The sequence below is a fragment of the Vigna umbellata genome, chromosome 4 (genome assembly GCF_029865625.1).
Source record: "Vigna umbellata cultivar VRB3 chromosome 4, Vumbellata_1.0, whole genome shotgun sequence".
In the NCBI taxonomy this organism is placed as follows: Eukaryota; Viridiplantae; Streptophyta; class Magnoliopsida; order Fabales; family Fabaceae; genus Vigna; species Vigna umbellata.
Window position 1 is genome coordinate 3,979,445 of NC_142168.1, and position 144,179 is coordinate 4,123,623.

The 144,179-nt window shown below is 38.9% G+C and overlaps 7 protein-coding genes, 1 non-coding gene and 1 pseudogene across 21 annotated transcripts; 5 read left to right on the forward strand and 4 right to left on the reverse strand.

The window, feature by feature from the left end:
- The first annotated feature begins 23,320 nt into the window (after positions 1-23,320).
- On the forward strand, positions 23,321-41,749 carry LOC148199048 (putative glucose-6-phosphate 1-epimerase). 11 transcript variants are annotated; one of them, XM_088111470.1, is made up of 7 exons: positions 23,321-23,610; positions 23,713-23,801; positions 28,250-28,345; positions 28,595-28,659; positions 28,884-29,097; positions 29,210-29,284; positions 41,484-41,749. In XM_088111470.1, exons 5-7 carry the CDS (start codon positions 28,987-28,989, stop codon positions 41,559-41,561), a joined length of 264 nt encoding a protein of 87 aa, XP_087967596.1. In that variant the 5' UTR covers positions 23,321-23,610; positions 23,713-23,801; positions 28,250-28,345; positions 28,595-28,659; positions 28,884-28,986; the 3' UTR covers positions 41,562-41,749. The 11 variants fall into 11 exon arrangements, 10 of the variants coding, with proteins under 10 accessions (XP_087967596.1, XP_087967593.1, XP_087967594.1 ...); XM_088111467.1 differs by having other exon boundaries at positions 28,250-28,796; XM_088111468.1 differs by having other exon boundaries at positions 28,250-28,659.
- On the forward strand, positions 38,840-41,337 carry LOC148199049 (putative glucose-6-phosphate 1-epimerase). Its single transcript, XM_088111462.1, has 6 exons — positions 38,840-38,920; positions 39,003-39,166; positions 39,325-39,459; positions 40,077-40,179; positions 40,404-40,503; positions 40,619-41,337. The coding sequence occupies exons 1-6, from the start codon at positions 38,906-38,908 to the stop codon at positions 40,825-40,827; spliced, it is 726 nt and encodes a 241-aa protein (XP_087967588.1). The 5' UTR covers positions 38,840-38,905; the 3' UTR covers positions 40,828-41,337.
- Positions 41,750-42,748: 999 nt separating the features above from the next.
- Positions 42,749-45,951, reverse strand: LOC148199050 (exosome complex component RRP41 homolog). The gene is made up of 10 exons (XM_088112056.1): positions 45,894-45,951; positions 45,748-45,808; positions 45,544-45,579; positions 45,385-45,452; positions 44,523-44,601; positions 44,401-44,437; positions 44,165-44,281; positions 43,955-44,040; positions 42,897-42,986; positions 42,749-42,796 (listed from the first exon to the last, which is right to left on the reverse strand). The coding sequence occupies exons 1-10, from the start codon at positions 45,938-45,940 to the stop codon at positions 42,749-42,751; spliced, it is 669 nt and encodes a 222-aa protein (XP_087968182.1). The 5' UTR covers positions 45,941-45,951.
- A 16,930-nt stretch (positions 45,952-62,881) lies between these two features.
- Positions 62,882-63,971, forward strand: LOC148199051 (uncharacterized). The gene is given in 2 exon segments (XM_088112061.1): positions 62,882-63,597; positions 63,711-63,971. Coding segments are annotated over 2 exon segments (954 nt in total). The 5' UTR covers positions 62,882-62,904.
- Positions 63,972-67,200: 3,229 nt separating this feature from the next.
- Positions 67,201-72,839, forward strand: LOC148199052 (putative glucose-6-phosphate 1-epimerase). Of its 4 annotated transcripts, none has more exons than XM_088114601.1 (10): positions 67,201-67,393; positions 67,485-69,065; positions 69,313-69,815; positions 70,000-70,074; positions 70,540-70,596; positions 70,679-70,842; positions 71,001-71,135; positions 71,753-71,855; positions 72,080-72,179; positions 72,295-72,839. In XM_088114601.1, exons 3-10 carry the CDS (start codon positions 69,705-69,707, stop codon positions 72,501-72,503), a joined length of 954 nt encoding a protein of 317 aa, XP_087970727.1. In that variant the 5' UTR covers positions 67,201-67,393; positions 67,485-69,065; positions 69,313-69,704; the 3' UTR covers positions 72,504-72,839. The 4 variants fall into 4 exon arrangements, with proteins under 4 accessions (XP_087970727.1, XP_087970726.1, XP_087970728.1 ...); XM_088114600.1 differs by having other exon boundaries at positions 69,378-69,815; XM_088114602.1 differs by having other exon boundaries at positions 69,602-69,815.
- A 2,893-nt stretch (positions 72,840-75,732) lies between these two features.
- On the reverse strand, positions 75,733-80,256 carry LOC148199053 (uncharacterized). Its single transcript, XM_088112062.1, has 5 exons — positions 79,098-80,256; positions 78,409-78,788; positions 77,599-77,943; positions 77,061-77,406; positions 75,733-75,989 (listed from the first exon to the last, which is right to left on the reverse strand). The coding sequence occupies exons 1-5, from the start codon at positions 80,254-80,256 to the stop codon at positions 75,733-75,735; spliced, it is 2,487 nt and encodes an 828-aa protein (XP_087968188.1).
- A 4,540-nt stretch (positions 80,257-84,796) lies between these two features.
- LOC148199054 (exosome complex component RRP41 homolog) lies at positions 84,797-93,680 on the reverse strand. Its single transcript, XM_088111377.1, has 11 exons — positions 93,627-93,680; positions 92,747-92,793; positions 92,601-92,661; positions 92,397-92,432; positions 92,238-92,305; positions 91,400-91,478; positions 91,278-91,314; positions 91,042-91,158; positions 90,832-90,917; positions 84,945-85,034; positions 84,797-84,844 (listed from the first exon to the last, which is right to left on the reverse strand). The coding sequence occupies exons 1-11, from the start codon at positions 93,678-93,680 to the stop codon at positions 84,797-84,799; spliced, it is 723 nt and encodes a 240-aa protein (XP_087967503.1).
- Positions 93,681-99,276: 5,596 nt separating this feature from the next.
- On the forward strand, positions 99,277-100,752 carry LOC148199055 (uncharacterized; annotated as a pseudogene).
- On the reverse strand, positions 99,847-99,953 carry LOC148199056 (small nucleolar RNA R71). The gene has a single exon (XR_015786449.1). It is a non-coding gene; the product is annotated as a small nucleolar RNA R71 (small nucleolar RNA).
- Positions 100,753-144,179: the final 43,427 nt, after the last annotated feature.

Sequence of the window (144,179 nt, forward strand, 5' to 3'; positions counted from 1 at the left end):
GACCGAACGTCACTCAGCACATGGCATGACCGAGCGTTCAAATCCGACATGGACGAACGGTCAGTTTGCGCATTCTGCAGAATTCTGCAGAATTATGCAGAATTCTGCAGAATGGTAACAGAACCTCCCTTTGACCATTTCTAACCACTTTTCTCAACTTCTTAGACTCTTAATTCTCGTTTTAGACTTAATTAAACTTGTCCAACTGATTCTAAGCATTCCTACTACCATTTTTAAGTGATTAAAGTTCACTTTCAGCTCCAAAACACTAACTTCAACAACTTAGGGACCCAAATTTGATTCTACTACTTGGAACATGTTTCCGACCACTCTTATGTTTCTAACAAGTCACAATGGACTTGTCTAGGCTGCCCAAACAGTCCAGGAACACTGCAGCCTTCATTTACTCAAAATCCCTACCTCACTTCCTCTAAAATGGCCTAAAATTGACCCTAAAGACACTTTATTTCCTTTCTAACAGCACTACCATAGAATTTTCACGCTAAAACAGTTCCAACATACACAATTCCATCATTCTAAGTCATTCCAAACAGTTTATAGACATCAATCACCAAATACACATAACACACACTTCCATACATGCATTTCAAGTTTAGCTAGAACCAAGTTCATGCTTCCACCACAAACCACTACAAATTTTATCATGCATTCACTCCACACAGTAAAATCAAAAGTAGAACTAGCTCCCCTTACCTCTAGTGTAGACAACCAAGCTCAAGTAGGAACCCTAGACCACTTGCTTGCACTCTCAAAATGTTAGAATCACCTATAAATCATCAATTGATGATAGAAAACGAATCTTAGAACCCAATAGAAGCTAGATTACGGAAGAAAACGAAATGGGTTGCATGCAACAAGTTCAATCACATGCTTACAACCCTAGGGCACATGAGAAAGGGGGTTTTCTTACCGGTTCTGATTAGAGAAATTGATCGACTAAGAGCAAGACCCGCAACTTTGTGATCGTTGGGGCAGCACCTAATCGAGAATTTAATGGTTCAGTGTGAAGAAGGGAAAGGGAGAAGATATAGGGGGAGGAGAGAGCTTGCAGGAAGAGGAATGGTTTCTCAACAAGAGGAATGAGTTAAAAATCAATGTTTCAAAACTAATGTAATTTTATTTTAAAGTACTCAACCTCTCATCTTTTGCCACTTGTCATTCCCTTTTTGCTGACTCAAATCCAAGTCCTTACAAACGACATCAATAGAAAATAATATTTAAACTGTAATTAATTTTAACTATTCTATCAAAATAATATTGATTTTATAAAATTAAATTAAATTTAAATATCAATTATTTTAAATTAAATTAGATTTAAAATTTATATTTTGAAGAAAATATAATAACTATTCAAACCAAATTTTATAGAAAGGAGTGATCTAAAATGTTATCGGGAATTATTAAGACAAAGATAATAATACTTCAATAATATTTTTTCATAATATTTTAATATTATTTATGTATCATTCTGTAATTGATTTATATTAATATTTATAATTATTATTATTAATTATAAAATAATTTTAAATTAATTATATAATGATACATAAATAAAGTTAAAATATTATTAAAATATCATTTTTAGATTATCGTTATCTTCGAAAGAATATAAGTATTAAGCAGAATTGAAGATTGAGGATTGTGTGGGTGTGGTGTGAGAGATGTGACATGTATGGAAAGCAATGTCGTTGAATAGTGGACATTAAAAGGATGAGATATGTGGGACGGTGGTAGTTGGCTACATCAGAAGGTAGTTTGCTACACCCATTCCTCAACACGAAATGTAAGGACCTGCACGTTCATTTTAATGTTAGTGGTGGGGTAGGGACTTCAAGTGGGCGGCTGCACGTTCACAAGCAGTGGAGAGACTTCCTGTAATGACCGCACGTTCTCTCCCTTTTGGTAGTGTGTTAAGAGATTTCGGCAAGTGTACCGAATCGTTCAAGTAATAAACCGGTAAGACCGGGTATCGTTTTCCCAAGAGACTCGTAATACTAAAGAATTGTGCGATTAACAACTCATATAGACTCAATAACATAACATCAATTTACAAAACAAGTGCAGAAACATAACTTCACAAGTAATTACAAGGTTGGACTTTGGTATTGAAGGCACTTGGAAATGGAAAAGACTAAAAATGGTATGAAATGACATTGTTAAGGTTAGTTTTCACCAATGCACTCTTGTGTATGACCAATTTCATCTCCTCTCTATCAATTTACTAAAGTCAATCCACTAAAACACTCTAGCCCTAATCCCTTAGGTGAAAGAGCCTAGGTTTTCCTTATCAAACTCCAATCCCTTGGACAATCTAACAAGCAAAACCCGCATTAAAGAGCTGGGATCTAAGACAACATGTGAATCATCTTCCATCCCTAGAATCAATTGTTGGAACAATCGGTACCGTTATAGAGTTGCGCAGCGGAATAAAATATTCGGAAAGCGTGTTACGGTCACAAATCAAGTTTTGATGGTTCGTTTTAGAAAAACAATTTTCTTAGAGAAAATTAATCAAACAGTTAACATGCGTAAAAGGTAAAGAGTATAGAGAGTAGAAAAATTGATACACTGGATTTTTATCCTGGTTCGAATCAAAAGATTCTACTTCCAGTCGTTAATCACTATAAATAGTGATTAACCTTTTTCACTAAAAATGGTTTCACAGATTACAACAAATAGTGAATAAAGCAGATAAATAAACCTTCCTTCGACGAACGAACAGGAAGAAGAACACTCTGCCAACTCGAAGAGAAACGCTCCGAATATCGACAAACGAAACGCGAGCTTCTCCTATTCACGAGACCAGGCAGAGCACCTTGCTAACTCGAAGAGAGCTTGCTCCGACTATCGACACACGACACACGAGCCTCTCCTGTTCACGAGACCAAGCAAGGGAACTTGAATTATAGCTTCTGAGAACTTCCTCTGACAAACAGTATTCTACAAGAGCTTCTGTTCAACAACGTTACCTTCTGATTTCTCCAAATCAAAATATATACCAAGTACACTGAATGCCAAAGGACAGCTCCCAACTGCCATGAATAATCGATTATTGTAAGTGATAATCGATTATTCAAGTCCGTTACAGGTTTTCAAAGATGTGATAATCGATTATAGGAAGTGATAATCGATTATTCAAGTATGACTTGTGATAATCGATTATTGCTTAATCATAATCGATTATTGCAGGTTAAAAATGCAAGTTTTACAAGGTTTACAAGAATTTCCTACTACATTTAATTTCTACAACTTGCTTTTAACTAATTCTAATATCTTCTTCAACTAAAACTTCTTGTAGCATCATCAAAACAAATTTCTTCAAGATTTACCAATACTCCTTATTGGTAACATCAATGACCCACAAGGACTCCTATTTCAGTTCTGGGTTTCATCTTACGTCCCCATAATCCATAAAACCCCAAAATCAAGTCATGAACGTCCCCATTACATGCAAGCTTTAAGATCGGAAACAAGAATACTAGCAATTGATAGAAAAGGCATATATATATTCAAATCATTCAACAATTACACAAGAATTCAAAGGCTACAACTAATCCCAACAAGATGGGTTTGGCTCTCCATTTCCATGGAGAGCCTTTAAGCTTACAAAATGGCCATGGAAGAAGATGAAGAACCCAAGAGGAAGAAGGGAGTGTTCCCACGAACCCTAGCAGCCCTCCAAGCTCTCCTCTCAGTGAAATCGCGCCTCCAACGAACCAAAGACCGTTTCCCCTTCGCGTTTTAGGGTTAAATAGCCACATCAGCAAAAGTCGCGCCCGGCGCCCCCTCTGTTTCGCGCCCGGGCGCGAAACTCACTGGAAAGTCACGCCCGGGCGCCCCATTTCTCACGCCCGGGCGTGAAATTCTCTGGAAAAATTGAAAGTGGACGAGCGTCCTCTTCTCTGCAATGGACGAGCGTCCTAAATCTGGACGAGCGTCCTCTTTTGCATAGACGAGCGCCCACTCGTGCGTTTGTCCGTTCTGGACGAGCGTCCGTTTCTGTCTGCACGGACGAACGTCCAATTCTGCTGGACGATCGTTCTCTGATTGCTTGGCCGAACGAGCGTCCTCTCTGGACGAGCGTCCTCTTCTGCCTGGCTTGGACGAGCGTAATCTTAACCCTCTCGGGACGAGCGTCTTGTCTGGACGAGCGTCCTCTTCCACCAGGACGGGCGTCCTCTCTGTTGGACGAACGTCCACTCTGCTTGGCTTGGACGAGCGTCCCTTTCTGCATGGACGAGCGTCCTCTCGTGCTTCCACTCTGGACGAGCGTCCTCTCTCTTTGCTGGACGAACGTCCTAAATCTTGGACGAGCGTCTGCGTGCACATTTCTTGGTCCAGTTCTATAATTTGTTGGAGACTCTTCCAAGCTCATTTTTAGCTACAAAATAAGGGATTATTGATGAAAGTAAATCAAAGTAGCCAAAAACACAATTATTTAGAAAACAAGACAAAATAAGAGGATTAAGCAAGTTATAAGTTAGAAAGGAGTTGATTTTGCTACTAAATTGATGCTTAAAATATGGTAAAATTTAGCATTATCATAGTGGTGGGACTCCATGTTCAGCAATGGTGCAGCTGCCGGTGGAGGGTGAGTCACTCCACTTGGAAGTGCTCCAACCACCAAGGAACACCATCATCTCCTTCGTTGGTGGGCATAGCACTGAGGAGTGGCTGTGGGGAGCACCATTTCTTCCTTCTTAAAGGTAAAAGCCATGGATTCAAAGGGTTTTGGGGGATTCTGAAATTCTGGAGGAGTGAGAGGCTTGCTGCAATCTGGGAGAGAGAAGGAGAGCTGGGCACTGTAGCAGAGAACTGGAACGGCAGAAGAAGAACTCAGGGATTGATTCAAGGTTTCCAAGGAAGTCTTCAAGAGGTAAGGGGAGCTAGATCCTTTTCTCTGGATTGTATGAACCATGTATGTGTGTACTGAAATCTATGATTTAGTGTCGTTGATGAACAAATTTTGTACTTAGAGTGACTTTATCGTGTATGAATCTGTATGAGTGATGGTAGAATATTGTTGTTGAAGCAAATCTGGGAAGAAGGGGATGAAAATGGGTTTCTGGGTTCTCTCTGGAAATCTGGTGCGATTCTGCAGAATTCTGCAGATCGCGCGTTCGTCCAATTTGGAAAGCCAAATTGGACGTTCGTCCAAATGGCTCGACCAATTAGTGGTCGGCCAAAATAGCATGAGCGTTCGGTTTTGTGTTAACGAGCGTTCGTTCGTTATCAGTGATATATTAGACGTTCGTCCCAACTGTATACAGGGAATTAGAAATTTTAGGCGTTCGTCCCTAAATTGATATTTACGTGATCTTGAGCGTTCGACATTGGGTATTAGAAATTGCAGTCGTTCGTCCTTGATATGGATTCTTAAGTTTAATCTTGATCGTTCGACCTTAAGTTGATACTTTTAAGTCTGGATCTTTAAACGTTCGGTTTTGGTGTATTAGTAAGCGTTCGGCCTTGGTTAATTGTGATGTGAACGTTCGGTAATAATTTGATAGTCTTAAGTTTAAATCTGGAGCGTTCGGTTTTGTTCTGTGAGCGTTCGGTAATGGTTTAATTCTGATTGTGAGCGTTCGTTATAATTAGTATTCTAAGTCTGAATCTTAGACGTACGGCCTTTGTGTATTAGTAAGTATAAACGTTCGTTCTAAGGATGCTGAATTTAACAGTGTTTGATCTTGAGTGATCCGTTTTGGTGTACGGTTGTTCGTAAGCGTTCAGTGTTAGATTGATATTCTTAGGATTTAATCTTGAACGTTCGGTTTAGATGTGTTAGTGTGCGTTCGGTTTTAAATTTATTCCTAAATTTAGATCTGGGACGTTCGAATGTAAATTGATATTCTTAAGGTTGGATCATGAACGTTCGGTCTTAGTGTATTAGAAATTGTAGCGTTCGTCCCAATAGTGTTTAAATCAATATGGTAATTGGTAAAATAGTGTTCGGCCTAAGTACGCGATCCCAACGTGCGTCCTAAGTATTAATCTCAGCGTTCGGCCAAATGGTGTGCAATTTAATATTGTACTCGGACTTAGCGTTCGGCCTGATAGTGTAGGATTTAATAACGTTCGTCCAAACAGTGTTCGGCCTGGTGTTTGGTAATTAGCGTTCGTCTATGGTGTTAATAGCGTTCGTCCAATGGCGTTCGTCCAGTAGCGTTCGTTCGGTGAGCAGTGCTCGTCCAAATAGTATTATGCAAATGTTGGGTGTTAAGTTCATTCCTCTTGAATTGAATTATGTGCAAAATGTTTGGAAAATATATACTGTGATGGGATTTATGTGAATGTATGCAATACGTTGGATTTATTGTGATATTTTGGAGGTATCTGGTTATTCATGACTTGGGATAAGGTTTAAAGTAGCAGTATAATTCATGGACGTAATTCCATGATCCTCAAGGAAAGGATACATGGTGGTGTTTTGGGGTTGTATAGAATGATTACATGGTAGCTCAGTTTTGGGGGTCATCCTGAAACTCCAATGGTCTTTCTTCTCATGTAGAGAGGATTGAACATGTGGTGAGGAGTAGCAGGAGGTCCTAGTCTTGGATGCTTCCATATGATCCAAGGTGAGTGATAACGGATTAACCTCGTGATTGTGGCCGGGTGGGAGTGCCCAAAGTTCCACCGGGCGGTAGTGCCCAAAGTTTCACAAGGCGGTAGTGCCAGGGCGGGAGTGCCCAAATTTCATAAAGCCACCACGAGTGCAAGACCCGCCATAGCTCGGTAATCATTCTAGTCCGGACGAGTCGGTCTATAAAGGAACAAGTCGGGGTATAAAGTAACAAGTCTTGTAATGTCAATTTACTATGATTGATGAACTTTCACATGTCGTGTGAGTGTATGAATTATGATTTAATGAGTATGCTTTAATCGTTCTTTTATATGAATCTATGTATGATAACATGTTTTTTATATCTAGCTCACCCTTGCATTGTTTGTGTTGTGTGCTGTTTGGGTATGTTTCTTTGGCGATGATCATCCACTTGGATGGGAGCAGTTGGCGGGGAGGATACCTTAGGAGCAGCTCTTGATGAAGACGGCAGTGCTGCAACCTAGATTTACTAGCTAGTTCTTATTTCGTGGACTCGTTTAATTATATTTGTTGTATTTTAAGTTTTAAATTTTCCGTAATTTCCATGGAAAATTCCAATACTCTAGTTGCCAATTCCGTACTATTTAATAAGGATGACTGTAATCCTTGATTAACTCTTGACTGCTTTCCTATATTATTATGCATGATGACGTCTTTATTATATATGCATGACGTATATAATTGGGATGTTACACGAAACAACCATAAACCCTACAACATCAATAACTGTGAACACATGCTTATATTTCACTGTTAACCCAACATTTTCATATTTTCAATAGGAAAACGATACTTAGACAACAAATTTTGACAACATTTGGACACAGGACGCGTGTCTAAATGTTACTGGTGCACGTGGAATTTTTTTTAAAATCGAAGAATGATGTGGCAATGGCAGAATTGGGGCCGATTCAAATTTTTAGGGTTGTTTCGAAAATTTCAGATTCAAATGTTTTGAGAGAGAGAAAACGGAGAACATTTGATGGAGCACCTTCTCTCCTTCTTTCCTTCGAACCAGCCACCACAGCTCTCGCCAGATACGCCAAGCCAGTAGACGTTGCCGTTTTCGCTCCATCCAGTGCCGCCGGTGTCCGTCGTCTTCCACCCAGCCACGCAGTTCGGTTTGCGGGTCGCCGCATTGCCGGTGTTGGCAGACGAACCGAAGACGACATCGTCTTCCCTCCGGCCAACCAACCAAGTTTGCGTTTTGAGTATCGATTCCTCCCACCCGCTTCCTTCCCTGTGTCGGACCCTTGCGGTGGTCGCCGGACTGCCGTCGGAGCGTCGCCGGACCAAAAATAGTCCCACTTGGTCCCTTCCCTTCCCTTGATGATATTTTATGGACTTGCAAATCTCTTTTGCCAGTAAACCAACTTCCTTAAATTCTACTGATTCATTGGATGGTAGAAATACATAAATTTGTTGCAATATATGCTGTCTTTTTGGACGAAGAGTTCTCTGCCTGATTTCTAATGTCGCCGGCAGTTCCCAGGAGTTTCCAAGGCCGCCACTGGCCGCAGCGTCAGATCTTGCTCCCACTCTGCTGTTGATGGTGATTTGGGAATGAGTTGTGTCGTTTCTGTATTTCTTGCAGGTTTGGTATGGTTCACGGTGGTCGGAGGTGAACGTTGAGGGTGGAGAGGATAATGATGAAGGGTGTTGAGATGGGGAATTTGGAGTGAAAAGGAAGTGTGGTTGATGGGTGGAGTTGAACTGGAAATTGAATTGGATGTTGACGAGTGAAAGGGAAATGCTGAGATTAGGAGGGTGGGTGTTTAGATTTTCAAGTTTTGATGTTGGGGAGATGAAGTGGAAGTTGGGTGGAAGGATGGTGATTGAAGATTGTGTGGTGGCCGTGAGTTTAGGATGTTGAAGATGGTGTGAAGGATGATGAATTCCAGTAGTCGTGGGTGTATTTGGGTTGTTGGGAATGGATGAAGAAAGGTGGCCGTGAGGTGTGTTGGTAGTGTTGATGGGGCACGGGTATTGGAGATGGAGAAGAAAGGGGTGAAGATTCATGAGCTGCTGGAGGTTGGCCTGCAACCATTAAATTGGTAGAAGGAATGTGAGTGTCGGCAGCTCTGATTGGTGGAATGTGTGGTGGAATGTGAGTGTCGGTAGCTGTGGTTGGAGGGTTGCAGAAATTATTGGGTTGGTGAAGTGGGGAAAGGTAGAACTGGGGAATTCGTCCAGACGCTTGTTGTCCAGCAGAGGACGCTCGTCCACATTCGTCCAGCAGAGAAGCACGTTCGTCCCGAAAGTGGAGGCTCGTCCCAAAATTGGACGCTCGTCCCGAAATTGGACGCTCGTCCAGAAAGAACCCGTGACTCAATTATTGGAGCTTCTCTTTTAAAACCAGATCCAGAATTCACGGGAAGCAGATTTGGACGGAGAGGAGACCAGGGGAGACGCTGCAGCAGCTGCTCCAAGGGCTTCCATGGTGGAAAATCACCAATTTCCACCATCCAATCCATCATTTCTCTTTTCTATGATGTATATGTGTAGCTAAAACTCCATTTCACTGGGGTTGAGAGTAAATTTCTGAACTTCTATGTAATTTTTCTATTAATGCATGAACTTGTTTGAATTATGTGTGTCAACACTTAATTTCGTCCGGATTGACAAATAAATTTAGTTTATTGCATTTTCCCATAAAAAGACAAAAATAAAAATAAAATAATATATATGTAAAAAGAAAAAAAACAAATATAAAAATAAAAATAAAAATAAAAAAAAAACAGAGCGCTCGTCCTTGGAGATGAACCTTGGTATTGACCATTTTCATCCACGTTCGGTCATTTTCATCCACGTTCGGTCTTGATGTTTGTTTTTAGTGTACATTCGTTCTCTATTGAGCGCTCGTTCTCTATGGACGTTCGTTCTCTAATGAGCGTTCGTTAATCATTCAATTGCTCTCATCATTACTGCCGCTCGTCCAAGACACTCCCCTTATACTGTTCGTCCTCATCGTTCTCCACTGCCGCTCGTCCAGATTTTCCCATTTCCACAATCTTCCAAAATCTTCGAAGGGTCCACTTTTACCTTCCCCAGTTCTACCTTTCCCCACTTCACCAACCCAATAATTTCTGCAACCCTCCAACCACAGCTACCGACACTCACATTCCACCACACATTCCACCAATCAGAGCTGCCGACACTCACATTCCTTCTACCAATTTAATGGTTGCAGGCCAACCTCCAGCAGCTCATGAATCTTCACCCCTTTCTTCTCCATCTCCAATACCCGTGCCCCATCAACACTACCAACACACCTCACGGCCACCTTTCTTCATCCATTCCCAACAACCCAAATACACCCACGACTACTGGAATTCATCATCCTTCACACCATCTTCAACATCCTAAACTCACGGCCACCACACAATCTTCAATCACCATCCTTCCACCCAACTTCCACTTCATCTCCCCAACATCAAAACTTGAAAATCTAAACACCCACCCTCCTAATCTCAGCATTTCCCTTTCACTCGTCAACATCCAATTCAATTTCCAGTTCAACTCCACCCATCAACCACACTTCCTTTTCACTCCAAATTCCCCATCTCAACACCCTTCATCATTATCCTCTCCACCCTCAACGTTCACCTCCGACCACCGTGAACCATACCAAACCTGCAAGAAATACAGAAACGACCCAACTCATTCCCAAATCACCATCAACAGCAGAGTGGGAGCAAGATCTGACGCTGCGGCCAGTGGCGGCCTTGGAAACTCCTGGGAACTGCCGGCGACATTAGAAATCAGGCAGAGAACTCTTCGTCCAAAAAGACAGCATATATTGCAACAAATTTATGTATTTCTACCATCCAATGAATCAGTAGAATTTAAGGAAGTTGGTTTACTGGCAAAAGAGATTTGCAAGTCCATAAAATATCATCAAGGGAAGGGAAGGGACCAAGTGGGACTATTTTTGGTCCGGCGACGCTCCGACGGCAGTCCGGCGACCACCGCAAGGGTCCGACACAGGGAAGGAAGCGGGTGGGAGGAATCGATACTCAAAACGCAAACTTGGTTGGTTGGCCGGAGGGCAGACGATGTCGTCTTCGGTTCGTCTGCCAACACCGGCAATGCGGCGACCCGCAAACCGAACTGCGTGGCTGGGTGGAAGACGACGGACACCGGCGGCACTGGATGGAGCGAAAACGGCAACGTCTACTGGCTTGGCGTATCTGGCGAGAGCTGTGGTGGCTGGTTCGAAGGAAAGAAGGAGAGAAGGTGCTCCATCAAATGTTCTCCGTTTTCTCTCTCTCAAAACATTTGAATCTGAAATTTTCGAAACAACCCTAAAAATTTGAATCTGCCCCAATTCTGCCATTGCCACATCATTCTTCGATTTTAAAAAAAAATTCCACGTGCACCAGTAACATTTAGACACGCGTCCTGTGTCCAAATGTTGTCAAAATTTGTTGTCTAAGTATCGTTTTCCTTTTCAATAAACAGTGAACGAATGAGTTTGGAAGGTTCATGTTTGGGAAAGAATGTGTTACATTTGTTATTTTCTGCTGACTCTCCCATCATCCTTCACATCGCACCTTCCTTCAACACATCTTATTTAAAGTATGTTTTTTTTATTCATAGTCTTCAATACTCACATGAGGAATCTTCAACACCCACATGAACACAGTGAGTGATAAAGTTTTCCTTTTCAAAATCATCATTCTGGAATTTAAATTCCTCATATTGGTCTTCTGGGTTTCAAACCACAGACAGTAAAAGGTTGTTTCATTATTTTTATCAAAACTATATTCAAACCACAATAAACCAAGCCAAACCAAATCTCTAAAATATATTACTTTACTTTATCATTACTCAATATATATGATGAACGGTGATGGTCAATTACCATAAATAAAAGTAATAACACTTTCGTTCTTTTTATCTATTTATTCTTACTAAGGTGACATATTAATTCAGAAATAAAATTTATGTCTTTTGTGAGAACCTGATAATTAGTACACATTAATTCAATCTCTAATCACTATTTAATGCACCGTGACACGTCAAAATGCACTCACCTTTCCGCTGCATGCGCCTGCCATGTGTCACGGTTGGAGCATTCTGAGAAGGTTAGTGGGAGACAAGTGGCGTTTGGAGGATGGGAGTTTATTCTGCAGGGGAAAGAGAAAAATAATTCTGGAAAAACTCTCCCTCTTCCTCCTGCATGCTTCATCTTCTTCTCAGAATTTATGCTTCCAAAATTCTCTGCCCTCTCTCTAAACTGTTTTCATCTTCTTCCTAAGAAAATTCACCAGCAAACCTTTGATCTTGTTTCAGACACCATAGAAACCTTCCCTGCACTGTGAGCATCATTCGGATCCAAACAGAATTGAGAACTGAACTGGTAAGTTCTCGTCTCTGTGCCTCTTTCCATTTAGTTCATGCAAACCAAAATTCTGGTTGCATGCATGAGTTAGACGTCTGATATGTTAAAATTTTTGGTGTGTTAGATTAAGTTGAAGTGGTTGAGTGAACTTCTGATAGAAAGTCGTGAGAGCACGAGAGAAACTCTAAACATTTGGAAGTACACTGCTAGATCAGGTAAGGGAAGTTTATATGTTTAATTTATACTGTTTGATTTATGATCTGAGATGCATGTATGGAAAGCATGATGTTTGAGTATTTAGAAACGTTTACTGATATGGAATATGATTTCTGGTTTGTTTTGCATGTGTGAAAAATATGAAGTTGAGTTGTTAGAAATGATCACTGATATCTGATATGCATTCTGGTTTGGATGAATCTGTCATGAACTGATACGGCTTGTATGAATTATATTTGATGTTGAATTTGTTTTAAATGCATGTTGAGTTGATTATGGATGAATGGAGAATGGCTATTGTGTGGTTGGAATGATTTTAAATGTTGAAATCTGCATGATGATGATGTTTGAAGGGAATTAAACCTGAAATGGAAGTATAAAGTTGGAAAATGGAAATCTGGAAAAATTCTGCTAAGTGTGAAAAATCTAAATTTTCTGATCATTCTCTGTTGCTAAAAGGACGTTCGTCACTGTACGGTCTTAGACCGTTCGGTTTTTGGTTAACATGACTTAGATTGGAATTCATTCATTTGGAATGAATTCTGCTCGAGAACGAGCGTCCCCCAATTGAGTGAATGAGCGTTCGTTCTGCTCAGTATAGATCAATATTTAAAACTTTATAAATAAGTGACGTTCGGTCTTAAGTCGAGCGTTCGTCCTCAATGACGTTCGGCCTCATGTCGAGCGTTCGTCCTTATTGTTGTTCGACCTTATGTCGAACGTTAGTTCTAGAGAGCGTTCGTCCTTATACTGAACGTTCGTCCAAAGTTGGCGTTCGGTCCTATACCGAAACGCTCGTCCTATAAAGCACTTGGGTTATAACCAGCGTTAGTGCTGATTCGTGCTTGGTCATTGACCTAGCGTTCGTCCACAGCAGGGTTCGGTTTCTAACTGAACGCTCGTCCTTATTATTGAATTCTGAGCGAACGTAATTGACGTTCGTCCAAAGTAAATTTCTGAACGTTCATTCATTGACAGTAAGAGTTGTTTTTGTACTTTAAATATTCTGGTTATTTATCTAAGTTATTCTGTAAGATAATTATTTCTTTTGATTCAACCTAAAGTTCTTGTACTCAACATCTTCTAAGTATTATTCTGAACTTCTAAATTCAATCTCATCTAAATTCTTTAAGAATTCTTAATGTCCATCAGTGAATAAGAGTTCGTTTCTTTTGTTCAGAAACGTGAAATCAAAGGTTCTGTAATAAGTTCGTTTTATTTGAGTAAAGAATGCATGACGTTAATGTTAAGAGAGTGGAACACAGAATGAAAATGTGAAAATGAGAAATGTTTAATGTGGACGAATGATATGTTGAACGAATTATTGGAATTGGATTTTTACGAGCGTTCCAGGGAGGAACGTCTCTTATATGATTGAATATTGAATTGGTAAGGTATGACTGTGGTTAGTTAATGCTGGCTTGGTCCATCCTGATATTCCGTGATACACCTCTTCAAGTAGAAGGGGGTAGTCATGCGTGGGAATGGCAGGAGGTCCTTAGTCCATAAGTTAACATGGGCGACGTAAGAACGGACTTACCTCGAGTGGCAGCTGTTTGGTGTTACCCAGTTACTACACCACTCGGGTGCAAGGACGCCTGTAACTACATGGTTCATACAGTCCGGACGGTCTGTCTTATTATATGCCTTTATATGATTATTATTTGATGAATTACATGCTGTATGTGTGTTTAGAAATGTAACTGTATGTGTTGATTGTATAAATTAAATATTATAAGCTTACCCTTGCATTTCCATTGTGTTGTCTACTGTACATGTATACTCCGTCTTGTCAAATGCAATGATCATCCGTTGTGGATGTGAGCAGATGGTGGTGCATCCCTTGAAGCAATGCTGGAAGAAGAAAATTTGGACGACTCCAATCTGGTTGAAGTTGAAGTAAAGGCCGAGCCTTAGAGTGCTCGTTTGATTTAGGCTGTACATGTTAGCATAGTTATAACGTTCGGCCACCTATTTTGTAAGGCCGTTCGTCTTATTCATCTCTGATTGTATTTTGGTGCACGTTAGTTTATGTATTTAAGAGCGTTCACTCTTGGTTTTATTGTATGCGTTTACACGCGTCCTCTGTACTGATGCCGTTAGGCTTTTCAATCCAGTTTTAAATGCAAAGACTGTTTGTGATTACTGTTAATTGTAATTAATTCTGAATTATAGTGATTACTGTATTTTGGGATGTTACATTAGTGGTATCAGAGCAGTTTTGTTCTTCTAAGGACACTGTAGGGTTATGAGTGCACTGTGTTTTGCTGTGTGCTTATTGCATGTTTAATGAGTTATTATTGTTTTAACTCTTGGACATAACTAATGCTCGTTTGTTTTTCTCTGCATCCAGAGAACAAATGGCACCTAGACTTCCTCCTCCTCCTCAACCGAATGAGTCCGAAACGTCCAACAACACTAGATTGTTGGAAACCGTGGTGGAAAGATTGCATCAACAGAATACCACGTTGCTGGAGCAAAACGCCACCTTGATGCAGCAAAACCAAGCTGCTATGCAAGGTTTGGAGGCCTCGCGTGTCAATTCTGAAAACACGCAAAGGCAGTTGATGGAAATCTTGGCTGCAACTAGAGGTGCGCCTGGAGCATCTTCTTCAAACGCTGCTCAACCTGCTGCCGAGTGGAGTTTGGAGAGCTTCCTGCAGCATCACCCAGCTAAGTTCAGTGGGAAGTGCCTCCCTGATGAGGCTGATCAGTGGCTGAGGGATATGGAGAGGATTTTTAACGCCAAAAGGTGTCCGGATGAGAACAGGTTGGCGTATACAGAATACTTATTAACTGGAGAAGCAAGCCATTGGTGGACGAGCACAAGGGCCATACTGGTAGACGCTCACCGCCCTGTTACTTGGGAAGTATTCCGTAATAAGTTTTATGAGGAATATTTCCCTGACAGCGTAAAGTTTGCAAAGGAGGTGGAGTTTTTACAACTGGTTCAAGGTGGAATGTCTGTATCAGAATACACCAATAAGTTTAAACACCTTGTCCGATTCAATACAATGGCCACTAGTGAGGAGTGGCAGTGCAGAAAATTTGAGAATGGTCTACGCAGTGATCTGAAGGTTGTGATTTCCAGTTTATGCATCCGAACGTTCCCTGCCATGGTGGAGAGGGCTAAGGTACTGGAAAAGAATTTAGCAGAGGTGGAACGGTATAAGAAACAGCAAACAGTAAGGGGGCCAATTGTCTCAAGGGGGAGTGTGAATCAGAGAGGATCCCCTTACGCTCGTCCAGCAGCCAACACAAGTGGATCTCAAGCCTTGATTCCTGCTGGACAGTCTGGACAGCAAGGTAGTATCACTTGTTTTCAGTGTGGAGGGCCACACTACCGTTCATCATGCCCTCAGTTGGCGAGAGGAAAACATTGTGCTCGTTGCGGAAGAAGTGGACATGGAACGAATGAGTGCAACTCTGGTGGGAGAGCAGTGATGAGGCCGCCAAACGCAGGAAGAAATCAGCAAGGAAGGGGTGGTCGAGCCCAAGCTACTGGGCGTGTGTACGCAATTACTGGTGCGGAAGCAGCAAGTTCAGGTACACTTATCACCAGTACTTGCTTGTTATATGGAATGCAATGTTGTGTGCTGTTTGATTCGGGGGCAACGCACTCCTTCATCTCGAAGGCGTGTGTTGAAAAGCTGGGAATAGTGGAGAGAGATATGCAGTTTGAATTGGTGGTATCAACACCAGCGGCTGGAGAGCTTAGGACATCTACCGTATGCATTAGATGTCCTATTGTGGTAGAGGGGCATAGTTATAAGGTGAATTTAATCTGTTTACCTTTGAAGGACTTGGAGATAATTCTAGGAATGGATTGGCTAGCTGCCAACCATATTATTATTGATTGTGGCAAGAAGGAATTAGTGTTTCCTGAAGAGGATGAAGAATACTTGGGTGTAACTTTCGGTCAATTGAAGGAGGATATAATGGAAGGTGCAAGCTGTTTTCTCATCATGACGCATGAAGATAAGGAGTTAAGGGGGTTGGCAGAAGCACGGATGAACAAGGGGAGCAGTATTGAGAGCACGGTTGTGAAGGAATTTCTGGACGTATTTCCAGAAGAGATACCAGGATTGCCTCCTGTTAGAGAGATTGAATTCACCATTGATTTGGTGACAACAGCTGCACCTATATCTGTTCAACCTTACCGGATGGCGCCTGCAGAATTGACCGAGCTTAAGAAACAGATTGAAGAACTTATGGAGAAGCAATTCATCAGACCAAGTGTATCACCATGGGGAGCTCCTGTACTCTTGGTGAAAAAGAAAGATGGTAGCTCTCGGTTATGTATAGACTACAGGCAATTAAATAAGCTGACCATCAAGAACAAATACCCGTTGCCAAGGATAGACGATTTGCTGGATCAGCTGCATGGAGCAACGGTATTTTCAAAAATTGATTTGCGTTCAGGATATCACCAAATAAGGGTTAAGGAGGACGACATCCAGAAGACAGCATTTAGATCACGTTATGGACATTATGAGTACGTGGTCATGCCATTTGGAGTAACGAACGCTCCAGCCATCTTCATGGATTACATGAACCGGATATTCAGACCCTATTTGGATAAGTTTGTAGTTGTGTTTATAGATGATATTCTCATCTACTCCAAAAGCAATGCCGAACATGAGGAGCATTTGAGAACAGTACTAACCGTATTGAGGGAGAAAGAGTTGTACGCAAAGCTGTCAAAGTGTGAATTCTGGTTAAAGGAGGTGCAGTTTTTGGGACATGTGATCTCGTCTGAAGGCATTTCAGTGGATCCCTCTAAGGTGAGAGCAGTGTTGGATTGGAAGAGCCCTCGTTCAGTCACAGAAGTGAGGAGTTTTGTGGGGCTAGCAGGCTATTACAGACGTTTCATAGAGGGGTTCGCCAAGATAGTGGCTCCACTTACTCAGTTGACTAGAAAGGATCATCCATTCGCTTGGACTGATGTGTGTGAGGAACGGTTCCAAGAGCTGAAGGCGAAACTGACGAGCGCCCCAGTTTTAATTATTCCAGACACGTCCAAGCCATTTGAAGTATACTGTGACGCTTCTCACCATGGTTTAGGCTGTGTGCTCATGCAAGAGAGACGTGCAGTAGCTTACGCGTCTCGCCAGTTGAAGATCCATGAAAAGAATTATCCCACTCACGATTTGGAGTTAGCAGCAGTTGTGTTCGCATTAAAGATTTGGAGGCACTATCTATACGGATCAACATTTCAAGTCTTTAGTGATCACAAGAGCCTCAAATATTTGTTTGATCAGAGGGAGCTGAATATGAGGCAAAGACGTTGGTTGGAGTTTTTAAAAGACTATGATTTCGAACTGCTGTATCACCCTGGGAAAGCCAATGTAGTGGCAGACGCTCTGAGCAGGAAGGCAGTGCAAGTCTCGTTTATGATGGTGAAAGAGTTTAATTTGGTGGAGAGTTTTAGGGATTTGAGATTACAATTTGATCTAGGAGCGGATGTGATAAGGTGCTGTAATCTTAGAATTTCCAGTGATGTGTTTGACAGAATTAGGATGAAGCAAAGAGAGGATGAAGAGCTGGTGAAGATATTAACAGCACTCGATTCAAACAAAGATAGGGATTTCAATACAGGAACTGATGGCATGTTACGTTACCGGGGCAGAACGTGCGTTCCAAATGACAGTGAGCTGAGAAGGATCATATTAGAGGAGGGACATCACAGCCGTCTTCGAATGCACCCTGGCATGACCAAGATGTATCAAGACCTTAGGAAGTCATTTTGGTGGCCTGGTATGAAGAGTGACATTGCACGTTTTGTGTCCTCTTGCCTAACTTGTCAAAGAGCCAAAGCTGAACATCAAAGACCAGGAGGATTACTGCAGCCCTTGGAAATTCCAGAGTGGAAGTGGGACAGCATCTCTATGGATTTCGTGACCCACCTGCCACGAACAGTCCGAAACCATGATTCAATTTGGGTGATTGTAGATAGATTAACTAAGAGTGCCCACTTCTTGGCCGTTAATTTGAGGATGTCCATGACAAATTTGGCCAAGCTGTACATTAAGGAGATTGTTAGATTGCATGGAATTCCTTCAAGCATTATATCAGATCGAGACGCGAGATTCACATCTCGTTTTTGGCAGTCATTGCAAGGAGAATTGGGAAGCAAATTGCAGATGAGTTCTGCATATCACCCTCAGACGGATGGCCAATCTGAGCGAACCATCCAGACTCTTGAAGACTTGTTGAGGACATGCGTTATAGATCATGTGGGAGTGTGGGATGAAGTTCTGCCGCTTGTTGAATTCACATATAATAACAGCTATCAAGCAAGCATAGGAATGGCACCGTTCGAAGCTCTTTATGGAAGAAAGTGTAGAACTCCTTTGTGTTGGTTCCAAGAAGGTGAAACTGCATTAACTGGACCAGAATTAATTCAGCAAACAACAGAAAAAGTGAAACTGATCCAGGAGCGATTGAAGACGTCTCAAAGCAGGCAGAAATCGTATGCTGATAAGAGGAGAAGACCCTTAGAATTTGCTGCTGGAGACCACGTGTTTCTAAGGCTGAATCCTATCACTGGAGTAGGGAGAATTCTTCGTCCAAAGAAGCTATCACCAAAGTACGTTGGCCCTTATCAAATTCTAAAGAAGATTGGAGCAGTGGCGTATGAATTGGCGTTACCACCTCAACTGTCCAACCTTCATCCAGTCTTCCACGTTTCACAACTCAAGAAGTACATGGCTGATCCCTCACACGTGCTGGAGGTAGAAGACATCCAAATTCGCCCAGACCGGACACTGGAGATGCAACCTGTTTGTGTGGAAGACAGCCGCACCAGACTCTACAAAGGCAAAGATGTTCATCTCGTGAAAGTAGTGTGGAATGCCAAGACTGGTGACTCAACATGGGAGGTGGAAAAGACTGTGAAGGAGTTGTACCCTCACCTATTCCCTGGTAAGCTTTAGAATTTTCGAGGACGAAAATTTTTGTAGTTAGGGGGAATGTGAGAACCTGATAATTAGTACACATTAATTCAATCTCTAATCACTATTTAATGCACCGTGACACGTCAAAATGCACTCACCTTTCCGCTGCATGCGCCTGCCATGTGTCACGGTTGGAGCATTCTGAGAAGGTTAGTGGGAGACAAGTGGCGTTTGGAGGATGGGAGTTTATTCTGCAGGGGAAAGAGAAAAATAATTCTGGAAAAACTCTCCCTCTTCCTCCTGCATGCTTCATCTTCTTCTCAGAATTTATGCTTCCAAAATTCTCTGCCCTCTCTCTAAACTGTTTTCATCTTCTTCCTAAGAAAATTCACCAGCAAACCTTTGATCTTGTTTCAGACACCATAGAAACCTTCCCTGCACTGTGAGCATCATTCGGATCCAAACAGAATTGAGAACTGAACTGGTAAGTTCTCGTCTCTGTGCCTCTTTCCATTTAGTTCATGCAAACCAAAATTCTGGTTGCATGCATGAGTTAGACGTCTGATATGTTAAAATTTTTGGTGTGTTAGATTAAGTTGAAGTGGTTGAGTGAACTTCTGATAGAAAGTCGTGAGAGCACGAGAGAAACTCTAAACATTTGGAAGTACACTGCTAGATCAGGTAAGGGAAGTTTATATGTTTAATTTATACTGTTTGATTTATGATCTGAGATGCATGTATGGAAAGCATGATGTTTGAGTATTTAGAAACGTTTACTGATATGGAATATGATTTCTGGTTTGTTTTGCATGTGTGAAAAATATGAAGTTGAGTTGTTAGAAATGATCACTGATATCTGATATGCATTCTGGTTTGGATGAATCTGTCATGAACTGATACGGCTTGTATGAATTATATTTGATGTTGAATTTGTTTTAAATGCATGTTGAGTTGATTATGGATGAATGGAGAATGGCTATTGTGTGGTTGGAATGATTTTAAATGTTGAAATCTGCATGATGATGATGTTTGAAGGGAATTAAACCTGAAATGGAAGTATAAAGTTGGAAAATGGAAATCTGGAAAAATTCTGCTAAGTGTGAAAAATCTAAATTTTCTGATCATTCTCTGTTGCTAAAAGGACGTTCGTCACTGTACGGTCTTAGACCGTTCGGTTTTTGGTTAACATGACTTAGATTGGAATTCATTCATTTGGAATGAATTCTGCTCGAGAACGAGCGTCCCCCAATTGAGTGAATGAGCGTTCGTTCTGCTCAGTATAGATCAATATTTAAAACTTTATAAATAAGTGACGTTCGGTCTTAAGTCGAGCGTTCGTCCTCAATGACGTTCGGCCTCATGTCGAGCGTTCGTCCTTATTGTTGTTCGACCTTATGTCGAACGTTAGTTCTAGAGAGCGTTCGTCCTTATACTGAACGTTCGTCCAAAGTTGGCGTTCGGTCCTATACCGAAACGCTCGTCCTATAAAGCACTTGGGTTATAACCAGCGTTAGTGCTGATTCGTGCTTGGTCATTGACCTAGCGTTCGTCCACAGCAGGGTTCGGTTTCTAACTGAACGCTCGTCCTTATTATTGAATTCTGAGCGAACGTAATTGACGTTCGTCCAAAGTAAATTTCTGAACGTTCATTCATTGACAGTAAGAGTTGTTTCTGTACTTTAAATATTCTGGTTATTTATCTAAGTTATTCTGTAAGATAATTATTTCTTTTGATTCAACCTAAAGTTCTTGTACTCAACATCTTCTAAGTATTATTCTGAACTTCTAAATTCAATCTCATCTAAATTCTTTAAGAATTCTTAATGTCCATCAGTGAATAAGAGTTCGTTTCTTTTGTTCAGAAACGTGAAATCAAAGGTTCTGTAATAAGTTCGTTTTATTTGAGTAAAGAATGCATGACGTTAATGTTAAGAGAGTGGAACACAGAATGAAAATGTGAAAATGAGAAATGTTTAATGTGGACGAATGATATGTTGAACGAATTATTGGAATTGGATTTTTACGAGCGTTCCAGGGAGGAACGTCTCTTATATGATTGAATATTGAATTGGTAAGGTATGACTGTGGTTAGTTAATGCTGGCTTGGTCCATCCTGATATTCCGTGATACACCTCTTCAAGTAGAAGGGGGTAGTCATGCGTGGGAATGGCAGGAGGTCCTTAGTCCATAAGTTAACATGGGCGACGTAAGAACGGACTTACCTCGAGTGGCAGCTGTTTGGTGTTACCCAGTTACTACACCACTCGGGTGCAAGGACGCCTGTAACTACATGGTTCATACAGTCCGGACGGTCTGTCTTATTATATGCCTTTATATGATTATTATTTGATGAATTACATGCTGTATGTGTGTTTAGAAATGTAACTGTATGTGTTGATTGTATAAATTAAATATTATAAGCTTACCCTTGCATTTCCATTGTGTTGTCTACTGTACATGTATACTCCGTCTTGTCAAATGCAATGATCATCCGTTGTGGATGTGAGCAGATGGTGGTGCATCCCTTGAAGCAATGCTGGAAGAAGAAAATTTGGACGACTCCAATCTGGTTGAAGTTGAAGTAAAGGCCGAGCCTTAGAGTGCTCGTTTGATTTAGGCTGTACATGTTAGCATAGTTATAACGTTCGGCCACCTATTTTGTAAGGCCGTTCGTCTTATTCATCTCTGATTGTATTTTGGTGCACGTTAGTTTATGTATTTAAGAGCGTTCACTCTTGGTTTTATTGTATGCGTTTACACGCGTCCTCTGTACTGATGCCGTTAGGCTTTTCAATCCAGTTTTAAATGCAAAGACTGTTTGTGATTACTGTTAATTGTAATTAATTCTGAATTATAGTGATTACTGTATTTTGGGATGTTACATCTTTGTTAATCATTGAGCAGTCAATAATTCTTTTAATTCTATATAAAACAGTCTTTTAATTCTATATAAACAGTGATAAATCGGTTGGTTGAATTAAGTAAAATTTACACTAAAAATAATTACAATTCTATGTCATATTATTATTATTTAGGTAATAAATAATCAATATTAATAAATGATTGTCTTTTAATATAGGACATTCAAATAAACACTGAAATATTCTTTGTAGGTAGAACTTTGGTTCGATCGAACAGGAAAACCTTTTTAAAAAAAACTTAACCTTAACCCCAAACTAAAACAACATTGTTTTGAAATTGTTTTGCATATAATTCTTTTTCTTGAATATTCAATAAATTTATCGCTCTTTATATAAACTTATTAAATATCCAGTAAATATAATGACATAACTCAAAATTAATACTTGATATATTTAAAGTTTTAAAAATAGATGAATGAAACAAACTGGGTTTCCATATAAAATCAAATATAAGCTTATAATATAATAATAGCTCATCTACACTTTTAAAAATTAATTAAGTCTTTAATCTATATATATAATTAGTTATGCCGTTTATAGTTTGCGAATTTTATAAGCGAGTTCAAGTTAATTTACTGGTTCGAAGTCAAAGAAAAACAATATTTTGTATCGATTTAAATAATTTCAGGTACTCCTTATAAGTTGCAGAAGATCAAAATTATAATTTCTAATTTAAGACTCCAACTAAAAAATTAATCAGTTCAAGGTTTTTGTTTTTAAAAATATTAAACCTTAGCCATTAATACAATGGTTTACTGTAGAATGAAAAGATTGAAAAGTTTAAAAAGAAAAAATAATTTCAGTACAACAAAATGCAAAAAATGTGTATGTAATCATGATTGAAAGAGACAGGAAAGAAATAAATGTGCACAGTGAAAAAGATAATGAAGATAATATTAGTAAACAACATATTGTATGAATAAATGTAAATTTAATGTTCAAAATACTAACGGTGATGCAGAGTCTAGAATTCCATGGACGTCTCTTTGCCCTTATCGTCTCAATTGAACAGCCGTGACGAAATGATAGTATAATAATAATTATTATTATTAATATTATTGTCATACTAATAATATAGGGAGGATAATGATAATTTATTAGACTAAAATTTTTTATTGTGGGAATTTCAATTTCTTTTTTTGTGCGCTCTGTCTCAGTATATTAAAAAGAAAGAAAATGGTCAGTGTTTCCGTGTGTGAGGCCCAGAAATATTACTCTGCTAATTATCTGTCCAAAATCATCATTTCACGCCACGTCACACGCTCAGTGCATTAAAAACGCACCAAGCGCTGCATGCACGCATGCCACTTGTCACGTTGGAAGTTTCTGAAGTCAGAGTGGGGGTGCAGGTGTCCGAAAATGAGACGCTCGTTCGTCTGGAATTGGAAGGAACAAAAGTGGTTTTTCGAAAACCCTTCCACTCACCTGCACCATTCATCTTCTACCTCTGAACCCAAACCTCCATTTTCTCCATCTTCTCTCTAAAGCTTCCAACTTCTCTCTACGAAAAATCTCACGTTTATTCTCCAATCACAGTTTCAGAACCATAGGAACGCTCTCTGAGACGTGGGCGTTATTTTGGACCGAATAGAAGTAGGATCTAAACTGGTAAGTCCTCTCTTCCCGTCATTCGTCCCTTAGGTTTCATGCGAACCAGTTTCTGGGTTCATGCATGAGTAAGATCTGAGTTATTTTGATTTTTGTGTATAGATTTAAGTGGAGTTAGTAAGTGAACCTGGAGTAGAAAGCTATTAGAGGAAGCACCATAACCTTGCATTAGGGCGAACACTGCTAACCAGGTAAGGGAAGCTTATATGTTTAATTTATACTTGTATGTTGTGTAATCTGGATTGCATGTATGAAAAGTATGATGTTTGAGCTGTATGGACGACCACTGTTATGGAATATGATTTCTGATTTTGATTGATCTGCATGTTGGTTTGATACGTATGAAAAATGGATGTTATGTTGTATGAAGTAAATCTGTATTTTGATGTTGAATATGAAGTTACTGGAATGCATGTTATAAAGTTTATAAATTGAAAATCCTATGAATTATAAAGTATAAATTTAAAGGTTGAAAATCTGGAAATTTGTTAAGTTTGAGAAATCTGAAACTTAAATCATCCCCTTGATAAATGACGCTCGTCATCGTACGGTCATAGACCGTTCGGTTTCCCTTAAAATAACTTAGAATGGAATTTCTTTCATTTGGAAAGAATTCTGCTCGAGAACGAGCGTCCCCAATTGAATGTCTGAGCGTTCGGTTCAGCTCAGCTGTATATAAATATTTGAAACTTTATGAATACGTAACGCTCGGTCTTTAACCGAAGCGTTCGTCCTTAATAGCGTTCGGCCTTATGTCGAGCGTTCGTCCTTAGTATCGTTCGGCCTTATGTCGAACGTTCGTCCTAAATAGCGCTCGGTCTTATAACGAGCGTCCGTTCTAAATCTCGCTAGGTCTCATACCAAGCGCTCGTACTAATTGGATAAATGTCTGATAAAATAGCGTTCGTTCAAAGTATTAAGTATTTATTTTCTTTACGTTCGTTCAATTCCTGGCATTAGTTTTCATATGCAAATCTCTTCAAATAAAATTCTAAGTGTTCTTGACCCTCCATTGTGCATTAAATCTGGACCAAGTTTTTATCACTATTATTTTCTAAGTACCCGTACACTTCAAGTCGAGTCAGTTCATTTAACTGGCCAAACAGAAATTACGTTCGTTACATATATTTTCCTGAGTATCCAGTAACTTCATTTGGACGTTCGTCCTAAGTTTTCAGTGGACTGAGCGTTCGTCATTTTTTTACTTCTAAATCTAAAGATGAAAAAGATAGATGAAATATGATAAATTAAAGTGTGAACGCCATATGGAGCGAATTTATGATGTTGGATTTTGGACGAGCGTTCCAGGGAGGAATGTCTCATATATGATTGAATATTGAATTGGTAAAGTATGACTGTCCGTGATACTCATCTTCATGTAGAAGGGGGTAGTCATGCGTGGGAATGGCAGGAGGTTCTTCGTTCATCGCTTAGTTATGGGCGAGGGATTAACCTCGAGTGGTAGCTGATTAGGTATATCCCGGCTAATACACCACTCGGGTGCAAGGACGCCTGTAGCTACACGGTTCATACAGTCCGGACGGTCGTCTAGAATATATATAAATTTACTATGTTACATTATGTTGAATTGTATGTTGTGCGTGTGCATTTGAAATGTTGAATGAGTATGTTGAATGTATGAATTAAATATTATAAGCTTACCCTTTCGTTTTCCTTGTGTTGTCAATTGTCCTTGTACGTTCGTCCTGTCTTGCAATGATCATCCGTTGTGGATGTGAGCAGATGGTGGTGCGTCCCTTGAAGAAATGCTGGAAGAAGAAAATTTGGATGAAGCTAATCTGGTGGAAGTAGAAGTAAAGGCCGAGCCTTAGAGCGCTCGTTAGATTAGATTGTAAATGTTTAGTTTATTTTTGGACGTTCGGTTATATGTTTTGGTAAAACCGTTCGTTATGAATCGTTCAAGTAATAAACCGGTAAGACCGGGTATCGTTTTCATAAGAGACTCGTAATACTAAAGAATTGTGCGATTAACAACTCATATAGACTCAATAACATAACATCAATTTACAAAACAAGTGCAGAAACATAACTTCACAAGTAATTACAAGGTTGGACTTTGGTATTGAAGGCACTTGGAAATGGAAAAGACTAAAAATGGTATGAAATGACATTGTTAAGGTTAGTTTTCACCAATGCACTCTTGTGTATGACCAATTTCATCTCCTCTCTATCAATTTACTAAAGTCAATCCACTAAAACACTCTAGCCCTAATCCCTTAGGTGAAAGAGCCTAGGTTTTCCTTATCAAACTCCAATCCCTTGGACAATCTAACAAGCAAAACCCGCATTAAAGAGTTGGGATCTAAGACAACATGTGAATCATCTTCCATCCCTAGAATCAATTGTTGGAACAATCGGTACCGTTATAGAGTTGCGCAGCGGAATAAAATATTCGGAAAGCGTGTTACGGTCACAAATCAAGTTTTGATGGTTCGTTTTAGAAAAACAATTTTCTTAGAGAAAATTAATCAAACAGTTAACATGCGTAAAAGGTAAAGAGTATAGAGAGTAGAAAAATTGATACACTGGATTTTTATCCTGGTTCGAATCAAAAGATTCTACTTCCAGTCGTTAATCACTATAAATAGTGATTAACCTTTTTCACTAAAAATGGTTTCACAGATTACAACAAATAGTGAATAAAGCAGATAAATAAACCTTCCTTCGACGAACGAACAGGAAGAAGAACACTCTGCCAACTCGAAGAGAAACGCTCCGAATATCGACAAACGAAACGCGAGCTTCTCCTATTCACGAGACCAGGCAGAGCACCTTGCTAACTCGAAGAGAGCTTGCTCCGACTATCGACACACGACACACGACACACGAGCCTCTCCTGTTCACGAGACCAAGCAAGGGAACTTGAATTATAGCTTCTGAGAACTTCCTCTGACAAACAGTATTCTACAAGAACTTCATTTGGACGTTCGTCCTAAGTTTTCAGTGGACTGAGCGTTCGTCATATTTTTACTTCTAAATCTAAAGATGAAAAAGATGATGAAATATGATAAATTAAAGTGTGAACGCCATATGGAGCGAATTTATGATGTTGGATTTTGGACGAGCGTTCCAGGGAGGAATGTCTCATATATGATTGAATATTGAATTGGTAAAGTATGACTGTCCGTGATACTCATCTTCATGTAGAAGGGGGTAGTCATGCGTGGGAATGGCAGGAGGTTCTTCGTTCATCGCTTAGTTATGGGCGAGGGATTAACCTCGAGTGGTAGCTGATTAGGTATATCCCGACTAATACACCACTCGGGTGCAAGGACGCCTGTAGCTACACGGTTCATACAGTCCGGACGGTCGTCTAGAATATATATAAATTTACTATGTTACATTATGTTGAATTGTATGTTGTGCGTGTGCATTTGAATTGAAATGTTGAATGAGTATGTTGAATGTATGAATTAAATATTATAAGCTTACCCTTTTGTTTTCCTTGTGTTGTCAATTGTCCTTGTACGTTCGTCCTGTCTTGCAATGATCATCCGTTGTGGATGTGAGCAGATGGTGGTGCGTCCCTTGAAGAAATGCTGGAAGAAGAAAATTTGGATGAAGCTAATCTGGTGGAAGTAGAAGTAAAGGCCGAGCCTTAGAGCGCTCGTTAGATTAGATTGTAAATGTTTAGTTTATTTTTGGACGTTCGGTTATATGTTTTGGTAAAACCGTTCGTTATTAGCGCTCGTTGTTTTGAGCTGTATATTGAAACGCTGCCTCTTAAGCCGTTTGGATTTTGGAACTCGGTTATTTGTAAAGACTGCTTAATTACTGTTAATTGTAATTAATTCTAATTTATGGTGATTACTGTATTTTGGGATGTTACACCGTGCTAAAAGAAAAAAGAAAGAGAAATTGAAAGATAAGCCCGGGATTGCGGTGACAAATCCATTTTGCACACCTCATTGGAAGAAATACCGAACATCTACGCATGCCCTTATAATAGTATGCTGAAGTGATGTGATGTCTCTGTGTTGTGTGTTCTGTGTTTAAGACATAAATGTTTTTTTTTGTTTTTTCTATTGGTTTACATCTTGAGATGGATTCATCCATCACCTTCGATTGTGTTGTGCTGTGTGTTGTGTATGTGACTCTTGATTCTGTCCACCACAGTCCAAAGAAAAAGTAGCTTTCAACCCTGTACTAGAATGGTGTATATTTTATTCTGGTTTTAAATGTTGTACACAAAATTAATGTAGTTTAATTGTCATTAAAAAATGTTTAAATTTTTTAACGGTTTGTACATGTGTACATTTACTTTTCGTATCTCCACGTCCAAGAACTAGATCTCTTCAGCAGCCAACAGACACAGAATTTACAAGACCGGTTTTTGCTCCTTATCTTAAGCTTCTGTAAAAGTTTTATCTCGCCTTCACACAACATTGCCACCTACCATTTGCTGTAGTTTTTTTGGTTTTTCAAATCTTGGGGTTGTTGAAAGTTTTGAACTTTCTTGATTCAATTGCAAGTATGGTCTTGAATGCATACTTCTAAGAAAAGGGTACCTTTCAACTTTTTGAACGCTTCTTCTTCGTCATGTATGTATCTATGTACTTGATGAGCATGTGCTGCCTCGTGTCATTGGATGTGTGAATTTTCTTAACTCATTTCACAGAGGTCATGCATTATTCTGGCTCCTACTGCTGCTTCTCTCTGCATCCAAGACCTGGTGTCGGTTTAGACTTAGAATTCCTGATTCCGGATTGTTGAAGTAAGTAAACTTATTACCAGTGTTTGGTTAATGGGAGATTTATTATTCAGTATTCTCTTGAGATTTATTAGTGTTTGGTTTTTCTTCCTTAATTTGAATTTTCCTGAAGAAATTATGGTTATTGTATTCTGCTTATATTAAAGAAAATTTTAATTTTATTACAGCTGTAATATATGTATGTGTGTGTATGTATATGTATGTATGCGTGCGTGATTTATTTATTTACTGATAGTTATTATGTTTTTTCAGTGTTTAATTGTCTTTTTCTGCTGTGAATCTGACAAGTTTTAAGGACATGTTTGGATGTGTATCAGGTAGATTGGTATTCAATTGCTAAATGTTCAGTGTAATGTTTCTGCTCTTGGCTTTCTGGAGTTTTCGTGGAATTCTATCACACATTCCAGATTCTTGTTTAAATAGGTCTATTGTTCCGTAGATCTGAATCATACCAGTGAGAAGAAATTTTCAGTGAAATTGGGTGTTGGGATTTTGGATTTAACTGACGAGGAGGCTAATTCACGTGTTTGTTACGGTATAGGTGTGAGGTGGAGACCCCTTCAATCCTCTGACATTTGCATGTTCTGAATTTGAGAAGCTTAATAGGATTTTGCTGAAGAAATTTAGGATCTGCATTAATTTGAATGGGGCATTCTGCAGCCGTATGGGACTATAGAGCAGCAACTGAAATTACAAAGGACTGGAATGGAATTGATCAAGTTCTGCTTCGGACCCCAAGGGGTTCTTCGGCACGGGTGAGAAATTGTTCATTGCAAAACTGGTGTCGGTTTTAACATTTGGTAAAGTTATGATTTTAAAATTTAATTACTACGATTACTTAGATTAACTGTTTTTTCTCGAAATTAGGTAAGCTTACATGGGGCGCAGGTCACTTCATGGCGGAATGAGCACGGGGAAGAACTTCTATTCACAAGCAGCAAGGTATGTCTTTCAATTTTGATTGAAAATCAATTTGTACATTTTAAATTATATGAATTTTGTTAGTTGTCAGCGCTGATAAGGAAAACATGTCAATATTTCATAATCTTGCTTTCTGAAAATTTTCATTTTGGGATAATCTGCATTATATTGCAACTGGCATGTGAAGGGCATTTGCCCAAATAATCAATAAATTTAAGAAGAGTTTGGATTTTGATGAATCATAGTATTCTATGCTGTCCATCAATCACATCGATGCAAGAGAAAAACAGGGAAGAATGGTGCATTGTAGTGCTTTTGTCCTTTGGAACCACTGGGGTTGAATACTGGTATAATGAAAAACTTTGACGGCAAAACCAACTTCTTAACTGATGCTTTTGTAGGAACACAGAACTTTAATCAATTATACTTTTTAAAGAGGCAAGTAGTAATAACTAACTGTTTTGTTTTGTAACATCCCAATAAATAGTAATTACCATTAATCAGAACTAATCACATTTACAGTAAATACAGTGCAGTCTTAACATTTATAACAGCTGCTCCAAAAGAAAACAGCACGTACAGCAAATTACAGCGTTCAGAATTCATGATCAATTCAAAACCAGTGCTGAATAATCTATTCTGCAAAACTATATACAGAACTGCTAAAATACAGCCCAAAGGTCTAATATCTACTACGGAACGAGCCGCTACTGCTCAGCTTTGACTTCAACTTCTACCAAGTTGGCATCCTCCAAATTTTCTTCTTCCAGCATGGTTTCAAGGGGTGCCTCACCATCTGCTCACATCCACAACGGATGATCATTGCATTGACAAGACGGACATACAGAACAGTAGACAACACAAGGAAATTTGCAAGGGTAAGCTTAGGTAATTTAATTCCATATAATCAACATAATTTAACATATAAAATCAGTCATACAATTCATACAATATTAAACACATATCCACGCATACAGTAACTCATTCAGATTCTCATAATTAAAGACTGTCCGGACTGTATGATCCATGTATCTACAGGCGTTCTTGCACCCGGGTGATGTAGTAACTGGGATGCCCTCAACAGCTGCCACCCGAGGTTAACCCTATCAGTCCAAAGTACTCAGTAGGACTAGGGTCTCCTGCCATTCCCACGCATGACCTACTCCCCTCTACTTGAGGATGAGCACTCACGGAATATCAGGATGAACAGCCATCAGCAGCTTTACCATGGTCATACTACACTACTTCTCATATTCACATCATGGAGACGTTCCTCCTTGGAACGCTCATTCACAATCCAAATCTCATAATTCCATTCAAATCACCATTCGTACATATTCACAATTTCTCTTAATCAAATTTTCATTCTGTGTTCTACTCTCTTAATTTAAATACAAGTTACTCTTTAATAGATCAAGACGACTGTATTACAGTGCACTGCAGCCTCGTTTCTGAACAAAAGAAACGAATCTTTATCCATTCACGTAAGTTAAGAACACTGAAGAATTTAATTGAGATTGATCCAAGAAGATATGAATAATACTTAGGATAATTCTAAGTATAATACTGGATATTGAATAAAAAGGATAAATATAATTTAGATATATTTAAATAAAAAACCAGAATATGATAAGATTCAGATACGAACACTGCCATTGAAAAACCGAACGTTAAATAAGAATTTGGACGAACACCATATACGTTCGCTCACGAAGCGATGATAGGACGAGCGTTCAGTTATAAAACCGAACACTGCTTAGGACGAACGCCGGTCAATGACCGAGCACCAAATAGAACGAACGCGCATGGGAACGAACGCGCATGGGAACGAACGCGCATGGGAACGAACGTTCAGTATCAGACCGAACGCTAACTGGAACGAACGCTCAATCTAAGATCGAGAGATCATTTGGACGAACGCTCAGTATAATACTAAGCGCCACTTATGACGAACGCTGGTAACAAAACCGAGCGTACTAATACTCTTCAATTTATTTTTAGATGGTTGGACACGCTAAGCTGAGCCGAACGCTCAAACCTAACTCTTCACACAAATAACGCTCGTTCTCGATCCGAATCCTCTCCAAATGAAAGAATTCTTACTCTAAGTTATTTTCCAGTGAAACCGGACGGTATAAGACCGTTCGATGACGAGCGTACACCATTAATCAGAGAAGATCAGATTTTCCAGATTTTCAAACACGAGAATTTCACAGTTTTTCATACTATTCATAACTTAGAATTTTTCTTTAACATAAATCTCATACATTACATAATTCATATTATCATTTCATAATTCCAGAGTCTTCCATTTTCCAGTTTCAAACATATCATCATCAACATACAGTTCAGATCATTATCATTCCAAATTATGCAGAAACCAATCACATTACAACTCATACATCTCATTCACTGCATAATTTCACACAACATTCCTGATATCCATACATTTCAATTCTGCTCATTCACGAATATTCAAAATTCATATATTGCATACATTTCAGACATCCATCACAATTCATTACTGTCATACAGATCAAACATATATCAAATTAAATTACTAAAGCTTCCCTTACCTGGTCTAGCAGTGCACTTCCAAATGCTTAAGGTTTTCTCTCGATCAATAACAGCTTTCTACCCAATGAATCACTCCACGACTTTCACTAAATCTAAGATACCAAAAAGGACATCAGATTCAAACCTATAACCCCTGCATGCAACCAGGATTTTGGTTCGCATGAACTGAATGAACGAAGTGCAGAGATGAGGACTTACCAGTCACAGAATTCTAACTTGTTCGGTTCAAATGAAAGCTTACAACACCGTGAATGATCCTACGGTTTCTGAAATGGAAGCAAAGATGCTGGTGGTAAGTGATCTTAGAGAGAAGATGAAAAGAGTTTAGAGAGAAGCTGGAGGATTTGAATTCAGATTTTCTGGGAAGAAGATGAAGCATGCAAGGAATGGAGAAGAGGTTTCCAGAAAATATTTTTCTCTTCCCACGCAGGACAAACGTCCATTCTCTGCATGCCACTTGTTTTCCACTAACGTTTTTGGAACGTTCCCTCAGTGACACATGGCAGGCGCATGCAGAGTGGAAGTGAGTGGGTTTTGACGTGGCAAGGTGTAATAAATGGTGATCAGAGTGTGGATTTAAGTGCTTAATTAATCAGGTTCTCACATTCCCCCTAACTACAAAAATTTTCGTCCTCGAAAATTCTAAGGCTTACCAGGGAATAGGTGAGGGTACAATTCCTTCACTGCCTCTTCAACCTCCCATGTTGAGTCACCAGTCTTTGCATTCCACACCACTTTCACGAGACGAACATCCTTTCCTTTGTAAAGTCTGGTGCGGCTGTCTTCCACACATACAGGTTGCATCTCCAGTGTCCTGTCTGGGCGAATTTGGATGTCTTCTAACTCCAGTACGTGTGAGGGATCAGCTATATACTTCCGAAGTTGGGAAACGTGGAAAAATGGGTGAAGGTTGGACAGTTGAGGAGGCAAGGCAATGTCGTATGCAACTGGCCCTATTCTCCTTAAGGGTGTGTTCGGTTGAAGGGAATTCACTGTTTACAGTAACTTGTGAGCGACGATGGAAATAGCGAACGTGTTCGTTTGTAGCGATTGTTGATGACGGAAAAGAATGGATTTGTGGGATGGCACAGCTTGATCGATAGCCGCACTACTGAAATGCCTTGAGCAGATTGATACCACATTTACACAATCGCCATGAGCCATTTCCATAATACCCAGGAAGATGCACGATCAAAGGACATGCGAGCACATTATTAACTTTTGACTGGCAGACGCGTAATCGATTTCAACCACACCTATCGGTTATATTTGAGTAAGGCTGAATGATTATGGGAAGAAAATGAACTACAGAAGAACGCTGACGTAAAGAACTGGTTGACAACATTTCATTAAAGAGATAATAGCTTTGAAAGGTCGACCAACTCATGACATAAATACAGAATGGGAAAATTACTAGTAGGAAATCACGAGTCTTTCCAAAGAAAATGGTGAAATGGGAAAGTTTATCACTGTTTGATTCGAGTGTGAACAGAGAAACAGAAGGAATCAGAGAAATAGAGGAGAGAAAACACATAAACAAGTAATCTGATCATCACGGGGAAAAATTATTATTAATTGAAATTCAAGACATATACATATATATATATATATATATGTATATATATATATATATATATATATATATAGCTAATCCAAGTAAAGAATGGAGATAACGAATGTCCAAGAAGAGAAAAATAGAACGTTGTTTATAACTCACGTGCAGAAGGAAGAGAATAGAAAGTTTCACTACGAACGTTTAAACGAAAACTGAACGACTAATCAGCAAGAAAACCCACTAAATGAATTAAAAGTTGGTCTATTTGACAGTTACTGTTTAAGAAGGAGAGCATAGAAACTTTTCCAATTGATTGGTGGAGAGTATCAAATTTCTTCAGTTTATGCAAGGACTGAACTGCTTGGTTCTTGGAGAAAATGAGACTTCATCTCTAACCCATAATCGACTCAAAACATGCGTATGCCCAGGTCTTCCTGTTTTGGGATTTTTCCTATCCGTCTGGCCGTTCGCTTGGAGTAATAAGTTGAACAAATCATCAATTGGTTTCCCCAACTTACTCTTCAATGATTGTACAGTACTAAAAGATGAACTAAAGCAGATGAAAATCTCTACTTATCTTGCTACTAGATTGCGTTCTAAGGAATCCGACTACTCCCCTACTGCTTCTCAACTGATTATTATAACGCACATACCCTTGGTCAACCCGTCCCTTAACTAATATAATATTATGGCTTTTTGACCGTTCGATAAAGGTAATTGGCTTAAGTTCTTGATAATCCTATGTCGTTGTCATGCTCTCTCGAAGGTTCTACCTTTACCTTTTGTCATGCTACCCATAACCCGCACGATGTCCGCTTTCGTAACCGACTATCAAGAATGATTTTCTAACTGCTTAACTCAGATCCTTGACAAACAGTTCATATACTACCTCCAACTGAAACGTCTGATGCCATTCGATTCTAGTCCTCCACTTATCCCTACTCATGGATCATCATAGCCTACACAAGTCTTAAAATTTTCACTTTATTCATCCAAAGTTCTAAAGTAAGGTTACCCTTAGACGTTCTTCACGTTGCATTTCGATTCATCCTTCCTATTTATTGACCAAACTGGTGCACTTATAGTAAAACGCTCGTTCATAATAACTGCCTTCTCAAATTCCATCTACTCTGCTGAAGCTATTCTATAAAAGGCTACTAACACTAATTATGCATCTGGTACCAGGTCAGAGAAAAGTTCAACTCCACGTTGAGGGGATAACCTAGGCGCCTCTTCTTGGGGATTCGATAATTCAAACGTTTCTTATTAACGTTAGGCTACCCAAGGTGATTTACACAATATTTACCTGGAATGACTTCCTAGTGAAGCGACGCCAGCAAGTAACACACTCACTACCCTATCACTGAACATCTAATCTTATGGACCTTTTAACACTGCAAGGATTAACGAAGAGTATAAAATTGAGATTACCGGATCTTACCTGTTGGAATAGAAAAAGAACGGGAGTTTGGTATCGAGCGTCTAATCAATTGGTTTAAGACGCCAAGCGTGTTAATCCGAACGGTAAAATCTCATTTACACCGAATGATCAAGGAGGGAAAAATACAATTTCACATGCACTGAGAATACTTATTTCACTGATTTTCAATTCGCTGTACCAGTACCAGGGTATAGTATTTATGAAAAAAAAAAAATGAAGAGTAACTACCAAGGACAGTTAATCAGAAACTGTTTGGGTTATTCAAAATAATTAACACTCAGCTTTACTCTAACATCACTACCTATGACTTTCAACACTATTGACTCGGCTATTTAACCTAAAATCTACCATCTCCCTTTTGTTGAAGCTAGCTTTTCTGCCTATTAGGCATTCTTGGTCGTAACAAACCTTCTTTCTACACCGCTTACACTTCTGATTAGTGCTACCGAACGATTCCCTCGCTACCACCAACGGAGGCCCCTAATAACGTTCGCATCCTTACCTATACTCTTAAGTCCCTGAAACTCTCAACTAAACTCGATTCTCGATTTATCACGATTTACACACGCCCTAGCAATACTCCCATATATTCCACTCCTGTTGGTAAATAAGAGAAGAAGTAGACGACTAGCTTTAGTACTATCCTTCCACACCAAATCCACATACTGCTACTGAGACGTCTCTGCTGAAACTTGAACGCTCTTCAAATGTTGATAAGTCTGAACTAACGAAATGTTCCGTCGCTGCATATCGGTGATTGTTCATCCCATCCATGTCGTGGAGTTAAACGTACCCATAACCGTAGATAAGAGAGGAAAGACCTAAATGCCCCCTACTGAAAATACAAGGAGAAAAATATTCCTCATTCTAACTCAGGGATCATATTTAAATCGAACGCTGACTACGGCCAAAAGCCAAATCAGCTTAGTCAACAAGACAGTGCATGACCGAACGGTAATTAATAAAAAGTTCGGTCACAAGAAAACCAACCGGAGACCGAACGATCAGCAAGAAACCGGACGGTCGAGTTCAATAATTAGAAGGGTCAAATCTCAATCAGGATTCAGAAAAGAAAAACATCTCTGGCACAAGTCATGAGTGTACATCCTTATTGCTTATATCCAGACATTCTCTGTTCTCAAAGCTTTTAGTTGAATATATAGAATTGGCATCTAGATTTGGGAAAAACGGTAGAACATACCATTTAATCTCAATTCTCTATAGGAAAACATGACAAACCCGTAACTCACAGGTCGTTTTAGGAACTAACTGCTCTGATACTAATAAATGTAACATCCCAATAAATAGTAATTACCATTAATCAGAACTAATCACATTTACAGTAAATACAGTGCAGTCTTAATATTTATAACAGCTGCTCCAAAAGAAAACAGCACGTACAGCAAATTACAGCGTTCAGAATTCATGATCAATTCAAAACCAGTGCTGAATAATCTATTCTGCAAAACTATATACAGAACTGCTAAAATACAGCCCAAAGGTCTAATATCTACTACGGAACGAGCCGCTACTGCTCAGCTTTGACTTCAACTTCTACCAAGTTGGCATCCTCCAAATTTTCTTCTTCCAGCATGGTTTCAAGGGGTGCCTCACCATCTGCTCACATCCACAACGGATGATCATTGCATTGACAAGACGGACATACAGAACAGTAGACAACACAAGGAAATTTGCAAGGGTAAGCTTAGGTAATTTAATTCCATATAATCAACATAATTTAACATATAAAATCAGTCATACAATTCATACAATATTAAACACATATCCACGCATACAGTAACTCATTCAGATTCTCATAATTAAAGATTGTCCGGACTGTATGATCCATGTATCTACAGGCGTTCTTGCACCCGGGTGATGTAGTAACTGGGATGCCCTCAACAGCTGCCACCCGAGGTTAACCCTATCAGTCCAAAGTACTCAGTAGGACTAGGGTCTCCTGCCATTCCCACGCATGACCTACTCCCCTCTACTTGAGGATGAGCACTCACGGAATATCAGGATGAACAGCCATCAGCAGCTTTACCATGGTCATACTACACTACTTCTCATATTCACATCATGGAGACGTTCCTCCTTGGAACGCTCATTCACAATCCAAATCTCATAATTCCATTCAAATCACCATTCGTACATATTCACAATTTCTCTTAATCAAATTTTCATTCTGTGTTCTACTCTCTTAATTTAAATACAAGTTACTCTTTAATAGATCAAGACGACTGTATTACAGTGCACTGCAGCCTCGTTTCTGAACAAAAGAAACGAATCTTTATCCATTCACGTAAGTTAAGAACACTGAAGAATTTAATTGAGATTGATCCAAGAAGATATGAATAATACTTAGGATAATTCTAAGTATAATACTGGATATTGAATAAAAAGGATAAATATAATTTAGATATATTTAAATAAAAAACCAGAATATGATAAGATTCAGATACGAACACTGCCATTGAAAAACCGAACGTTAAATAAGAATTTGGACGAACACCATATACGTTCGCTCACGAAGCGATGATAGGACGAGCGTTCAGTTATAAAACCGAACACTGCTTAGGACGAACGCCGGTCAATGACCGAGCACCAAATAGAACGAACGCGCATGGGAACGAACGCGCATGGGAACGAACGCGCATGGGAACGAACGTTCAGTATCAGACCGAACGCTAACTGGAACGAACGCTCAATCTAAGATCGAGAGATCATTTGGACGAACGCTCAGTATAATACTAAGCGCCACTTATGACGAACGCTGGTAACAAAACCGAGCGTACTAATACTCTTCAATTTATTTTTAGATGGTTGGACACGCTAAGCTGAGCCGAACGCTCAAACCTAACTCTTCACACAAATAACGCTCGTTCTCGATCCGAATCCTCTCCAAATGAAAGAATTCTTACTCTAAGTTATTTTCCAGTGAAACCGGACGGTATAAGACCGTTCGATGACGAGCGTACACCATTAATCAGAGAAGATCAGATTTTCCAGATTTTCAAACACGAGAATTTCACAGTTTTTCATACTATTCATAACTTAGAATTTTTCTTTAACATAAATCTCATACATTACATAATTCATATTATCATTTCATAATTCCAGAGTCTTCCATTTTCCAGTTTCAAACATATCATCATCAACATACAGTTCAGATCATTATCATTCCAAATTATGCAGAAACCAATCACATTACAACTCATACATCTCATTCACTGCATAATTTCACACAACATTCCTGATATCCATACATTTCAATTCTGCTCATTCACGAATATTCAAAATTCATATATTGCATACATTTCAGACATCCATCACAATTCATTACTGTCATACAGATCAAACATATATCAAATTAAATTACTAAAGCTTCCCTTACCTGGTCTAGCAGTGCACTTCCAAATGCTTAAGGTTTTCTCTCGATCAATAACAGCTTTCTACCCAATGAATCACTCCACGACTTTCACTAAATCTAAGATACCAAAAAGGACATCAGATTCAAACCTATAACCCCTGCATGCAACCAGGATTTTGGTTCGCATGAACTGAATGAACGAAGTGCAGAGATGAGGACTTACCAGTCACAGAATTCTAACTTGTTCGGTTCAAATGAAAGCTTACAACACCGTGAATGATCCTACGGTTTCTGAAATGGAAGCAAAGATGCTGGTGGTAAGTGATCTTAGAGAGAAGATGAAAAGAGTTTAGAGAGAAGCTGGAGGATTTGAATTCAGATTTTCTGGGAAGAAGATGAAGCATGCAAGGAATGGAGAAGAGGTTTCCAGAAAATATTTTTCTCTTCCCACGCAGGACAAACGTCCATTCTCTGCATGCCACTTGTTTTCCACTAACGTTTTTGGAACGTTCCCTCAGTGACACATGGCAGGCGCATGCAGAGTGGAAGTGAGTGGGTTTTGACGTGGCAAGGTGTAATAAATGGTGATCAGAGTGTGGATTTAAGTGCTTAATTAATCAGGTTCTCACATGTTTCCTTTTCCATTATCTGTAGGCAATTTTCAAGGCTCCAAAAGCAATTCGAGGAGGAATTCCCATGTGTTTTCCACAGGCAAGCTTATTCCTTTTTACGTTCATTTTATATAACTTGTAACATGCATACTTACATATCTTGAGCTGAATTTGTTTCACAGTTTGAAAACTGTGGATCGCTGGAGCAGCATGGTTTTGCAAGAAATAGAATGTGGGCAATTGATGAAAACCCTCCTCCTCTTCCTGGGAATGACTTCAGTGGGAAATCCTTCATTGACCTGGTGCTAAAATCATCTGAAGAAGATATGAAGTGCTGGCCACACAGGTATGAATAGCATGATGTGACAGTATAACAGGGATATCCACTCTCCATGTGTTTGATAATTTGAATCTGGCATATATGCACTCGATATTACTTTTTCCTGTGTTTGGCAGTAAATTTCAAGCAGTAGTAATCTAACGATTGTTTAATAATTGTACCAGTTTTGAATTCCGTCTTCGGGTGTCTCTTGCAGCAGATGGGGACCTGACTTTGATATCTAGAGTCAGGAATATAAATGGCAAGCCATTTAGTTTCTCATTCGCGGATCACACATACTTATTGGTTTCTGACATTAGGTATGGATAATTCTTTGTTGTACTTGGTCTGCATTCCCTTTTCTGAGTGTGTGGGATGATGTCCAACCATCATTTTTCTTTTCCATAGTAAATTGATTGCTGAACACTTGATGGGAGTTTTATTAGCACTAATGGTACTTCCTTGTTCAATATTTATAGTAGACAAATATATTTGGTTTTTGTTCTGAAACGTGTAGTTTCTGCATTTGCTGAATGCTTTAAATTGTGGGATTTTAACATTCAAGCAGATCTTAGAGGACTGTTTCTCTTCTTTAGAAACTAATAACAACTTACACTCTAATCATTTGAAACTAGCATGGATACTCTATATATTAGGTGGATTCTTCTCCGAATACTGGAATTATGAGTTTTATTCATGTCAGTTATCGGGAAATATGTAAACAAGTGATCAGTCGTAATGAAAGTACAAAGTTCTTACACAGCCTATAGAATTTGTAAGCATTTGAAGCAAACTACTGTTTGCAATGCTTGTTACCTATATAGATTCTTGTTTACATATTTTTACTTGAACTACCTCTCTTTTGATTGTTTTAGAACAGGAAATTTTATTTTAAGATTGACAATCATTATTAACGTCACATTAACAATTTTGTTAGTGAGATAAGGATTGAAGGTCTGGAGACACTGGACTACCTAGACAACCTTTTCAAAAAAGAACGATTTACTGAACAAGGAGATGCAATAACATTTGAATCTGAGGTAAACCCTTCTAGGTTATATTGATGTTAACAAAATGTAGACATTTATAGTTCCATGCTGCAATTTAAGCTATTACTTCAGGTTGAGATAAATAGAGCACTATATTCCTGGCCTATGCTGCAGTTTTGTCAATCACACACAGTATCCACTACTAAAGTCTTTTGGTTTTGACACAATGAAGGCTAATGAAGATGTTTTTAATATCCATACTTCCTTCATGGTAGGCGGATCGAGTTTATCTTAGCTCTCCAAACATAATTGCAGTGCTAGATCATGAGAAGAAGCGAACATTTGTTATAAGGAAGGAAGGTCTCCCTGATGTTGGTAAGCTCTAAGTAGCAAATTTTTTCCACAAACAAAATACAAACGTAGATAAGGTTTCGAGTTGTAGAAAATATAAAATCAGTCCTTTTCATCTTAACTTTTATGGTGTGTTCAGCTGTGTGGAATCCATGGGAAAAGAAATCAAAATCCATGGTAGATTTTGGTGATGAAGAGTACAAACAGATGCTTTGTGTTGACGGGGCGGTGATAGAGAAACCGGTGAGCTTGAAGCCGGGAGAGGAATGGACCGGTCGGCTGCAGCTATCAGTTGTGCCATCAAGTTTTTGCAGTGACCGTCTTGGTCTTGACAGAAGTGATCTTTGAGGAATTGTACAAAATGGGTCTGAGTTAATGCTGCTACTACATCCAGCAATGTAGCAGCATCTAGTTGTAGAAATAGTGCTGTTCAGTAGGAGTGTCAGGTTTTATGTTGTTATGATCTTAGGCTAGAAATAGTGCTTTATAGAGGCCTATGTTTTTTGTGAGAATGGCTTTCAAGTGTTACCAGGTCATTAGTCAGTTGGTTCCTTCCGTTCTGCTATGGATGCTCCTTCTTTAAGCATTAGATTTGTTGAGTTGGTGCCGAGTTTATTCTCTCCATGGATTTGATGATATGTTCCACGGCATGGATAATTTAGCTTTGGTGTTCCAATTTGCTTATATTGGATGGTTACGGCTATGATCTGCCTCTCATGACAGAGATAAAACGAGTGATTAGTGGACAATGTGATCATGCATCTTTTTTTGGCATTTTCCATTTTACAGTGATACGTGCATAATTCAATAACCTTCACATAAATTTTGTATACTATCACTGTTTTTATTTCATGGTTAGTTGGCTGAATTATGCTATAAATGGCTTTTAAAGTAATCTAGAAGTCAATATTTTTATTATAAATGATGTTTACAATTGAATGACATTGTCAAGAATTCTGATGTTGACTGTGATGTAATTGAATTCATGTCTGTATTCAATAAAGTGGGTCAAAAGTGGTGCGTCAAAAAGCAATAGCACTTCTCCTGCTTTGTACAAATGGGACCGATGGGCTGTGCATTAAAAGGTTGAAGTTGCTGAGATTCGAGACATTGCGGTTGGTTATTCAAACTATGAATCGGTATTTACTTTTTTCCAACTGAGCTTCATATGTTCATCTGCACTTATAATTATCTTAATTTTTTCATCATTTACCAGTGGTTTCTTTTAAGAGGTAAAATTTTTGTGTTCAATTATATTCTCGTTATATCACTCTCCATTCATAATTCTCATAACTTCAAACTTATTTTTATAAATAGTTAGTATTATAATATATTTTTTAATGAAGTCTGGTATTAGTTGAAAACAAACTCAACCACCAAAATACTTTCCTTTACCATAGAAATAATCCTAAAATTCTCTTGATCATTAACTTTCAGGTTAACTTTTTCTGTGAAATTTTTTTCCCAGAAAAATTAACATTTTTCCATACAATATTATTACTTCAAATACTTTTTTTTCTTCTAAATCTGTATTAGTGATGTTTCAAACTTACAGTATTCAACTCTACCAAAAAACTTCAGTATTCCGCTCTAGCATACGTATTTAAAAGAAATAAAAAAATGTTAACTTAATTAAACTACTTTATATTTACCAGGATTTAGAAATTACTATAAATTATTTACTTTTTATATTTACATAATTAATCAGTTTAACTCGTTATATCAAGACTTTAACTGCAATACAAACATTTAACACCAAAGCTGTCTTTATCAAACTGTATCGTACCCAAAAAGGAAATTTAGGAAACTAACCATTGAAATTAGTTAGCAATTAAATTGTCAATACTGATGTCATTGCTTTTTCTGAGGATTCAATCACCATGTACACACACTCCACCAACCCACTGATTATTTTGATTCTAACTTCAATCATTAATTCTTCATTCGTTGAAGTGTCAGATCATTAGTTCCATTCTACACGTCTTATTTTGGGGGATTGGTGGAAATTCAGAAAGTGGTCCCAAAATAAATCATAATTTTGCTACCTTTTATTCATAGTGATAAGGTGACAGAAATGAGAAACGAATTCTACAACAATTTTCCGTTTTATTCAGCACCGTATGCTAAAAACAAAATTGTTCCACGTAAATACAAGAGAATTCTCCTCCATAACCAAAAAAAAGCACAAATGCTGAAAGAACGGACCTACAAATCTGGAAAACCGTGACCACAGGTAATAATAAAAATAGCATCATTTCTGCTATAAAAACTATACACCTCGTCGATACTCCAGTTGCTTTGTGTTCTCCAGCAAAATCTGCCAGCCAACAAAGAAACAGGATTTAAGCAGTGAAATTAATGTAAAACTTGTTTGGACTCCTCTTAGTATAATCACAAAAGTGTCAGCAGGTTCTTACTTCTCGAATGTAGTTTGCTATTGCTTTGCAGCCTTCGATTGCCAGTTGCATAACATTTTCCAAAATGTCAATTGGTAGTTTAGAATCCATCTATAGACAGTAACAACAGAAATTAGTGCAAATAAAATTAAACTAGGAGCTTTTCCATTCTAAACTAGGGAATATGGCAGGGAGTGAACGAATGAAATAAGCTGGATGAGAAAAGAAAAGCATTGCATGCTTTTCATAATAATGATAGTAGTAAATTTCTGATTAAAACTTTGAAGGTTCACAATCTCAACCAGCCTTTACATAGTGGCACGTGTTCGAAACAAATTTAACTCCATAATATCAATCTAAGAATGGGAGCAATAAACTGACTGATAAACTGTCATTGGAAAAAATCTATGCCAGCCCCACCAAATGAAGTTACCCTCCCTCTCTGTTTTGTGGACCATACATGAATTTCATCCTATAATAAGGTGGCGGAAAGAATATATCAACTATATTTCTTCAGTCAAAATTTAAAGTATCAACAAAAGATCTGCAACTAAAAAAGTAAAAGATGCTGAACTGGAATTCCAAATAAAGAGTTACCAAGTATGATACTAGTGAAAATTAAGTTACACTTGATCAAACATTAACTCAGACTAAAAAGAAGATTTGTCATAACATAACTCCATCAAAGGGTACAACAGCAAATCACTCTATCAGGAACCTTCGTAAGAAGTATCTGTTGATTAAAAAACAACTGATATTTGAAAAAAGATTCATGTGTACAGCAAACTATTAAGTTGTTAAATCTGAGGCGAGCTTAGATAAGCTTCTTTTGGGGATTTCCGAACATGCACCTATTCCCTCGAGTAATCAAGGGTTAAAACTCTACTGTTCTCTCCAAAATCTCTAATAACAAGAACAGTTTTTGAAGGAAGAGGAATTACAGCTTCAACACCACCAGACTCTTTACTACGTGAGTACCAATGACTGAGAGAGCAATAAAAAGTTTTCCTTTCTGTTGAACTAATTTACCTGGTTGACTACACAATAGATACAGAGAAAATAACAAGACATGAATTAACCTGAAGCAGTGTTACTTTATCCAACTTTGGCAGAATTCCTAGGGTTACATCAGGACCTCCAGCACTGTCTTCTACATAGTTCAAATCTGTACACATTCAGAAACCTTTAATAATTAGGGCAGCCCGTGCATCAGAAGTAGACAGAAACAAAACAGACATACCACACTTGTATTTAGCCAGTTCAAATTTAGAGTAAATACAGATATATACCAAGCAGACTTGTGCTGTTAAGGTATCCGGCACTGCAGGATGTTACAAGATCACGCATAGGGATCCCAGCATCGGCAAGGGCCAAAGTTGCAGCATTTATACAAGCAGATCTAGTTCCTATAAAAGACATGTCAACATCACCCAAAATTAATGTACATATTAAATGAGTAAAGAGAGAAAATAAAATGGCAATGACAGAAGAGAATCACAAGATCCCATTATCAAGTCTTAGTTACCTCCATCTGCTTGGAGAACTTGGACATATATATCTATCTGCAAATTTAATAAGTAAAACATTAGGGAGGACTAGGGGAAAGCAAAGCACATGACAAAATAAGTTCTTAATGTGTAATAAAACCTGAGATCGAGGCAATAGATGTGTCAATATAGATGCTTCCATGGTTTGCCGAATAACCAGGGAAATTTCAGTTGATCTCCTGTAGAATGAGAACTTCAAATCACGTAGTAAAAAATAAGAAGTGATCCTATTATCCTTCTGTAAGAGAACCTTACAATGAGAACCATATTAAAACTATGAAGGAAAAGCAAAACAGGATAACATTTATATCTGCAAACATTGATAGTTAAGCCATTCAAAACTATTCAGTGAGTTTTGGCCAAAGATTACTCAAAAAAGTCAAAGCTTGCAAAAAAGATTAAAAATGAGAAAAGGCAGTAAAAGGGTGCATGGGGTTAAGCTTTTCATTGTTTTATGATACATAACCCATTGCTGAGCCTGTAGTCAGCTATATCAAAGGCATGGAGCAGCCAGCCCCAAAAACACTACAATACGTTAGTGGATAGCAAGATAGTTGTTACATAGAAAATTATGAATGCAAGATTAAAAAAAAAATTATACTGTATCACATGAACAAATGCAATATATATATATATATATATATATATATATATATATATATTACTAATTAATAATATATATATATATTACTAATTAATAATCAAAATTTATACTCTAAAAGTCTAAACATGCATTACCACCATTGCTATTAAATTCTTACCTCAGTAAAAAGATCAAAAAGTCCAATTTACAAATTACAAGGCACTCTTAAGATAGATTCTACTAATGCAACATTCACTATCATCCTAGTAGTCTATGCTCCAATACCATTTTGATAAGTATAAAACTACGAATATATAAAAAATAAGTGAAAGGTCAAAAAGAATAGGAAGTTAAACAAAAGCAAGTAAATGAGCAAAACCTGTCACCCTTTGATTTCCTCATGCGATCTCCAGTGCTAAAATTAGCCATGCTGTACTCACACCGAACCTATAGACATACATTGCACATAAGCAACAATTAAGTTTTTGTTACAATTCATATAAATACAGACAACATAACTTAGAAAAAGAAAAACTACCAGAGCATGGTTGGTTATTTGGCTTCTATTTTGCACCTGAAATGCAGAGAAGTTACTAAAGAAAAACAGCAAATCATCTAAAGCTCAACTACAACATCAAAGTTTTTTAAATGTCTAAACCAACTAACACTGAAAAAGGATAGTTAACAATCCTTAAATTACATAGACAAATTTTCATTAGCAAGGTAAATAATTAAACAGTACCTCTCTAGGGCCATAGACAGCAGCAATAACTTTTGTATTACCCATCTCAAACATGGCAGAACTGTTTTCAAAATAAAAAAACTTTATGGTCAAATGCTTCAAATGATATCACAACTTAATTTTCTAAAAAGCTAAAATTCATTTACCCATCTGCTTTGGATACAGCACCAATTTCTGCACGAATTTGTCGCATCTACAATATACCATAAAGAGAGGAGAAAAAGTTAAAGGCAAAAGATCAGTAGAGAAAGAAATATAAAATCATAGATTTAGATCCTCTGCAGTGAAGGAATAACACTTTAGAGGATAAACTGCAGTAATAGTCATTGAGATTTTAATAACTTCATAGTTTCTTATACATGTACATATATTTTATCACACTCTTAAATACTAAATTTTTAATAAATAGTAATAACTTCACCTTATCCTCTAAAGTGCATCTCCTCATTTTAAATAGTCGAATCCCAAAATCATGTCCAAATCACAGCTGTTAAATAGGACTGAATTCCATAGGCCAGACCTTAAAATGCTGCTTTCAATTAGCTCATTTTGTCATAGGACCAAGTTCATATATCTCACTAAAAAAGGTTGGTTAGACATCCTTAGGGTTAGAACCCTCCATTTTCTTACTTTTATCATTTGGCAAACTACAACATTTGTAGCTTTTAAGTGATAGGTTTTAATGTTTATCAGAACTAAGGTTATTGACTGCTTCTAATCTGTTTATATGTTTTTTTGCAGTTCAAAATGTGCCCTTACACATTTCCATTACCCATGGCATGGCTCATCTATGTATAACCCATATGCAGAACTATCTGCAGATCTTATATATACTAATTAACATAAAGCTTCAGTAATTCATGACTATGTAAGAATTCATGTAGGATATTATTATTTATTAATACTCCGCATTTCATACGCTTCATGAGTATTCTTGAAAGATCTAAAGGAACCTTTTTTGGAATGAATATTAAGTGAAGAAAAAAGGAGGAAAAAAAAAAGCCCAAGAAAAAAATAATAGCTGTACCTCCATGGGTCTGCGACCATCCAGTCGAAGTCCTTCTGGGCTGACGTATTCCATCCTCAGGTCAATCTATGGCAGAGACAAAAAGGAGACAAAGATGAGACATAAGCAGCTGGATTTTGTTTTATTTTGCTTTATATTCTTGGCTTCCAAAAAAAAATGATATTTTCTACTAAAGTTATTGAAACAAAATGGTGAGATTTTGCAGAATCTGAGCCATTTAAAAGTTTGTGTTGGCTCAAGTAGTTTGTGGGTCATGCAGTGAGATGAGTGAGAGGGCAGTTCGAATTAATAACACTGCTCAATTGAAAACATACCGAACAAACTCCAGTTGCTCTGTAAAGATTAGGATGAAAACAAGGTTACAAAAAATCAAGCAATCTGAACTTTGAATGAATATCATATAGACAACAACAAACATTTACCCAATAAGTGGGGCACTAGGTAAATAATATTGCAGAAATAAATATTAGAAATCAGCAAACAACAAAATAACAACGCATTTGAAGAAAATAAATCTGGTCGTGTCCCTACCCTTTTAAACATTTAAGTTTGCTCTTAATCTTACTGCAAGCAAAGAAAAAGAGGAAAGTACACCACGGACAGAAAGATATTGTAAAGGGGTGGTTCTCGAAGCAAATTCAATCTGCATACTGTTATTATTTTTATTTTATTCTAGCACTCCCCGAATTTCAACAAATTTCTAAAGGAGAATGAGCAGGCTTTTAGTTTAATAGTTACAGAAGAAAGATTTGGGTCAATTATATATGAGAAGGACAGTGTTCCCTTCCCACTTAATAAACTAAGAACACAGAGCAATGATTTTAGTGACTCGGTTATGCTATAGATCAATTTTATGGTTGAGTGGTATGCAAGTTCAAGGTGCAGGATTTTTAAGAAGAGCTTTTGTGAGATCGATACAAAGGGCAAGGAAGGGTTATAAGTTTGATTGAGAGAACGATATAGTATAGGAGTAATTGGTTATCAAGATGTTCAATGTTTGAAGCTTATACAAAGCTGTCGTAAACTCCATTTTTCTTGGTTGTAAATGTTGAATTGATTAAATTAGAAAAGCATAGCAACTTTTACGAGTTTAACAGAAAATAGGGATTGGGTGGTGAGTGGTGACACTGCAAGGCACTACACATGACAACGCAAACATTGAAAGGGTTTGAACTTTGATGACCAGAGAGAGAGAAAAGCAAAAGTACCTGACTGACGGCGAGATTTGACGGTGGCTGTTACGCTCTGTGTGGCGACGGCGAGAACGGAAGTTGGTCCGCGCACTGCAAACGAGCCTAGTCTAGGCAGGGTTCCGCTGTTCGGTGTTTAAATAGGTCACTAAATAGGTTTAGGATCGCGATATTCTAACAACGCCAATTTGACAAAGATTTGACAACGCCACGTGTCAAGTTTTAATTGGTCGAATTTGAATATTTTTTTTAATTTAAAATCTGATTTGGAATGGGTTGAAGTTTGAATTCCAAAACTGCCCTCTTCATTTTCGAACTCTATCTTCTCTCCTTATCACTGTCTTCTCTCTCCATTTTAGGGATTTGAATTTCATTTCAACTTCTCTCTTCATAGCAGTGTTCTCCCTCCTCCATTTTTGCAGTTGTTTGTTCGTCATCATTGAAAGACCAAGTTAAGGTGTTTTTGGGTTGAGAGGTGAGTTCCTGCACCATTGACAAAGAACTGATGTTGTTGTAATCGATTACAGGGAGCTGGTAATCGCTTACCAGTAGAAAAATCTCCTTTTGTACCGAAAGTTGAAGAGTGCTACCCAGACTTGGCTTAAGCACTCCCCAGGAATATTTTGGATTCGTTATGACTGTCTTTTGAAGGTTTTATGGATGGATCATTAATGGAAACACTTCAAGTTCGAATACTTCAATATTAAACAAATATAAACTAAATAATGAAGGGTATTGAGTAATGAAAAATTATAACAATATTAAAAAGCACATACATTAATAAAAAAACGTAATGACATTTCACGAAACAACAAGTTTTGAAATGAAAAGATACATAACAGTATACAATGAAATGTAATCTAAGAAGATGGTTGTCGATCAAATTGATTGCAGAAGTTAATAACTTCTTCCTCTACGAATTGTGCAAAAATTGTCATGAACTTGAACTACCTTGGTTCAAACACCTATAGGTGGTTTTCTCCAATTGAGGTGAGGTGCATAACCCATGCTGTCAACTTTGACCTTTGCTGACTATTTTAATCATAACTTTTTCCACAGACCTCCAAATGATGTGATTCTTTTTTTATTAGAAAGTAGACTCAAATATCTTTCCAATGACTACTAATTTATAATTTTTGGACACCTGAGTAGGTGCAGTTAATTCCTTAAAGTTAACGTTTTATATATTTCTACCACCTCTGACCTTTGCTGGTTGTTTTGCTCATAACTTTCTCCACCGAACTCCAAATGCGTTGATTCTTGTTTTGTTGGAAAGCTCTTTGAGTCTAGATTCCAACAAAACAAGAATCAAGTCATTTGGAGTTCGGTGGAGAAAGTTAAGAACAAAACAAGTAACAAAGTTCAGAAAAACAGAGTTGGGGAGCAGTGTTCATCTAGATAGGGAGTACAGTTGAAGTTTTTGTACAAATTACCCTTTTTCCTCGGGTAATTGATTACAAGACCCCTGTAATCGACTACCAGAGGAAAAAGGGTAATTTGTACAAAAACTTCAACTGTACTCCCCAGCTAGATGAACACTGCTCCCCATTCTCTATTTTTGTTGAATTTTTCCTTTTTTGAGATGGGTGAGTGAGTTCAATGTTATTCGGTGAGCTCTCTGCACCAATAATGAGGTTAGGTCATTGATTTCTTCAAAATAAAAATGTCCATTTAGGTGGTTTTCTCCAATTGAGGTGATGTGCATAACCCATGCTGTCAACTTTGACCTTTGCTGACTATTTTAATCATAACTTTTTCCACAGACCTCCAAATGATGTGATTCTTTTTTTATTAGAAATTAGACTCAAATATCTTTCCAATGGCTACTAATTTATAATTTTTGGACACCTGAGTAGGTGCAGTTAATTCCTTAAAGTTAACGTTTTATATATTTCTATCACCTCTGACTTTTGCTGGTTGTTTTCCTCAAAACTTTCTCCACCGAACTCCAAATGAGTTGATTCTTGTTTTGTTGGAAAGATCTTTGAGTTTAGATTCCAACAAAACAAGAATCAAGTCATTTGGAGTTCGGTGGAGAAATTTAAGAACAAAACAAGTAGCAAAGGTCAGAAAAACAGAGTTGGGGAGCAATGTTCATCTAGCTCGGGAGTACAGTTGAAGTTTCTGTACAAATTACCCTTTTTTCTCTGCTAATCGATTACAAGACCCCTATAATCGATTACCAAAACAAAATGGGTATTTTGTACAGAAACTTCAACTGTACTCCCTAGCTAGATGAACATTACTCCCCATTCTCTATTTTTGTTGAATTTTTCATTTTTTGAGATGGGTGAGTGAGTTAAACGTTATTGGGTGTGCTCCCTGCACCAATAATGAGGTTAAGTCATTGATTTCTTCAAAAAAAAGTCCATTTAGGTGATTTTCTCCAACTGAGGTGAGGTGCATGATCATTGTTTGTTCGTCATCATTGACACAGGACTGATGTTGTTATAATCGATTACAGGGAGCTGGTAATCGATTACCAGTGGAAAAATCCCCTTTTGTACCAAAACTTGAGGAATGCTACCCAAACATGGCTGAAGCACTCCCCAACAGTCCTGACGATTGTGTTTTCAAGTTTTTATGGATTGATCCCCCTGTTGGCCATGGTTTAAGGTGTCCATAACAAGCAATTTCGAGTTTGGTGAGTCCTATGTGGATGGAAGACCCACGAAGGTTGTTTATAGGTTGAGAAGTGACGTTCTGCACCATTGTTTATAGGTTGTTTATACGAAAAAACAATACCTTTGGAGAAATGATGCCAACAAAACCACTCGCTAACCAAAGAGGAAGGAACAATGCACCTAAGCGACGAAGGAACAACGGTGCCAGCGGAAAAACGAGAGCTTTGGAGAAATGGCGCACAGAAAGCACTTCAATGGCGTAGAGAGAGAGAGAGAGACGACTTCCTCCAAAGACACTGGTGGACCCAAGCGACGGACGAACAACAGTGGACAAAGACACCACTTCAATGACGGAGAGAGTTTCAAAGGAAGGAACTTCAATGACGGAGATAGAGTTTTGAAGGATCTTTTGGTGAAGGGAGAGAGAAAGTTTCGAAAAGGGGAGAGAGAGTTTCGAAAAGGGGGAAAGAGAGTTTCGAAAAGGAGGAAAGAGAGTTTTGCAGGGTTTCTGAAAAGCGCCAAAAAGTTTCTAAATATTATTCCAAGAATTCCCTCCAAAACAAAATGAATCTTTAAACAAAATTTAATAAAAACAACCAATGACAGTAAGACACGTATTGTTGTTAAATTGTTGTCAAAAATCTGTTGTTGAAGAAACGTTTTCCATAGGTTTAATAGGTCACTTGTTTAAACCTGTTCGGATAGCAATGTTGAGCGTTCGGCCTTGAGTAGTATTCTTAGGTTCCAAGCGTTGCGCGTTCGTCCAAGTATTGAATTTAGTACTGGTGTTCGATGGTTTAGCGTTCGGCCTGATAGTGTAGGATTTGATAACGTTCGTCCAACAGCGTTCGGCCTGTTGATTGATAACGAACGTACGTCCAAATAGTGTTCGGCCTAGTGGTTGGAAGGTAGTGTTCGTTCAGTAACGTTCGTCCACTGTGCTCGGTGAACAGTGCTCGTCCAAATAGTATTCTGCAAATGTTTGATTTTAAATTCATTTTCTCTTGAATTGAATTACGTGCAAGGTTTGGAAAATATATACTGTGAAGTGATTTATGTGAATGTATGAGGTGTGTTGGATTTACTGTGATAAAATGGATATCTAGTGATTCGGGAGTAACAATATGATTCATGGACGTAATTCCATGATCCTCATGAGAGGATACATGGTGGTGGACGTAATTCCATGATCCTCAAGGAGAGGATACATGGTGGTGATTTAGGGTGTACAGAATGATTTCATGGTAGCTCAGTCTTGGGGGTTTTCCTGACGCTCCAATGGTCTTTCATTCTCAAGTAGAGAGGATTGATCCATGTGGTGAGGAGTAGCAGGAGGTCCTAGTCTTGGAGGCTTCCAGTATGCTCCAGGGCACGGAACGGACTAACCTCGTGAGGGTGGTAGGGTGGAACCCATTGGCAATGGCTTTGCAAAGCAGTAGAGGCCACCACGAGTGCATAACCCGCCATAGCTCGGTAATCATTCTGGTCCGGACGAGTCGGTCTATAAAGTAACAAGTCGGGGTTTAATGTAACAAGTCTTGTGATGTTAGTTTACCATGTATGAGTGACTTTTGCATATCATGTTGGATTGTATAACATGCTTTTTATATCTAGCTCACCCTTGCATTGTTTGTGTTGTGTGCTGTTTGGGTATGTTTCTTTGGCGATGATCATTGTAACATCCCAATTATATAATAACCAATATTATATAATAAAGACGTCAACATTCAAATATAGAGAACAGTCAGAATATGACGTGTAATTTAATTGTTAAATTACAATCATCCAAATAAAATGAGCGAAAATTTAAACTTGAACAGTTGAAAGGATTGATCACTACAAGTGTTCAATCAGGAAATTTCTAGGAAGACTACTCTGCAACATCAGCAACCTCTAGCTCTTGATCCAAAGGACTCTCCTCGACAGCATCTGCTCCCATCCAAGTGGATGATCATCGCCAAAGAAAGATATCCAAATTGGCACACAACACAAACAATGCAAGGGTGAGCTAGATATAAAAAGCATGTTATACATACAGCACAGTTAATTCATGCAATCATTCATAGATTCATATAAAAGAACAATTAAAGCATACTCATTGATCCATATTTCACATACTTCCATGACATGTAAACATTCATCCAAACATGGTAAACTGACATCACAAGACTTGTTACTTTATACCCCGACTTGTTCCTTTATAGACCGACTCGTCCGGACTAGAATGATTACCGAGCTATGGCGGGTCTTGCACTCGTAGTGGCTTTATGAAACTTGGGCACTCCCGCCCTGGCAGTACCGCCTTGTGAAACTTTAGGCACTACCGCCTGGTGGAACTTTAGGCACTACCGCCTGATGGAACTTTGGGCACTCCCGCCCGGCCACAATCACGAGGTTAATCCGTTATCACTCACCTTGGATCATATGGAAGCATCCAAGACTAGGACCTCCTGCTACTCCTCACCACATGTTCAATCCTCTCTACATGAGAAGAAAGACCATTGGAGATTCAGGATGACCCCCAAAACTGAGCTACCATGTAATCATTCTATACAACCCCAAAACACCACCATGTATCCTCTCCTTGAGAATCATGGAATTACGTCCATGAATCATACTGTTACTTTGAACCTTAACCCAAGCCATGAATAACCATATACTACCATATTATCACAACAAATCCAAAATATCTCATACATTCACATATTTTCACATATTTCACGTTACAGCATATATTCCAAACATTGGTACACATAATTCAATCCAAGAGCAAAGGAACTTAGAACCCGTTACCATTTGCAGACCATTGGATGGACGAACACTATTCCACCGAGCGTTATAAGCCGAACGCCACTATGCCAATTGGACGAACGCTAACAAAAACTGACCGAACGCTAACATCGAACGCCTGAACACAATTAGGCCGAACGCTAAAACCGAACGTCATATTGGATTCAACACTATTTGGCCGAACGCTATGAGATCAACAGGCCGAACGCTCACAAACCAAGGACGAATGCTCACAAAACCAAGGACGAACGCTCACAAAACCAAGGACGAACGCTCACAAAACTATTTTGGACGAACGCTCACAAAACTATCTTGGACGAACGCTGCTTATGGAGAATTCTATCTGAACATAACGTCATCAAAACCGAACGTTCGTTATGAACGATCACTAACTTAAAATAATTATTATCCAGATCGAACGCTCGCTTCCTGAACTACCAAGATAAGAACGAACATCTAAAATTACTTATTCACCAAAACGAACGAACGCCATTTCCAAGTAAATGGCCGAACACCATTTGACCGAACGTTCAAAATCTGACTTAAACCAATACCTATCGTTCAACATCAGGACGAACACCATTTGGAGGACGAACGCCTATGATCACTATTTCAACACAACGGACGTTTTAAGATTCAAGCCTGATTATACCGAATTAAGCCGAACGCTACAGTTACCAATTTACCAACGAACGCTCAAGATTGAAACCTATGCATACCAATTTAACAACGAACGCTCAAAGCCCATTGTACGAACGTTCTAAAATCACTTTACTCAATAAAGACCGAATGCTAAAATAATCAAGGCCGAACGCTATACTTACAACCTATGGACGTTCGTCTTGAGACCAAGGCCGAACGTTCAAGAACGTCCCACTAAAATACTAAGTTTAGGACGAACGCTCACGACCACCGAACAATTTGGACGAACGTCCAATTTCACTTGGACGAACGTTCAGCCATTTTGGACGAACGTTAGCTATTTGGTACGAACGTCCAATTTGAAATCAAATTGGACGAACGGCGTTTCTGCAGAATTTCTGCAAGTTTTCCAGAAAACCCAGAAACCAAGAACAACCTCAAATTTTCATCCCCTTCTTCCCATATTTGCATCATACAAAGCATATAAAATCAATCAAACAAAAGATCTAGCTCCCCTTACCTCTTGAAGACTTTCTTTGTAAAATTTGTGATCCATCTTCCTCCAAACGTGCAGATCAAGATCTCTTTGCATCCTCCACAATTCTTCACTTCCTCTCCCAGATCTTACTGCAAGGACTCCATTCTCACCAGATGCCCATCCCAGCTCCTCCTCTCAGCCCTTCCGAAGTTGGTACAGCTTCCCATGGTGTTCTTTGGACGGCTGGAAATGGAGGAAGGAAGGCTCCCTTCCTCTGGCTGCTTTCTCGCTCCCTCTCCCATGCCAAAATGAAGACACCCACTTTTCTCAGCTTCCTCCCTGCCCCTTCAATAATGCAGCCCAATAAATGAAAAAGTGGTGCCCACCATGTCCCCACCATTCCCAAAATTTACGGGTCTTACAATCATCCACTTGGATGGGAGCAGATGGCGAGGAGAATACTTTGGAAGCAGCTCTTGATGAAGACGACAGGCTGCAGTGCTGCAGCCTAGATTAGCTAGTCTTATTTCATAATTCTTAATGTTTGGAATAACTCGTGTGTATTTTAAGTTTTAAATTCTCTGTGATTTTCATGGAGAAATTCTAAATACTCTTGTTGTCAATTCCGCACTATTCTAAGGATGACTGTAATCCTTAAATTACTCTTGACTGCTTTCTTATATTATGTATGATGACGTCTTTATTATATATGCATGATGTATATTTTTGGGACGTTACATTAATGGTATCAGAGCAGTTCCTTCCTTAGAAACCTGTAGGTTGTGAGTGTGCTTCGTTTGTGATTGCGTACTCTAACCTCGTATAGGAAGTTGTATTAGTTTGAGTCAAGCTAATGGTCTTTCTCTCTGTGTGGACAGAAGATGGCACCTACGTCTCCTCATCGTTCTCCTTCGCGAGTCGATCAACTTGACTCTAATCAGATGCTGAATGCTGTACTCCAAACGTTGCAACAGCAGAATGCTGCGTTGGTTCAACAGAATACCTTTGCATTACAAAATCTTGAAGCCGCAAGGATATCGGCAGAGAACGCAAGAGTGTCTTCCGAGAACACTCAGAGGGAGTTCATGGAAATGATGACTAATGCTAGGACTCCTCCAAGTGTTTCTTCTGTTGTTATTCCTGCACAAGAGTGGAGCTTGGAGAGCTTTCTACAACATCGCCCAGCAAGATTTACTGGCAAGTGCAACCCTGATGAAGTTGATCACTGGTTCGGGGACATGGAGAGGATATTCGAAGCCAAGGGATGTCCTGATGAGAAGAAGCTAGCCTACACCCAATACTTGCTGACAGGTGAAGCTGGACATTGGTGGAACAGTGTGAAGACGATCTTGGAGAGGAACGGGACTGCTATCACTTGGGAGGTGTAATATCTGCCGGCAAGAAGGACACTATGCCAGAGACTGTCCTACTACTAGGAGGGTAGGACCACAGCCAAGCCAGGCTGGCAGATCTATTCAGAGGGGTGGGCACAGACCTCAGGCAGCAGGGAGAGTCTATGCGTTGACCGGAACTGAGGCAGCCAGCGCAGGTAATTTAATTGTCAGCAGTTGTTTGTTATTTGGAGCTTCGTGTGTGACGTTGTTTGATTCGGGGGCGACACATTCTTTTGTGTCTAAAGCTTGTGTGGAGAGGCTTGGTTTAGTTGTCAGAGAGCTTCCGTGTGATCTGGTGGTGTCTACACCAGCAGCTGGGTTAGTCAGGACATCTAATGTGTGCTTCAGGTGTCCTATTGAGGTAGAGGGCCGCAGGTTCAGAGTGAACCTTATTTGCTTACCTCTGCAGGAGTTAGAGGTAATTTTGGGAATGGATTGGTTAGCAGCCAATCGTATTCTTTTAGATTGCGGTGGTAAGAAGCTAATATTTCCCGAAGAAGATGAAGACATGTCATTATCGCTCGGTGTATTGAGGAAGGACATCTTCGAGGGTGCCAGCTGTTTCCTAATCATGTTCCATAAGGACGGGACTCCTAGTTTAAATTCTTCAGCGCTTGTGAACCAGAGTGTAGACCTTCTGGTTGTGAATGATTTCATGGATGTTTTCCCTGAAGAAGTTCCTGGTTTACCTCCTCCGCGAGAAGTAGAGTTCTCTATTGATCTGGTCTCAGGAGCAGGACCAGTATCCATAGCCCCTTATCGGATGGCTCCAGCTGAGCTGGTTGAGTTGAAGAAGCAGATTGAAGAGTTATTAGAGAAAAAGTTTATCCAGCCGAGTGCTTCGCCGTGGGGTGCGCCAGTATTACTAGTAAAGAAGAAGGATGGTAGCTCGAGGTTGTGCGTTGACTATCGACAGCTGAATAAGTTGACGATCAAGAACAAGTATCCCTTGCCAAGGATTGATGATCTGATGGATCAATTACACGGGGCTACGGTATTCTCCAAGATTGATTTGAGGTCGGGTTACCATCAAATTTTGGTGAAAGACGATGATGTGGAGAAGACAGCATTCAGATCCAGGTATGGCCACTATGAGTATGTGGTTATGCCTTTTGGTATGACTAATGCTCCAGCCATATTCATGGACTATATGAATCGAATTTTCAGACCCTTCTTGGACAAGTTCGTGGTGGTGTTTATAGATGACATACTTGTTGTCAACATCCAATTTTGTCCGGATGGACTAATAGGTTTGCTGTATTTTATTTTCATCATGAGTGTAAAATAAAAAATAAAAAAAATGAAAAATAATGAATAATAAAATAAAACAAAATAATAAAATATAAAAAAAGAACAGAGCGTTCGGCCTTTTGCTGTGCGACTGAGCCGTTCGTCCTCTTCTCTGAGCGACCGTTCGTCTTCTACTCTGCACAACCGTTCGTCCGCTACTCTGAGCGACCATTCGTCCTCCACCATGCGTAACCGTTCGTTGTTGACAATATCAAGACGCTCGTCCTTTACTGGTCTCACGTGTCCACACTTTCAGCCTCACGGACGTTCGACCTCAATTGCGTTCGGCCGCTCGGCCTCGAACCATTCGACCCCAAAGACGTTCGGTCGCTCGTCCTAAATTGTTCAGCTATTCGGTCTGTGGTTGAACGTTCGGTCTATTTGTTAGTGAACGTTCGGTCATGTTTACTTGCTATTGGACGTTCGGTCTTAATGTGGTTGAACGTTCGGTCTTGATGTTGTAGAACGTTCGGTTTTAAAGTGTTTATTGTTGAACGTTCGTGAACGTTCGGTCCTGTTTTAGCGTTCGCCCAAACAGTAATAATTTTTTTACATGGTCGTTCGTCATTACCCCATTTTCCTCTTCTACCGCTCGTCCAAGTCACTCCGCCGTATACCGTTCGTCCTGAACGCTCGTCCTGACCGATCGTCCTGATCACTCTCTCGTGTCTCCCCTCCGGCCCCAGTAATGATTCCCACAATCTGCCAACGGTCCACTTCTACCTTCTCCCACTTCACCAACCATCCAATTATGCTTCCAACTATTCCACCAACCCAATAATTTCTGCATCCTCCAATCGCAGCTACCGACACTCCTCATCCTCCAATCATAGCTACCGACACTCTCATCTCTTATTGTGCTGAAGCCTACATAATTCACACGAGGAAAGGGAGGGGGAAGAGGGCTGAGGGGCATTGGCTCCCTCTGAGCCCCTCACCCGTTACCATCTCCATCTTCATCTCATTCTTCATCCTCACAGCCATCACAACACCTCATCACCACAGCCTTGGGGGGCACTGGCTCTGTTACCAATAAGGAGTATTGGTAAATCTTGAAGAAATTTGTTTTGATGATGCTACAAGAAGTTTTAGTTGAAGAAGATATTAGAATTAGTTAAAAGCAAGTTGTAGAAATTAAATGTAGTAGGAAATTCTTGTAAACCTTGTAAAACTTGCATTTTTAACCTGCAATAATCGATTATGATTAAGCAATAATCGATTATCACAAGTCATACTTGAATAATCGATTATCACTTCATATAATCGATTATCACATTTTTGAAACCTGTAACGGACTTGAATAATCGATTATCACTTACAATAATCGATTATTCATGGCAGTTGGGAGCTGTCCTTTGGCATTCAGTGTACTTGGCTATATATTTTGATTTGGAGAAATCAGAAGGTAACGTTGTTGAACAGAAGCTCTTGTAGAATACTGTTTGTCAGAGGAAGTTCTCAGAAGCTATAGTTCAAGTTCCCTTGCTTGGTCTCGTGAACAGGAGAGGCTCGTGTGTCGTGTGTCGATAGTCGGAGCAAGCTCTCTTCGAGTTAGCAAGGTGCTCTGCCTGGTCTCGTGAATAGGAGAAGCTCGCGTTTCGTTTGTCGATATTCGGAGCGTTTCTCTTCGAGTTGGCAGAGTGTTCTTCTTTCTGTTCGTTCGTCGAAGGAAGGTTTATTTATCTGCTTTATTCACTATTTGTTGTAATCTGTGAAACCATTTTTAGTGAAAAAGGTTAATCACTATTTATAGTGATTAGCGACTGGACGTAGAATCTTTTGATTCGAACCAGGATAAAAATCCAGTGTATCAATTTTTCTACTCTCTATACTCTTTACCTTTTACGCATGTTAACTGTTTGATTAATTTTCTCTAAGAAAATTGTTTTTCTAAAACGAACCATCAAAACTTGATTTGTGACCGTAACACGCTTTCCGAATATTTTATTCCGCTGCGCAACTCTATAACGGTACCGATTGTTCCAACAGACTCCTCTCAGCCGTAACCACAGCAAACCATTTCCTTTTCACTCCCAACTCCACGGCCAAACACCAAACCAGGATTCACCACACATACTCCTATCCCATTCACTCCACAGAATCATCTCCGCATCACACAACACTCAATCCTCCTCCATTCTCTGTCAACAGGGCCAACACCCATCATCATTTTATCCAGACCTCACGGCCACCACACAATCTTCAATCACCATCCTTCCACCCAACTTCCACTTCATCTCCCCAACATCAAAACTTGAAAATTCAATTCTCCACCCCTCACAATACTCACTTGTATTCACTGGAAATCATCAAGAACCACTCGGACAAACCCATCACCGAAAGCATCACCATTTTGTCTACATTGTAACCCAATCAAAACAATCAAGCACAGAAGCAGAAAATAGATAGAAGAGAGGGAGAGAGACCAAAAGCAACTCGCGGCGGTCTGCTTGGAGGAGGCGGCGGCCAGTTAGGCAGACGCGGCACAGAGACATCGGAGACGAACCCCTCCCTAGGTGGTCGGCGTACTGGCGGCGGCTTGGGCCGCAGCTGGCGGCAGCCGTTTCTGGCTGAGACAGTGGCGCGCGTGCGTGACGGGGTGGAGATACCTCCGTTGGCTACTTTGGAAGAAGACTCTAGGTCTCTGTTTTGAGTTGAGATTGTGGAATGAAGGAGACCCCAAGGAATGTTGGCTGAAGAATGGAAAGGCCTTGGGCCTCTTCTTTTTTATTTCTTTCCGACCCAACTCTCTCTAATAAATCAAAACAAAATAATGATACTAAAACATTTTCCTCCTTCACGCACCCCCTGTTTTCTCACCCGCGCACCCCCGCATCCATTCCCTGGACTCAGACCCATCCAAACCCTTAAACAAAAAAAAAATAACTTTATCTGCACCCACGGTTTCATGTTTCACACCCCGTTTTTGTTTGGGCTTAAGCCCATTATGTGCAAACAAAATAAAAAAAAAAAAGAAAAAGGAAAGGGGAATTGGATCTGACACACGTTTCAGGATGCCCTTCTGTTTTCATTTTTACACCCCTGACAGACAAAGGAGCTTCAAATCTACTCTCTGCACTCCGGGTTTTTATCTCTGCACCCCCTATTCTTGTTGGTTTGTTTCTCTCGCTTTGTTCTTAAATTTTTATTTCTTTATGTAGCCCTTTGTGTTATAACTCCACTCTTGTATATTGCATCTTATATTTTGTTGGGTTTGTTCATAAAAAATATAAACAAAAAATAAAATAAAACAAACAAAGCCGTGTGAGTGCTCGTGCGATCGTACGCATCAGCCTAGTGCTCATTACGCAAACAATAAGAGAAAAAAGTCGTGTGAGTGCTCGTGCGATCGTACGCATCAGCCTAGTGCTCATTACGCAAAAATTTAAATATTACATCAAAAAATACCAAAAAAATATAAAATCTTCAAAAACCAAAAACATCCACATTTTCAAACAACAAACAATCTTTCTGGCCAGAACTACGTGATCCTTGATTCTCCATCAAAAGTGGAGATACGTAGGAGCAAGGCTAGTCCTTGTCAGGTTCATTTCCCCAAAAATCCAAATTTATCCATAATCAATCAAACAAATCTTTCAAACAATTTTCAAACAAATTTTCAAGCAGTTTTCTACAAGAACTACGTAACCCTGATTTCTCATTCTGAATGAGAATACGTAGGAGCAAGGTCAATCTTTGTCGAGCACAAAAAACTAAAAAATATTTTGTTTCTTTAGAATTTTTATTTTAGGGGATAGTTAAACATTTTGAAAACCACATCACATTCGCACATTTAGTTAAAGGTACTGCCCTAGGGCAGGCGTTGTAGGGTGCTAATACCTTCCCTACACGTAACCGACTCCCGAATTTAGAATCTCATTTTCGCAGACTATGCCTTATCATTTTATGGTTTTTCCGTAGTTTTCCAGAATAAACTATGGTGGCGACTCCCAAAAAATCTTTTTTTCAAACCCCTGCGTTTTCTTTTTCGGATCGTTGTCCCGTCGCGATTCCGGTTGCGACACTTGTCTATTCTAAAACTCGGGAAGAACATGAAGATCACCTTAGGGCAGTGCTTGAAGTGCTGAGGGAAAGAAGATTGTATGCCAAGCTATCCAAGTGTGAGTTTTGGATGGAAGAGGTTCCTTTTCTTGGGCATGTGATTTCAGTTGGAGGAATTGCTGTCGATCCCGCTAAGGTGCAAGCAGTACTTCAGTGGGAGAGACCTAAGACTGTTACAGAAATCAGGAGCTTTGTGGGTCTAGCGGGCTACTATCGTCGTTTTATTGAGAGCTTTTCCCGGATTGTGGCGCCGTTAACAAAACTGACTAGGAAGGATCAACCTTTTGTTTGGACAGACTATTGTGAGACTAGCTTCCAAGAGCTAAAGAACAGATTGACTAGTGCACCAGTTTTGGTTATCCCTGACACAGATAAACCTTTTGAGGTTTTTTTTGATGCCTCTCATCAGGGATTAGGGTGCGTACTGATGCAGGAGAAGAAGGTAGTGGCATATGCATCAAGACAACTCAAGGTTCATGAGAAGAATTATCCCACTCATGACTTGGAGTTGGCACCTGTGGTATTTGCTTTGAAGATTTGGAGACACTATCTGTATGGCGCGCAATTTCAGGTGTTCAGTGATCATAAGAGCCTGAAATACCTCTTTGATCAGAAGGAGCTTAATATGAGGCAAAGGCGATGGATGGAGTTTCTTAAAGATTTTGAATTTGATCTCCTTTATCACCCTGGGAAGGCTAATGTGGTGGCAGATGCATTGAGCAGGAAGTCAGTGCATATTTCAGCCTTAATGGTCAGAGAGTTAGAGTTGGTAGAAAGCTTCAGAGATTTGAGGTTGCAGGTAGAATTTGAAGCTGACAGCATCAGATGCAGTAATTTGGTGGTGTCCAATGACTTGTTGAAGCGTGTTAAAGAAGAGCAGTCGAAGGATGTTGAGCTCCAAACGTCATCCAGTTTGATTGGGACTGAGCAGGGAAAGGATTTTGCCTTGGGGGCTGATGGTATCTTAAGGTTCAAAGGCAGAGTCTGTATCCCTAGCAATTCAGAAATGAAGAGGTTAATCCTTGAGGAAGGTCATAAAAGCCGTTTTAGCATGCATCCTGGCATGACTAAAATGTATCAAGACCTCAAGGAGTCTTTTTGGTGGTCCGGTATGAAAAGAGATGTAGCTCAGTTTGTTGTCTCTTGTTTAACTTGTCAGAAAGCTAAAATAGAGCATCAGAGACCAGGAGGTTTGTTGCAGCCATTGGAAATTCCAGAATGGAAATGGGATAGCATCGCTATGGACTTTGTTACCCATTTGCCACGCACTGTTCGAAGACATGATGCAATATGGGTAATAGTGGACCGATTGACCAAGAGTGCCCACTTCTTGGCGATCGATTTGAGAATGTCTATGGCAAAGTTGGCGCAACTGTATGTTAAGGAAATGGTGAGGTTACATGGGGTACCTTCGAGTATTGTATCAGATAGAGACCCAAGGTTCACATCCAGGTTTTGGCAAACTCTTCAGAGTGAGATGGGAAGCAGACTTCAGATGAGCTCGGCTTATCATCCCCAAACGGATGGACAGTCTGAGCGGACAATCCAATCGCTTGAAGATTTGTTGCGGACTTGCATTTTGGATCACCTAGGGGTATGGGATGAGATATTGCCATTAGCTGAGTTCACTTACAACAACAGCTATCAGACTAGTATCGGCATGGCACCGTTTGAAGCGTTGTATGGGAGGCGCTGTAGAACACCTCTTTGTTGGTTTCAGGATGGAGAAGCAGTTTTGACGGGACCAGAAATAGTTCAGCAGACTACAGAGAAGGTGAAGCTTATACAAGAAAGGATGCGGGCGTCTCAGAATAGACAGAAGTCCTATGCTGATCGGAGGCGCAAGCCGTTAGAATTTGCAGTTGGGGATCATGTGTTCCTACGAGTGACTCCTACTACCAGTGTAGGAAGAGCCATTCGTGCTAGGAAACTATCTCCTAGATATCTTGGTCCTTACCAGATTCTACGACGTGTAGGACCCGTAGCTTATGAGATAACCATGCCACCTCGGTTGGCAAACTTGCATCCAGTGTTCCATGTATCTCAACTGAGAAAATACATGTCTGATCCTTCTCATGTGCTTGAAGTTGACGATGTGCAAGTCAGAGAAGATTTGTCAATTGAAGTGCAACCAATAAAGATTGAGGAGAGTCAAAACAAACAACTTAGAGGAAGAACTGTCAGACTTGTCAAAGTTATCTGGAACAGTGGAACGGGCGACTCTACCTGGGAGTTAGAGGACGAGATGAGAGAAACCTACCCACACTTGTTCTGATAAAGCCTAATTTTCGAGGACGAAAACTTTTGTTGTTGGGGAGAATGTAAAGACCGCACGTCCCACTTTCTTTTGAAAGTGGGAGGGGCGGCTACCTAACAGAGAAGTGGTGGGGAAGGGAGGCACGTTCCTGGAAGTGGAAGGGGGCGGCTGCACGATGGAAGTGGGCGGCTGGCTGCACGTTCGTGTAGTGGTGGGGGGCGCTTCAAGTAGCAACAGCAGCTGGTGGATGGTGGGGTCTTCCCACTTTGAAAGTGCTCCAGCCACCAAAGACACCATCATCTCCTTTGTTGGTGGGCATAGCACTGAGGAGTGGCTATGGGGAGCACCATTTCTTCCTTCTTAAAGGTAGAAATCGTGGATTGAAGGGGTTGGATGTTGCATCTGGAGAAGGGAGAGGCTTGCTGCAATTTCGGGAAAAGAAGAATTGGAGTTTTGCTGCAAAAATCTGAAGAGTGAGAGGAGAGCTCTGGAATTTCAAGGAGACCTTGGGAGAGAGATTCAAGATTCAAGGAGGTCTTCAAGAGGTAAGGGGAGCTAGATCCTTTTTTCTGGATTTTATGAACCATGTATGTGTGTACTGAAATCTATAATATAGTGTCGTTGATGAACAAATTTCGTACTTAGAGTGACTTTGTTGTGTATGAATCTGTATGAGTGATGGTAGAATATTGTTGTTGAAGCAAATCTGAGAAGAAGGGGATGAAAATGGGGTTTCTGGTTTCTCTCCGGAAATCTGGTGCGATTCTGCAGAATTCTGTAGATCGCGCGTTCGTCCAATTTGGTGAGCCAAATTGGACGTTCGTCCAAATGGCTCGACCAATTAGTGGTCGGCCAAAATAGCATGAGCGTTCGGTTTTGTGTTAACGAGCGTTCGTTCGTTTACAGTGATATATTAGACGTTCGTCCCAACTGTATACAGGAATTAGTAATTTTAGGCGTTCGTCCCTAAATTGATATTTACGTGATCTTGAGCGTTCGGTATTTGGTAATAGAAATTGCAGTCGTTCGTCCTTAACGGATTCTTAAGTTTAATCTTGATCGTTCAACCTTAAGTTGATACTATTAAGTCTGGATCTCTAAACGTTCGGTTTCGGTGTATTAGTCAGCGTTCGGCCTTGGTTAATTGTGATTGTGAGCGTTCGGCCGTTAGTTGGTATTCTTAGGATTGGATTTTGATCGTTCAGTCATAGTTTAATTCTCATTGTGAGCGTTCGGTTTTGGTTTAATTCTGATTGTGAGCGTTCGGTCTTTCCTTGATTCTAATTGTGAGCGTTCGGTCTTGGCTTGATAGTTTTAAGTTTTGGAATTTTGAGCGTTCGGTCTTATTCTGTTGAACGTTCGGTTTTGATAAGGTATTCTCGCTTCTGAGCGTTCGATTTTAATTTGGATTCCTTAGTTTGGATCATAAGCGTTCGTTCATGGATATTTGTGATTGTGAGCGTTCGGCCATAATTGGATATTATAATTTGAAATCTTTAACGATCGGCCTTATAATATTAGTGAGTTTGAGCGATCGTTCTTAACATTGTATTTTCGGATAGCAATGTTGAGCGTTCGGCCTTGAGTAGTATTCTTAGGTTCCAAGCGTTGCGCGTTCGTCCAAGTGTTGAATTTAGTATTGGTGTTCGATGGTTTAGCGTTCGGCCTGATAGTGTAGGATTTGATAACGTTCGTCCAACAGCGTTCGGCCCGGTGATTGATAACGAACGTACGTCCAAATAGTGTTCGGCCTAGTGGTTGGAAGGTAGTGTTCGTTCAGTAACGTTCGTCCACTGTGCTCGGTGAACAGTGCTCGTCCAAATAGTATTCTGCAAATGTTGGATTTTAAATTCATTTTCTCTTGAATTGAATTACGTGCAAGGTTTGGAAAATATATACTGTGAAGTGATTTATGTGAATGTATGAGGTGTGTTGGATTTACTGTGATAAAATGGATATCTGGTGATTCGGGAGTAACAATATGATTCAGGGACGTAATTCCATGATCCTCATGAGAGGATACATGGTGGTGGAAGTAATTCCATGATCCTCAAGGAGAGGATATATGGTGGTGATTTGGGGTGTACAGAATGATTTCATGGTAGCTCATTCTTGAGGGTTTTCCTGACGCTCCAATGGTCTTTCATTCTCAAGTAGAGAGGATTGATCCATGTGGTGAGGAGTAGCAGGAGGTCCTAGTCTTGGAGGCTTCCAGTATGCTCTAGGGCGCGAAACGGACTAACCTCGTGAGGGTGGTAGGGTGGAACCCATTGGCAATGGCTTTGCAAAGCAGTAGAGGCCACCACGAGTGCATAACCCGCCATAGCTCGGTAATCATTCTGGTCCGGACGAGTCGGTCTATAAAGTAACAAGTCGGGGTTTAATGTAACAAGTCTTGTGATGTTAGTTTACCATGTATGAGTGACTTTTGCATATCATGTTGGATTGTATAACATGTTTTTTATATCTAGCTCACCCTTGCATTGTTTGTGTTGTGTGTTGTTTGGGTATGTTTCTTTGGCGATGATCATCCACTTGGATGGGAGCAGATGGCGAGGAGAATACTTTGGAAGCAGCTCTTGATGAAGACGGCAGTGCTGCAGCCTAGATTAGCTAGTCTTATTTCATAATTCTTAATGTTTGGAATAACTCGTGTGTATTTTAAGTTTTAAATTCTCTGTGATTTTCATGGAGAAATTCTAAATACTCTTGTTGTCAATTCCGCACTATTCTAAGGATGACTGTAATCCTTAAATTACTCTTGACTGCTTTCTTATATTATGTATGATGACTCTTTATTATATATGCATGATGTATATTTTTGGGACGTTACAGTTAGTATTATAATATATTTTTTAATGAAGTCTGGTATTAGTTGAAAACAAACTCAACCACCAAAATACTTTCCTTTACCATAGAAATAATCCTAAAATTCTCTTGATCATTAACTTTCAGGTTAACTTTTTCTGTGATGTATTTGAAGACTAGTTATCGCAACTCATTAATGTCTTTGGACTATTGAGGTTAGGCCAGGAAAGAGAATGGCCTTGTCGTTGTTTATAATGTAATCCACCAAACATTTTACCTAGAACCAAATTCAGCATTATAATTTAAAATATGTTGATTATTGATTGCATCAACAATGTTATGGTTATTGAAGTAATATAAAATCTTTGTTTTGTAATTATTCTTTCAATAAATTTGTAAAACAAAATATAACTTTCAATCCTTAAATCACAATGTACGAAAATAATTTTTTTAATATTAAAAATATGTAAATATATTGGAATTTGATTTAAAACTATTTTAACTTCATTTTAATCATCACTTTTTTTATTTTAAAAGTTCACATTTTAAACCAAAAGGCTGAATACAGCCACAAATCCTTTTCCTTTTCCTGTGATCTTCTATTTTCTTTTCTTTTACCAATATTAAAATGAATCTTTCCTTTTCCTATGATCTTCTATTTTCTTTTCTTTTACCAATATTAAAATGAATCTTGGGCCGAAACGGTTCAGTGCAGCTAATATTTTTTTTTTAATAGGTTCGGAAGTTCCTGTATTTACAGATTCGTTTTAATTGAATCTTTTAATTTTAGAAATGATCAACTGAATCCCTAATTTAACATAATTAAATAATAATACCTTTTCTTTTAAATACAATGGCGTTAATTTTTTAAACAGGACACATGCTCACGTATCATTTTATTTGCAGGTGGCAGAGTCTCACCTGAATACATCGACCTCTATGAAGGATATATGAAGGATGTATGAAGGGTGAGGATGACGGGTGAGTTACCGCCCTTTCTATATCACTCACTCTTGCTTCTGTATCTGATTTTCTCCGACAACCAAATCTATGGCTTCCGATTCTTCTCCGAATTTCAACAACGGTTCGTGCCGCTCCTCTCTCTGTCTCTTCTTTCGGTTTTCATTTTCCGAATTTTCTGATTTGTTAATTTATTCAAACCTCCTTTCTGATAGGTCCTTCTTCCCCCGACGACTCCCTTTCCAGCCCCATCAGCAACACCTTCTCTTCTCCGGGAAGTAGGCGCCGCCGCCGCCGCTCCTCCACTCCCTCCGCATTCGCCACTCCGTCGGAGCGCTGATCTCGATTCGCCTCCTCCGAAGCCACCCCAACCGCGCCGCGCTCCCGCTAAGGCGTCGGCGGAGGTGGGCGCGTTCCCGTCACACCTACATCCACAACATATGACGCGGCGGCCTCGTCTGACGGCGGCGATGGCTACGACATGGACGACGCCAGGCCCACCTTTGTGTGGGGCACTAACATAAGGGTGGAAGACGTGAACGATGCTATTCACAGGTTTTTGAGGGACTTTAGGGAAGTGTCTTCGTCGCAGGGCGAGGATGACAGGTTGAACTTGCACACCGAAGGGAAGTATGAGAAATTAGGGATGACGGGTTTAACCGCCTATGCCCTCTACATCAACCTCCTCAACCGCCACGCCTTCTCCTTCTCGTCCAGGAATGGATATATGAAGGATGTACTGAAAGAACAAACCTTGTCCCAGGAAGCTTTAGGATCAAACAATTTGGCAAATTTTGAAGGCGAGAAGTGACCATCCTATTTTTAAACCTATTTTTATTGTGGGAATTTCAATTTCTTTTTTTGTGTGCTCTGTCTCAGTATATTAAAAAGAAAGAAAATGGTCAGTGTTTCCGTGCTAAAAGAAAAAAGAAAGAGAAATTGAAAGATAAGCCCGGGATTGCGGTGACAAATCCATTTTGCACACCTCATTGGAAGAAATACCGAACATCTACGCATGCCCTTATAATAGTATGCTGAAGTGATGTGATGCCTCTGTGTTGTGTGTTCTGTGTTTGAGACAAAAGTGTTTTTTTTTTGTTTTTTCTATTGGTTTACATCTTGAGATGGATTCATCCATCACCTTCGATTGTGTTGTGCTGTGTGTTGTGTATGTGACTCTTGATTCTGTCCACCACAGTCCAAAGAAAAAGTAGCTTTCAACCCTGTACTGGAATGGTGTATATTTTATTCTGGTTTTAAATCTTGTACACAAAATTAATGTAGTTTAATTGTCATTAAAAAATGTTTAAATTTTTTAACGGTTTGTACATGTGTACATTTACTTTTCGTATCTCCACGTCCAAGAACTAGATCTCTTCAGCAGCCAACAGACACAGAATTTACAAGACCGGTTTTTGCTCCTTATCTTAAGCTTCTGTAAAAGTTTTATCTCGCCTTCACACAACATTGCCACCTACCATTTGCTGTAGTTTTTTTGGTTTTTCAAATCTTGGGGTTGTTGAAAGTTCTGAACTTTCTTGATTCAATTGCAAGTATGGTCTTGAATGCATACTTCTAAGAAAAGGGTACCTTTCAACTTTTTGAACGCTTCTTCTTCGTCATGTATGTATCTATGTACTTGATGAGCATGTGCTGCCTCGTGTCATTGGATGTGTGAATTTTCTTAACTCATTTCACAGAGGTCATGCATTATTCTGGCTCCTACTGCTGCTTCTCTCTGCATCCAAGACCTGGTGTCGGTTTAGACTTAGAATTCCTGATTCCGGATTGTTGAAGTAAGTAAACTTATTACCAGTGTTTGGTTAATGGGAGATTTATTATTCAGTATTCTCTTGAGATTTATTAGTGTTTGGTTTTTCTTCCTTAATTTGAATTTTCCTGAAGAAATTATGGTTATTGTATTCTGCTTATATTAAAGAAAATTTTAATTTTATTACAGCTGTAATATATGTATGTGTGTATGTATATGTATGTATGCGTGCGTGATTTATTTATTTACTGATAGTTATTATGTTTTTTCAGTGTTTAATTGTCTTTTTCTGCTGTGAATCTGACAAGTTTTAAGGACATGTTTGGATGTGTACCAGGTAGATTGGTATTCAATTGCTAAATGTTCAGTGTAATGTTTCTGCTCTTGGCTTTCTGGAGTTTTCGTGGAATTCTATCACACATTCCAGATTCTTGTTTAAATAGGTTTATTGTTCCGTAGATCTGAATCATACCAGTGAGAAGAAATTTTGAGTGAAATTGGGTGTTGGGATTTTGGATTTAACTGACGAGGAGGCTAATTCACGTGTTTGTTACGGTATAGGTGTGAGGTGGAGACCCCTTCAATCCTCTGGCATTTGCATGTTCCGAATTTGAGAAGCTTAATAGGATTTTGCTGAAGAAATTTAGGATCTGCAGTAATTTGAATGGGGCATTCTGCAGCCGTATGGGACTATAGAGCAGCAACTGAAATTACAAAGGACTGGAATGGAATTGATCAAGTTCTGCTTCGGACCCTAAGGGGTTCTTCGGCACGGGTGAGAAATTGTTCATTGCAAAACTGGTGTCGGTTTTAACATTTGGTAAAGTTATGATTTTAAAATTTACTATGACATCCAATGCAAATTCTTGATGTGGATAACTTGGTCTGTAAAGATATTTGTAGTTTGAGTAATTTAATTACTACGATTACTTAGATTAACTGTTTTTTCTCGAAATTAGGTAAGCTTACATGGGGCGCAGGTCACTTCATGGCGGAATGAGCACGGGGAAGAACTTCTATTCACAAGCAGCAAGGTATGTCTTTCAATTTTGATTGAAAATCAATTTGTACATTTTAAATTATATGAATTTTGTTAGTTGTCAGCGCTGATAAGGAAAACATGTCAATATTTCATAATCTTGCTTTCTGAAAATTTTCATTTTGGGATAATCTGCATTATATTGCAACTGGCATGTGAAGGGCATTGGCCCAAATAATCAATAAATTTAAGAAGAGTTTGGATTTTGATGAATCATAGTATTCTATGCTGTCCATCAATCACATCGATGCAAGAGAAAAACAGGGAAGAATGGTGCATTGTAGTGCTTTTGTCCTTTGGAACCACTGGGGTTGAATACTGGTATAATGAAAAACTTTGACGGCAAAACCAACTTCTTAACTGATGCTTTTGTAGGAACACAGAACTTTAATCAATTATACTTTTTAAAGAGGCAAGTAGTAATAACTAACTGTTTTGTTTCCTTTTCCATTATCTGTAGGCAATTTTCAAGGCTCCAAAAGCAATTCGAGGAGGAATTCCCATGTGTTTTCCACAGGCAAGCTTATTCCTTTTTACGTTCATTTTATATAACTTGTAACATGCATACTTACATATCTTGAGCTGAATTTGTTTCACAGTTTGGAAACTGTGGATCGCTGGAGCAGCATGGTTTTGCAAGAAATAGAATGTGGGCAATTGATGAAAACCCTCCTCCTCTTCCTGGGAATGACTCCAGTGGGAAATCCTTCATTGACCTGGTGCTAAAATCATCTGAAGAAGATATGAAGTGCTGGCCACACAGGTATGAATAGCATGATGTGACAGTATAACAGGGATATCCACTCTCCATGTGTTTGATAATTTGAATCTGGCATATATGCACTCGATATTACTTTTTCCTGTGTTTGGCAGTAAATTTCAAGCAGTAGTAATCTAACGATTGTTTAATAATTGTACCAGTTTTGAATTCCGTCTTCGGGTGTCTCTTGCAGCAGATGGGGACCTGACTTTGATATCTAGAGTCAGGAATATAAATGGCAAGCCATTTAGTTTCTCATTCGCGGATCACACATACTTATTGGTTTCTGACATTAGGTATGGATAATTCTTTGTTGTACTTGGTCTGCATTCCCTTTTCTGAGTGTGTGGGATGATGTCCAACCATCATTTTTCTTTTCCATAGTAAATTGATTGCTGAACACTTGATCGGAGTTTTATTAGCACTAATGGTACTTCCTTGTTCAATATTTATAGTAGACAAATATATTTGGTTTTTGTTCTGAAACGTGTAGTTTCTGCATTTGCTGAATGCTTTAAATTGTGGGATTTTAACATTCAAGCAGATCTTAGAGGACTGTTTCTCTTCTTTAGAAACTAATAACAACTTACACTCTAATCATTTGAAACTAGCATGGATACTCTATATATTAGGTGGATTCTTCTCCGAATACTGGAATTATGAGTTTTATTCATGTCAGTTATCGGGAAATATGTAAACAAGTGATCAGTCGTAATGAAAGTACAAAGTTCTTACACAGCCTATAGAATTTGTAAGCATTTGAAGCAAACTACTGTTTGCAATGCTTGTTACCTATATAGATTCTTGTTTACATATTTTTACTTGAACTACCTCTCTTTTGATTGTTTTAGAACAGGAAATTTTATTTTAAGATTGACAATCATTATTAACGTCACATTAACAATTTTGTTAGTGAGATAAGGATTGAAGGTCTGGAGACACTGGACTACCTAGACAACCTTTTCAAAAAAGAACGATTTACTGAACAAGGAGATGCAATAACATTTGAATCTGAGGTAAACCCTTCTAGGTTATATTGATGTTAACAAAATGTAGACATTTATAGTTCCATGCTGCAATTTAAGCTATTACTTCAGGTTGAGATAAATAGAGCACTATATTCCTGGCCTATGCTGCAGTTTTGTCAATCACACACAGTATCCACTACTAAAGTCTTTTGGTTTTGACACAATGAAGGCTAATGAAGATGTTTTTAATATCCATACTTCCTTCATGGCAGGCGGATCGAGTTTATCTTAGCTCTCCAAACATAATTGCAGTGCTAGATCATGAGAAGAAGCGAACATTTGTTATAAGGAAGGAAGGTCTCCCTGATGTTGGTAAGCTCTAAGTAGCAAATTTTTTCCACAAACAAAATACAAACGTAGATAAGGTTTCGAGTTGTAGAAAATATAAAATCAGTCCTTTTCATCTTAACTTTTATGGTGTGTTCAGCTGTGTGGAATCCATGGGAAAAGAAATCAAAATCCATGGTAGATTTTGGTGATGAAGAGTACAAACAGATGCTTTGTGTTGACGGGGCGGTGATAGAGAAACCGGTGAGCTTGAAGCCGGGAGAGGAATGGACCGGTCGGCTGCAGCTATCAGTTGTGCCATCAAGTTTTTGCAGTGACCGTCTTGGTCTTGACAGAAGTGGTCTTTGAGGAATTGTACAAAATGGGTCTGAGTTAATGCTGCTACTACATCCAGCAATGTAGCAGCATCTAGTTGTAGAAATAGTGCTGTTCAGTAGGAGTGTCAGGTTTTATGTTGTTATGATCTTAGGCTAGAAATAGTGCTTTATAGAGGCCTATGTTTTTTGTGAGAATGGCTTTCAAGTGTTACCAGGTCATTAGTCAGTTGGTTCCTTCCGTTCTGCTATGGATGCTCCTTCTTTAAGCATTAGATTTGTTGAGTTGGTGCCGAGTTTATTCTCTCCATGGATTTGATGATATGTTCCACGGCATGGATAATTTAGCTTTGGTGTTCCAATTTGCTTATATTGGATGGTTACGGCTATGATCTGCCTCTTGTAACATCCCAAAATACAGTAATCACTATAATTCAGAATTTATCACAATTAACAGTAACAGTAAACAGTCTTTGCGTAATTAACAGCTGCTCCAAAAGAAAACAGCACTTATATAAATAAACAGTACTGTACAGTAACTTACAGTAGAGTTTACAGTGTTCAGAATTTCAGCAAAAATACAAAAACAGATCTGCAAGAACAAAAATCTGCAGAATTATATACAGGCTGCCAGAATACAGCCCACCCAAAATTAACTACTGCTGCTACTACGGAACTAATCCCTACTGCTCCAATTTTACTTCAACATCCACAAGGTTGGCATCCTCCAAATTTTCTTCTTCCAGCACTTGCTCAAGGGATGCACCACCCTCTGCTCACATCCACAACGGATGATCATTGCATTTTGACAAGACGGATTATACATGGACAGTAGACAACACAAAGGAAATGCAAGGGTAAGCTTATAATATTTAATTTATAAAATCAACACATACAGTTACATATCAATCCACACATTCAACATGTAAGCTCATCAATTAACAATCATATAGATACGTATAAACGACAGACCGTCCGGACTGTATGAACCGTGTAGCTACAGGCGTCCTTGCACCCGAGTGGTGTGGTAACTGTATTACACTCGACAGCTGCCACTCGAGGTTAACTCTATCCAAAGTACCCCTAAGGAATAGAGCCTCCTGCCATTCCCACGCATGACTACTCCCTTCTACGTGAAGATGAGTATCACGGAATATCAGGATGGACCAAGCCAGCATTAGCATGCCCACAGTCATACTTTACAAAACTCAATAATCAATCATATCAGAAACGTTCCTCCTTGGAACGCTAATAAAAATCCGTTTCCAATGATTCATTCCATATATCATTCACTATATTAAACAGTTCACTGAATTCACATTTCCATTCTGTATTCCACTCTCTTAATTTCACGAATCATTCATCACTTAATCAATAGGAACTAACATGTTACAGTACTCCTACATCCTCGTTTCTGAACAAAAGAAACGAACCATTTATTCATTCAATACACTTCAAAACTTAATAATTTGAAAATACTGATCTTTAAAAGATATGGATGATACTTAGAAAGATTTTAAGGGTGGAGAATCCAGATAGAAACCAAAGGATAAAATCAGTAATAAATGTTTAGATAAACAATCAATATAATTGATTTCAGAAAACAGTACTGCCAGTCAAGGAACGAACGTTAATTAACAATTTTGAAGAACTCCAGTTACGTTCGCTCAGAATTCAATGGTAAGGACGAGCGTTCAATTATAAAACCGAACCCTGCTTTGGACGAACGCCAGGTAGATGACCGAGCACAATCAGAACGAACGCTGGTAAAACCCAAGCGTTATCTAGGACGAACGTTTCGATAGAGGACCGAACGCCAACTTGGACGAACGTTCAGTATAAGGACGAACGCTCTCTAGAACGAACGTTCGACATAAGGTCGAACCACCATAAGGATTAACGCTCGACATGAGGCCGAACGTCATTGAGGACGAACGCTCGACTTAAGGCCGAACGTTACTTATTCATAAAGTTTTTAAATGTGTAAATACAGTTGAGCCAGACACGCTCATACCTTCAATTTGGGGGACGCTCGTTCTTCGAGCAGAATTCCTTCCAAATGAAGGAATTCCCATCTAAGTTATTCTAATGAAACCCGAACGTTCTATGACCGTACAGGGACGAGCGTCACTTAGCAACAGAGAATGATTAGAAATTCAGAGTTTTCGCACTTAGCAGAAATTTTTCCAGATTTCCATTTTTCAACTTTATACTTTCATTTCCCGATTTAATTCCCTTCAGACACCATCATCATGCAAATTTCAACATTTAAATCATTCCAACCACACAATAACCATTCTCCATTCATCCATAATCAATTCAATCATGCATTTAAATCAAATTCATCATCAAATAAAATTCATATAAGCCGTATCAGTTCATGACAGATCCATCCAAACCAGAATACATATCAGATATCAGTAAACTTTCTAAATACTCAAACATCATGCTTTTCTTATATGAATCTCAGATCATAAATCAAACAGTATAAATTAAACATATAAGCTTCCCTTACCCGGATTGGAATTCAAGTTTGTCCTAGATGTGAAATTGCTTCGTTCAACAAGCTTTTCCTTATACTCTTGACTCTTCCAAACTAAAATCTAATCAAATTTTACAGAACACTCAGTATACCAGTTTGCATGCAACTAAAAATCCTATTTTCCAGAAACCTAAAGGATGAACTTCAGCTAAGAGACTTACCAGGTTGGATGAAATTTCTATTCGGTCCAAGATGAAAATCAAGGCTGGACGAACTATCCTATGGTTTCAGAAAACTGATTGTAGTTGAAGGAAGTGAGTAATGGTAGAAGGAAGATGAAGGTTCTTTAGTGAGAAGTTAGAGGAGATGAAAGGTTTGGTTTTCTGAGGAAGATGAAGTGTGCGTGTGAGTGAGAGAGTTTCTCAAAACTCAGAATTTTGAGTGGATTCCACGTCAAACAGACTAGCGTCTCCCAGTCTGCCACCTGCACACCAAACTCTGATTTTGGAATTCTCTCCCATGACACTTGGCGTGTGTGCATGCACAGATTAGTGCGTTTTTAATGCACTGAAAGTGTGCAGTGGTGCGTGTTTCAGAGCGCGATGTGGCACTGTATTAGTGCACACCATAACAGTATATATTTTCAGCAGATTTGAAATGGAATTTAATAGGATAAGCATTTGATTATACTGCATAACTCGGGTTTAACAAGGAATTATCATTGCTAATTTTATAGGGTCTTACATTCTCCCTAACTACAAAAATTTTCGTCCTCGAAAATTCAGAAATTACAAGTAAATAAGTGCGGATATAAATCCCTCATTGCACTCTCCACTTCCCACGTTGAATCTCCAGTCTTAGCATCCCACACTACCTTCACCAAACGAATATCTTTTCCTTTATGCAGCTTGGTACGTTCATCTTCAATGCGGACTGGTTGTAGCTCCAACGTTCGGTCTGGACGCAGTTGAATGTCTTCCAGCTCCAAGACATGAGAGGGATTGGCTATGTATTTCCTGAGCTGAGACACATGGAAGACTGGATGCAAATTTGACAGCTGAGGAGGCAATGCGAGTTCATAGGCTACTGGTCCAATCTTCTTCAATATTTGATACGGCCCTATGAACTTGGGAGACAGCTTCTTTGGACGCACAACTCTTCCTACTCCAGTGATTGGATTTAGTCTCAGAAATACGTGGTCACCTGCAGCAAACTCCAATGGCCTCCTTCTTCTATCCGCATAAGACTTCTGTCTGCTCAGGGACGTCCTCAATCTGTCTTGGATCAACTTGACTTTCTCGGTTGTTTGCTGGATGAGCTCAGGTCCAGTTAGCACGTTCTCTCCCTCTTGAAACCAGCAAAGTGGCGTTCTGCACTTCCTCCCATAGAGAGCTTCAAACGGTGCCATTCCAATGCTAGACTGGAAACTATTGTTGTACGTGAACTCCACAAGAGGCAATACCTCATCCCATGCGCCTAAGTGATCTAGTACGCACGTTCGCAGTAAGTCTTCTAGCGTCTGTATAGTACGTTCGGATTGGCCATCCGTTTGCGGATGATATGCTGAACTCATCTGCAATCTGCTCCCCAACTCGCCTTGCAGTGATTGCCAAAACCGAGATGTGAATCTCGTGTCTCGGTCAGAAATGATGCTTGAGGGCACTCCATGTAAACGAACTATCTCATTAATATACAACTTGGCCAAGTTTGTCATGGACATCTTCAGATTCACGGCCAAGAAGTGTGCGCTCTTCGTCAATCTATCCACGATCACCCATATTGAGTCATGATTCCTAACCGGTCGTGGTAGATGAGTCACGAAGTCCATGGAAATGCTATCCCACTTCCATTCAGGAATTTCCAGTGGCTGAAGCAAACCACCTGGTCGTTGGTGTTCGGCCTTAGCACGTTGACAAGTCAGGCAGGAAGCTACAAAACGTGCTATATCACTCTTCATTCCAGGCCACCAAAACGATTTCCTAAGATCTTGATACATCTTAGTCATACCGGGGTGTATGCTAAGACGACTATGGTGTGCTTCCTCCAATATAATCCGTTTCAGCTCTCCATCATTAGGAATGCACGTTCTACCCATGTAACGTAACATACCATCCGTTCCAGCATTAAATCCCTTGGCTTTATCTGAACCGAGTTCACCAAAGATCTTCACCAGCTCCTCATCCTCACGTTGCTTCATCCATATACGATCAAACACATTGCTTGATATTCTAAGGTTGCAGCACTTGATGCTGTTCGGTTCTAATTCGAACTGCAACCTTAGATCTCTGAAGCTCTCCACCAAATCCAGCTCCTTCACCATCATAGCCGAGACATGTACTGCCTTCCTGCTCAAAGCATCCGCAACTACGTTGGCCTTCCCAGGGTGATAAAGCAATTCAAACTCGTAGTCTTTTAGAAATTCTAGCCAACGTCTCTGCCTCATGTTCAACTCCTTCTGATCAAATAAATATTTGAGGCTCTTGTGATCACTGAAGACTTGAAACGTTGATCCGTATAGGTGGTGCCTCCAAATCTTCAATGCAAACACGACTGCTGCCAACTCTAGGTCGTGTGTGGGATAATTTTGCTCATGAATCTTTAATTGTCGAGACGCGTACGCTACTGGACGTCTCTCCTGCATGAGCACACAGCCCAGACCCTGGTGAGAAGCGTCACAGTACACTTCAAATGGCTTGGACGTGTCTGGAATAATCAAAACTGGCGCGCTCGTCAGTTTCACCTTCAGCTCCTGGAAACGTTCCTCACATAGATCAGTCCAAGCGAATGGTTGGTCCTTTCTAGTCAATCTAGTAAGAGGAGCCACTATCTTGGCGAACCCCTCTATGAAACGTCTGTAATAACCTGCCAGTCCCACAAAACTCCTCACTTCCGTGACTGAACGCGGGCTCTTCCAATCTAGCACTGCTCTCACTTTAGAGGGATCCACTGAAATACCTTCAGACGATATCACATGCCCCAAAAACTGCACCTCCTTTAACCAGAATTCACACTTGGACAGCTTTGCGTACAACTCTTTCTCCCTCAACACGGTTAGTACTGTTCTCAAGTGTTCTTCATGTTCGGCATTGGTTTTGGAGTAGATGAGAATATCATCTATGAACACAACTACAAATTTATCCAAATAGGGTCTGAATATCCGGTTCATGTAATCCATGAAGATGGCTGGAGCGTTCGTCACTCCAAATGGCATTACCACGTACTCATAATGCCCATAACGTGATCTGAACGCTGTCTTCTGGATGTCGTCCTCCTTCACCCTGATCTGGTGATATCCTGAACGCAGATCAATCTTAGAAAACACTGTTGCCCCATGCAGTTGATCCAACAAATCATCAATCCTTGGCAACGGGTATTTATTCTTGATGGTCAGCTTGTTTAATTGCCTATAGTCTATACATAACCGAGAGCTGCCATCTTTCTTCTTTACTAGGAGTACAGGCGCTCCCCAAGGTGACACACTTGGCCTGATAAATTGTTTCTCCATGAGCTCTTCAATCTGTTTCTTAAGTTCAACCAACTCTGCAGGCGCCATACGGTATGGTTGTACTGATATAGGGGCTGCCGTGGTCACCAAGTCTATGGTGAATTCAACTTCTCTAACAGGAGGCAACCCTGGTATCTCATCTGGAAAAACGTCCAGAAACTCCTCCACAACAGACGTTCGTTTTTGCTTCACCTTTCCCAGCTCTTGGTCCTCATGTGTCATGATGAGAAAACAAGCCGCGCCTTCCATAATGTCTTCCTTTAACTGACCGAGTGTCACTCTCAAGCATTCCTCATTTTCTTCAGGAAATACTAACTCCTTCTTGCCACAATCTATGAGAATGCGATTGGTATTGAGCCAATCCATTCCCAAAATTATTTCTAATTCTTTGAGAGGCAAACAGATAAGATTCACCTTGTACCTACGTCCTTCTACCTCAATAGGGCATCTAACACACATGGTAGACGTCCTAACTTCACCCGCAGCTGGTGTTGACACCACCAAATCAAAATTCATCTCGCTCACAGCTATTCTCAACTTATCAACGCACGCCTTCGATATGAAGGAGTGTGTTGCCCCCGAATCAAACAGCACACAACAAGAGGTACCAAACACAAGGCAGGTGCTGATGATGAGTGTACCTGAATTGGCTGCCTCTGCACCAGTAATCGCATACACGCGTCCAGCTGCTTGGGCTCGTCCTCCTCTAGCCTGATTTCTGTCAGCATTCGGTGGCCTCAACACAGCTCGTCCACCCATGTTACACTCATTCTCCAAGTGCCCACTTCTTCTACATTTCGTGCAGAATTTTCCTCCCGTGAGTTGAGGGCAAGATGAACGATAGTGTGGCCCTCCACACTGGAAACAAGTGACGTTTCCTGGCTGTCCGGCAGTGATTAATGCTCGTGATCCACTTGCATTTGACTGACCTGGACGAGCGTAAGGAGTACTTCTCGTGTTGGCAGTACCCCTGGATACAATCGGCCCTCTAGTCACCTGTGTTTGCTTCTTTTGTCGTTCCACTTCTGCCATATTCTTCTCCAATACTTTGGCTCTTTCCACCATTGCAGGAAATGACCGAATGCATAAACTTGATATCAACACCTTCAGGTCGCTTCTTAATCCATTCTCAAATTTCCTACACTGCCACTCTTCACTAGTGGCCATCGTATTAAACCTCAACAACTGTTTGAAAGAATTTGTGTACTCGGATACAGATTTTCCCCCTTGCACCAGCTGAAGAAATTCTACTTCCTTGGCATAGCGAACGCTGTCTGGGAAATATTCTTCATAAAATTTGTTTCTAAAAACCTCCCAGGTGATAGGAGCATGAGTGTCGGCCAGGATAGCCCTCACACTCGTCCACCAGTGGTTGGCCTCACCAGTCAACAAGTATTCAGTAAACGCCAATCTGTTGTCGTCAGGACACCTTTTTGCATTATAAATCTTCTCAATGTCCCGCAGCCAATGATCTGCCTCATCAGGAAGGCATTTTCCATTAAACTTGGAGGGATGATGTTGAAGAAAGCTCTCCAAGCTCCATTCTGCAGTAGGCGGGGCAGCGTTAGAAGAAGAGGCTCCTGGTGTGCCTCTTGTAGCTGCAATAATCTCCATTAATTGGCGTTGTGTGGCCTCAGAATTTACGCGTGCGGCTTCTAAGCTTTGCAAAGCAGCTGCGTTCTGCTCCATTAAGGTGGTGTTCTGCTGATGCAGTCTCTCAATGACTGCCTCCAACATCCTAGTATTGTTGGGGGCGTCAGGCTCGTTAGGCTGAGGTGGGGGAGGAAGTCTAGGAGCCATTCGTTCTCTGGTCCATCAGAAAACGAACGTTAGAATTGTTCAAGAGTTAAATACTTCAATAACTCATTAAACATATAACAAGCACACAACGAAAACATAGTGCACTCATAACCCTACTTGTCCTTAAAAGAACAAAACTGCTCTGATACCACTAATGTAACATCCCAAAATACAGTAATCACTATAATTCAGAATTTATCACAATTAACAGTAACAGTAAACAGTCTTTGCGTAATTAACAGCTGCTCCAAAAGAAAACAGCACTTATATAAATAAACAGTACTGTACAGTAACTTACAGTAGAGTTTACAGTGTTCAGAATTTCAGCAAAAATACAAAAACAGATCTGCAAGAACAAAAATCTGCAGAATTATATACAGGCTGCCAGAATACAGCCCACCCAAAATTAACTACTGCTGCTACTACGGAACTAATCCCTACTGCTCCAATTTTACTTCAACATCCACAAGGTTGGCATCCTCCAAATTTTCTTCTTCCAGCACTTGCTCAAGGGATGCACCACCCTCTGCTCACATCCACAACGGATGATCATTGCATTTTGACAAGACGGATTATACATGGACAGTAGACAACACAAAGGAAATGCAAGGGTAAGCTTATAATATTTAATTTATAAAATCAACACATACAGTTACATATCAATCCACACATTCAACATGTAAGCTCATCAATTAACAATCATATAGATACGTATAAACGACAGACCGTCCGGACTGTATGAACCGTGTAGCTACAGGCGTCCTTGCACCCGAGTGGTGTGGTAACTGTATTACACTCGACAGCTGCCACTCGAGGTTAACTCTATCCAAAGTACCCCTAAGGAATAGAGCCTCCTGCCATTCCCACGCATGACTACTCCCTTCTACGTGAAGATGAGTATCACGGAATATCAGGATGGACCAAGCCAGCATTAGCATGCCCACAGTCATACTTTACAAAACTCAATAATCAATCATATCAGAAACGTTCCTCCTTGGAACGCTAATAAAAATCCGTTTCCAATGATTCATTCCATATATCATTCACTATATTAAACAGTTCACTGAATTCACATTTCCATTCTGTATTCCACTCTCTTAATTTCACGAATCATTCATCACTTAATCAATAGGAACTAACATGTTACAGTACTCCTACATCCTCGTTTCTGAACAAAAGAAACGAACCATTTATTCATTCAATACACTTCAAAACTTAATAATTTGAAAATACTGATCTTTAAAAGATATGGATGATACTTAGAAAGATTTTAAGGGTGGAGAATCCAGATAGAAACCAAAGGATAAAATCAGTAATAAATGTTTAGATAAACAATCAATATAATTGATTTCAGAAAACAGTACTGCCAGTCAAGGAACGAACGTTAATTAACAATTTTGAAGAACTCCAGTTACGTTCGCTCAGAATTCAATGGTAAGGACGAGCGTTCAATTATAAAACCGAACCCTGCTTTGGACGAACGCCAGGTAGATGACCGAGCACAATCAGAACGAACGCTGGTAAAACCCAAGCGTTATCTAGGACGAACGTTTCGATAGAGGACCGAACGCCAACTTGGACGAACGTTCAGTATAAGGACGAACGCTCTCTAGAACGAACGTTCGACATAAGGTCGAACCACCATAAGGATTAACGCTCGACATGAGGCCGAACGTCATTGAGGACGAACGCTCGACTTAAGGCCGAACGTTACTTATTCATAAAGTTTTTAAATGTGTAAATACAGTTGAGCCAGACACGCTCATACCTTCAATTTGGGGGACGCTCGTTCTTCGAGCAGAATTCCTTCCAAATGAAGGAATTCCCATCTAAGTTATTCTAATGAAACCCGAACGTTCTATGACCGTACAGGGACGAGCGTCACTTAGCAACAGAGAATGATTAGAAATTCAGAGTTTTCGCACTTAGCAGAAATTTTTCCAGATTTCCATTTTTCAACTTTATACTTTCATTTCCCGATTTAATTCCCTTCAGACACCATCATCATGCAAATTTCAACATTTAAATCATTCCAACCACACAATAACCATTCTCCATTCATCCATAATCAATTCAATCATGCATTTAAATCAAATTCATCATCAAATAAAATTCATATAAGCCGTATCAGTTCATGACAGATCCATCCAAACCAGAATACATATCAGATATCAGTAAACTTTCTAAATACTCAAACATCATGCTTTTCTTATATGAATCTCAGATCATAAATCAAACAGTATAAATTAAACATATAAGCTTCCCTTACCCGGATTGGAATTCAAGTTTGTCCTAGATGTGAAATTGCTTCGTTCAACAAGCTTTTCCTTATACTCTTGACTCTTCCAAACTAAAATCTAATCAAATTTTACAGAACACTCAGTATACCAGTTTGCATGCAACTAAAAATCCTATTTTCCAGAAACCTAAAGGATGAACTTCAGCTAAGAGACTTACCAGGTTGGATGAAATTTCTATTCGGTCCAAGATGAAAATCAAGGCTGGACGAACTATCCTATGGTTTCAGAAAACTGATTGTAGTTGAAGGAAGTGAGTAATGGTAGAAGGAAGATGAAGGTTCTTTAGTGAGAAGTTAGAGGAGATGAAAGGTTTGGTTTTCTGAGGAAGATGAAGTGTGCGTGTGAGTGAGAGAGTTTCTCAAAACTCAGAATTTTGAGTGGATTCCACGTCAAACAGACTAGCGTCTCCCAGTCTGCCACCTGCACACCAAACTCTGATTTTGGAATTCTCTCCCATGACACTTGGCGTGTGTGCATGCACAGATTAGTGCGTTTTTAATGCACTGAAAGTGTGCAGTGGTGCGTGTTTCAGAGCGCGATGTGGCACTGTATTAGTGCACACCATAACAGTATATATTTTCAGCAGATTTGAAATGGAATTTAATAGGATAAGCATTTGATTATACTGCATAACTCGGGTTTAACAAGGAATTATCATTGCTAATTTTATAGGGTCTTACACCTCTCATGACAGAGATAAAACGAGTGATTAGTGGACAATGTGATCATGCATCTTTTTTTGGCATTTTCCATTTTACAGTGATACGTGCATAATTCAATAACCTTCACATAAATTTTGTATACTATCACTGTTTTTATTTCATGGTTAGTTGGCTGAATTATGCTATAAATGGCTTTTAAAGTAATCTAGAAGTCAATATTTTTATTATAAATGATGTTTACAATTGAATGACATTGTCAAGAATTCTGATGTTGACTGTGATGTAATTGAATTCATGTCTGTATTCAATAAAGTGGGTCAAAAGTGGTGCGTCAAAAAGCAATAGCACTTCTCCTGCTTTGTACAAATGGGACCGATGGGCTGTGCATTAAAAGGTTGAAGTTGCTGAGATTCGAGACATTGCGGTTGGTTATTCAAACTATGAATCGGTATTTACTTTTTTCCAACTGAGCTTCATATGTTCATCTGCACTTATAATTATCTTCATTTTTTCATCATTTACCAGTGGTTTCTTTTAAGAGGTAAAATTTTTGTGTTCAATTATATTCTCGTTATATCACTCTCCATTCATAATTCTCATAACTTCAAACTTATTTTTATAAATAGTTAGTATTATAATATATTTTTTAATGAAGTCTGGTATTAGTTGAAAACGAACTCAACCACCAAAATACTTTCCTTTACCATAGAAATAATCCTAAAATTCTCTTGATCATTAACTTTCAGGTTAACTTTTTCTGTGAAATTTTTTTCCCAGAAAAATTAACATTTTTCCATACAATATTATTACTTCAAATACTTTTTTTTCTTCTAAATCTGTATTAGTGATGTTTCAAACTTACTGTATTCAACTCTACCAAAAAACTTCAGTATTCCGCTCTAGCTTTCGTATTTAAAAGAAATAAAAAAATGTTAACTTAATTAAACTACTTTATATTTACCAGGATTTAGAAATTACTATAAATTATTTACTTTTTATATTTACATAATTAATCAGTTTAACTCGCTATATCAAGACTTTAACTGCAATACAAACATTTAACACCAAAGCTGTCTTTATCAAACTGTATCGTACCCAAAAAGGAAATTTAGGAAACTAACCATTGAAATTAGTTAGCAATTAAATTGTCAATACTGATGTTATTGCTTTTTCTGAGGATGCAATCACCATGTACACACACTCAACCAACCCACTGATTATTTTGATTCTAACTTCAATCATTAATTCTTCATTCGTTGAAGTGTCAGATCATTAGTTCCATTCTACACGTCTTATTTTAGGGGATTGGTGGAAATTCAGAAAGTGGTCCCAAAATAAATCATAATTTTGCTACCTTTTATTCATAGTGATAAGGTGATAGAAATGAGAAACGAATTCTACAACAAATTTCCGTTTTATTCAGCACCGTATGCTAAAAACAAAATTGTTCCACGTAAATACAAGAGAATTCTCCTCCATAACCAAAAAAAAGCACAAATGCTGAAAGAACGGACCTACAAATCTGGAAAACCGTGATCACAGGTAATAATAATCATAGCATCATTTCTGCTATAAAAACTATACACCTCGTCGATACTCCAGTTGCTTTGTGTTCTCCAGCAAAATCTGCCAGCCAACAAAGAAACAGGATTTAAGCAGTGAAATTAATGTAAAACTTGTTTGGACTCCTCTTAGTATAATCACAAAAGTGTCAGCAGGTTCTTACTTCTCGAATGTAGTTTGCTATTGCTTTGCAGCCTTCGATTGCCAGTTGCATAACATTTTCCAAAATGTCAATTGGTAGTTTAGAATCCATCTATAGACAGTAACAACAGAAATTAGTGCAAATAAAATTAAACTAGGAGCTTTTCCATTCTAAACTACGGAATATGGCAGGGAGTGAACGAATGAAATAAGCTGGATGAGAAAAGAAAAGCATTGCATGCTTTTCATAATAATGATAGTAGTAAATTTCTGATTAAAACTTTGAAGGTTCACAATCTCAACCAGCCTTTACATAGTGGCACGTGTTCGAAACAAATTTAACTCACTTAAGATTGAAAAGAAATAATTCTTGAGGGCTTAATTGATCCCTCTCACAATCTTCTATTTATAAGAATAAATTGATACACAAATACATGATAAATAGGGTAACCCTAGACACAATATAATCATGATAAATAGGGTAATCCTAGACACAATATAATCATGATAAATAGGGTAACCCTTGACACACTATAATGATGATAAAATAGGATAAATATCCTAACACTCCCCCTCAAGCTGGAGCATACAAATTGTATGTACCAAGCTTGGAACAAATAAACTCAATCCGAGGACCCCTTAATGACTTAGTCAATACATCTGCGAGTTGATCGTTTGACCCAATAAACTCAGTACATATTTCTTTGGTCAACAACTTTTCACGAACAAAATGACAATCAATTTCTATATGTTTAGTCCTCTCGTGAAACACTGGATTTGATGCAATGTGGAGAGCAGCTTGATTGTCGCAATACATCTTCATAGTATGGATGTCACAAAATTTAAGCTCTTGAAGGAATTGTTTCACCCATATAAGTTCACATGTTAATGATGCCATTGCCCTATACTCGGCTTCCGCGGTTGATCGAGCTACTACATTCTGTTTCTTACTTTTCCATGAAATAATGTTTCCTCCCAGAAAAACACAATATCCTGTTGTAGACCGTCTATCAATAGGTGAACCTGCCCAATCTGCATCACAATACCCAGATACATGAATGCTTCCTTTATCTTCATATAACAATCCTTGCCCGGGAGCCTTCTTTACATACCTTAGAATGCGAATGAGAGCATTCCAATGGTCAACACATGGAGCCTGCATGAACTGACTAACCACTCCAACTGCAAAGGATAGATCTGGCCTTGTAATAGTGAGATAAATCAGTTTGCCAACCAGCCTCCTATACCTCTCTGGATCGGAGAATAATTCACCTTCTTCTGTCCTTAATTTCTGGTTTGGGTCCATGGGACTGTCTACCGGTCTACAATCAATCATGCCTGTTTCTTGTAATATATCAAGAGCATACTTCCTTTGGGAGATTACAACTCCATCTTTTGATTGCGCTACTTCAATGCCTAAGAAGTATTTGAGACTTCCAAGATCCTTGGTTTGAAAATGTCTACACAAGTACTCTTTTAATTGAGATATTCCAACAGCATCATTTCCTGTAATGACAATATCATCAACATATACTATTAAGTAAACACATTTCCCGAGAGAAGAATGACAATAAAAAACTGAATGGTCTGCTTCACTGCGTTTTAGCCCAAATTTTTGAACAATGGAGCTAAACTTTCCAAACCAAGCACGTGGGGATTGCTTGAGGCCATATAGAGATCGATGCAATTTGCATACCATACCAGACTCCCCCTGAGCAACAAACCCAGGAGGTTGCTCCATATAAACTTCTTCCTCAAGATCACCATGTAGGAAGGCATTCTTGATATCCAATTGATGAAGTGGCCAGTGACGAATGGCTGCCATGGCAAAGAAGAGACGAATAGTAGTCATCTTGGCAACAGGAGAGAAAGTGTCACAATAATCAAGACCATAAACCTGAGTGTAACCTTTTGCAACAAGCCGAGCTTTGAGCCGATCAATTTCACCATCAGGGCCAACTTTAACTGCATACACCCATCGACAACCAACCGCCTTTTTTTCCTGGGGGAAGGGGCACCAGCTCCCAAGTATTACTGTGGTCAAGAGCCTGCATTTCTGCAATCATAGCTTGTCGCCATCCAGGATGATCAAGTGCTTCTTTCACATTCTTGGGTATAACAACAGAGGACACTGAGGATAAAAGAGAAAAATAGGAGGGCGACAATCGATGATAGCTTAGAAAATTATAAATGGGATGAGGGTTCCGAGTGGAACGAGTACCTTTTCTGAGGGCAATAGGCCATGCTGAATCATTTGCACCAGGAGGCGTGGGAGGAGGTGACGAGGGAGAAGAATCTGAAGTAGGAGATTCACCATTGTCTTGGGGAGGTGGACTATCCATTGAGGCCCTGTGTGGGATGATCTCAGTATATGGAGAAACAGGTGTAGAAGGATTGTGATCAAGACTTGGAATGACAGAGACAGTGGAGCTATTCGACTCAGCCATTGGAATAGGAAGGACTTGCTGGAGGATAGAAACATCCTGAACAGATGGAGAGAAGTAAGGAGTCTGTTCAAAGAATGTGACATTGGCAGACATGTAATACTTCTTAGTTTCAGGAGAGTAACACCGATATCCTTTTTGAAGTCGAGAATAGCCTAAGAAGACACATTTGAGAGCGCGAGCGGAGAGTTTGTCTAGACCTGGAGACATGTCATGAACAAAACATACACAGCCAAACACTCGGGGAGATGTATGAAAGAGAGGATCATTAGGAAACAAAATGGAGAAAGGGACTTTATTATCAAGAGAGGAGGAGGGCATCCTATTAATAAGATAACATGCAGTTAAGATGGCATCCCCCCAGTGATGGACAGGAATATGGGCACCAAGCAAAAGGGTACGAGCAGTTTCAACCAAGTGTCTATTTTTTCGTTCTGCTATACCATTTTGTTGTGGTGTATGAGGACAAGTAGACTGATGTAAGATACCATGGGAACTCAAGATGGCAGAAAAGGAGGATGAGAAATACTCTTTTGCATTATCAATTCTTAATATTTTGATTACTTGACCAAATTGATTCTTGATTTCATTCAAAAAGGATGTAAAGATAGCTAACAATTCAGAACGATTTTTCATAAGATAAACCCAAGTACATCTTGAATATTCATCAATAAAGGTAACAAAATATCTAAAACCAAAGGAGGAGATACGACTAGGTCCCCATATATCAGAATGGATGATGGAAAAACTAGAATTACATATTGATTGAGACCTTTTAGGAAAGGAAGATCTAACATGTTTTCCTAATTGACATGACTCACATTCTAAGGTTTGGAGACCACTAAGTTCAGGACACATCTTTTTTAATTTGGACAAATGAGGATGACCAAGTCGATCATGTAGCACTTTAGGATTAGGAGCAGCAACACAAGACACCCTTGGACGAGATCCAAAATGGTATAATCCGCCAGCTTCATATCCTTCTCCAATCTGTCTCCCCGAACCACGCTCCTGTATAACAAAAGATTTATGATCAAAGGTTATTGAACAATTTAACATTTTAGTCAACTGGCTTAAGGAAATTAAATTAAAAGGACAATTAGGGACAAAAAGGACTGAGTTGAGATTGAGGGAGGGAGACAAAGAAACATGACCGACTCCTTTGGAAGAAGTTTTAGATCCATTTGCAAGGGTTATGAAATGAGGTTTTTCTCGAAAGGAAATAGATGAGAACAAAGAGCTATTACCAGAAATGTGATCAGAAGCACCTGAGTCAATTACCCATGAATTTTGACATTCCATAGATTGAGAAACGCAGGCTGTTGATGTATTGGGAGATTGAGATGGTTGTGCCAAGCTGTTAGACTTTAACCTTAAATACTCTTGATATTCATCCTCAGAAAACATAGAAGTGGAGGTTTCAGTTTTCGAAGTGGAAGTTTCAGTCTTCAAAATATTGGCGGTTTTGGAAGGGAAACCATGTAAGGAGTAGCAATTCTCTTGAGTATGACCCATCCTTTTACAATATGTGCATTGAGTACGTCCCCGACCTCCTCGTCCTCCTCCTCTAGTGCCATGTCTTCCTCTTCCTCGTGTGGCAACCATGACAGATGGTTCCACTAGTTCATGCGCTTCTTGAGTTTGAGATACCGGGACACGCAGAAGGCGAGTGGTCAATGTTTCCATAGAGGGGACCTCATGACTAGTTAGAAGTTGATCTCTGAGATGATCAAAATCGGGATGTAGGGCACGAAGGATCAACACCATGTAAAATTTGTCTAGTTTCTTTTTGATATCCTCTAATGGATCTACTTCCAAAAACATCCTAAGTTCTTCGACAGCAGATTGGGCTTCAGCCATGAAGGACACCATATCATGGTCAGCCATTTTAAGAGATGCAAGCTTGTTCGTAGTGTCATAGAGACGTTGAATATCGTTGGCATAAATGTTTTGGGCTTTCTTCCAAAAGGAGTGACAAGTTTTGAAAGCCCTCAAAGATACAAGAAGTTTGGGTTCCACTGATTGCCATAACAGGGTACACAACTGGAAATCTGCTTGTTTCCACTGAGCAGCTTTTTCAATAGGCACATGGCTTCCATCTCGCTCAAGGTGGTCATAATGCCCTTGGCCGAGGAACCACATTTCAATCGCAGCAGACCATGATAGATAATTTTTTCCATTTAGCTTCTCGGAGGTAATTGATGGACTTCCAGAGAAGGAAAGAGTACTGCCAGACGCCATCTCTGAAGAAGACAAATAGTACTAGCGAGGAACAAGAAAACCCTAAGGGTTTAGACGAAGGAAACTGTGACAGTGATGGACGACCGGTGGCCGGCAACGGCGGGCGGTGAACGGCGGCCGGCGACGGACGACGGTGGCCGGCGGTTGACGGTGGCCGATGGCGGGCAGCGGCGGGCAGCGGCGGGCGACGAAGAACTGTGGCGCCGGACAGATATATATTACGAGACAGAAACCAGAGCGGGATCGACCCGCTCTGATACCAACTTAAGATTGAAAAGAAATAATTCTTGAGGGCTTAATTGATCCCTCTCACAATCTTCTATTTATAAGAATAAATTGATACACAAATACATGATAAATAGGGTAACCCTAGACACAATATAATCATGATAAATAGGGTAATCCTAGACACAATATAATCATGATAAATAGGGTAACCCTTGACACACTATAATGATGATAAAATAGGATAAATATCCTAACAAACTCCATAATATCAATCTAAGAATGGGAGCAATAAACTGACTGATAAACTGTCATTGGAAAAAATCTATGCCAGCCCCACCAAATGAAGTTACCCTCCCTCTCTGTTTTGTGGACCATACATGAATTTCATCCTATAATAAGGTGGCGGAAAGAATATATCAACTATATTTCTTCAGTCAAAATTTAAAGTTTCAACAAAAGATCTGCAACTAAAAAAGTAAAAGATGCTGAACTGGAATTCCAAATAAAGAGTTACCAAGTATGATACTAGTGAAAATTAAGTTACACTTGATCAAACATTAACTCAGACTAAAAAGAAGATTTGTCATGACATAACTCCATCAAAGGGTACAACAGCAAATCACTCTATCAGGAACCTTCGTAAGAAGTATCTGTTGATTAAAAAACAACTGATATTTGAAAAAAGATTCATGTGTACAGCAAACTATTAAGTTGTTAAATCTGAGGCGAGCTTAGATAAGCTTCTTTTGGGGATTTCCGAACATGCACCTATTCCCTCGAGTAATCAAGGGTTAAAACTCTACTGTTCTCTCCAAAATCTCTAATAACAAGAACAGTTTTTGAAGGAAGAGGAATTACAGCTTCAACACCACCAGACTCTTTACTACGTGAGTACCAATGACTGAGAGAGCAATAAAAAGTTTTCCTTTCTGTTGAACTAATTTACCTGGTTGACTACACAATAGATACAGAGAAAATAACAAGACATGAATTAACCTGAAGCAGTGTTACTTTATCCAACTTTGGCAGAATTCCTAGGGTTACATCAGGACCTCCAGCACTGTCTTCTACATAGTTCAAATCTGTACACATTCAGAAACCTTTAATAATTAGGGCAGCCCGTGCATCAGAAGTAGACAGAAACAAAACAGACATACCACACTTGTATTTAGCCAGTTCAAATTTAGAGTAAAAACAGATATATACCAAACAGACTTGTGCTGTTAAGGTATCCGGCACTGCAGGATGTTACAAGATCACGCATAGGGATCCCAGCATCGGCAAGGGCCAAAGTTGTAGCATTTATACAAGCAGATCTAGTTCCTATAAAAGACATGTCAACATCACCCAAAATTAATGTACATATTAAATGAGTAAAGAGAGAAAATAAAATGGCAATGACAGAAGAGAATCACAAGATCCCATTATCAAGTCTTAGTTACCTCCATCTGCTTGGAGAACTTGGACATATATATCTATCTGCAAATTTAATAAGTAAAACATTAGGGAGGACTAGGGGAAAGCAAAGCACATGACAAAATAAGTTCTTAATGTGTAATAAAACCTGAGATCGAGGCAATAGATGTGTCAATATAGATGCTTCCATGGTTTGCCGAATAACCAGGGAAATTTCAGTTGATCTCCTATAGAATGAGAACTTCAAATCACGTAGTAAAAAATAAGAAGTGATCCTATTATCCTTCTGTAAGAGAACCTTACAATGAGAACCATATTAAAACTATGAAGGAAAAGCAAAACAGGATAACATTTATATCTGCAAACATTGATGGTTAAGCCATTCAAAACTATTCAGTGAGTTTTGGCCAAAGATTACTCAAAAAAGTCAAAGCTTGCAAAAAAGATTAAAAATGAGAAAAGGCAGTAAAAGGGTGCATGGGGTTAAGCTTTTCATTGTTTTATGATACATAACCCATTGCTGAGCCTGTAGTCAGCTATATCAAAGGCATGGAGCAGCCAGCCCCAAAAACACTACAATACGTTAGTGGATAGCAAGATAGTTGTTACATAGAAAATTATGAATGCAAGATTAAAAAAAAAATTATACTGTATCACATGAACAAATGCAATATATATATATATATATATATATATATATATATATATATATTACTAATTAATAATCAAAATTTATACTCTAAAAGTCTAAACATGCATTACCACCATTGCTATTAAATTCTTACCTCAGTAAAAAGATCAAAAAGTCCAATTTACAAATTACAAGGCACTCTTAAGATAGATTCTACTAATGCAACATTCACTATCATCCTAGTAGTCTATGCTCCAATACCATTTTGATAAGTATAAAACTACGAATATATAAAAAATAAGTGAAAGGTCAAAAAGAATAGGAAGTTAAACAAAAGCAAGTAAATGAGCAAAACCTGTCACCCTTTGATTTCCTCATGCGATCTCCAGTGCTAAAATTAGCCATGCTGTACTCACACCGAACCTATAGACATACATTGCACATAAGCAACAATTAAGTTTTTGTTACAATTCATATAAATACAGACAACATAACTTAGAAGAAAAAAAACTACCAGAGCATGGTTGGTTATTTGGCTTCTATTTTGCACCTGAAATGCAGAGAAGTTACTAAAGAAAAACAGCAAATCATCTAAAGCTCAACTACAACATCAAAGTTTTTTAAATGTCTAAACCAACTAACACTGAAAAAGGATAGTTAACAATCCTTAAATTACATAGACAAATTTTCATTAGCAAGGTAAATAATTAAACAGTACCTCTCTAGGGCCATAGACGGCAGCAATAACTTTTGTATTACCCATCTCAAACATGGCAGAACTGTTTTCAAAATAAAAAAACTTTATGGTCAAATGCTTCAAATGATATCACAACTTAATTTTCTAAAAAGCTAAAATTCATTTACCCATCTGCTTTGGATACAGCACCAATTTCTGCACGAATTTGTCGCATCTACAATATACCATAAAGAGAGGAGAAAAAGTTAAAGGCAAAAGATCAGTAGAGAAAGAAATATAAAATCATAGATTTAGATCCTCTGCAGTGAAGGAATAACACTTTAGAGGATAAACTGCAGTAATAGTCATTGAGATTTTAATAACTTCATAGTTTCTTATACATGTACATATATTTTATCACACTCTTAAATACTAAATTTTTAATAAATAGTAATAACTTCACCTTATCCTCTAAAGTGCATCTCCTCATTTTAAATAGTCGAATCCCAAAATCATGTCCAAATCACAACTGTTAAATAGGACTGAATTCCATAGGCCAGACCTTAAAATGCTGCTTTCAATTAGCTCATTTTGTCATAGGACCAAGTTCATATATCTCACTAAAAAAGGTTGGTTAGACATCCTTAGGGTTAGAACCCTCCATTTTCTTACTTTTATCATTTGGCAAACTACAACATTTGTAGCTTTTAAGTGATAGGTTTTAATGTTTATCAGAACTAAGGTTATTGACTGCTTCTAATCTGTTTATATGTTTTTTTGCAGTTCAAAATGTGCCCTTACACATTTCCATTACCCATGGCATGGCTCATCTATGTATAACCCATATGCAGAACTATCTGCAGATCTTATATATACTAATTAACATAAAGCTTCAGTAATTCATGACTATGTAAGAATTCATGTAGGATATTATTATTTATTAATACTCCGCATTTCATACGCTTCATGAGTATTCTTGAAAGATCTAAAGGAACCTTTTTTGGAATGAATATTAAGTGAAGAAAAAAGGAGGAAAAAAAAAGCCCAAGAAAAAAATAATAGCTGTACCTCCATGGGTCTGCGACCATCCAGTCGAAGTCCTTCTGGGCTGACGTATTCCATCCTCAGGTCAATCTATGGCAGAGATAAAAAGGAGACAAAGATGAGACATAAGCAACTGGATTTTGTTTTATTTTGCTTTATATTCTTCGCTTCCAAAAAAAAATGATATTTTCTACTAAAGTTATTGAAACAAAATGGTGAGATTTTGCAGAATCTGTGTAAGGACTTGGATTTGAGTCAGCAAAAAGGGGATGACAAGTGGAAAAGATGAGAGGTTGAGTACTTTAAAATAAAATTACATTAGTTTTGAAACATTGATTTTTAACTCATTCCTCTTGTCCTGCAAGTGGAAAAGATGAGAGAAACCATTCCTCTTCCTACAAGCTCTCTCCTCCCCCTGTATCTTCTCCCTTTCCCTTCTTCACACTGAACCATTAAATTCTCGATTAGGTGCTGCCCCAACGATCACAAAGTTGCGGGTCTTGCTCTTAGTCGATCAATTTCTCTAATCAGAACCGGTAAGAAAACCCCCTTTCTCATGTGCCCTAGGGTTGTAAGCATGTGATTGAACTTGTTGCATGCAACCCATTTCGTTTTCTTCCGTAATCTAGCTTCTATTGGGTTCTAAGATTCGTTTTCTATCATCAATTGATGATTTATAGGTGATTCTAACATTTTGCGAGTGCAAGCAAGTGGTCTAGGGTTCCTACTTGAGCTTGGTTGTCTACACTAGAGGTAAGGGGAGCTAGTTCTACTTTTGATTTTACTGTGTGGAGTGAATGCATGATAAAATTTGTAGTGGTTTGTGGTGGAAGCATGAACTTGGTTCTAGCTAAACTTGAAATGCATGTATGGAAGTGTGTGTTATGTGTATTTGGTGATTGATGTCTATAAACTGTTTGGAATGACTTAGAATGATGGAATTGTGTATGTTGGAACTGTTTTAGCGTGAAAATTCTGTGGTAGTGCTGTTAGAAAGGAAATAAAGTGTCTTTAGGGTCAATTTTAGGCCATTTTAGAGGAAGTGAGGTAGGGATTTTGAGTAAATGAAGGCTGCAGTGTTCCTGGACTGTTTGGGCAGCCTAGACAAGTCCATTGTGACTTGTTAGAAACATAAGAGTGGTCGGAAACATGTTCCAAGTAGTAGAATCAAATTTGGGTCCCTAAGTTGTTGAAGTTAGTGTTTTGGAGCTGAAAGTGAACTTTAATCACTTAAAAATGGTAGTAGGAATGCTTAGAATCAGTTGGACAAGTTTAATTAAGTCTAAAACGAGAATTAAGAGTCTAAGAAGTTGAGAAAAGTGGTTAAAAATGGTCAAAGGGAGGTTCTGTTACCATTCTGCAGAATTATGCAGAATGCGCAAACTAACCGTTCGTCCATGTCGGATTTGAACGCTCGGTCATGCCATGTGCTGAGTGACGTTCGGTCAAATGTTGGTTTGATTAGCGTTCGTCCTTGTCTGGGGAGCGTTCGGTTTAGGGGATGATATTAACAGCGTTCGGTCATTGGTTTAAATAACGATCGCTCAAGTTATGGTTTAGTAACGATCGCTCAGGTGTTGGTTAGTAGCATTCGTTCAGTTGATGATTTAATTAGCGTTCGGTCAGAGGTTGAATTAGTAGCGAGCGTCCATAGGTAATAGCGAGCGTTCATATTGGTGGCGTTCGGCCTTGGTTTAGTTGCGATTGTGAGCTTTCGGCCTTAAGTTTGTATTCTTAGGGTTGAATCTTAAGCGTCCGGTCTTGATATTGGTTAGTGATCGCTAGCGCTCGGTCTTCATGAGGTTTGATCGTTGAGCGTTCGTCCAAACAAAGTCCGCCCAAGGGATTTTGACGTTCGTTCAAACAGTGTCCGTCCAATGGGTTTTGGACGTTCGTTCAAACAGTGTCCGCCCAAGGTCTTTTGGCGCTCGTCCAAGTAGTTCGTCCAATGGGTTGGGACGTTCGTCCAAACAGTGTCCTCCCAAGGGCTCTTGGCGCTCGTCCAAATAGTGTTCGTCCAGTGGTGATATTTTCTGTTATGTTTTCTCTCATTCCAGTAAGTTATGTTATTTAAATATTTCGGTTACAATTTATGAATGCATCTTCATGTGATCCAGATTGGTTGAAAGTGTATGGTTATAAGTGGTTTATGATGTACATTGTTGATCCAAAAGGAATATCATAAGATTTAAAATGGTAGGATTGAATCGGAAATTTAGATCTCTCGGTGGGATCAGTTAGTGTATTGAATGAATGTAAGAGGCTTCCATATGGGGGGTTATCCCTAACACTCCAACGGTCTTTCATTCTCACTTAGAGAGGATTGACGCGTGTGGTGGGAGTAGTGGGAGGTCCTAGGGTAGACGCTATCACTAGAGGTCTATTCCGCGGTAACGGACTAGCCTTGTGTATGGTCGGGTGGAACCCCTCGGCAATGGCTTTGCAAAGCAGTAGAGGCCATCACAAGTGCACAACCCGCCCCAGCTCTACATACATTCTATGTCCGGACGTGTCTAGAGTCTTAACATGATAGGATGCTTGTCTTGATGAGTTTTATGAAATGAATGCTTATGTTTATGATGACTAAGGTGTTTATATGTGTATGGATATTCTGGTAACTGCTAGATTGATTGAAAATGAATTGTATGTGTTGCATGTGTTTGCCTTTCCCCTTGCGATGATCATCCAATCCTTTGGATGTGAGCAGTAGGTGATGATGTACCTTTGAAGCAAGCTTTGGAAGTTGAGGAAGACCCAGCCCCTAGTGCTTAGGATTTCTACTAGCTCTTATTTTAAACAACTCTTTATTTTGAAAGACTTCTAGCCTTCATTTTAGCATGATCTGTTTTTTGGAGAATTATGAACTTGTACTTAAGTTTTAAAGTTTCCCAGCCAGACTTGGATAACTGTACTCCTTAATTCTATCTATTGTGTACTCTTAACTGCTTTCTTTATTATAATCGCTGCATTCTACATATATACATTGTTATATATTTTGGGATGTCAGCATGTGACACCCGGGCACTGATGAGAGTGCGGGGAGTGACGCCGGTGCAGGTAGCATGGTGCAGGGGCACAGACAAGGAGCGGCTCCTGGCAAGGCTTCCGGTGGAAGGGGTACATGGATGAATCGAACATACACCGGAATGAGAGGGATCTGGAGACTGTATATGTATGGGACTATACGATTGAAGGATAGCTTAAAGGAATTGATTTGACTACTCATATCACCAAATGCATTTGCTTTTCGGTAGCCCGACTCATAAGAACTCCATGGTGACCTTCTGGGAAGTTTTCCCGGAAAGTGTGCGAGTGAGGACAAAGTACACCAGGAGCCGCTCCTTGTCTGTGCCCCCTGCACCATGCTTCTTGCACCGGCGTCACTCCCCGCCCTCGTCTCCGTGCCCGGGTGTCACATTGGTCAAAGAAAAACCGAAGCCTATTCGAAAGCGGTGGCAATTTTGTAGTTTTCACAAACTTATATGCACCGTTTTAAGAATATCCGAAACATCTTACCTCGGTTCAAATAATAACCGGTGCCTAATACTCTCTGAAAAAATCACCTGCACCTCTGCAAAAAATTTTGGCCTGACACGCAATCTAGTGCTTCGGTTGTATATAGAACCGGTGTCAAAAGAGGGTTATGCCTCGGTCCCAGTACATAACCGAGGCCTAAGATGGAGAGAGAGAAAACAATAAGCATGGATGAGAGGAGTACGAAAAAGGAAGCAAAGAGGGAGGGCCAGTGGAGTACATTAAATGAATTAATCCGTGTGCACGCAATTGCTCACTAAATTACTAAATCACTAACATTGTCTCATCCCATCCCATCCCATGGTCCACCACCTCCAACTTTTCCTTCATTTTTCCTAACCCTAAAAAATAACAAGGCTATTTCCTCTTTTATTAATTGCACCTCCACCAAGCACGTGCTTCACTCATCCCATCCCATCCCATGGTTGTGCTGTTTACATTCCACTCACCCGTCTCTGTTCACCTTGCAGACTTCGGAACCACAGGGAAACTTGCAGACTTCGAAACTCTGCTCACCTTCGTCGTTGATTCCGCTAGGTCACAAATCCACGCTGATGGCCTCTCCTTCTTCATCTCACCATTCGATGTTGAGCCGAGCATTCCCAACAATTCATCTGGGAATACCTCAGCCTCTTCACTCCCAAAACTGCTTTCAACGTCGACAAGAATCAGATTGTGGCCATACTCGGGAGGGATCTGGCCGAAGAAAAAGTTGCCGCCGAGGTGGAGATGACGGAGGAGGGGCATGGCAACGATGGCGAGGGGGAGGAGACTGGTCATGCTGTTGTTGTAGAGGGCAAGGACTTGGAGATTGGCGAGGCGGGCGAGGTTGGAGGGTGATAGGTGTAAACTTTACTTGTTTTTGTTACTTAAAATGTTGTGCTTTTGGGTAATTTAAGTGTTTATTCTCATGAAAAGTATATAAATGTTGATGTAAGTATAGTTTTGAATGTTTAAATGTGTTTTGATGCTTTTGTATGTTTATATCGAAGTAGAATAAGGATTGGATACTATCAAAGACTTGGAGCGCGTCACTTGCCAAGCCAGAAGGATCAAATAGCCCAGCCAGCGAGCCAGCCCCTCGCCCAGCGAGCTGGCGCTGCTCGCCCAACGAGAAGAGGCCACTCGCCCAGCGAGTGGAGGTTTCTCGCCCAGCGAGAATTCACTTAAGGTCCTTCTCTTTAAAAACGCGTCCAGGGAGGAGAGAAGGGAGTTTTCGAAGGGAGGAGACCAGGGGGAACTCTACAGCTCACGTCCAGCTCATGTCTAGGAGCTTCCATGGTGGAAAACCACCACTTTCCACCATCCAATCCATCATTTATCGCTTCTGTGATGTATATGTGTAGCTAGAACTCCATTTAACTGGGGTTGAGAGTAAAGTTCTGAAACTCTTTGTAATTTCTCTATTAATGCATGATCTTGTATGAATTTTGTGTTCTATCTTTATTATTCATGCCTACGATGGGAATCTGAGCTATTTGAACGGTTAAATCATTGGGAAATGTATGAGACCGCGAACCTAGGATAGAACAGCTAAAGGATTTCAAGTCCTACACATAGGATGGAATTTTTAGTCATCTGTGACATTGTGTTTAAGGCAAATATGAGAACTGAATTAGCTAAGGGATTAGTAATTTAGTTTGAATGATTCAGAAACTGTCATTTGAGGGATCAGAGGCTGCATGCGCCTAGGATGTCAATGCTTAATTTTGAGAAATTCTGTTAGTAGAAAAATTACCTGAGTGATGAACTTGAATTTCAACCTAGTGAACCTAAATTCGACTGTTTTTACCACTTTATTTACATATGTATGCTAATATTAAGTTTGTTACAAAATTACGTTTAATAATCGCTAAATTGGTAAACTTTAACAATCAGTGAATCGAAACAAATCTCTTGGGAAAACGATATCCGGACTTACCGGTTTATTACTTGAACGATCCGGTACGCTTGCCGAGGTCTCAACAAGTTTTTGGCGCCGTTGCCGGGGATTTGTTTTGGTTTTCGTTGAGTGTATGTTGTTTATCTGGTTTAGTTGATTTTAGTTATCTTTTGTTTAAGTGTTTATTGTGATTGTATTTGAATTCTTGTGCATAATTGTTATCATTTGTAGAAATTGTCTTTTTAGTTTGTGTTGTGTATGAGAAGCAGAGAACAGGTTGAAAATCTACTTTTTGATCCGGAAATTGAAAGAACTGCTCGAAGGAACAACAGTAGAAGGAGGAGACAAAGTAGAGAATCCAAACAATCATCTGTTATCTCTGAAGAAATTATGGACTCTTCATCTGGTCAAGAAAAAGAAGAAATGGAAGATAATCGTACTGGAGAAGGTTCTGGGCAAGGAAGACGTACTCTTGCAGATTATAATACTTTCTCAGGACCTCTGCACTTCAATAGTATTGCAAGACAAGTGGTGAATGCTGCTAACATGGAGATGAAGCCAGCTCTTATTAATCTGGTGCAGAACAATCAGTTTCATGGATTATCCCATGAGAATCCATACACTCACTTGGCTAATTTCATGGAGATCTATAATACAGTGAGGATTCACCAGGTTCCAGATGAAGCAATTCGACTCAGCTTATTTCCGTTCTCATTGGCTGGTAATGCAAAAATGTGGCTGAATTCCTTTCCAGAGAATAGTCTGACAGTCTGGGATGATGTAGTTGCTAAATTTCTGAATAAGTTCTTCCCTCAGTCCAAAGTCAATAAGGGAAAGCAAGAGATCTCATCTTTTCAACAAGATGCTGATGAAACTCTAGGTCAAGCATGGGAAAGATTCAAAGGCCTACTGAGAAAAACCCCTACTCATGGATTCGATGAGCCTACACTGCTAAATCTGTTTCTTGGAGGGCTGAAATCTCAAACAAAGTTAATGTTAGATGCATCAGTTGGAGGTAGTATCAGATGGAAGACGCTTGAAGAAGCACATGAACTGATTGAAAACATGGCTGCAAATGAGAATGAAGTTCAGAGTGAAAGAGCCCAATTTCAACAAAAAGGTGTTCTTCAACTTCAATCTCAAGATGCTTTACTAGCTCAGAACAAGATTATGACTCAGCAACTTGAGACATTAATGAAGAAGTTATCTCAGCTACCTAAAGAACTGCAAAATGTTTCTCAAGCTCAATATCAGATGGTTCAAAGTTGTCAATTGTGTGGAGGAGATCATAATAATGGTCAATGTGTAGTGCAAAGCATGTCTCATGAAGAAGTACATTATATGGGAAATCAAGGTCTTTAGACGAATTATGATCAACATCAAAGTTTTAATCAAGGATGGAAACCTCATCCGAGTATGGGACAAGCTGTTCCGTTCAACAGACCACCTCCACAGAACTTTCAGCAACAACCTTCTCTGACAGAAAGAACTTCAAAACTGGAAGAAACTCTTCAACAGTTTATGCAGGTATCAATTTCCAACCATAAAAGTACAAAAGCCTCACTTCGGAATTTGGAGATGCAGGTGGGTCAATTAGCTAAGAAGTTGGAAGAAAAACCAGAGAAGGAATTTAGGGCAAACACTGAAGTAAATCCAAAGGAAGACTGTAATGTTATTACTACAAGATCAGGAAGAATTCTAGAAGAAAGAGAGAATGAGAAAAAAAATGAGTGAAGAAGAAGATGAGATGAGTAAACAGGGAGATAAAGAAGAAGAGAAAGAGGGTAGAGAAAGTGAAAAGAAGAGAGAGGGAGAGAAAAAGAAAGAACAGGTGTACGAGAAACATCTTCCATATCCAAAGGTTTTCTCTAGAAACCAGAAGGAAAGACAGTTCAAGAATTTCATTGATATTTTCAAGAAGTTGGAAATCAAGATGCCCTTCTCAGAAGCACTGAAACAAATGCCTTCTTATTCGAAATTCATGAAAGATTTGCTCACAAAGAAGAAAAAGTATATTGAGGAAGAAACTATAGAAGCACAGGGCCAGTGCAGTGCTATCATTCAGAAGTTGCTCCCACCAAAGTTTAAAGATCCAGGTAGTTTTACAATTCCATGCACCATTGGTAAACTGGCTATTGGGAAGGCGTTAATTGATCTTGGAGCCAGCATCAATCTTATGCCTCTATCAATGTTTAAAAAGATTGGAGAATTAGAGTTGAAGCCCACACGCATGACTCTACAATTGGCAGACAGATCGATCAAATATCCGCATGGAGTAGTAGAAGATGTTCTGGTAAAGGTAGACAAATTCTTATTTCCAGTGGATTTTGTTATCATGGAAATGGAAGAAGATACAGAAATTCCTTTGATTCTGGGAAGGCCATTCATGAAGACTGCTCGAGTGTTGATTGATGTTGATGATGGAAAGCTTAAAGTGAGAGTTGAGAATGAAGAAGTAAATTTCAATGTTTTTGAAGCAATGTCTCACCCAAATGATGAAGATACATGCTTTCAAACTAATGAACTTGAGGAAGTCTGCATGATTACACAGAAGACGATGCATATATCATCACCTCTTGAAAGGACTCTTATTGATGCTTGTGAATTCTTACTTGCAGATGAAGAGAAATTAATTGATGAATGTATACAGAATCTAGATGCTTTAAAGGAGACTCCATCTGATGAAGAAGAGATAAAAGAAAAGAAGCTGGAATTGAAGTTGTTACCTTCACATTTGAAGTATGTTCTTCTTGAAAAAGACGATAATAAACCTGTGATCATCAGCAGTGCTTTATCCACTTTGGAGGGAGAGAAGTTAATTGAATTCTTAAAAGTGGACAAAGGAGCTGTAGGTTGGTCAAATTCTGATCTGAAAGGAATAAGTCCTTCTTATTGCATGCATATAATATTCATGAAGGATGATTTCAAACCAGTGGCTCAACCACAGAGATCTTCTTAGTGTCAAGCTAAAGACGTTAAACAAGCGCTTACTGGGAGGCAACCCAGCTTTCTAACTCTATCTATTTTTTTTTTCAGTTCTTTTGGTTGTGTGGATTGAATCTGAATCTGTTTGGTTGTGTGGATTGAATTATGTTTTTGCATTGATTTGATTGTGAAATGTTTGTTGGAAGTTTGATTATGAGTTTTGAATTCTATCCATGATAACTGACATGATTGTGAGATTGTTATTGCAAGATCTGAGTTTTAGAACTTGTGTTATGATTATATATGATTTGTTCTTGAATCTGATTGATTGTGACCCAGAAGTTGAATAACTGAGTGTACTGAGAAAGCTTTGAAAGCAAGTGAGAAGTTGTTATTGCTATGAATTTGGTTTTTGCATAATTCTTATTAATACAGATACATTCTGGTTTAGAAATGAGAAAGGCAGTTGTTTGTTTTTGAAATTAACTACTTGGCCAGATGACTACCCATATGTGAATACTCATCCTTTGTTATCCTGTTTGAGCCTTATATATATATTTTGTGAACCCTGAGCTTATTATAGAACAATCTACCTTATCCAACACTCTAGAAGAAGAGAATAAGAAACATATTTGTCAAGATATAGGTAGAAATTAAGTTTGGGGGAAATCATAATCAGTTGAGTCTTAAACTGATGAAAAAAAAATAATAATATCCAAGTTAGAGAAAAATTCAGAAAATATGTTATGTGATGAATGAAGAGGTAGTTGATAAATAAAGTTCAATGTTGTTATGTTCTTATTCTCCTCTTCTTTAGTGTTGTCTTGTTCCCTTGTAAAACCATGTTTCTTCTAGCCAAGCCAAGTTATAACCTGAGAAAGTCCTTTTGATTTAAATCAGAATGTGTGAATTGTGTATGAGATGACTTGCAAAAGTTGATGAAGTAGTTGATGACAATCTGAGTGTGAATTAGAGTGTAAACACTTGCAGGTTGAGGTAAACACTGATTGAGCATATTTATATTATTCTTTTTCTGGTTGTCTTATCATTATGGATTCAAGAACTTCTTAATATAGAAATTATGACATTTGATCTGAATATTTGGAAATGTAGGTACAATCCTTACTTTTGTGACAGAGATTATGTGATGGAATATTAACTGCTCTGTTAGGTTTGTTTTCTTTTGTTATTGTTTATTTTCATGAGGACATGAAAATATATAAGTTTGGGGGAGTTTGATAGGTGTAAACTTTACTTGTTTTTGTTACTTAAAATGTTGTGCTTTTGAGTAATTTAAGTGTTTATTCTCATGAAAAGTATATAAATGTTGATGTAAGTATAGTTTTGAATGTTTAAATGTGTTTTGATGCTTTTGTATGTTTATATCGAAGTAGAATAAGGATTGGATACTCTCAAAGACATGGAGCGCGTCACTTGCCAAGCCAGAAGGATCAAATAGCCCAGCCAGCGAGCCAGCTCCTCGCCCAGCGAGCCAGTCGCCCAGCGAGCTGGCGCTGCTCGCCCAGCGAGAAGAGGCCACTCGCCCAGCGAGTGGAGGTTTCTCGCCCAGCGAGAATTCACTTAAGGTCCTTCTCTTTAGAAACGCGTCCAGGGAGGAGAGAAGGGAGTTTTTGAAGGGAGGAGACCAGGGGGAACTCTACAGCTCACGTCCAGCTCGTGTCTAGGAGCTTCCATGGTGGAAAACCACCACTTTCCACCATCCAATCCATCATTTATCGCTTCTGTGATGTATATGTGTAGCTAGAACTCCATTTCACTAGGGTTGAGAGTAAAGTTCTGAAACTCTTTGTAATTTCTCTATTAATGCATGATCTTGTATGAATTTTGTGTTCTATCTTTATTATTCATGCCTACGATGGGAATCTGAGCTATTTGAACGGTTAAATCATTGGGAAATGTATGAGACCGCGGACCTAGGATAGAACAACTAAAGGATTTCAAGTCCTACACATAGGATGGAATTTTTAGTCATCTGTGACATTGTGTTTAAGGCAAATATGAGAACTGAATTAGCTAAGGGATTAGTAATTTAGTTTGAATGATTCAGAAACTGTCATCTGAGGGATCAGAGGCTGCATGCGCCTAGGATGTCAATGCTTAATTTTGAGGAATTGTGTTAGTAGAAAAATTACCTGAGTGATGAACTTGAATTTCAACCCAGTGAACCTAAATTCGACTGTTTTTACCACTTTATTTACATCTGTATGCTAATATTAAGTGTGTTACAAAATTACATTTAATAATCGCTAAATTGGTAAACTTTAACAATCAGTGAATCGAAACAAATCTCTTGGGAAAACGATATCCGGACTTATCGGTTTATTACTTAAACGATCCGGTACGCTTGCTGAGGTCTCAACAGAGGGGAAGGTGGCGTGGAAGGTGTTGTTGGAGAGGTTGAGATGGCGGAGGGCGGAGAGTGCGGAGGGATTGGGCTGGAGAACTGTTGTCGGCAAGGGAGAGGTAGGAAAGGAAAGTGAGGTTTAGGAGAGGGGGAGAAACGACCTCGGTTCATCAACCGAGCCACAAAATCCCAAAAAAAAAATATTTAAAAAAATAAAAAACGTTACTGCTTCGGTTAATTTTGAACCGAAGCATAATCTTACCATTTTAGGCCTTGGTTCTGAACCGAGGCATAAAGTCTATCACTTTGTTCCTCGTCTGAATATGTCTCGGTTAAAAAACCTGTGCCTATTAGCGAAAATAACCGCTATCGTTTCCCTTGACTGCACTAGTGTCTTTAATTTCTTCTTGGATAATGGTCTTTATCCGTGACATTATGTAGTACCCGCATGTCCAGGAATCTATCTGTTTGTTACACTAAAACTGGAAAAGAAAATAGTCAAATATCAATAATATGTCCAAGATTCTAATTTAACCTTCCATGACGATCTCAATACAACTATCAAGAAATTGTTTCATGAAGAGGTAAGAATTCATTCTCTCAAATCAATTGTTATCCGTACAATGCAAAATTATTACTACCGGCTGAAAAATTATGCATGTGCATTCTTTTTGTCATTATCTATAATAAATAAGTGAAAATTTTGTTTTAGTAAAGAAAATTGTAGGCACCCTCCTAATACATTTACGTGGGATGGAAAAATTAACTGAACTGTACTAAACTATCAATTAATTACACTATATTGAACTAAAATAATACATTATTTTCAATAAAAACTGAATTGTACTATTTTATATGTTAAGGTCTCCAAATTAATGATTCTTTTGCTAGTACAGGTGGAAAAATTGGGTTGTGATGTAGAGCATTTGAAATTTGGTAATCACCCTGACCTAGAAGAGATTTGGCTTGGTGTAATTCCAATCCCAAGAAACGATTGTTTCAACAATTTGAAATCTTTCTCTGTGGTTGAATGTGAATCTCTCTCCAATGTCATTCCTTTTTATTTACTACGCTTTCTTTCTAACCTCAAAGAGATTGAGGTAAGCGATTGTCAATCTGTGAAGGAAATATTTGATGTGAATAGTGCAACAGCAAATATCAAACTGATTTCTCTTCCTTTGAAGAAACTCATTCTAAATCAGTTGCCAATCTGGAGCATATCTGGAATCTGAATCCTGATGAAATTTTGAGCCTTCGAGACTTGCAACAAGTGTCAATTTCTAACTGTCAAACCCTTAAAAGTCTGTTTCCAACGTCATTGGCCACTCATCTTGTTACGCTTGATGTGAGAGCTTGTGCAACATTGGTGGAAATTTTTGTAGAGGGTGAAAGAGCCTTTGAAGGAGATGTTAAAAATTTACGATTGACAGATTGACAATGAACAATAAACACTTTAAACAAAGCAGTTCCCAATACCCTTAGAACATTAAAGCGGAAGCGTACCTGAAGGATTAGACATTAGGAATAATTAATGAAGATACTGAATTGGTCTCTGATCTTCCCTCTGTAAAGAACCTGAATTGCTCTCTGATCTTCCCTCTGTAGAGCACCTTTAGTTCCCTCTAGATTTTCTCTTCTAATGGGGATAAAGAGAAAGAAACAGGAATGAATCGTTGGGCTCACAGATGGGGACCATGACCCTTTAAATAACCTCTGACGGTTAATATTCTTTAGTTTCAATAATTATAATTTGGCCCTTCAACAAATTAAAATTATTACTGGTCTCTACACAATATACCTTTCATGATAAATATATCCTTAGCCATATTTATCTCAATTAGATCACTTTATAAAGTTGGCTAATAAAATATAATGGCCCTAACACATTTAATAATTACTTATATATATATATATATATATATATATATATATATATATATATTTGTGACCAGTGGGAGATTGTTAGCAATTTGGGTCACATATATATATATATATATATATATATATATATATATATATATATCCATATAAATCCTTACAAATGTGTTAGACTTTATGAGCTCAAAAATGTCATTATATACCTTGAGCATATCCCAGAGTCCCGTCCATTGATTATATCCGCATGTAGAACCAAAGAAGTTTTAATTGCAACAATCGCAACCAAATCAACCGTGATCACTAATGCTGACAGAACCAAATGACATGGATACATCATGAAATGTGTAGCATGAAAAGTTACGTGAAGGTGATCTGTACACGTCAATTTTCAACTGGTCCTTACTTTATCTTAATGATATCAATACAATAACCTTAGTGTACAAAGTGTAATTTCTAAATGATAAACTAAAATGTATGCATACATGAAAACCAAACATAGAACACAAACACACAAAGATGACTAACTCCCACTGAACCAAAGATTCCTCAACCTGTAAAACACCCACATAAGCAATATGGTCATGAAAGACCTTGAGTGTAATTGCCTTATTAAGAGGATATATTGTCAAGGATTCTGTCACTAAGTGTTCTATGGAAATCCATCCACTTTGTGTTAGCAAAATGATGAAGATGAAGTTTTGATGATGTCCAAATCAAGTCAAGATATATCAAGATTCATGAAGATCCTTTGAAGACTTGTTTTTGTTATAAAAAGCTTTTGTAATAATTATAGTTTAAGGTTTAGAACTTAGATTTGTAGTAGGTTTTGATTCTTGTACTTTCATACTTTGTATTTGATGTTCAGAATAAAAAAACACACGGTTTTAATCATTTAAATCAAGTATTAATCGATTAAAATGTTGCAGGTGCTGAAAACTCAACTGGCATGGAAATAATCGATTATTTCCTATTTTAATCGATTAGTTAATCGATTAATCCTTAAAATAATGGATTAAAGATGACTGTTGGAGTTTTCTGACTTTTGAAAACTAGCTGTTGTACTCATTTTAATCGATTAACACTTGTATTAATTGATTAAAAGCGTTAAATGGCCAGTTGCGAAGAATGGAAGAGTATTTGCTTGAGTCTATAAATAGGCTTTCCTTATCCATCAACAACAACTCTTCCCTTGTGTTATAGTACTCAGAAATCATTGAGACTTGTGTGTTCTTGTTCGGCTTGTGAAACTCGTGCCTGTGGAGCTGGTGAAGTGCTGCTACGATGACAGAGGAAATAGCCGGTTCATCCTTGGTGTGTCTAAGGAGGTGTTCGGAAGAGGAAGTTCATCCTTCGTGAAGTATTCGGAGGAGGTGTTCATCCTTTGTGAAGACTCAAAGGAAGTGCAGGTTCATCTCTTGTGGTATCAAGTGAGGTGGTTTCTAAACTTTTACAAATTGTTTCTTTGTGATTGTAATTTGTAATTGTTTTGTGAGTAGTGAACTGTTTATCTTGTTTTGAGATAAACGATTGGACGTAGGATTGGTAAGATCCGAACCAGGATAAAATCATCTGTGTAAATTTCTCTCAACCTTACTCTCTTTATTTGTCTTTATTATTTGCTTGGTAAGTTTAATTGAGTAGAAATTAAAAGGCACACATTCCTATTAAAAATCCTCTTGGTTTGTTATTCCACGCTAAGAATTTCGTTGCAACCGCTCTGACATACTCTTTCTTTAAGGACTGATTTAATGTCATAGTATAACTTGATTGGTCTTTCAGTTCCTTTCGTAATACGCAGCCCTGTGACAAAAAATCATCCATATACCTTGATTTGATGCCTAATAAGTTGCTACAAATTCTGCAATCATAGTGGATAAAGCCATAAGAATTTGCTTGGTAATGGGCCAAGAAACTACACCACCAGCTAGCATGAAAATGTAACCTGAAGTGGATCTTAAACTATCTTGGCATCCTACAAAATTGTTAGAATACTTGATGATCTCTTACTGGTCTGACCTTCTATACGTGAGCTTATAAACCTTTGTTCTCTTGAAAAAAAAAACTTCATAACTTTATTGGCTGCTTTCCAAAGATTCATTCATGAATAAGTTAAATATCTGCCTAGAACCCCAACTGTGCATGCTATATCCGAATGCATACATTCTTGGACATACCCCAACCATGCTTTCCAAAGATTCATTCATGAATAACTTCAAATTATTGCTGGTCTCTACACAATATACCTTTCATGATAAATATACCCTCAGCCATATTTATCTCAATTAGATCACTTTATAAAGTTGGCTAATAAAATATAATGACCCTAACACATTTAATAATTACATATATATATATATATATATATATATAAGTGACCCAAATTGCTAACAAGAGAAACTAAACAGTTCAATTTACATTATCTAACCTCATTAACACTATGGGAATTGCCAAAGCTCAAGTACTTGTACCCTGGAAAACACACCCTGGAATGGCCAATGCTAACACATTTAGATATATATCATTCTGGTCAGTTGAAATTGTTGAAAACTAAGCATCATAGTTGTTAGTATTTTGAGGTTGTGAAAGGAATAGTTGATGGGATGGAGAAAATGTAAAGATAGTTGAATGTAGAGAAAATGTGGAGATAGTGGAATATAAAGAAGATGTGGAAGTATTAGTTGGAATAAGTGTTGTAGATTTCTTTAGTTGTAGTAGATGTTGGCTTCATTCAAATGGTAGACGTTGTCTACATGCATCAAATTGTCGAGTTCATGGGTATTTATAGACCCATAGATTATTCTAGAACATTCTAGTCACAACTTATGTGAAATGTTCTAGATTTTTACCTATGTAGAATATTCTTGATTTTTCATCCTATCTTAGACTTTTCTACAATATTCTAGAACTTATGTTACATTTCTTTTCTTCTATCTAAAGAGTTTCTATATTCTTCTAGAATTTGCAGTACACTTTAATAATAGTGATGAATTTGCAGATACAAAAGATCAACTCGGTATTTCAATACATCAGCCAGTTGCTTTCTCAGTTGAAAAGGTAAAAAAAATATCTTTCCTCTCTGCAGTTTTCATGTTGTGTTTGCATGTCTCAATATGCAGAAATTGTTAAAGAAGTTGCTAGTCACATAGTTTTTAACATCTCGCGCTGGCTTAGATAATGGTTAACTTTCTATTAATGTCACTAAAAGAATATCAGTGATATACAAAATGTTAATCTTTTCATAAAGAACCTAAGATAAATAGAAAATGGAATCCTATACTTTTTTCTCATCCAAAGCCTTTTTTTTCATCCCTCTTCAAATGAAATTGTATACCATGATGACGACTTTATTATCGAAACATGAGATAAACAAGATAAATGTTCATTAGATGTTCTATAAATAAATTAATATTGAAAATAATTTTATTTAATATAAATGGTTTGAGAATAAAGAGTAACCTCTCTCAATTTCAATTAAGACTTCCATTGTAAACTAAGTTAGATGTTAATAAATTTTTCCTACAATATATGTTTTGAAAAATTGCTAGGTTTTTCCAAAGTTGGTGCAATTATCACTCAAAAAGGAAGACGCCATGGCAATTACGCAAGGACAGTTTCAGGCAATTTCTCAAACTGTACTGCTTTCATAACTCTCCTATTTTTCTTCAATTTTTTTTCTTTTTCTTTCTCAGTGATGTTTCTGGTTGAACTTTTCTCAGGAACATCAAGCAATCACTTTCAAAGACAGTATGATTGGAGAAGCAAAGCTTGGTACAAAAGTTGCACAACTTCTAAGAAATTTGGAAGTTCTGAAATTGATGTGCTATCACGAGGATGATGAGTCAAATATATTCTCTAGTGGGTTACTTGAAGAGATACCCACTATAAAAAATCTTGAAGTGGTCTGCAATTCCTTCACTGAAATATTCTCCTCTCAAAGACCTAGAGCTGATTGTAGCAAAGTACTTTCAAAGCTGAAAAGATTACAATTGAAGAGTCTCCAAAAGCTGATTTCCATAGGGTTAGAGCAGTCATGGGTAGAACCCTTAGTTAAAACAGTAGAAACATTGGAAGTGTTTGTTGCCCTTGCCTGAAAAGTGTTGCGCCATCCACCGTGTGTTTTTCAAATCTTACATCTTTGAATGTTGGTGAATGTGATGGAATGGTGTATTTGTTGACATCCTCAACAACAAAAAGTCTAAGTCAATTGAGGAGGATGTACGTACGGGATTGCCAAGCAATAGAGGAAATAGTATGGAATGATGACGAAGATGATGAATCCAATGACGAAGGCCTGTAGGGTGGTCAAATTTTATCCATTCTTAGAATGATTCATTTTCTTATTTTAGAGTATTCTAGAAAGAGTTTGTTAGGCCTGAGTGCCATGTAGCAGAGGGAATTTTCTATCAGTCTTTCCTTTAGTTGTAGTATTTTGTATTCAATGAAAAGGGGAGGAAAAACAACATTCTCATCTTCCTAATTATCTTTTCTTAGGAGGCAGCACTGACCTCGAATCCGGTGCCTATTCTCCCATTTTTAACATTTAGTGTTTTCATTGTCCTTTTCCCATGGCTGATGGTACATATTTGAAAAATATCTCTAACAAACTTGATGATGTGCTCACACAAATGTCCCTTTTCTCCACACAAAATGACAGACATCCATATTCGTATATCTCACCTCGAAGCTCACCCTCTCACCCTTCCTTCTTCACCGCACCGTATCCATTCCAGTGACACCTCCTCTTCGCAACGCCATTTTCTGAAACTTGATGTGCCCCATTTTGACGGCACCGACCCAATTGGATGGATCTTCAAAATCACATAGTTCTTCGACTATCACAATACTCCCGAAGAAGAACGTATTACCGTTGCCTCGTTTTACTTGGACGGCGCCGCCTTGGCCTGATTCTAGTGGATGTATCGCAACAACCAGATCCACTCATGGCAACAACTGCTCCAAGCTCTGGAAACGCGATTCGTTCCCACGACATTCGACGATCCACTGGGCAAACTCTTCAAGCTCGTCCAAACCACCATTGTCTCAAATTTTCTCATAGAATTTGAGGCGATTGCAAATCGTGTGGCTGGGTTAGCCCCCTCGTTTCTTCTCAGTTGTTTCATCTCTAGTCTCAAGCCAGAAATCCGCCGTGAGGTGGTGGCCTAACAACCCCTAACACTATCTCATGCGGTTAGCTTATCAAGGTTGCATGAAGAAAAAATTTGGGATCTCAACCGTGTCTCGAAGCCTAAATCGGTGTCTCTATGGCCTCCTCCATCTATTACCCGCACCATTACTTCCCATATCCAACCACAAACCGCGAAAAACCTTTCCCCACTTCTACCCTCTCCTATCGAAAAAAACCTTCCCTCACTTCTACACTGTCCTACGCAAAAAACCCATTACCGACAACTCACTAAGGCCGAGATGGTGGACCACCTTGAGAAGGGTCTCTGTTTTAACTGTGAGCAAAAATATTCCCGTTCCCACCGTTGTCCAGCTCGTTTCCTTTTTTTCATTGTAGAGGAAGCTGACTCTGTCGGGGATAGTGACTCAGAATCTCACACTTTAGATATGGGTCATGGCGTGTTGGTGACAATGGGAGCTAGCCTAGATCAGTCAGCCCAAATCAGTCTTCATGCCTTTTCTGGCTCTGGGGCTCCTGAAACGTTGCGTCTTATGGGCCAAATTGGGCCTCATCAGATTAGTGTTTTAGTAGATGGAGGTAGTACCCACAATTTTGTTCAAAGGAAGGTAGCTCAATTATTAGGTCTGGCCCATTCTCCCTCACCTCCTTTGAAGGTTTTGGTTGGCAGCGGTGAGGAGTTGTGATGTGCTCATGTGTGCCAAGGGGTAGATGTAACACCTCTTACGGAGTTCCACTAGAAAATAACAAAATCCAAAATTTTATGCCAGTTTTTTTTTCTTTTAAAAATAACATCGCGGAAACAAAACCTCAAAAGTCTAAGCGTCTTACAACATAAGATTCAAACCTTACAAATATCAAATTCATTATTCAAAAACATAAAATTACTTTAAAACATGATAAATTCCCCATAACTATTCCCATAACTCTCGCCGTGCTACTCCATCTCTGCCTCATCTACAACGCCATCTACTCCCGTACAAGTACGATCATCGTAGGTGGAACTACAACCACAAAAGAAAAGGGTAAGTAACTAGGAACCTAACATAGCATATAATTTCAATATCAAAGCATCATAACATAGACGATCCTAGTCACAACCTTACAATACAACACAATATTCAACTCATAACTTAGATCATCACCACCAAGACTAACATAGTCATAACATTACAATACATCACGGTATTCGAAACAATGACTTAGATCATTCTCACAAGCTTCTGTTGTTTCCTTGAATTTTGTCGTACGAAACCTGTTTCGCAAAACAGGGTGATTCGAGCCGTCTTCCATCGCAATTTCAGACCTATCTCCCCGACTCCTCAAAGAATTACGAGTAAAAACTTCGGTTAGGCGCACCCACCGAGCACTATACTCACACGAGCCGAAGTCACTAGGCGAGACATCCAACCCCTCTCTAGTCCTTACGCACGAGGATAGGGTGACACTCAAATCTTAGTCTTCGCAGAGAACTCAACACACTATGAATACGAACACCATCAGTTCGACAAAAAATCTAAGAAAATGACAGAACACTTGCTCTCACAACTTCACCATCACAACCATCACCATCATATATAAAGTCAACCAAATTCATTGACTAACAAATAATTAAATAACTTAATTTAATTATTTATCATACTGCCGCACCCCCGTGAAATTACTAATTTCACACTTCCATAAACTAGAACAACATTTATAGTACACCCCCACTTTTACTAAATTCCCAACACCAAAGAAAACACCTAATTTCAATACACCCGTTTTTACTCTAAACACACTCCCTTCTACATCCAACTTTTCAAGTGGGTCCAAGGCTATTAAATTATATTTTCTCTCACCAAGTGAACCCCACTTAAAATATTCTTTTCTCATCAAAATTCTCTCTCTCTCTCTCCTTTAGCCACTTTTTACGTAACCAAACCCTCTTCCTTCCCTCTTTCTCTTTTATTTTCCATGCATTTACACAAAACTCTACTTCACCCACCTTTCCCCATAATTATTGTGGCCCCACTCCCAATATCTACCACTTTCACTCTCTTTCTAATTCTAAAAGCTACACACTTCATTCCATGCACCAACACCATTTACGTAACCACCTCTCCTAACACTTCCATTTTTTTTAATTGACGTACCCTACCAGTAACACACTTCTAATTTGTTTTATCTATGTGTGACTTCCCACCATTCTTTCATTTTTTTTCCTTCTTCTTTGCTTTCAAAGACCATCCCAAGCTTTTTCCTTCACGGTTTTTGGTCCTCTACCAGCACCTTTCTTTTTCTTTGCCACTTTTACATCAACCAAGCCATGCCCATCTCCATCCCCCACTTTTAATCTTCTTCTTTCATGCTCTTCTTCCACCCATGACACCAACTCCATTCATCTTCACTATTTTTATCAATCCCATGTACCCAACTTCACCAAAATATCACTTTCACTCTTTTCATTCTCATAACTCATTCTTTTCTCTTCCAACAATGGAAGAGAATTCTCAATACCCTCCTACCCACACTCTTAGTTAAAGAGTGTAGATAAGTGCTCCCAACAATATATAATTCTTGCAAGGTAATAAGAACCAAGATATACAAAACATACATGATTTTAAAGTGTACACATGACACTTTTTCATACACAAACAACACCCCAAAACATCCGACATGTATACCCATTACAACAACACCACTTTTTCATAAAATATAAACATGTATAATCCATTAATTACCCCATATAGTAGAAAAACGAAAATGAACATGTGAATACCCATTCTCCATGTAACAACACATGAAACTTAAACCCAAAAGAAAAGTGCATGCATCAACATGTTAAATTTAATTCCAACACACAAGAAAGAAAGCATGCAACAACATTATAATGTTACCTTCTACCCATCATACACTATGTTATATCCCAAGTTAAACCCCTTATCTCAATTCCAAGCTAGCTTCCAAAGACTCTTAGGTTTCTTTCCTCACTAGACAACAAGCTTCCACTCCTCTTGGTCTCCTACAAGTGACGTCCAAAAACTCCAAGGCTAGGGGGCTCTTCCTTTCTCTCACCAACTTGGTTGCTCTCCAAAAATGCCTCTCAAACTCACAGTTCTCTCTCTTTTCCACTCTCCAAGTGTTTGTTTTTCAACCCTACTAACTTAAACTTACACACTTAAGTAGAAACTAACTCTAGCCTTACCAACCTTTCACTAACCTCTCAAGGTTACTCTCAAGGACACCTTACACTACTAACTTCAGATTCTCATTCCTAACTCTTTGTTATCCCAATAAAACTTCACTTTAATGTGACTAAATGATAGTTTTAAAGTGTTCTTAAGTGTCTCTATAATATCTATTTATGTAGCTTACAATTTTCAATGCAATGATTACCCTCCCAAGGAACTCCAAGGTCACTTACAAGCTTCCTAAGTCTAGAAACCATGTGCCCACCCAAGCAAAGTGAAAAAAGAGATGACCTAGGCACTCCTGCAACATTTCACGTGAAAGAGAGATTAAATGAGAATAAAAGTTTCCCCTTGGAACATTCTCGTTTTTATTCTTTCCAAGCAACCCAAAGCCTCAAATGTTTTGACTTTTCCTCTCTCCTACCATGCAATGTAAAAGCATAAAAACAAATAAAAAAAAATCAATTAATGAAAGACACATGCTGCAGCCCACACTAATTAACGTGAATGTTTTCCTCAATACCAACAAAATAATATAACATTCACCCCTTCTCTTTCATCATTTAATGCATGAAAAGCAAAGCAAAACAAGGCTTTGGAAGCCACTTCCACGCTCATCTTAACACTCCACGACTAAACACATCAATTCTATCTTTCTTACCTCATAGTGGGACCCACATACCAAGGTGGAAATTAAAAAATAGCTAGGAGCCTTTTTGGTCTTGGGAGGGTTTGAACTTAAGACCAACACACCCCTCCCATGCATGCACACAACAACCACTAGACCAGACTCCATCCACTGATATAACAATGCAAACAATGTATTTAAATACCTTTTCAACCTTTTTCGAAAATTAATATAAAACCAATATTAATTTGATTTTCTTTCCTTCCTTAACTATTCCTTAACATGGTCTCATATCACAATTCATTATATAATACCACAAATTAAAATACTTAAAGTAAGAAATTAATTTATTTATACGGGTCTTACATTCTCCCCTACTCCAAAAATTTCCGTCTCGAAAATTAAGGCTACTATGCGAACAAATGCGGGTATTCTTTTCTCATAAACTCTTCAAGCTCCCAAGTCATCTCTTGAGTTTCCTCGTTCCACAACACCTTCACCATGCGAATTTCCTTTCCCCTTAGATTTTTCATCTGCACCTCCAACACCCTGACTGGCCAGCTTCGATTGTAAGATCTTCATGAACTTGTATATCATCAACCTTTAACACATGCGTAGGACCTGGAATGTATTTCCTCAGTTGAGATACGTGAAACACGTTATGTAGGTTTGCCAACTGCGGTGGTAACGCTATTTCATACGTTACTGGTCCAATCTGCCTATGAATCTCATAAGGACCAAGAAACTTAGGTGACAACTTCCTCGCCTTGATAGCCCTACCCACACCTGTCATCGACGTCACACGTAGAAACACGTGATCCCCTTCATTGAACTCAAGCGGCCTTATTCTCTGATCAGTGTATGACTTCTGTCTACTTTGTGGTGCTCTCATTCTTTCTTGAATCAACTTCACCTTTTCAGTAGTTTGTTGCAACAACTCAGGACCTATGGATACTGCTTCCCCATCTTGAAACCAACAAAGAGGAGTTCAACATCTTCACCCATACAAGGCTTTGAAAGACGTCATCCCAATGCTTGAATGATAGCTATTGTTATATGTGAACTCCACTAACGGTAAAATCTCACTCCAACCTCCAAGATGGTCCAAAAGACAAGCCCTCAACAAGTTTTCCAATGACTCAATAGTTCTTTCAGTTTGTCCATCTGTTTGACGGTGATATGTTGAACTCATCCTCAACCGCGAACCCAAAACATCCTGCAACTGTTGCCAGAACCTCGAGGTCAACCTTGGATCCCGATCCGATACAATGTTATCTGGTACACCATGTAATCTTACAATTTCTCTTATGTACAACTGTGCTAACTTCTCCATTGACATCTTCTGATTGATGGATAAAAAGTGGGCGCTCTTCGTCAACCGATCAACTATCACCTATATGGAGTCGTGACCCCTCGATGACCTCGGTAAGTGAGTTACAAAGTGCATCGAGATGCTGTCCCACTTCCACTGGGGAATATCCAGCTACTGTAACATTCCACCTGGTCTTTGATGTTCGATCTTCGCCTTCTGACATACCAAACAGGAAGCTACGAACTCTGCAACATGCTTCTTCATTCCGCTCCACCAAAAAGATTCTTTTAGGTCTTTATACATCTTAGTCATTCCCGGATGTATACTAAGACTACTTTTATGCCCTTCCTCTAATATCACCCTTCGCAAATGTGTTATTGCCGGCACACACACTCTTCCTCGAAACCGAAGAATACCATTCTGGCATAAAGCAAAATCTTTGGCTTGATCAGTTCCTAATCACCCCACAATTCGTTGCAGCTCTAGATCAGTTTCTTGTTCTGACTTCCCTTGCTCCAAGAAACTACTCATAATTGTCAGATGACTACACCACATGTGATCCTCACCCAAAAGAACATCGAGATTCATGTCCCTTAACTTCTCTATAAACTCTAACTCTTTGATCATCAGAGCTGACATCTGAACCCGCTTTCTACTCAAGGCATCCGCCACGACATTTGCCTTTCCTGGATGATAAAGCAACTCAAAGTCGTAGTCTTTCAAATATTGCATCCACCTTCACTGTCTCATGTTCAACTCTTTTTGATCAAACAGGTATTTCAAACTTTTGTGGTCACTGAAAACCTGAAACTTCGCTCCATACAAATAGTGACGCCAAGTCTTCAAAGCAAACAATACAACTGCCAACTCAATGTCATGCGTCGGATAATTCTGCTAGTGTATCTTCAACTGACGAAAAACATATGCCACTGGTCTTCTATTTTGCATTAATACGCATCGCAACCCTTGATATGATGCATCACAATATACCTCAAACCTCTTGTCTATATCTGGAATAATTAGCATTGGAGCGGTTGTCAACCTTTTCTTCATATCTTCAAAGCTTGCTTCACATTGATCATTCCAGACAAACGGTTGGGCCTTCCGCTTCAACTGAGTCAGAGGACCTACTATCTTGAAGAAACCCCCTATAAATCTCCGATAGTAACCCGCTAATTCAATAAAACTTCTTACCTACGACACCGATGTAGGACGCTCCCACTACAACACAGCTTCAATCTTTGCTGGATCGACTGATATTCCTTGAGCAGATATCACATGACCAAGGAATTGAACTTCATCCAACCAAAACTCTCATTTCGACAACTTGTCGTACAATTGGTGCTCCCTCAAAATCTCCAACACTGTCCGCAGATGTTCAGCATGTTCCTCTCGGTTCTTCGAGTAGATAAGAATATCGTCAATGAATACAACGACAAACTTATCCAAACAAGAACGAAATATGCGATTCATGTAATCCATGAATATAGTTGGAGCATTCATCACACCGAAAGGCATTACAACATACTCGTAGTGCCCATAGCGTGAGCGAAACGCTGTCTTCTGCACATCATCAGGCTTGATAAGAATTTGATGATATCCTGACCGTAGATCAATCTTTGAAAACACTCCAGCTCCTTTCAATTGGTCTAACAGATCATCAATTCTTGGCAACGAGTACTTGTTCTTTATAGTGACTTTATTAAACTGTCGATAATCCACACATAACCTTGAGCTTCCATCTTTCTTTTTCACTAGCAACACCGGCGCACCCCACACACTTGGTCTGATGAACTTCTTCTCTAACAAATCTTCAATCTGCTTCTTAACCTCTGCTAACCTTTCTGGAGCCATACGATATGGAGCCACAGATACTGGCCCTGCACCCGACATCAGATCTATTGCAAAGTCCACTTCACGCTTCGGCGTCACGGTTCGGCGGCAAACCCAGTACCTCCTCAGGAAAAAATTCAGCATATTCCTCTGACGTCCATAGTCAATCATAACATGGTTATCAGCTAACCAATCCATCCCCAAGATCGCGTCCAGACCTTCAAGCGGTAAGCACACCAAGTTGACTCTAGACTTGTGACCTGCAACCTCGATCGGACACCCAACACAGATTGAACTGGTTGAAACTTGTCCGGATGTTGGAGGGAGAGAACAAGCTCGCACCCCAAGTCAAACATAGAGGGTTCAAGATTCTCCACACACAACAATGATATAAACGACTGCGTCGCACCCGAATCAAACAAGACATGCACATTTCTACCAAATAAAGAACAAGTATCAAGTATCAAGTTACCTGACTTCTCGGCTTCTGCTCCCGTCATGGCAAACACTATGCCCGCAGCCTGCGGCTTTCCACCGTTAGCTGACTTCTGAGGCGTTGCACCAAATGACCTCTTCTGAGGGCAATTAAGAGAGATATGCCTAGGCTTATTACATGTGAAACACGTCCTCACCTCCTACTTGACGTCACTCAGCTTTGGACAATTTCTTCGGATGTGATCTCCTCCACACTCAAAGTACTTCAACAAACCTGACCTAAACTATTGCGGCCTCTCGTACGGTTTCTTCTGTTGCTTGCCCTTGGAAAAGCTTCCCTTTTGGTTCCTTATCACACACCCAGACTCATCCAACCTCTCAGCTATCGTGGCCTGCTCCACTAACTCTGGAAATTCATTAATCTTCAGGTGAACAAGTGTCTTCAAAAGATGGTGGCGCAATCCTTGCTCAAACCTCCTGCACTTCCAATCCTCGCTCATATTCTGAGTATAGAAACGAGCCAAATACTCGAGTCTCTCCTTGTAGTCTTGCACAGACATACTTCCCTACTGAAGAGCCAGAAACTGCGACTCTCGTTGCTGCTTAGCGCTAGCCGAAAAGTAATGCTACAAGAATCTAGCTCTGAAATCTTCCCAAGTAGCAACTTCCCCTCGGGTATCCATGCCCCTCTGCATCCCACGCCACCAGTACTCAACTTCTCCTGCCAACATATATGTAGCAAACACTAACTTCTGCCCCTTAATGCACTTGATTGCTTCAAATATGTTCTCAAGGTTTCAAATCCAGTCATCCGCTTCATCTGGAGTTGCTTTGCCATTGAACTTCGCAGGACTGTGATGTAGAAAGTCGTTCATACCCACTCTCGGCCTGGGTGCCTGCTCAGCCTGTTGTGCTTGCAAAACCTAAGCAATCTGTCGCATTGCCTGCGCTAGCTCCGCAGTAGCATTGATTGGAGTAGGATTTCTTGGTCGTCCCGACATCCTTATCATTTATAACGCAAAAGATAAGCAAGGAAAAATAATCGCACAAAAAAGAAAAAAACATCAAAAGTACGCCAACGAACTAGTCGAACTCACTCCCCAAAAGCCCCAAGAGAATTTTTTTTTCGAAAACCTAGCTCTGATACCACTTGTAACGTTCTGGGAAAACCACTTGTAACGCTCCGACAACTTACAAGGAATATTCACTACCCCCACACATCAACATGAGGCTTCCTCACTCGCACACTTTCTGGGAAAACTTCCCAGAAGGTCACCCATCCCTAAATTACTCCAAGCTAAGCACACTTAACCATGGAGTTCTTATGGGTTAGGCTACCGAAAAGCAAATGCATTTTGGTGATATGAGTAGCCAAATCAATCCCTTTAAGCTATCCTTCAACTGTATAGTCCCATACCTATACAGTCTCTAGATCCCTCTCATTCCGGTGTATGTTCGATCCATCCATGTGTCCCTTCCACTAGAAGCCTGCCAGGAGCCGCTCTTTGTTTGTGCCCCTTGCACTTCGTGCCTCTTGCACCAACGATCACTGCCCGCCCTCATCCGTGCCCGGGTGTCACATAATGTAAGACCCGTATAAATAAATTTATTTCTTACTTTAAGTATTTTAATTTGTGGTATTATATAATGAATTGTGATGTGAGACCATGTTAAGGAATAGTTAAGGAAGGAAAGAAAATCAAATTAATATTGGTTTTATATTAATTTTCGAAAGAGGTTGAAAAGGTATTTAAATATATTGTTTGCGCTATTATATCAGTGGATGGAGTCTGGTCAAGTGGTTGTTGTGTGCATGCATGGGAGGGGTGTGCGTTTGGTCTTAAGTTCAACTAGTTCAATCTGCGTTGGGTGTCCTATCGAGGTGGCAGGTCACAAGTCCAGAGTCAACTTGGTGTGCTTACCGCTTGAAGGTCTGGACGCGATCTTGGGGATGGATTGGTTAGTTGATAAGCATGTTATGATTGACTGTGGGCGTCAGAGGGTAGTCTTCCAGGAACCAGAAGGCATTGAAATGTCAACATCAAAGGAAGTGGTACAAGATCTCAAGAGTTGAGCTGTTTGCTTTATGTTGATAGTGAAAGAGCAGAAGAAGAGCATAGACGAGCAAATCAGTGGAATACCAGTAGTCGAGGAATATGCTGATGTTTTCCTGAGGAGGTACCGGGTTTGTCGTCGAGTCATGAAGTGGACTTCGCAATAGATCTGATGTCGGGTGCAGGGCCAGTATCTGTAGCTCCATATCGTATGGCTCCAACAGAGTTAGCAGAGTTGAAGAAGCAAATTGATGATTTGTTAGAGAAGAAGTTCATCAGACCAACTATGTCTCCATGGGGTGCGTCGGTGTTGCTAGTGAAAAAGAAAGACGGAACCTCAAGGTTATGTGTGGATTATCGGCAACTTATTAAAGTCACTATCAAGAACAGGTACCCGTTGCCAAGAATTGATGATCTGTTAGACCAGTTGGAAGGTGCTGGAGTGTTTTTCAAGATTGATCTACAGTCAGGATATCATCAAATTTTATCAAGCCTATTGATGTGCAGAAGATAGCGTTTTGCTCACGTTATGGGCACTACGGGTATGTTGTAATGCCTTTCGGTGTGACGAATGCTCCAGCTATATTCATGGATTAAATGAATCGTATATTTCGTTTTTGTTTGGATAAGTTTATCGTTTTATTCATTGACGATATTCTTATCTACTCGAAGAACCGACAGGAACATGCTGAACATCTGCGGACAACGTTGGAGATTTTGAGGGAGCACCAATTGTATGGCAAGCTGTCGAAATTTGAGTTTTAGTTGGATGAAGTTCAATTCATTGGTCATGTGATATCTGCTCAAGGAATATCAGTCGATCCAGCAAAGGTTGAAGCTGTGTTGAAGTGGGAGCGTCCTACATCGGTGTCGGAGGTAAGAAGTTTAATTGGACTAGCAGGTTACTATCGGAGATTTGTAAAGGGTTTCTCCAAGATAGTAGGTCCTCTGACTCAGTTGACACAGAAGGCCCAACCGTTTGTCTGGACTGATCAGTGTGAAGCAAGCTTTGAAGATATGAAGAAAAGGTTGACAACCGCTCCAGTGCTAATTATTCCAGATATAGACAAGAGGTTTGAGGTATATTGTGATGCATCATATGAAGGGTTGGGATGCGTATTAATGCAAAATAGAAGACCAGTGGCATATGTTTCTCATTAGTTGAAGATACACTAGCGGAATTATCCGACGCATGACATTGAGTTGGCAGCTGTAGTGTTTGCTTTGAAGACTTGGCGTCACTATTTGTATGGAGCGAAGTTTCAGGTTTTCAGTGACCACAAAATTTTGAAATACCTGTTTGATCAAAAAGAGTTGAACATGGGGCAGCGAAGGTGGATGGAATATTTGAAGGACTAATACTTTGAGTAGCTTTATCATCCAGGAAAGGCAAATGTCGTGGCGGATGCCTTGAGTAGAAAGCGGGTTCAGATGCCAGCTCTGATGATCAAATAGTTAGAGTTGATAGAGAAGTTAAGGGACATGAATCTCGGTGTTCTTTTGGGTGAGGATCACATGTGGTGTAGTCATCTGACAATTACGAGTAGTTTCTTGGAGCAAGTGAAGTCAGAACAAGAAACTGATCTAGAGCTGCAACGAATTGTGGGGTTGTTAGGAACTGATCAAGCCAAAGATTTTGCTTTATGCCAGAATGGTATTCTTCGGTTTCGAGGAAGAGTGTGTGTGCCGGCAATAACACATTTGCGAAGGTTGATATTGGAGGAAGGGCATAAGAGTAGTCTTAATATACATCCGGGAACGACTAAGATGTATAAAGACCTAAAAGAATCTTTTTGGTGGAGCGGAATGAAGAAGAATGTTGTAGAGTTCGTAGCTTCCTGTTTGGTATGTCAGAAGGCGAAGATCGAACATCAAAGACCAGGTGGAATGTTACAGTAGCTGGATATTCCCCAGTGGAAGTGGGACAACATCTCGATGCACTTTGTAACTCACTTACCGAGGTCATCGAGGGGTCACGACTCCATATGGGTGATAGTTGATCGGTTGACGAAGAGCGCCCACTTTTTATCCATAAATCAGAAGATGTCAATGGAGAAGTTAGCAGAGTTGTACATAAGAGAAATTGTAAGATTGCATGGTGTACCAGATAACATTGTATCGGATCAGGATCCAAGGTTTACCTCGAGGTTCTGGCAACAGTTGCAGGATGCTTTGGGTTTGCGGTTGAGGATGAGTTCAACATATCACCCTCAAACAGATGGACAGACTAAAAGAACTATTAAGTCATTGGAAAACTTGTTGAGGGTTTGTGTTTTGGACCATCTTGGAGGTTGGAGTGAGATCTTACCGTTAGTGGAGTTCACATATAACAATAGCTATCATTCTAGCATTGGGATGACGCCTTTCGAAGCCTTGTATGGGTGAAGATGTCGAACTCCTCTATGTTGGTTTCAAGATGGGGAAGCAGTATCAGTAGGTCCTGAGTTGTTGCAACAAACTATTGAAAAGGTGAAGTTGATTTAAGAAAGAATGAGAGCAACAAAGAGTAGACAGAAGTCATACACTGATCGGAGAAGAAGGCCGCTTGAGTTCAATGAAGGGGATCATGTGTTTCTACGTGTGATGCCAATTGCAGGTGTGGATAGGGCTATCAAGGCGAGGAAGTTGTCACCTATGTTTCTTGGTCCTTATGAGATTCTTAGGCGGATTGGACCAGTAGCGTATGAAATAGCGTTACGACTGCAGTTAGCAAACCTATATAACGTGTTTCACGTATCTCAACTGAGGAAATACATTCCAGGTTCTACGCATGTGTTAGAGGTTGATGATATACAAGTTCATGAAGATCTTACAATCGAAGCTAGGCCAGCCAGGGCGTTGGAGGTGCAGATGAAAAATCTGAGGGAAAGGAAATTCGCATGGTGAAGGTGTTGTGGAACGAGGAAACTCAAGAGATGACTTGGGAGCTTGAAGAGTTTATGAGAAAAGAATACCCGCATTTGTTCGCATAGTAACCTTAATTTTCGAGACGAAAATTTTTGGAGTAGGGGAGAATGTAAGACCCGTATAAATAAATTAATTTCTTACTTTAAGTATTTTAATTTGTGGTATTATATAATGAATTGTGATCTGAGACCATGTTAAGGAATAGTTAAGGAAGGAAAGAAAATCAAATAAATATTGGTTTTATATTAATTTTCGAAAAAGATTGAAAAGGTATTTAAATATATTGTTTGCGTTGTTATATCAGTGGATGGAGTCTGGTCTAGTGGTTGTTGTGTGCATGCGTGGGAGGGGTGTGCGTTTGGTCTTAGTTCAAACCCTCCCAAGACCAAAATGGCTCCTAGCTATTTTTTAATTTCCACCTTGGCATGTGGGTCCCATTATGAGATAAGAAAGATAGAATTGATGTGTTTGGCTGTGGAGTGTTAAGATGAGCGTGGAAGTGGCTTGCAAAGCCTTATTTTGCTTTGCTTTTCATGCATTAAATGATGAAAGAGAAGGGGTGAATGTTATATTATTTTGTTGGTATTGAGGAAAACATTCACGTTAATTAGTGTGGGTTGCAGCATGTGTCTTTCATTAATTGATTTTTTTTAATTTGTTTTTATGCTTTTACATTGCATGGTGGGAGAGAGGAAAAGTCAAAACATTTGAGGCTTGGGGTTGATTGGAAAGAATAAAAACGAGAATGTTCCAAGGGGAAACTTTTATTCTCATTTAATCTCTCTTTCACGTGAAATGTTGCATGGGTGCCTAGGTCATCTCTTTTTTCACTTTGCTTGGGTGGGCACATGGTTTCTAGACTTAGGAAGCTTGTAAGTGACCTTGGAGTTCCTACGGGAGGGTAATCATTGCATTGAAAATTGTAAGCTACATAAATAGATATTATAGAGGCACTTAAGCACACTTTAAAAATATCATTTAGTCACATTAAAGTGAAGTTTTATTGGGATAACAAAGAGTTAGGAATGAGAATCTGAGGTTAGTAATGTAAGGTGTCCTTGAGAGTAACCTTGAGTGGTTAGTGAAAGGTTGGTGAGGCTAGAGTTAGTTTCTACTTAAGTGTATAATTTTAAGTTAGTAGGGTGGAAAAACAAACACTTGGAGAGTGGAAAAGAGAGAGAACCGTGAGTTTGAGAGGCATTTTTGGAGAGCAACCAAGTTGGTGAGAGAAAGGAAGAGCCCCCCTAGCCTTGGAGTTTTTGGAAATCACTTGTAGGAGACCAAGAGGAGTGGAAGCTTGTTGTCTAGTGAGGAAAGAAAGCTAAGAGCCTTTGGAAGCTAGCTTGGAATTAAGGTAAGAGGTTTAACTTGAGATATAACATAGTGTATGATGGGTAGAAGGTAACATTATAATTTTGTTGCATGCTTTCTTTCTTGTGTGTTGGAATTAAATTTAACATGTTGATGCATGCACTTTTCTTTTGGGTTTAGGTTTCATGTTTCAAATACCGTGATGTATTGTAATGTTATGAGTATGTTAGTCTGGGTGGTGATGATCTTAGTTATGAGTTGAATATTGTGTTGTAATGTAAGGTTGTGACTAGGATCGTCTATGTTATAATGTTTTGATATTGAAATTATATGCTATGTTAGGTTCTTAGTTACTCACCCTTTCCTTTCGTGGTTGTGGTTCCACCTACGATGATCGTATACGGGAGTAGATGGCGTTGCAGATGAGGCAGAGATGGAGTAGCATGACGAGAGTTATGGGAATAGCTATGGGGAATTTATCATGTTTTAAAGTAATTTTATGTTTTTGAATAATGAATTTGATATTTGTAAGGTTTGAACCTTATGTTGTAAGACGCTTAGACTTTTGAGGTTTTGTTTCCGCGATGTTATTTTTAAAAGAAAAAAAAACTGCCGTAAAATTTTGGATTTTGTTATTTTCTAGTGGCACTTTGTAAGGGGTGTTACGTTTGGTATCAGAGCCTAGCCACTCCATGTACGGTGTGGTTCGAGGACGAACCAAGCGGAAGCTGGTGGGCATGTGACACCCGGGCACTGACGAGGGCGGGGAGTGATCGTCAGTGCAAGAGGCACGAAGTGCAAGGGGCACAAACAAAGAGCGGCTCTTGGCAGGCTTCCAGTGGAAGGGAGACATGGATGAATCGAACATACACTGGAAAGAGAGGGATCTAAAGATTGTATAGGTACGAGACTATACAATTGAAGGATAGCTTAAAGGGATTGATTTGGCTACTCATATCATCAAAATGAATTTGCTTTTCGGTAGCCTAACCCATAAGAACTCCATGCTTAAGCGGAAAGTGTGCGAGTAAGGACAAAGCACATTGGAAAGTCTCATGTTGATGTGTGGGGGGAATCAATATTCCCTATAAGTTGTCGGGGCGTTACAGTAGAGCTCTTTCTTCAAGGTCACATCCTCTCTTCCCCCCTCAAGAGCCACAAATCATGCTACTGATGGCCACTACGAGTATCGTGTGATGCCATTTTGGGCTGTGCAACACCCCAACAACATTCCAATCCACGTTGAATGAGATTTTCCGACCCTTATTGCGTAAATTTGTTATTGTTTTTTTTATGATATCTTGGTTTTTAGCACTGACTTTGACCAGCACTTGTCTCATTTGAAGCAAGTCTTCCCTATTTTTGAGCACCATCAGTTCTGTTTGCAGCCACATAAGTGTTCTTTTTTCCAGCCACAAATTACTTATTTGGGGTACATCGTGGCTAATGGGGGTGTGTCTTCTGATCCTACAAAGATACAAGCCATGGTTCAATGGCCTATACCCCAATGCATTAAAGGGTTACGTGAGTTTTTGGGACTCACTGGATTCTACCGAAAATTTGTTCAAAACTACGCTACCGTTGCGCTGCCTCTCACGGAATTACTCAAGAAGGGGAAATTTCAGTGGTCTACATCAGCCCAGTCAGCTTTCGAAGCTTTGAAACCATGACGAGTACCTCTGTTCTCAAGCTTCCGGATTTTTCTAAACCATTCTATGTCCAGACGGATGCTTCGGGTTCTACCATGGGAGTTGTTCTACTTCAGGACAATCATCCAATTGCTTTCTTTAGCAAGGTTTTTTTCCTTCGCTTGTCTAAGTTCTCTACTTATTTTCGTGAGCTACATGCCATCACAAGCATAGTAAAGCGATGGCGTCAATATTTATTGGGTCATTTCTTCATCATTCAAGCAACATTACTTGGTAAAATTGTTGGGATATGATTATGAGATGCAATACAAATCAGGCAAATTAAACGTTGTCGCAGACGCTTTATCACGTTTTCAAGGACAGACTCAAGCTAATATTTTTGCCCTCACTATCCCCTAGTTTGTATTCCTGCGAGAATTGAAAGCTTCGTTGCTGACTGATACTGAATTCATATTGATGTGTGATAAGTTTATTGTTGATCCCTCTTCCCATCAATTATTCTGATTGCACGAGGGGTTGTTATTGTACAAAGGCAGGATTTGGCTTAGCAATAAATCTCAATTTATGCCACTTTTATTACGTGAGTTTCATGAAATTCCGATGAGGGGCCATGCTGGCGTCAACAAAACTTTAAAGTGTCTGAGTGCAAATTTCTATTGGGGGTCTATGGCTAAAGATGTGAAGATATTTCTTTCTCGGTTTGTTGTTTGTCAACAAACAAAGTACAACACTAAACCGCCAGGGGGACTTCTTCATCTTTTGCCCATTTCGACAAGAGTTTGGGAGGACATTTCTTTGGATTTTATCACCGGGTTGCCTCCCTCAAAAGGTTACACAGTTCTCTTAGTGGTGGTGGACCGTTTTTCCAAGGTTGTACACATCGATGCTTTACAATCCAATTTCACCGCTTACAAAGTTGTAGAGCTCTTTGTCTCTATTGTTTGCAAGCATAACGGTTTACCCCGCAGCATCGTGTGCGATCGTGACCCCATTTTTATCAGTCGTTTCTGGTCAGATCTATTCAAATTCAGTGGCACACTTCTTCGTATGAGCTCTTCATACCATCCACAAACGGACGAACAAACTGAAGTTATGAAACGTACCGTAGAACAATATCTTCATGCTTTTGCTCATCATAAACCTAGTCTTTGGTTCAAATTTTTGTCATGGGTTGAGTATCATTATAATACCTCTACTCATTCTGGTTCAAGATTGTCTCCTTTTGAAGTAATGTTTGGGAAGCCGCCTTCATCAATTTCGCTTTACATTGAAGGTTCTTCCTCTAATGTTGGCTGTGACAACGTGCTCTCCTCCCGTGACGAGATAATTTCTCTTTTAAAGCATAATTTGTTAAAGGCGCAAGGGCGTATGAAAAAGTAGGCTAATGCTAAGCGCCGTGACTTAAATTTGGAGGTTGGCTCATGGGTCTACGTAAAACTGCAGCCCTATAGGTAGATTTCAATATCTAGTAACAAATATAATAAGCTTTCCAAGCGTTTTTATGGCCCCTTCAAGGTTCTGGAGAAAATTGGCCCGGTATCGTATCGCATAGAGATTCCCTCCCATTCAAAGATTCAAGATGTGTTCCATTGTTCTATGCTGAAGCCACATGATGGTCTAGTTTCGTCTCTCATAAACCATATCCCCCCTACTTCTATTGATAATAATCATCTCATTTCACTCTTGGCAATCTTGGATTTCAAAACAGTGAATATGGGGGGTAACCCAACGCGTTATGCTTTGGTTCAATGGGAAGGGCTCTCACCCAACGACACTTCCTGGGAAAAATGGGATGAGCTTAAATCACTCTTTGACCTTGAGGACAAGGTCAATGTCGAAGGGGATGGTATTGATACAGTTGGGAACATTATGCCCAAAAGAATGACCCGAAGGCCTACAGGGTGGTCAAATTTTATCCATTCTTAGAATGATTCATTTTCTTACTTTAGAGTATTCTAGAATGAGTTGGTTATATTTGTTAGGCCTGAGTGCCACGTAGTAGAGGGAATCTTCTATCAATCTTTCCTTTAATTATAGTATTTTGTATTCAATGAAAAAGGGAGGAAAAACAACATTCTCATCTTCCTAATTATCTTTTCTTAGGAGGCAGCACTAACCTCAAATATGGTGCCTATTCTCCCAGTTTTGTAGCAAAGTACTTTCAAAGTTGAAAAGATTACAATTGAAGAGTCTCCAAAAGGTTATTTCCATAGGGTTAGAGCAGTCATGGGTAGAACCCTTAATTAAAACAGTAGAAACATTGGAAGTGTTTTGCTGCCCTTGCCTGAAAAGTGTTGCGCCATCCACCGTGTGTTTTTCAAATCTTACATCTTTGAATGTTGGTGAATGTGATGGAATGGTGTATTTGTTGACATCCTCAACAGCAAAAAGTCTAAGTCAACTGAGGAGGATGTACGTACGGGATTGCCAAGCAATAGAGGAAATAATGGGGAATGATGACGAAGATGATGAATCCAATGATGAAGAGATAGCGTTTGAGCAACTCAGCGATATCTCTCTTGCTTCATTGCCAAGCATAGTAGGAATCTACTCTGAGACTTTGAAGTTGAAATTCCCATCCCTGAATCACATGAAATATTCCTATGTACCTCATCATTTGCACCAGTTCAAGCCTCGTCACCAGATTTAAATGAAGAGGTGACTTTCATTTTCTATAGGGTTATATTGGTTATTTAAGTCATTTTGTCATTGTGTGGTTTGCAACTTAAAACTCTGATTCTGAAGCCATGATACATGATTAAACTACACTGCATATATGCATGTATTCACTTTTTTGAGGTTAAGCTTCACCATTTCTCATGGGCCCAAGTTATTCTTTATAAAATCTTTTATTATAAAAAGAAATTTAATATTTTATATATAGTTTTTCCTATCATCTCTCTCCTTTTTTCATATATTCAGGTAATCTGTCAGTCATAATGATAGTAAATGAACAATTCACTAGTGCAAAAAGGACTTTAGACGCTTGTTATTTTGGGATTTTAACGTCTGATCTCTGTCCGACGTCTATATGGATGACGTTAATGAGACTTCGAACCCTTTAAGTCAGACGTATCTATAGATGTCTGACCTATATATATAGGTTAGACGTCTATATAGACGTCCAATCCATACAGGTCAGACATCTCTGAGGTTGCTCTTGACTCATGGTGATTCGAGTTTACAACTTTATATTTTAGTTGAAGAGAATGTATTGTACATTTTTTTTATTGGATGGTTTTAAAAATGTAGTAGAGGAAATTAGAGGAGTGCAAAACGCAAGAAATCAACGCCGAAGAACGCCGTCCAAGGACATGAGAATAACTGCACCAAAACCCAACCAAAACACATTTTAATCGGTTCAAATGAAAGATAATGCATCAAAGAGTGATGTAATCTGAGTAATATTAATTTAAAATGGTGCAAAAGTGTGAAAACCAACTTGAAAAGCGTAACCCGTAGAGAGAAAACGCGACGAAGATGATGAACAATGAGTGCGCGTAACAACTGTCACGCGTTCGCGATGTTTTAATGCTGACATTTAGAGGTCAGTTCCCCCAATAACAGACGTCTAAAGTGCTTCAAAAGTCGAAGTGGCGGGATTAGACGTCTAAATGGAGTCAAAAAGTGACTTTTTAAATTTCTGGGTTGTGGATTTAGAAGTCGGTTCCCCCAATAACAGGCGTCTAAAGTGCTTTAGAAGTCGGAGTGGCGGGATCAGATGTCTAAATGGAGTCAAAAAGTGACTTTTTAAATTTCTGGGTTGTGGATTTAGATGTCGGTTCCCCCAATAACAGACGTCTAAAGTGCTTTAGAAGTCGATTCCCCCATAACAGACGTTTAAATAGAATAAAAAAAATTAAACTTTTTCATTTAGTTTTGGCGTCTATTCGGGGGAGCCAACGTATATGAGTATTTGGACGTCAATTATAGTTGTTTTATTTACGAAAAATGTCACCGGTCATTTTTTACGTTGGATTTTTGATGGTTCACTAGTACGATAAAGAGAAAAGGCACCAGTTAGATTTGGTTATAGGCATCGTTTTTACAACCGAGGCATATGTGAGCGAGGTAAAAAGGCCAAACTTTATGAATCGGTTACGGACCGAAATAAAACGAGATAGAAATATGCCTCGATTCTTAGATAACCGAGGCAGTAGCGTGTTTTTTTTGTTTGTTTAGATTTAGGACTCAATTCATCATGCCAAACAGAACTAAGATTTCCCAGCTAAAGAATCTAAAACAATCAAAAAGAAAACCATACAGGAATCAAACAAGAAACAACACAATATTACAACAATGTTAAACCATTGATTGAACAATCTAAAACAATCAAAAGAAAACCATACAGGAATCAAACAAGAAACAAGACACAATATTACAATAATGTTCAACCATTGATTGAACAGAGTTTGACAAGAAACAACTAAAACTAATGAGAAGAAACTCAGAAGCAGAAATGAAGCAGAAACCCAATATCTCACACTGGATAATTCATAATTTATATATTGTAACATTAGATTTACGGTAACATCCCGTAATCTCACACTTAAAAATTCATAGTTGATATATGTCTATACATGTTTTAAACTCAGATTTCAACTATAAACTCATAAATATGACTCGAATTCTTCTAACTTATTCTTCGATCTCTTTCTTCATTGGTACTGGATCAGACGACATTCCTTCATCTACTCCCGTATAACGAATTATACGATCATCGTACATACCCAAACACAAACAAGTAGGGTGAGCTAACATGCAACAAATCATTTATAAAACATGCATAATTGCTTTGATACTAACATCATACAATAATTATGTCATACACCCTCATACCATTATACCACAATTACTATTAGACACTCGTCCCACAATACCCAATAAACACCACAATACCCAATAAGCACTTATCCCGACGATATGTTGATGAGCGATCAACGGGAGGTTCCGCACTTGTGATGTCATTCTTAGTCCCTCACTATGTCCAAAACCGACACATAGACCAGGACATCCTGTCCTCCATACCATTCACAAGGTTAGTCCCCTCACTAGGTATTCCACTTGATTGGTCAGCAGTTTGCTATCTCCAAACATTAATGATAGCAAAAATTGTTTAATGTTGGGTTCAAGTTTTCTTACATATTGCTGGTTGATAGTAAGATTCCTTGCAGCCATATTAACAGCCTGGAATTATATATTGAAGTCATCAAGTTTTTTAATAATATTAGAGCAATACGAGAATCAACTATCTTCCTTTAACAGTACATTTAAATCAAATCGTTAAAATCCTAACTTGGGGGGTGTTTTATCACTAACAAACACAATCACAAAAATGTAGAAAATTAATGACAATGACAAAAAAGAGAGGGGCCGGACGTCTATAATATTATAGATGTCCGTTGATGGAAGACCATCTAAGACACACATTGGACCTCTTACTAGAGCCATGGCAAAGAGGATTCAAGAGGAAGAAGGATCACCTACCATTTTGCTTCTATGGAAGGTAATTTACATTAATCCTTCTTCCCATAATTAAAAGCACATTTTTCTTTGCTTTGTAGGCTTAATAAAATTGGAGGGAGCAGCTGCCAGCATAGCATTTTGATCACGTGAAAAGAGAGACTTGGAGGGAGAAGCTTGCTGCCAAAGCTATCAAAAAACTCAGCCAATAACCTAGCCAGCCCATCATTTCAGAATTGGTGTTGTTTCACGTGTGCTGCTGAGTTGGAATGAGGCATGTTTGAAGCTGAAGAAAATTGGCGCCTTTTTCTTTAATTTCATTTGCTTTTGGATTGAATTTCATTTCAGATTTGAGGCTCTTATCTTACTATAAATAGGAGACCTCTTCCCCCTTTTGGGGACACTTTTTGAGCTTAATGATATGCTGCAGAATTTGTTTTCCAGCTTTTGTGCTCTTAAGTCACCTTTGATTTACTACTTCTTCTCCTTTCCTCAAGCTTCCTTCCTCTATAGGAAGGCCCTCTGAGCTATGAGGCTTCACCCATACACCTTTCCTCCATTAACACACCTCAAACACTGCATCATTTCCTCAATCCGCTGCACTATCATTTACTACTGGTTTCTTTTGGTCTAGAGCCTCTGTCTGCACGTTTCCAGCTGGGATTAGTTTCCATCATCCGTCCCCCCCCCCACAACGGACGTCTACAGTTTCACTTATTTACGGATATGCCACCGGTCAATTATTTACGTTGGGGCTTTTGTGGACGGACGTCTATGAGGTGACGTTAAAGGCCAATTCTGCACTAGTCCTTCTTCCCAACTTTCTTTTGCATTGAGCCTTTCTCTTTTTCTTTCTTATCTTTCCTCTTTCTTTTGATTTTTACGTGCTTAGCTCAATGCTTATTATTTTCCCTTTTTAGATTTCCCAACAACCCCAAACTTGAACATTTATCAATACCCCAAAATATTCTCAACTTAACTCAAGGTAAAGCTTTTCAACAAGGGTTTTCAAATCATGTTCAAGGGTAAAGGTTCAAAGGATAGAACACATAGTGTTCTCTTTTAGTGGGCTAAAATCATGCATCTTAGCTAAAAAGGGTTACCAACAAATGCCTTGATCATATGACACATACAAGTAAATGATTCAATCATAGAAAACTTGAGCAAAGTCATTCTGCTTTCAAAGTAATAGCATTCAATCAAAAACTCTGGATCTCAAAAACCTCACATATAGGCTCATTTCACCATTCCATATACACATCCTGCTTAGCATCATAATCACAATCACAACATCCTACATTTGTTCATAAAGCTTGTGAACCATCACCTGTATAAGCATATAGTGCACAAACTCAACAACTATCAATATCAAAGCATCATCAAGTAATACTCATCATGCATAAGTCACAAGCAAACCATCATAACAGACACAGTTTAAAATTGAGTACATCAAACCCTATTCTACTAACAGAAGCAAATAAGTTCAATAGTATAAAACAAAAGATAGAAAAGATCCTACTCCAGTGCTGATAGCATGCATCAGTAAATGCTATCTTAGCTCCTCATCAGCCTGTGTTGTCATTTGTATCTCCCTCCTCTTCATCATCCTTAGCATATTCAAATGCGTCCTCATCATCATCATCTTCATCATCCTCCATAGTTGAAGCTTCAGCTGCTCCAACTCTACTGCTCCTCTGGCCATGCCACCACGTTATGAAACTCATCCATAGTCCACCTATGTGTTGGGGGTGTATCATACATCCCAATAATCATCTCAGCGGTGGCAACCTGCCCTCTATGGATCGACTGCATCTGGGCATCTATAAGAGACATGTACATGTCCCTCATCTGAAATGGCTCTGCCTCATGAATCTCTACATATGCCTGACCCTGTGGTGGTCCTCTTCCTCTGCGAGGACGGAGTGGTGGTACTGGATGAGCTGCCTCATCACCTCCACAGTACTATCTGTAATAGGCCTCATCAATAGCTTTTCGCGGCCTCTCAAATTGTGGAACAGAGATGTTCACTCCAGCAAGCTCACATAAGCGTGTGATCAAAGAGGGATGTCTTAAAGGTGTCTTGTTGTTCATAGTGTTGGCACACACCTGTATCTCATTGGCTATCACCTGGCCAATGTTAATGCTCAACCCTCTTAGCACACGATACAACAAAAGTGCCCTGCTAATAGTGATATCTGAGACATGGGAGCATGGTTGAATATTAGCATGAGAGAAAGCCATCCAATACTTTGCTAGAGGAGTTAAATCAGTTCTCCTAATGTTTACCATTGCACCATTCCTGTTTCTCTGAAAATGCCCTTCAGGCACACACAGTACACTCTCTACATCAAAGTCTGTTCCTTCCTCCATATTGACGGCAAACTGACATTGCTCACCAACCCATTCAGTATCTAAAAACCTATTGATAAAGTCAGGATCATACCGAATGGCGTGGCCTCTAACATAGCTCAAGTAATCCTTAGTAGGATGATCACCCAACCTCCTTGCGTTGGTGTAAAATTCTTTCACCACTGCTATGTTAGCTGATGCAGGGTATGTGGCTAGCCTCCTCCAGTTCCTACTCACCATTTGCTCTCCAAACTGAGGAGCTATATCAGGAATCAATCCAGCTTTCCTTTCCATCAGAAGCCTCCTATCTTGGACAATTTTAAAATGTTTCTCATGCTTGCGGGAAAGGAACTTGCTAGAGTGGGTGCGTTCTGGTTCCTTATCCTTCCTCTTGGTTCCTATAGTCTTGTATCTCTTGCCAGATGAAGAGGCCATCCCTACATCAAACACAATTCACCAAACCACAAGACATGTTGTTAATCATTAGTAAACCACAAAACAACACTCCAAAACCATGCCAAATCACTGTTGAGGGCAAACAGAGCCCCTCAACGCAACCTGGACATCCAACCAGCAAGCAAAGGAAGCATAAAAAGCCAAAGAAAACAACTCTGTCAAAATCGTGCTCAAGGGAAATTTTCGCTGAGCGGCGATTCTGCAGATTTTTTTTCTTTTAAAATGTCCTATTCTCCACCCTTATGCAATCTTCTTAGTTGCAGACCCAAATAAAGCATTTTAATCGGTTCAAACAACAATTAGGTCATCACATCATGCATAAAAATCAAAATCCCTAAAGAATCATGCTTCAACATGTTCATATAAATTCTTGCTTTTAAAAACCCTAGAATGAAAATTGCTTGAACTTACTTGAGTGGAGATGCTAGATGAATGAAAAATGCTCTAGGATTTGAAGAAATCATCCCCTAATAGCAATGCTCTCACCAAGCCCCAAACTTGGATGGAACCCTAGTGAGAAAGTGAGTGGAGAAGAGGTTTTGTAAAGGGGGAAAAGGGAAAAAGTGTAGAGAACTCTTGATAAAGTGTTTAAGAGTATGTGGGAAGAAGAAAATATGAAAATAGAGGTAAAGTCATGGCCTAGGGTATAAAAATACCCTAATGGGCCCTACTCCCGCTAAGCCCAAACAGACCAAACAGTCAAACCCCAATCTGTAGGGTTACCGCTCAGCGGTAATTACCGTTGAGCGGCATTTGCGTGACTTTGTTCTCCTTCTTCCTAGCTCACCCTAGGTGTCTTATACTCATGCCTCTCACTCACTCCATGCACTTAATTTCTCACATCATTCAATCATTCAATCCCTATGATGCAACTAAAACAGAATCAAAACAAACAAATAAACATAAAGTCCATCAACTGGGTTGCCTCCCAGGTAGCGCTTGTTTAACGTCACGAGCCTGACCCAAAATCCACCAGCACCCTTCAGTAGATGCAAATCTTTCTTACCAACACCCATTAGTAGGTGTATACACTTTTCATCAACACTCATTAGTAAGTGTCTGATACCATAGTATCCTTCAGTAGATACTCTTCCTCCTAACATCCATCAGTAGATGTAAACCCTGTAACAAACTTATAACCAAAACAAAAATACCAACAGTTCAAAATTACATCACCAAACCAAAAATTAAAAGTTCTTAAATCACTGGGTTGCCTCCCAACAAGCGCTCTTTTAACGTCACTAGCTTGACCCAATAAAGTTCAAGTTCCATCTTTTTTTGTCTTCTTTCTACTGAACTTCTTCAGGAATTTGATCAAACCAAGAACCTATTCAATGTCTCAATCATAGGAACTTTAATCTCCAATTTCTTGAAGATTTCCTTAAAGCACTCAAATTCCTTCTTCTTCCTATGATACTTCTTTGGATGAGGACGGGGTTTTTCATATGATTCTTTCTTTTTTCCTCTTGCCCTCTTTTCCTTTCTCTCACTTTCTTTATCTTCACACACATTTTCTTTTCTCTCACTTTCTTTTTTTCTTCTCTTTTTCTACTCACTTTCTTAATCTTCACACAAATTTTCTCTCTCAACCACTTCTCTTTCTTTTTCTACATCTTTATCTGTCTCACTCAACTCTTCTTTTTCTTTTCTCTCTATCTTTTTCTCATCTAAAGTCTTGTCACTTCCAGTGATATTGGCTTGAGATTCGTCTATAGGGTTAACTTCAGTTTCAACCCCAAAATCTTCCAATCTCTTAATTGAGTGACCAATCTGAATCTCCATCCTTTTACATGATGCTTCAATGCTTTTCTGAGTGGAGATGGACTCTTGCATAAATTGTTGAAAGACGTCATCTAACTTTTCCATTGATAAAGAGCTTTGTTGTTGCCATTGTTGTTGTGGTTGGTTCTCAAATTGTCCGACAGCTTGCCAAAATTGACTTTGATCCATGCTTGAGTGAGGTTCCCACCAGTGGTTGAGATTACCTTGGTAGAATTGAGTGCCCATAAAATTCTTGTCCGAATTGCATCCTGCAAGCATTAGGCACAAAACCCTAGAAAACATTCATTAGCACCAAAAGATAGAGAAGATAAAAATATAAAACAAAAAGATAAAAAGATAAAAGGATAAAAAGATAAAAACAAAAAGATAAAAAGATAAATCAAAAAGATAAAAAGAACAAAGAGATAAAAAGATAAAAATAAAGTCAAAGTTAATCAATAATCACATAAATAGAATAGTTAAACCACGAGTCCCCAGCAACGGTGCCTAAAACTTGATGAACAAATTTTTAATCGCCGAAAATGGAGTCAAAAACTTGTTAACCCTCAGCAAGTGTAACTGAATCGTATCAAGTAATAAAAATGGTAAGACCAAGTATCGTTTTCCCAAAGGACTCACGACCTAGATAGTTATGTGATTTGTTGATTATCTAAGACTTGTAAAACCAATTCTTTGAGATTTTAAATGCAAATGACTAAAAAGTAAATATGAATGCATGTATTGATCAATGGAAAAGAAGAAGCAAACAACATGATTTGAATTATATGAATGATTATGTTGTTGGGGTTTATCAATTTCATCCTATCCAGTCTCATGTATTCAAGAATTCATCCTTCTTCATTAATGTTAATGCCACTCTCTAAATTACCTTAAACCCGATGTCTCAGCGAAGAAAGCCTAATCCTAATCACTAGTTTACAATGTCTTGTCTCCCTAGCAATTATTCATGCATTATAAAGCACAGAAGCTTAAAGGCAACCAACCATCATATCCCTATGTCTAGGCAATACTACTATTGGGAGAGATTCCCTAGATCTAGATTTCCTCGTATATGTCCATATCGGCAAAATCAATTATCATGCTATGAATAAGTTAAACAACGCATGCATTAAGCAAAGAAGAAAAACCCTAACAATTAATGAAAGAAAGCATGTATATTAAGGAACCAATTCAATACATGAGAGTTTCAAAGGATTACATTGATTCCCCAACAACAATAAAGGTTTAGTTCACCATATTCATGGTGAAACTAGATGAAAAACAATGAAAGAATGAAAGATAGAACCCTAGAATTTGAATAGTAGAGCTTAACCATCCACAATCCTCCTCTAAAGGGTGAGAAAGTGTGTTTCTGCTTCGTTCCAGCCAAAGATCATTGACCTAGGTCTACTAAAAACTTATATACTATTCTAAAAATTACATAAAAGTGAGCCCAAGCCCATAAAAGTAGCGTTGAGCGGTAAATACCGCTCAACGGTAAGTGCGTGTTCCTCATTTTGACGCTCAGCGCAATTTTCCCCTCAGCGGTGACTACGGGACCTCAAAACACCGCTCAGAGGTAATTTTCGTTGAGCGGCACTTACGTCTTCTCTCTTTGTGCACTTTTCACTTTATTTTCTGATTCCAACTTCTTCTTACTTCACTTCTTTCATCCAATTCATCTTAAAACCTGTAAAAACAAGGAAAACCAAGCATAAAACCCATCCAACTCTCTTATTTCAAAAACATAAGCAAAATCACGATTTCAAGCTAGTTTCTAAGTCCTAAAGGTTGTTTTTGGTATCAAATTTAAGTAGAAAAATAACAGTTTTTCACTATAAATGATTTCCCAGCGTGTGGAAACTTGAGCGGTTATAGTGTTAAAGGTTATTTTGCATGTCCCATATGTGAAGAAAACACTAGTTACCTTCAATTTAAGCATGGTCAGAAGACAGTATATATAAGACATCGAAAATTCCTTCCTCGTAATCTCACTTATCGTAGATTGAAAAAAGTATTTAATGGAAGTGCTGAGGATGAGGTTGTGTCCAAACCCCGAAATGGTGATGAGGTGTACAACGTAGTCAAATACATTGACATTGTGTTTGGAAAACATCATAAAAGTACCTTTGCAAAAAAACATTTGGAAGAAACGATCAATATTTTTTAATCTTCCATACTGGTGTAACCTTGATGTTAGACATTGTATTGATGTGATGCACGTTGAAAAAATGTTTGTGATAGTGTCATCGGAACTTTATTAAACGTAAAAGGGAAGAGCAAAGATGGAATAAAACACGACAAGATTTGGCTGACATGGGAATCTGATCTGAGTTACATCCACAGATATATCGAATATGTGGGTCGGTCTTCTTAAGGTGGATGTACCTAGTTGAAAGATACATGAAGATCTTAAAGGGATATGTCAAGAATCAGTATCGACCAGAAGCTTCAATCATAGAGCGGTACGTTGCAGAAGAAGCCATTGAATTTTTTTCAAGTTATATGCCAACTTGTGAACCAGTGGGTCTTCACAAGAGCAGACATGAAGGAAAATATGAAGGTAAGGGTGTTCGAGATGTGAGAATTCAAAGTGTTAGTAGAAAAGAAGTTGACCAAGCTCATTTGTACATCTTAAACAACATTAATGATGTTATTCCTTACATTTCTGAACACGTTAATGAAATAAAGGCATCACACCCAAGAATGAGTGAAAAATGGAATCTTAATGAACATCTCAAAACCTTCTTACAATGGTTTAAGAAAAAGATTTATGCGAATCCACATGTTTCTGAAAGCTTATTGAGGTTATCTCGTGGGCCGAACACAGATGTCATTACATATGGTGGGTACTATATAAACAATATTTCTTTTCACACAAAGGTAGAAGATGACAAAAGTAGAGTTCAAAATAGTGGCGTTACACTACAAGCTGAGGCTGTGCACTTTGCTAGTTCTAAAGACAAAAATCCAATCACAACATCCATGAGTTATTTTGGAATAATACAAGAAATATGGGAAGTTGATTAGGTCAGTTTTAGAGTCCCGGTTTTCAAGTGTAAATGGGTTGATATAAATTCTGGTGTCATGACAGATGCCTTGGTTTCACATTGGTAGACTTGAACAAGATGAATTACACTTATGAACCATTTATCATGGCTAGTCAAGCAAGACAAATATTCTATGTAAATGACCTAGCGAATAAAAAATGGTCAGTGGTTTTAGAAGGAAAAAAAATGCAAGGATATGATGATGAAGATTCTCTTGATATACTTGAGACAACATCTGTTGCATCAAGACCCATTGAAGACTCAGTTGATGACGTTGCCGATGACATCCAGGCAATTCGTAGTGATCACAATGAAGGGATCTAGGAGAAAACAATATCTTAATAGGTTGTGATATCTTTTGTAATGACTTTATATGTAGTTTCATCATATTTGAATTATTACTAACCTTGTATATATTTTTCAAGTATGTTGGTCTCAAACTCAGGATCAGGACAGACCAGACGTAGTCGAGGCGTCACACGATTGCTAGATGTGACATCTGGACGTGTTGATGGGCAAAGGAGACATGTTGACATTGAGCCTAGATCAGGTCAGGCATCAGGTCAGCCATGTCTCTATCCTTCATGCATCTTGGGATGACGTCTCAGAGGTCGAGAAGAACCTCTTATGGCAAGATATTCAAGTATGTTTACTTAAAAGAATTTTGATATACTTATTTCTTTTATCTTATTATGTCATTAACATGTTTTTTTTTTTTGTTTTAAACAACATCATTATGATATTCCAAACACAATACAGATTAAAAAGAAAGTGTTATCGCATATAGCGATAAGATGGAGGGATTTCAAGACAAGGTTGATACGACTACATGTCTTTGGAGACAAACAACATGAAAATCCATGTCAGCATTATACCTTCATAGAGGAGGAGCGGATACAGTTTCGTGCATCTAGAGAGTCTGAGGAATGAAAGGTATGTTTCTTAACATCTACAAAGTCTTTCATTGAGTTTTTATGATTTTACACTTATAAATATACATGGTTTCACATGGTAAAAGGTTAAGAAAGGCAAAGGCTAAACGATGCACCACACTTGTTATCACGAGGTGGTTATGCAAAATTGGAAAAGAAAAATAGAAAGTCTCGAGCGGATGCCTTGGGGCTTAAGTCCCCGGACCTAGCACCTGCACCTGCTAGGTACGAGTTGTGGAAGGCTGCTCAGACTAAATCTGATGGGAACATGACATCTTCCTCAGTTGCCTTGATCTCACAAAGAATTGTACGTTCAAATTCTAAACATTGTTTGATTGTGTATTTATCATAGTATGTCTTCTAAGTAACTTAGTTTTTTTAATGTGTAGGATGAGTTGGTTGAGCAGCAGACTCAGCGAACATTTGTTGTCCAAGGTAGGGACGACATTCTAACAACGACCATTGGAAAGCCCGAGCACCCAGGACATGTACGTGGAGTTCCTGGGGCGATTGGTCTTCGTGACTACTTTGGCCCAACACAGAAAAACACTCAATCAATGAGTCAGGAGGCACTGAGGCAGATGGATCTTCAGTGGGAGGAAAGACTCAACCAAAGCATGAGATCAATGGAGCAACGATTCATGGAGCAGCTACAAGAACAAAAAGAAATACAAAGAGCACTTGAAGAGAAGCTGCATTCCATGACGCAGGGCACCATGGGGCCCGCTGAAGCTCCCACACCACCTCATGTCAGCACTAGAGGATCATGCTCTGCTATAGAACCTACTCAGTATAGCGGACAATATGAGCTGTTGGTTGATGGGGATCCCCCACACACTGTGGTTGTCGGACGAGTGCTTGAGGGAGGGCAAACTATTCATGGTGTTCCCACATTACCCCACCACGTGAGTGTGACGATTAACGAGGTTCGGGATCCCTAGGCTCAGGTACCTATACCCACTCCAGAAATTCATTTTGTGGGGGAGGCCATAGGATCATTTATAGCCTGGCCTAGAGCATTGATCATGTCACACAGTGCTACTCCATAGGTATAATGTCTTTGTTATTAGTATTTCTATGTTAAATTTAAAAATATTTATTGATATCTTTGAAATTCTTATCTTCAGTTCACACGTCCTCATAAGCAGTCGATTCATGATACAGTCATAGATGAAAATGATGACATGGCTGAAGTGGAGGATGATCCTCTATCAAAGTTAATGACAAGATTACCTAGGTTGAAGAGAGCACCGTTATAACTATACTAGGATTTGAGAGTATTTGGTCTCCCCCCCATGTGCCAGTATATATCACATTGACTAATGCATTGGAGGTAATTGGGGGAGACAGGATGTTGAATATTTCCATCATTCAACTATGGTGCATGTAAGATAGTTAATTTTGTCTTCCATATTAGTTTTATTTAGATTCCTAGTTTCTAAAAACTTAACTTTGTTGTTTTAGGTACAAGGACACAATCGTTGTAGACCAAGGTCGGTCTTCCATGTACGGATTTGTTGAACCTCAAACCATTCAACCTTCTAGCACACTTGAAAGCAAACAACATTATTTGCAAAGATGGATGGATGAGTCAAAAAGAGACGTATACCTTGTGCCATACATTGATGGGTAGATGTTGTTATATGTAAAAGTTCACTAAAGTTTACTTAATTTGTTAACTAACTATTTGTGATTCGTGATAGGTCGCACTAGCAGCTGATGGCCATCATTCCCAAACAATGTAAAATTATATGGTTTTGTTCGCTACACAGGAAGATGAAAACTGAATTGAGAACCATGCTTCAAGGGTAAGTGTTTCTCCAAAAATGACTTTGAATTTGATGTTCGCCTTAAACTTTTATGATAAATATAGTTATATTAATTTTACTTTGTGTTTTCAATCTAAATAGAGTTATTGGTAAATCCCGAGGTCAACTAGTTCAAATTTTGTATCCAAAGGTTGTAAGTCATTTATACTTCTAATTCATTTTCTATGTTATTGAATGATCTAAATTCTTGACTAATTAGTTTGTCATTTTAGTGCAACAAGCAGCTAGATTCATGGGAATGTGGCTTCTATGTCATGTGTTGGATTAAGACCATCATTCGAGTTGTCATTACAGGTGACTGGAATGAGGTAATGATGCATACCTTGAATACATTACAAATCAAATTCATCTTTAAACATATATGAAACCATAATGAATCTTTCCTCATTTTGCAACACTTCAAGAGTACATCTCTTATACCAGAGGACACAATTAGGCAGATAAGGCAGGACTGGACAACTTATCTTCTGCAAAGATGGAGCTAGGAACACTTATATTTCTTGTTGAACATTACTTTGGTTTAGTTTAAGTTTATATTTTGATAGTTTTGGTAGTGGATTGTTTTTTACATTAAGTAGAACTTTCTTTATATGAAACGCGTATATATATATATATATATATATATATATATATATATATATATATATATATATATATATATATATATATATATATATATATATATATATATATATATATATATATATATACACACATATATATATATATATACACATATATATATATATATATATATTACAGTATATTGTTCTCGGACAATTTTATGTTTTTCAGGTGTGGTTTTATTGCAACAATAAATTAAATTTAAAAAAAAACACTAGTAGACGTCTGATTAACGTCACCCACAAAGACGTTGGTTATGAATCCAACGTTAAAAGGCCAAAATAACAGACATCTAAAGCCCTTTCTGCACTAGTGGTTCTATATTAAACCAAAATATTAATAATTATATCTTTTTTTCTTTTGACTTCAAATAAATTTGAAATTAGTTTTTTTCTAAAAAAATTTAAACTAATTTAATTATCATATTTAAAAATATGTAAATTTAATCATTTTAAATGTTAAATTTATTTGGAATTTTAAATATATTTAACATTGAATAAAAAATACGTAAAATGTAATAAAAAATTCAAATACTATTATTAAACAAATTTAAAATGTCAAAATAAATTCAATATTTTTTAGATTTAAAGAATATTTAAACTAAAATTTTAAATAATTATTAAGTTCAGTTTAGTATTAAGATTACTTGTAGATGAATTGTTCATAAACATTTATAATAAGTATACAAAAATTTCTAGAAATTAAAATTACTTTAATATTAAATATTAACCATTAAAGTTAAATTTATTATATCTTCTTATGTTAATGTTTATAAGAAAAATCATAATTCGTACCTAACCTTGTTTCAGTAAACTTTTAAAAACAATTACTTTCACTGAATTTAAATTTTGGAAATTAAACTCATTTATTTTATGAACATCTTAATTATACTTATGAACCTCACAATTGGATAAAATATGATTATTTTAAATTTATATATTAACAGGTCAATTCATAAGTAACATTTAATGTGATAGTTTATTTATATTCATTTTACTTAAAATACATATAATAAATATAGCTTCATTATTATTTCATATCCCCATTGATTCTATAATTTAACATTTCTAGATGTACTTGGAAT

Excerpts from the sequence above, each read along its gene's own strand:
- LOC148199048 (XM_088111467.1), top strand. The coding sequence starts at position 28,987 with ATGGGGCATTCTGCAGCCGTATGGGACTATAGAGCAGCAACTGAAATT. Across the intron at positions 29,098-29,209 it reads CAAGGGGTTCTTCGGCACGG|GTAAGCTTACATGGGGCGCA; the intron begins GTGAGAAATTGT and ends TCTCGAAATTAG. Across the intron at positions 29,285-41,483 it reads TTCTATTCACAAGCAGCAAG|TGGGTCAAAAGTGGTGCGTC; the intron begins GTATGTCTTTCA and ends TATTCAATAAAG.
- LOC148199049 (XM_088111462.1), top strand. Across the intron at positions 39,167-39,324 it reads ATGAAGTGCTGGCCACACAG|TTTTGAATTCCGTCTTCGGG; the intron begins GTATGAATAGCA and ends TAATTGTACCAG. Across the intron at positions 39,460-40,076 it reads TTATTGGTTTCTGACATTAG|TGAGATAAGGATTGAAGGTC; the intron begins GTATGGATAATT and ends CAATTTTGTTAG.
- LOC148199050 (XM_088112056.1), bottom strand. The coding sequence starts at position 45,940 with ATGCGACAAATTCGTGCAGAAATTGGTGCTGTATCCAAAGCAGATGG. Across the intron at positions 45,580-45,747 it reads CTGTCTATGGCCCTAGAGAG|GTGCAAAATAGAAGCCAAAT; the intron begins GTACTGTTTAAT and ends TCTGCATTTCAG. Across the intron at positions 44,602-45,384 it reads AGGAAATCAAAGGGTGACAG|GAGATCAACTGAAATTTCCC; the intron begins GTTTTGCTCATT and ends CTCATTCTACAG.
- LOC148199052 (XM_088114601.1), top strand. The coding sequence starts at position 69,705 with ATGGGGCATTCTGCAGCCGTATGGGACTATAGAGCAGCAACTGAAATT. Across the intron at positions 70,597-70,678 it reads TTCCCATGTGTTTTCCACAG|TTTGGAAACTGTGGATCGCT; the intron begins GCAAGCTTATTC and ends TTTGTTTCACAG. Across the intron at positions 72,180-72,294 it reads GGAAGGTCTCCCTGATGTTG|CTGTGTGGAATCCATGGGAA; the intron begins GTAAGCTCTAAG and ends TGGTGTGTTCAG.
- LOC148199053 (XM_088112062.1), bottom strand. The coding sequence starts at position 80,256 with ATGGCTCCTAGACTTCCTCCCCCACCTCAGCCTAACGAGCCTGACGCC. Across the intron at positions 78,789-79,097 it reads TGCAGAGGCAGCCAATTCAG|ATTGTGGCAAGAAGGAGTTA; the intron begins GTACACTCATCA and ends GCATTCTCATAG. Across the intron at positions 77,407-77,598 it reads CTCACCAGGGTCTGGGCTGT|AAGGAGTTGAACATGAGGCA; the intron begins GTGCTCATGCAG and ends TTATTTGATCAG.
- LOC148199054 (XM_088111377.1), bottom strand. The coding sequence starts at position 93,680 with ATGGAATACGTCAGCCCAGAAGGACTTCGACTGGATGGTCGCAGACCC. Across the intron at positions 92,794-93,626 it reads ATGGTCGCAGACCCATGGAG|ATGCGACAAATTCGTGCAGA; the intron begins GTACAGCTATTA and ends GGTATATTGTAG. Across the intron at positions 91,159-91,277 it reads AGTTCTCCAAGCAGATGGAG|GAACTAGATCTGCTTGTATA; the intron begins GTAACTAAGACT and ends TGTCTTTTATAG.